Here is a 115,010-nt window from a genome sequence, read left to right on the forward strand (position 1 = left end):
TGCGGTGATCAAAACCTAATAAATTTGTCTGAAATAATAGTATGTCCACATGGAAACGTGATCAATGTGCATCTCTTACTACACAAACTTCGAGATTCGAAGATGGTCTGTGCGGATTACACAAAACACTAAAATCCACCAAATTACACCCCAAAATATGCACAAATATATCTTTGATATTCGTGAAACACAAATCATATGTTCTTTATTTATGATGCTACACAAGGAAAAGAAGATAAATTGAAGTAGCTGGTTAAATAAATTTTCTTTTCATAGCATAACATATAGTTCAGTGTGCGATTTTTACACGCTCATCTCACTGATACATATCAAATCTTGCTAAAGTTCTTTATTTTTGGATATCTTTTATAATGGCATAAAAATATGTACTTCTGAATACTTATTTGATGTTTTCTTCTCCATTGTTTTATTGACGGCTTCTTAAGAAAAACGGAAGCTCGTCTCGAACTAATATTGAATGAACAAATGCGACAGATTAATTCATAAAAAGTTGCATATATTCGGTTCGCAAACACACAATAGAATATGAGTTGAACTTTATTTCTTCTTTACAAAACCAGAATATTGTGCATAAGGGTTCCAGGTAACACGATCACCATGTTGTATATGATAATAAGAGTCGTATAGATTCCAGGCAAATAAAATAAATCCAGCGCACTGACACTTTAACCGTTTTATATGAATGATCGCGACAAACTTAAATACGGAGGTTCAGATCACGGAAAATTTAGTATTTTCACATATTCTTTTGTTTACCTGCGTGACAGCACAAAAAAATTACAGTTTAAAAAAAAAAAAGAGTGAAAAATGTCATTGGTTATCAATACTCTTAACAAAGGAGAGTATAAACCTGTACATTATGTATACTGTGTTTGGCTGAATGTGTTTTATTGTAAGACAAAGACAATTCGAGATACTCTTTCCAGAAAAAAATAATTATCCACTAATAACAATTATTTAAAAACTTATTGGAAAAGATGTTTGTCGGAAAATTAAAAATAAAAATTAAGTTGATGTTCAATAAAGGGATTTTACAGAAAATAACTTTGTACAAACATCAATAATGAATCAAAAGAACCACGAACTCAAATCAGTAGTCGACTGAACAGATTCTAAATTTCCAGAACTGTTCGAAAATATATGGAACATTACGAGGAAAGAAAATCTCGTACCGGTTTTGAAAGCATCGGAATTTGTGAAGTTTGTATCTAGCGCTACCATTCGGACTACTTCGGGTAATTCCTGAATAATAATCAACTGAGAAGTTACGAATGATTAAAACCATTTAAATGTTGTTGTTTTTTTCTTTCTCTTTTTAAATTTGTATTTCTCTTTGAAACATACTGTTAGTCCAGTTCTAGAGATATCCAAAGTAGTCCACAAAGTTTGTGTTTCTTTGGCGAAGAAATTTCTCGCGAACAAAGTGTATGATCTTTTCCCCCCGTATATTACTGCGCTGATTTTTGGTCTCACAAAAATAGCCGATATGGTTCCGAATGAACAGAACTCGTGAAATTTGGGAAGGAATCCAAATCATTCCGATTAATTCAAACACCAATCAGCTCTGCGCTCGAAGTTCGAACCGTATATTTTACAGATTAGTTTTAGGTTGCTGTAATATTTAGTGGCTTTACGCATGGTGTGTTTGAGTAAGTAGATAAATTCTATGTGAATCTGTGATGCATGCAACCCTCTCCATAAAAGCTTTAATTAGTTTCATATAGACCATCTTTTGCACCGTTTTGTTCATATGGCAGTGTTGTGGGTGGGTGGGTAGTAACTTAAAAAATAAAAAGCACTGTACAGATGAAAGAAATACGCCAAAGATAAGTCACCTAACAATAAATGTAGTTTTCACTATCTGTATCTACTGTAAAACCCTAGACAGTTACCTTATTAGTAAATAGCAGAAGTGTAAGACAATATAACGGTCTTGCTTTCAATAAGAAGTAAAAATTGACGAATAGAAATAGGCAATATAATCTTTGTATTGCATTCAAAATGTTATTCAAAAGGTGGAAGAAATACCGAATATACCGAAGACAGTGTGGCTGACAATATCAGAACAATCGAGCAGAGGCTTGAAAAGTCCATTCGTCCGCTTGTGTTTATGGTACAAGTCACACAGGTTTTGTTGGAATTAAACACCAACTATTTCAGTAATGGGTGTAATTTGTTTAGAATTAGATTCTACATACCTTTAAGTGGCAAGTATTCACTTCATTTGGATTCGATTATATACATATTCCATTAAAAGGTCGTTATTTAGATGCCCTGAGTAGTCCTACAATGTAAGACATAGCACATGTTTTTGTTTTAATGCTGTGTCTTACTATCCAAATGACGGCCTTGTATAACATGTTCTGATGTTGGTTGACATTGGAATGAGTAGTCAAAGTTTCAGGAATATCTCACACACTTGGCAGCCTATATCGACACTCTTCCACTAATTTATGTGTAATTAATATACTTACTGTTCTGTCTTTATCCTGGCAGAATGAAAATATGATGCATTTTCATGTTCCGTTGACATACATTTGAATTTGTTGCAATGTGATGGTAGTCGAGATTTGCAGAAATATGTTTAAGTTGGTTCATGAGGGGTATGTGTTTCTTGAATGAAACGAAACATTGCTTACAGTTTCAATAGGCATAATATATTTTTATTTCTTTCATTAAAGAATAATATTTCAACTTAACCCAATTTCGGCATTCCTGGATTTCATTGCTGTCCAGCTAAATGAAATGTAGGCCAACAAAACTTGAAAACAGGTCCATTTCTTTTGTGAAAGTTTGAATTTATTAGAGAAAAGACATGGTAAGTAAAGTCTGACCTAACATTATACCTTTACTTTGTAGAAAAGCGTCTTTATTGGTTGCCAGTTGTGTAATTTTCCTGAAAATTTGACTTTCATAACGATGTTAGATGACATCAAAACACGCTACACAGTGCCGTTACTTAGGCAGTAAGACCCATCACCCCACAGAACAAAAATATGGGTGTGTTTTATGTTGTAGGACTACCCTGAGAGGTGCATACGGCAATATCAATTTTAAAGTATGTAGACATTTTTGGACGAAATGAACCTAAAGGTGTTATCCAGTACAATCCAGATTGAATGTTGTGCGCTATGATGTCACAATGAAAGCTATGCATATTGATAAACAAATTCTTATTTTGACCGAAGTTTAGTACAGGACCACCATTGTAAAAGTCCATAGCAATAGATAATTTTTGTCTGTAAGTTTCTTGGTGACAGTTAAAATCCAGAGCATTAAATAATCAGGACTGAATAGGCTTTGGTTAAAGAAAATTAGTGTTGAATTTTAAAAGAAGAATTTAAATTTAATTTAAAATGAGTAAATGCATGCATAACCCATGTGACTTGCACTATACAGAAGTAAAAGTCATACAGGTCATGTAGGCACATTTACTCAAACTCAGTTTTAATTGTTCTGAAATCTAATACTAAAATAGTCTAACCAAAGCATATTCAATGTTGAATGCTCTGCACCATAAATATTTTTAAAAAAAACTCTTGATGAAAATTATTAATCACTATGGACTTTTACAGCGGTAGCCAGGTAAATAAATCAGAACAACAAAAGAGGACATCAGGTCTATCATAACACATATAAGTACATTTATTTTCAAGTCATGCTGCTTTCATTGGGACATTACATTGTTTGACATTCACTCTGGTTTATACTGGATCACACCTTGAGGTAGTCCTATAACGTAAGATGTATCACATGATATTTTTGTTTTTGTGCTTCGTCTTAATAACTTTATAATGGCCTTGCATACTGTGCTCCCAAGTCGACTGGCGGGAAAATGAGAGGTAACATTTTTAGGAATATTTCACATACTTTGTAGCCCATATCGACACTCTTTCGCCAATTTAAATCTAATTGATTATACTTTACTGTCTTTGTCATGATGAAATCAAAATCTGACGGTATCAAATGGGCACATTTTCATGCTCCGACAGCTGGTTGGAATGCAGTGGAAGCCAGGAATCCTGAAATCAGATTAGGTTGAAGAGGATTTCTTTAATGAAACAAATAAAATATACACGTATTAATATTGAAAAAAGTGTTTAAATAGCTTCTTTTCATTTGAGATATTTATAATCCATGTAACCAATTTTGGCATTCCCAGCTTCCATCGCATTCCAACCAGCTGAAATGTAGGTCATTGGAAATTGAAAAACATGTCCATTTGCTTGTGTGACAATTTGAATTGATTAAAAAAAGAGACATCAGGGTAAGTGAAGTCTGCCTAAATCAACATTACTTTAATTTGTGAATAAACTTTAATACTGTATGTGTGTGAGATATTCTTGAAAATTTGAACCCTTGTTCTGATGGTCAGTAATACATAGCACCAAAACATAAATAACATGATATGTCTTACATTGTAGAACTTACCTTTATGCTGACTTGTCAAAAAAATCTCTACATCATTTAGCATCGATTTGCCATAAGAATTTCTCAGGAGTGTGTAAATAATGACCTACTAAAGGAAGATGGATTTATGAGTATTAAAATAATATGAATGATTCCCATTTAAAGGTATGTGTGATCAAATATTAACAAATGTCACCCATTACTGAAATAATTTTGAACACCAACATTACATGTATGACATTTACTATAGCAGTGGTTATTAAAGGGCATGTCAGTTTTTTAGGATGAGTGAAATCGATGTAAAAGTTCAAGTCACCCATCTTGCAAGTTAAGTAGTCACCTGAAAATATTTTGATCTCTGCTATCTGTAACTACTGCAAAACCCTCTTTTGAGTGTGTGCAGTTGCTTTATTAGTTGAAACTAAGACAAAGAATGTGCGGTATTGAACAGAACAGCCTTAAAGGGAAAGCCCATGGTTTATTTATTAAAACAGTATGTAGGCAATTATGTGATCTCCATACCAGAACTAAAAATATTTTGTATTTCTGTGAAACAATTCACTTGAAAGTACCAAGTTATCACTGCCAGTAACTTTACATGGTCAGTTTATTTATATTGGATTCATGTTCATTACTACTAGTGATGTAATGATATGTTGGTATGCTGCGTTGTCACAACTCACATTCATATTCAGTAACTTTACATGGTCAGTTTATTTATATTGGGTTCATGTTTAGTACTACTAGTGATGTAATGATATATTGGTATGCTGCATTGTCACAACTCACACTCATATTCAGTAACTTTACATGGTCAGTTTGTTTATATTGGATTCATGTTTAGTACTACTAGTGATGTAATGATATATTGGTATGCTGCGTTGTCACAACTCGCATTCATATTCAGTAACTTTACATGGTCAGTTTGTTTATATTGGGTTCATGTTTAGTACTACTAGTGATGTAATGATATATTGGTATGCTGCGTTGTCACAACTCACATTCATATTCAGTTCTTTCATATCTGTACTTAAACTCTACTGGTTGTGGAAATATTTTTATTTTCTTAAAGTAATATTCGGTATTATGAAAGAACTCCTTAACCTGTTGAATGGAGGGTTTAATAATAGCAGACAGTCATATTAGTGATGAAAATAATGCTGGATTTTACTGTTAAAATAATAATAGCCTGTATTCATATCTGATTATTCATTGTTTTGTCATTATGCAATATATACTATTGTTAACACTGACTTGTGTTGATTCAGAGGCCACACGCCAGAATTTTGAACAAATTTTGTGACTGATTTGACCTGTATGTAGACTTTTCTTGTCATCTAGGTTCCTGAATTGTTAAGCTGCAATAGATACAGAACAGATGACATTTTTATTTTATTTTTGTTAAATATGGAAGTCACCACTGTTGTAGCTGCATAATTAGTGACTGCCAATCAAAACAGATTATGCATTGGAGAAGTATTTGATTGGTATTCCCAAAATTAGTTTCCTGCTTTGGTGAAAATATATATATAGCCTGTCTAAGGCTTCAATCATGGTCCCACTTTCATCAAACATCTCAATTTGAGTACATACTTGCCTACACCAATAAAATTTATATATTTTCCATACCATGTTATGACTTGCATTGGCAGTTGTTTTCAAAACTAGGTTCATCTGGTGGTGATGGGGAATTTTAAAATGAAAAAATATGAGTCAAGTATGTACTCATGGAAGAGAACTTTGTGAAAGTTGGTCCAGATTAAGTTTGAACTGTTCTTAATATTCAGGTGTGTTAACTATTTATGTCTTGATTTGTTAGAATTGGTATTAATACTGTAGTAGTTATAAACAGCTCTTAAGTCATATTTCTAAATTACAACATTCCATCTTAATGGTAAAGGGTGTCATAATTTTAGGAAACTTCTACCGGGTACCCCATCCTAATGAGTGGTTACTTGGGTATCCAGTCAAAGAGAAATACTTTTAAATATGAGCCTCAACTGCTTTGTTGTAGGTTCATATATATCCTCAAGAGAGTTATAAGCATAATTATTACTATTATAAGTGGCAAATAAAGCATAATCTGAGCATAAAAAGCGCAATCTATATATTACATGCCATAATTACAGAAAACTATGAAAAACCTACCTTTATTTTTGCTAATTACCTGGATCTGCAGTTAAAATTCTTGTCACAAATCTGTTAAATCCATGTGGATTAGTAGTTAGTGTGAGAGTATAGACAAAATAAACTGATAAATTATTTATGCATAACACTCACTTTAACTAGTCTACCTGTCTGACTTTTGCTGAATGTTTGTGAAGTCCACAAATGGTGAATGCTGTATTACATCACTGTCAATTGAAGAAAATCCCTCTCCTAACATTTTTCTGTCATATGACATTCATGAGTCACATCAATAAAACCTGTTTCTCTTAATATCTGGCACCATTTTTTGTTGTTGTTTTTTTTACAATTTAGACTGGTTCGCTACGTATGTGTGTATCAAAATGTAATGAATCTGAGACATGTGGTTTCACATTCAAGAAACCTGTTTTCTTGGAACTATTTCATGTACAGTTACTATATTTGCCAGCCTATAAGATGATACTTTTTGACCAGAAAATCTTAGCTTCGTCTTATACTCCGACACAACTTGTATATGGATTATGTCATCCAAATCACTTTATCAATTTTTTTGTATGGAAAATAATTCTTCAAGAGTACAAAAAATAATGTGTAAAAACTATTTCATTTTGGGGAAGAGATCGTGTATGAACAAATATATGATCCCACATTTAGTATTTTAAACTATTACATGATCGTCAGTATTAAGAATAAATTGATCAGATGTAATTGCGTTAAAGCAGCATGTACCAGTAATGTATGTCATTTGTAATATGTGTTAATTAAATTTAATTACGTATATGTGCATTAGAATTTACAAGTTACAAGATGAATAACCATGACAATTTACAAGTTACAAGATGAATAACCATGACAATTTACAAGTTACAAGATGAATAACCATGACAAAGACATATTCCATCACAGTTTTATTCTTCCATGTAATCATCAAATAATCCATATGCCCCATTGAGAGATAGACAGAGATGTCTTCACGATTGTAAATCTGTTGTTCACTTATCTGATGACTGATTTTACTTGTGTCCAAGTGCAGTACCATATTCCATTATCAATTAATACCACTAGTTAAGCAATTCCTTCTAATGTTTGTTTCCACTTTCATTATTAAAAGAATCACATGGCTTTGTAGTGGTAATTACATGCTAATTAAATATGCTATGGCTGTATTCAGATAACACCTGTTTGAGGTCAGGATTCTGCAGACCAGATCAGATTAGCGAGGCTACCAATAGGGAAATGAGGCTACCCATGTGTGTTATGAAAATCGTACCATATAGTTGAAGGAAATGCCAGGTGGTTACTATTGTAAATTTCTCAGCCAGTGACATTTTTGAACTTGCTGACAGAACCGACACCAATTTAAAGTACATTCAGCATGAGCAATGATCAAAAACGATTGCCGCCTAAGTACAGAAAGAGTACATGCACTTTATACAAAATCTTAATTGTTGGGAATGGAGATGTTGTTATACTTGCAAAGAAAATCAGCATGCAAAATGATCATTCTTGGGATTTAACCTAATGGAGACGATATGGATATAACTATTGTGAATATTTAGACCCTGAAGGAGTGTGGTATGTATTTTCATAGTATACATTTACTGTTTCATTTATTAATATTTTCTCTCTTTGACAAAAGCTTCAGCAACATGTGGCAGTAAGTTTAAAAAAAGAACCAAAAAACCCAGGAAGATCTGAACTCTCTCTCTCTCTCTCTCATATATTGGACCATATCTTATAGTGATCACAAGGTGAAAAAAGAAAAATGTGATGGAACACATGCATCCTTCTCTCTGTATCTCTGTTCCCCTCCATCCCCTGGAAAATGCATTTTAGTATTAATGATGCAATTTCCCTATTGCTGGTAATCTGAAATAGTATACAGTGATACTTTTAACATTTATGAAACCAGAAGTTATTATAATTTAATTCCACACAGCATCACGAGTTTTATCCTCTGTAACTCAGTTTTTGTGTCAGCGTCATTATATGTCGCTAAAAGTACATAATACATTTAAGTACTTCTTGTGAAACAAATTAGATATTATTAGTTACATTTAATGATCCTGACTGGAAAGATTACTGAGTTACAGGTAGGATAAAATTCGTGATGCTGTGTGGAACGAAGTGAAAAACAATCCGAAGTGTTGATCTGGCCTCGTCTTATACTCAGCATCGACTTACATAAGGATAAAGGATGGCAAGCTTGCCAAATTTGCTGATTCGCCTTATACTCCGCATCAACTTATAGGCCGGCAAATATGGTACTATACATAGAAAACAAGGAGGTCTAACAATGGATAAATGTGCAGCAGCCAATAGTCACACAACATGAGCATCGAACTGTAATCATTATTTTGTTTCTTGCTCACTCCTGATGCCTTTGATCTGAGCTTGGAAACAGGTTTTTTTTGTCATGGGTACCCAGTTGCCCATTTTATTACCAAGGATATTATCACTGGCTGGTACCTGAGTTCCAGGATACCTGTTCACAGCTTTACTTAATGGTAATTCTTAAAAAGTACTAACTCAAACAAGGTGAAAGCTAATTTATTTATCAAATCCAAGTAATAAATGTAGATGTTCCATTGACGCAAGATTAATGTTGGAAATATCAGTAGCCAGCAGGTTTTTCCATAGGATATTGAAAGTTGCAGTCCATGACTCCTTTGGAAAAGTTGCAGGTACAGCCCCTCCAAACAGACATCCGAATAAAAATACGTTTTTGCTCCATTGAGTACTTCAGGACATTGTGTATATTGTGGTGTCACCAATATATGTAATTTGATTGCTAATGCTCATTCATTATGAAATATCGTATTATACAGTACAATGTCATTTTTGTTAATTTTGTGAGCAGCTTACAAGTAATCAAGGAATAGAATAATTAGCTTTTTTCCATTTTACATGAATACATTTTCCAAGACACTAGAAGAAACATATGACCATATTCCATTCACTTTTTTCATTATAGCTCTAAGCAAGACAACATACTATATTCACCATTTTGATAATAAACAGACATAAATTTCTCCACAGCAGGTTTAGGATACAAATCTAAACTTGTTGTATGTTGGGATGCCATTGTCTTTTTCCATCCACAATCACAACACTGTGGGAATGCTAATATTGCTCAGTTCATTTTTTGTTGTTTTTTTGTCCATGGAAATATCTCTTTATTCTGTTTTATTTATCAAACAAGTTGCATCTACTAATTTCTGTCAGCCAATCTCACTAGAATCATGGTGATCAGTAGCCTTGCGTTTGGCACCAAAGAAATTACAAAGTTGCCATTGATAAAGTACATATATGATAAAGTATTACATGATGTCAGGTCATAACCAAAGAAATTACAAAGTTGCCATTGATAAAGTACATATATGATAAAGTATTACATGATGTCAGGTCATAACCAAAGAAATTATAAAGTTGCCATTGATAAAGTACATATATGATAAAGTATTACATGATGTCAGGTCATAACCAAAGAAATTACAAAGTTGCCATTGATAAAGTATAAATACGAAGCTGAAAATCAGGCAATTTTTGACATTAATATTCCTATGACAATCAAATGAAGTCCCAGAATCTTGGCAAAATCTTTTTAAAAATGATAAAATGCATGTGTTCCAGAGAAGTATCAAATCACATATGTATGTAACTATTATGATGATCAAACTGATCAACAATCAATTAGCATGCATCTTAATGTTCTAAATCTGCTAAAGTCTAGTCTATGCTGCAGCTATACATAATTCCATCACAGTTGCTTGAAGTTCTAAATCTGCTAAAGTCTAGTCTATGCTGCAGCTATACCTAATTCCATCACAGTTGCTTGAAGTTTGATAGGTTGCACACTACATGATTGATACATGCTTTATAGAAATGGACCAAATAAGCAAGAATTTTGCTGAGCAAAAAGCTTAATTACCAATAGACTTTATGTAAGAAGGAAACAGATTCAGTAATAATGTGTGATTTGGATTTTTAATGCAACTTTTAAAAAAATTCAGTCATATCGCTACAATGTCTGGCAGTTTATAGTGATGTCTAGGATTGGGGCATCATGCAACAGACATGTAACATGATGTTACACACATTCACATCCTGACACCAGGCCAACCAATATTGTGCGCATGCTGATTTATACAATATTTGAAATCATTGTTATAATCATTTATCCAGATATGGGTGACTGCAGGTTATCTTTGACTCATTTACCTTCCCTATATATTAAGGGGGCCGAGTGGTCTAAAGCGCTCTCCATTATGGATCACTGCCATCTCACCTCAGTCTGCGTGGGTTCGAGTCTTTTATTTGGCCAGTTGGGTATGTGCAAAAGTTTGCCAGTAGCTTCTCGAGTGTCGGTGGTTCTTCCCGGGGATTTCCAGGGTTCTTCCTCCACCATTAATACTGGCCGCCATGTACTGTATAGCCTATTGTGTGCTGAAAAATGGCATTAAACCCTACAACAACAACAACCTTCCCTATTATGCCTCTTTATATTATTATGCCCATGTAGCCAACAGTACATACTACCTTTCCCAGAGTGTATGAGCACACCATGTTTCAACACTGTTGGTAGCAATATGCATTGATCAGTTCAGAAATCATTAGAAAATTAAATCATGTGGAAAAGAAAAGGCACTGTTGAATTATAAACATTATGCTTCTAGTTTACATTTTTTATCTTACGAACATTCTTATCTGTAGTGTACATAATGTTTTCTCCTGTACCATGTCATGAACATGGATATCATTAGATTCAAGGAGTCTTCCAGTAGGTCAAAGAAAATCCCTGTAGCTCTTGTTGATTTTGTATTTATTTATTTGTTTGTATTTCAGATGAAAACCATGGACATAGAACTGCTGCTTCAGGACAAAGAAAATGTTGCAACACCAAGCCTGGAACTGGAGATGGTTCATGTTTATTTCATAAGTTTTATTAGATAATTCTTGAGACATAGCAATGACTTTTCCAAAACCATCAGTAGTTAGTTAAGGTTTTAGTTCGTGTTTTTCACTGAGATGTATTTACTTCCTTGATTCATTTTTGATCAGAAGTAAGGGTCAGTATTATAGAAAATTTGCAATACATTTTGCCTGGGGCTACAACACTGTAACGATTCAGCTTACTTGAAACAGCATCTGAAAAGCTGTAATCTACTGACACTTAGGAAATATTTAAAAATTCAAAGGGCAAAGTAATTACCTTTTCTTATAGAGATTAAAAGTTAAAATTATTTTCGAAGACTTTTTCGCACACTTTGCCTGGCAGCATAACCCCTGCTAATAAGTGGGATGAGTGGCTTATACATGCCAAGATCTCCAGTTGTACACCAGATCAGTTAATTTTTGTCCAAGAAGAATATATTGCAATATTTTAATAAAAATTTATATTATTTCTGTGGATTATTTCAAGTCATTTTAACCATTTTGCAACAGTTACATTAATTCAGGTTGAGACAACACAATACTGTGCTTCCTAATCTACACGGGAAAATAGGCAGCTTTGCCAATACATTTTTTCAGTAGCCATCAAGCACAGTAATGAATAGTGGTTGCTCTTTGCATAATTGTATTTAAAATGCACACAGTACCAATACATTTTGCTGTTGTTGTTAATGTTCTAAAATTTTAAATAATTCTACAACTTCTGGTTGGTAGCCATATAGTTTTTATCAGTGGAAGTGACACCATATTTAGAAAAAGGTTTCAGAAACAAATGTAGGTGGGCATGGCTGGAAGAAAAAAGGGTGTGGTACATTGTGGGCTTTATGGAGACAATGACCTGATCTAAAGACACAATTTTTAAGCTATAATATTATGAATGCAGATTTGAACAGTTGTCAATAGGAAATCAAACAGACTTTATGTATTTACACATAAAAATCACCACACATCACCAGTTTTTTAAAGTCTTGTTTAGTCTTGATTGTTTCACATGCAATAGGCTTTGAAATCTAAAACACAAAGTTCATCTGTACAGATTCCTCACATCATTGTGAAAAGGACATGTCTGGCTTAAAATACTGGGGAAAGACTATATCATTATGATGTAAGTTTTGCAAACCTGACAATATGTGCTGTAAATATTTCTTAAAAACTTCTTCTAAAAGGACAAAGTTGCTGCAGTACTTTCACCTTATTGTACATTCTTTTGGAAATAGCTGCTGCCTTTACACACTAGTATTGGAGAGAAAATCTTAAACTTACTTTATTTAAAAATGTCAGTCAATAAACAAACTGAAATTTTGGGAAATAAATCAATTTCCATAAAACAAGATACCTTTTGAAAGTTGTAGAAATCTTTAAAATATCCTGAATATTATGTTTAACTTTTCAAAGATTGTGTACCTGCTATTAATGTGTGCTTATGTTCATTTCATGGAGGAAAATTTTGTGATTAGTGTAGATGTGTATTTATGTTCTTTCAGAGGCTGCTGGCAGAAGACAGCCCCATTTGTTTCACCCCCCACAGAGTTCCACTGCAGGACGTCAAGCAGCTCTCTCTTAATAGACAGATTAAAAAAGCTTGTTACAGTAATCTTCACACTCCAGCTGCATGGAAGACACCTAGGAGAAAATCTATTAAGTAAGAAGCACTAAAGAGATTAACAGCAGTGTCAGGGACGCACGCTGAAGAAAATTGCTGCACACATTTTGTTGCCATGCTTTTTTTTGATGCAAGAATTTGCATAATCTAATCAGGATTTATTTAATATCCATCGTGTATACTTCAAGCATAGGTATTGACTTGTTCCCTGCTTTGTTTGCACCCTGTTTTGCGCTCCTCTATTCACATAGCAGAGTGCGACGCTGGGAACATACAAAATAAGGAACCAGACTAGCATAGGAAATGTTATGACGTAGTAGCTTTCCCTAATCTCGTGAGCTCTTGCGCGATTTCCATTGAGCTCAGCAAGATGTCATCGAGATGTTTAACCTCAGTGCTTGTTGCACTAGAAAGTGATCTCCAGATTAAAACGTGCACTAAGAATTATTAGCAAAGAAAGTGAAAGAAGCAGAACACAAAAGGTTAACTGTGGATCTAACTTAAATGAAAAATGGAGAAAATAATTCCCTTGACTGGAATACAGCACATTCATTAGGATTTCTGGTGTGAATTCTGGTCGCGTGATTGTGAAGACTGCAAAAGTGAATAATCCTTTCGTGGCAGGGTTTAAGAATTTTTAAAAATCTGCCCTTGTTAGCCACAAGATATCTGGAGAACACATTATAACCCAAGACATACTTTTACAACAAAGAAATCAGTAAACTTGCCAAGACAAATGCGTTATTTGGATTACAAAGTCGAGGGGTCATTGCAGATTTTGTTGGTTTTTAACTTTGCTGCAGGGGCCCCAAGTGGCCGAGTGGTCTAAAGCGCTCTCCGTTACGGATCACTGTCATCTCACCTCTGTCTGCATGGGTTCGAGTCTCGGATTCGGCCAATGTGGATATGTGAGAAAGCTTGCCAGTAGCTTCTCGAGGGTTGGTGGTTCTTTCTGGGGATTTTCCGGTTTCTTCCTCCACCATTAATACTGGCCGCCATGTATGGCCTATCGCGTGCTGAGAAATGGCGTTAAACCCTACAACAACAACAACAACAACAACTTTGCTGCAATGTAAGAAAAATCGTAAAGTTCAAGTATAACTTATTAGAAAGAAGATGAATCATTAACCTCCTTGATTTTTGGATAAATGTTCTAGGGCGAATTAAATGAAACTGATGATGGTACATATTTTTGACAGGCAGTAAATTAACTGCCATTTGGTTAAAAGATTTATTAGGCTTTTTGTATTGGCTTGTATGTAATGTGTTGGTCTATAATATTGGTTCAAAAAGAATATAAGGAGACGGTTAAAAGTATGACTTTAAAAGAACAATGAACTAATAAAATTATTCTTTGAATGGACAATGCATTTGTTTGTTAATTGTGCATGTTGGTTTATTTGTATGTTGAGATAGAGTATGTTGTGCAAGTTGCAATATCCTATTTCAAGCTGAAAAAGTGTGCCAGATGAAAATTTGTCAGTACATTTTTGCCCCCACATTTTTTATTTGACCCCCATTTCTGACACCAATGTATTTTTTTTTACCCTCAATTTTACACCCCTGTGGGGATAGATACACTGTAAATAACCTATAGAAGGTTTCTGTTGTTTACAAAAAAAATAATAGTTATAATTAGAATATAAATTATGGTAAATAATAATAATAATGAGGACATTGTATAGCGCCTAATCTTTAGAAGCTCTAAGCGCTTTACAACATTAGACAACACCTTAAAAAACATATAATGATATGATTACAAAAATGAACATGAAATTAGAAAACATACAACAAAAAAACCACAAAAAATGCTGAGAATATTTAAGGTAGGAAACATTATTAGGTCTTTAAGTTTGTTCTTGCAGTCGAAATAAGTGAGTTTTGAGAGCCCTCTTGAATGTGGTCATTGTGTCTAAGTTCAGTGGGCAATTCATTCCACGTTGCTGGGCCCTGGTATGCAAAAGAACACTGTCCATATGACTTTGTTTTCATAGTGGGAATAATGAGTATACGATTGTCAGAAGAGGAGCGTAAGTATCTTGCTGGTGTGTACACATGGGTGAGGTTGGATAGGTATGTTGGACTAGAGTCCGACAGTGAAACGTAGCACAGAGAACAAATTTTGTTTGATTCTGGATAGCCAGTGTAGGATACAGAGCAGCGGGGAGGTGTGCTCTGATCGTGGTACTCTAAATATGATCTGAGCAGCTGTGTTTTTAACTTTTTGAAGTTTCTGGAGTAGATATTGAGATGAACCAGACAGAATTGAGTTACAATAGTCCAGTCTTGAAAGTACTAATGGACACACAAGTGTTTTAGTGGCATCAACTGAAAGATATTTGCGAATTGAGCTCAAGATATGCATCCTTGCATATGTTCATGACATGTTGGTGCAGTGTGAGAGTACTGTCCAGAGTAACACCTAGGTTTTGTACTGATTATGTGAATTTAATGTTGGTGTTGCTGATATTTATTGTTTGAGGTAAAGGATGAGAATGAGAAAGTGTTTGTGTTGTGATCAGAATGGCCTCAGTTTTATCATCATTCCTCTGCAGCTTGTTACATGTCATCCATGATTCCACATCAGAAATGCACCTCTCTACACCTTGGATGTTTGCATCAACTTCGGTTGGGTGGCTAGATTTGTATATTTGGGTGTCATCAGTGTACAATCGGTGAGACACTGGATGATGATCTATGACACTTGAGAGCGGCTGAGTGTATAGAATGAAGAGAATAGGTAAGGGGACAGACCCCTGTGGAACACCACAACATAGATCAACTGGGCTGGAGTGTATTCCATTTGCAGACACAATTTGTGTCCTGTTGACCAAGTAGGAGTTGAACCACTGTAAGGCTGTATCATGAATGCCAAATGCATGCTGTAGACGGTGAAGTAATATATCATGGTCTGTTGTGTCAAATGCTGCAGACAAATCAAGTAGGGTGAGGACTGTAATCTTTCCACTATCCAAAGCAGAGAGTATGTTATTAACTACTTTTAGAAGAGTAGTTTCAGTACTGTGGCAAGGGCGATATGCAGATTGTACATTGCTAAAAAGACTGTTTGAATTCAGATGAGATACAAGCTGGGATAGAACAACCTTTTCTAAGATTTTTTGTATGAATGGGAGATTAGAAACTGGGCGGTAGTTCTTTAAATCATTATGGTCTAGTGTTGGTTTCTTCAGCAGAGGCTTTACAATGGCAGTTTTGAAAAATGATGGGAATTCCCCAGATGAGAGAGAGAGGTATTGTTAACATCAGTTGGTGAAGGCAATACTGGATCTAAGCACTGGTAGCTGTAATTTGCACTCACTTTTTTTGTGACATAAAAAATGATAGAAACGCGAAAAAGCAAAAATAAAATTAAGACACTATTATTGCTGAAAGTGAAATAAAAAATAAATGATAATGGTATGTGGAAAAAAAGTTTATTCTTATTTAAATTGGTTCCTCATTTAGTGTTGTCAAACATTTTAAAGCCTTGTGAAAATATGTCTCTTTTTATCCATGCATGTTTAATCCCAATGAACAAAACTGTAAAATGCCAAAACTATTTCTTGAAGCACAATTACTTATGAAAAACTAGGTATATAATCTAACAGCAGATTATTGAAACTCACACTTCACTGATTTTCAGATAAAACCACTGGATCAACATCATGTCAATCAAGTTGGCTGATGTACTCAAATGTTACGGTCAATTCGCAAAGTCCGGGATAATTAGGTCTGATCTTTCACACATTTTCGTGTGAGCTGCAATTATCCATTCAGCATGAATTGGTTTGACCGTTTAAATTGAGTAAAGTCTGGTGGTTGAAACAGGCTGAAACAAAGAAATGATTAAATTGTTTTTCAATTTTTTTTGCTGATTACACTTTTTCAATTTCAGTTCTTTTACTGTTTGGTCACCATGTTCATCCATTCATTCATTATTCACATTTATTCCCAATATAAAAGTCCAAGTCAGTTTAAAATATATTTAATAAATTTTGTACACATTTTAGACTAGTTACATTTGCTTCTTGCTATTGACATTTCTTCAGTTTTAATATTTTTTTCCCAATTTTCAGTTGATCATTCTCCAACCATTCACACGTTTCTCTTTCAGGAGCAAAACTTTCTCTTCCCAATCTACTTTGTTGATCTTTACATATAAAAACTTATCAAATGTTTGACAAATCATTGTCTCTAAGCAGACATTTTAATGGGGTTGCCGATGTTGGTTACTCGGTTTCATGTTTATTTTATCCCTCGGTATGTAGTATTGTTATGGGGTCGCGTTGGCGGTTAAACTTCCAGTGACCATTCAGTGACTCACTATGTTCTCTGTGGCTGATAAACTCTCATTAGAGTACAGGCCCAATTAAACTTAGGCCTTAACTCCAAGAGGTCACTGTGATTCTCTGACGAAGTGGGAAATCCATACACTAAGAATGGGACTAGTGATGAAATGCTGACTCAGATTTAAGTTTCGTCTGGTTTATTAAGTCACAAACTTGTATAGCATTACAATTTCAAGACTCAAATATCTGGTGCATCACTTCAAATAATAACTCATTGCTTTTATATCACAGTGATAGTGTGCAATTGGACAAACATAAGTAATGTAAGTAACAGTTTTTATGATAAAAGTTGATATTAACGTTTATCAATGTCAATGTTTAATGTTTAGATGTTATTTTAAAATTATTGTTCAGTGATAGACTTTGAAACATTGGCTAACTTTTCATTAAATTCATATAGGTTAAAATGTCAAGCAGAGCCTTGAGAAACACTCAGTGGCTGAAAAAACAATAACTACCTTGAGAAACACTCAGTGGTTGAAACAGCAATAACTAACAGCATATGTATTAAGCCTTGAGAAACACTCAGTGGCTGAAAAAACAATAACTAACAGCATATGTACAAAGCCTTGAGAAACACTCAGTGGCTGAAAAAACAATAACTACCTTGAGAAACACTCAGTGGCTGAAAAAACAATAACAGCATATGTACAAAGCCTTGAGAAACACTCCACAGCTTTACAATATAACAAATAACTATTGGAAAGAACCTTGAAACACTTGACTTGACCTCACAGGATCATGAAAATACTGTCTGAATACTATTTAACTGATAAGCAGATATGTAAGCTGAAGTTGCTGATTTAAAACAATGAATGAATAGATATCCATTCAGGTTTGAGTACACAGATGTAGATTTCAAGACTTAGTTTTAGAACTATCCAAAATTTACTATAAAAGAAACATTATTTTCTTGCATTTACTTACATAGATATCGTAAAATAACTATGAATTCTGATTTGCAGAAAATAATAAACAAAAGAGTTACCTTTTCTTTGCACACTTCCTTATATGATATTTGTAGAAAAAAAAGTAGTAAATTGATTTGTCCATGCTCAGTCTAAACGTAAGGAACTCTTAACGTGACCCTCGGAAACCCAAACAGGTCCCAGTAGAGACGCTTACAAGCCTTTTATACCTTCCATGGTATTCTGCAGAATGAATGATGTTGTAAGCAACCCTTAACTATTATGCAAGATAACAATGGGAATATTCTAAAGGTGCTAAAGTTGGAAATGAGGCTAATACCTAAGAAAGTTACACATGCATTACCAGCATGATAACATCGTGAAATTAAAGAGTTAAATGGATGATTTATGATCAGTTTATATGGGAATATTAAATATATACCAATCATCATTTGGTATTGAATAACAGCATGTATTAATGAATAAATTAATATTGTCCATCAATGTTGACAACACCCATCCACCTAGATATGATGTCGTAACCCCATCTACGAAGTAGAGGCACTAATATTAGTGGATAGATTTGCTGCCCGTTACAGGATGGAGGAATACAGATTTCACTCTGTCCATAAACATTTAATTTTTGGAGCACAACTCAAACCATTAAAGATATTAGATCCTTGTAATTTTCTGCATTCAGTATTTGTATGCTGCCATGGAAACAAAGTTTAGCATATGTAGTATAAAAATTGGTCTATGTCAGTGTTTCCCCCAAAATGTCCCAGACCCACCAAATGCTAATAGTTGTACTTTTAGGCATCCTTGGAATAACCCCACTGCCCACAGGTTGGGAACCATTAGTCTGTATTGCTTGTTTTTCTGATTACTTTTAACAAACTGAATAGACCCAGATCTGCTGGTGCATTATGTGATAGATGATATGGGCCTGTGCAGTTGGTCTTGACTTCTAGGTGAATATATATACGGTATTTAAAATTGGTCAGTTTTAAAAAAGTCATCTCAGTTTCATTTACTTTTACAAAAGTAATTAAGATGGATACATGAACTCTAATTGTCTATAGATTAAGCAAATTGCCTTATTGTTTTACAGATTGAATCCATTCTCACTGGTAAACAAGGGGACTCCTAAGTACATCCCAGGTTCTGGATTCTCATCAGCAAAGGAAAAGAGGACATCAGGACTGTTTTGTAACAAACAGGAGGTATGTCTATGTCTGCTGCTACAAGAAAGTGAAGAAGCTTACATTAAGTTTTTATCTTGATTGCAAGGCATAGGCAAGATTAATAGAATCCATGCATTGTTGTGGGAACCAGAAATCTCATATATGAATCAGAATTTTTGGGCAGGAATGAGACTTTGCCAAGTTTCTTTTCACAGTTCTGATCTCAAGGATGGGATTTCCTGGTCTCACATCAATGTAAATGATGGATTGGGTTTTTTGGTGTGTTTTTTTCTCATTACTTGGAAAAGTGTTGAATAAGTAAATGGCTTGTCATCAGTATGGATATAGCTTTCCGTGGTGTTGCTATTGTTATTGATGAAGATGTAAATAATGAGATTTTATTAGCCAGTTTTAAGAGAGTGTTTTATGTTAATGGCATTTTATGATGATCTGTTAACATTTGCTTGAATGGTTTATGGTATTTTCATGAAGCTTATCCCAAATATATGTCATAACCTGATGGTGTATCATTTGACATAGTCATGCCTCCAGGTCTGGGTAATGTCAGTGGACATTATAATTCCATGTTCAGATTATAATAAATATAAATGAATAAAGTTATTTTATGTCAGTAATACATTACCTATTGCATATATTCCTTTTCTGGGACTTTAGTCTCCAGTCCAATCTAATTACTCCCTCCAATTAGTATTGGAAGGACAGTTTTGAAAGATGATCCCAGTCCGACTAATTAGTTACAGTGAAGGTAGGGGAAAACATTGTTTTCCTTAGGTATACTCTTTACATGTGTGCTTTATCATGCATTACAATTTGATAAAGAGACTATTTCTATAAAGTTTAAAGTATTTTCTTTGACAATTACAGTACCTTAGGAATTCATTTAGTTCAAACAGATTTATTTGGAATATTACTCTTCTTTATTTTAGGATCTAGCAAGACAGTTAGCAGCTACAGACAGAATGGTTTTTGATTTAGAAAACAAGTTATTCCAACAGAAAACATCAAGCCCTATAGAAGAATGTCCTATTAAGGGACAATGTGATTTGCCTTCTCAGGAATTATCAGGGGCCCAAGTACCTACCTCAAACCTAAGCCCTAGGGAACTTGAGTCAAAGGAGACAGATGTGTCCCCATCCACAGATAAAGGGGAGGACCCAGATATTGATAAAGATAACGCCCTGAAGTATCAGGAAAACATTATTCCTAAATGTGTTGAGAACTTGTGTACTACAGCAGAAACCAAGGACTTGTCTGTGTGCAAGGTATGCAAAGAGTACAAAGTGTTGTTTCAAATCATATTTATTGTCTCATCTGCATTAGCATGGTGGGACATAGGTGTCACTTTTACAGCAACAATGGTAGTTGCTATGCAACCAGTGTTCAAGTTTTTATAAGTTGGGTGCTTGAATACACAGATGCTTGTTTGACACCAGGTTGTGTGAAACACTTGATTTGTACAATTAATATTGATGGAAAACTAAGTTTGTTTCTTAAAATGTCTGATAAGGGAGCTTGTGTGACAGAAATGTAGCTGATTTGCTAACCTAACTTTTCTTATCTCTGTCCATTTGCCTCAGCCCCGTTGTTTCAGTCATGCTGTCTACACACTAATTACAGCACTTGTAGGAACTGTGTTCAGAAGTTAAAGAGTGTTTATAAACTAGTTTTTCAAAAGTTAAAAGAGTTCCTTATATAAACAAATAATTATTGTTATTTTCATAAAACATTGATTAAGTGTGATAATAACAGAACACTTTTAGAATGTCCTAACTTTGCATGAACCAGTCACACTGCTTCCTTCGTTAAGGTATTCATACTAATGCACTGTGTTGACAAAACAATAGTATGTGCCTCATGGTGCTTTTGGTGCAGTGTTGACCACACATACAAATTATGAATGCTAAATTACTTTTGTTCAGTAGATATAGTAAAATTGTTCATAACGAACTATGCAAAAGAAAGTCGGGCATTAATAGTATCTGAGTATTGAATGTGCTAAACTATGTTGCAAAAAATGAAGGACTGTTTTGAAAGGAGCAGTAATTGGTGTTTGGTTTTGCATCAAGACAAGGAAATCTCAGCAGAGGGGTTACATTATTTATCTCCCTGCTAAGTACAGCCTCTTCAGAGATTTATTTTATCATGCCTGCTTAGCATAGTTGAGACATGGGTATCACTCATTACACTTAGAAAGCATCTTGAAAATAGTTACTGGTCATTCTTCTTCAGCCAACACATTAATTCATGGTGGTCATTATAATTGGTTATTAATCCCAAACCCTGGGAGTACCTGTCATATTTGGACTGTTGAATCAGGAAGATCGGCCATGTCATATCCATGCATCCCTACCCTCCCCCTAACCCTTGGTCAAGGTCATTTAAAAACATTGGTTGAGTTTTCGCTTAAAAATTATTCTGTGTAGACATAAGTTCCAAACCCAGATAGGATTAGCCATGATACATCAGCTCACGAATCATGACGCTTCATCTGTATACATCCATGCACACATCTGCATTCTCTACCTCAGGTAAGGCCAAGGTCTCTTGAAACCCTTGGTTAATTAAGTTGGCAGTTCAAGTTTTTCTATAAAGTCATAATTTCTTAAACCCATGATATTTGGACTATTGGATCAATAAGCACTGCTTTTCAAGATTCATACATACCTTCTGACCCATAGGCAAGACCAGGGTCATTTGAAAATTTTCAGTTAATTGTTTTCTGATTAAACTCGTGCACCCTTCCTCAAATCTTCAGGCATGACCAGGGTCATTATAGAATCTTAAAGTGTTTAGTCTACCTGGCTGTAAGACCTACTTAGTTATGGCATGGACATGTGTCCACTATCAGTTTGTGAACAAGATCTACCATGTAAATAACCTTATCTGTTCATTGAGTGTTCTGCTCCCCAATCCTCACCTTCTGTGAATGTTTTTTGTGTGTTCTTGTTGCTAAATTTGATTAATTTTTTAACCTTGCTCAGCATAAAGTGATTCTGTTCATTATTCCCTTTCTTAGTAACTGGTGTTTGCTAGCATTCTTTGAGGACATGGATCAGGTTTACAACCTCCCTTTCTCAGTGTTACGTCCAATCCCTTTGGGGGTGGGAAGTTTAGGATGCTGATGCCTTTCCATTCTGGTAAACTTAAATGCATTCCCAAAAGAGCAGGATGCTGCAGATCCTTCCCTCCCATTCAGGTTGCCTGCTTCTTCCCACCTGTCAGGCTATATGTTGAAGGATGATAAAGTCTGCACTTTTCATTTAATGCCTCCTTCCCCAAAACGTGTGCCCATAGCCTTCAGACAGTAGGAGTGGTCTCCATCCCCCCTCCTCAGGTGGTGCTAGTTTCTGCCTCTAGCTTGGAGTGAAGATCTGACAGTAACAGCTTACACTTCTTGTTCTTGTTATTACTATAATTGCTATAAAAAAATTGTTTCAGCCAACCATATGAAGCCTTATATCTTCATGTTTGGTAGACTGAGCAGAATGCCTGAATAGCATCAATGTGGGTCAAATGATTTTATTCACTTTAAGATTTTTGAAAGCTGGATTTCCATCGGCTAATTCAAGGGTCACCAGAACATGACTCCTAAGCAATTACTGTCAGATTTTACGTAGGACAGTGGTGATCTGATTTTAATCAGATTGGGAAACAGCCAAACTTTGGGTTTCTATTCCTGGATCTTTTTGGTGTTGAAGAAATGCAAAAATTTCAACTTAACAGCCATCTCGAATTCTGCATACAAGTGAAGCTTATAAGAGGTAACCTGTGGTCACTGAGTAGGATTTACACTGTGAGAAAATAAAGTTGAAATTTTGATTAATCGAAATACTCAGGCCAGGTGTCTTCAAAAGCGGATTATGATGTAAAAATGAAGTGTTGAGCTGCATTTGTCAATATGGTTAAAGGATTTTGTTTTTGTAACAAAAGATAGATTCCAGTGCAATCTATATCCAAGTTTTGGCTTCCTTTAAAGGTACCTTTGAATTTCTCCACACCAAACCCAAGATTCTATATATAGGTTTAAAGAGCCCAACAAATGTCACCAGAAAACTTGCCAGATGGTATATTTTGTTACCAATAAGTTTAAAATGAAAATGTAATTTGTGACATTGGCAAAGCCCAGCAAAATTCCTGTTAAGGGAGAGTTCATACCTTATAGTGAGTAGTATGGCCATGGCTTCAGTGTCTTCTTGCATCTACCTCTTCATCCTTGGAACTCTGAATGCTGATTTGAATTTAACTCCCTTAGAGAAACTTCGCTTGTGCCCTAACCAGTTCCAATTTCAAGTAAACTGAAAATCTCACAAGGAACTTCTATTTCTCCTGGATCTGATTTTAATCACCACCTGAATTGTTGGCTAGATTGACATCAGTTCCTGACCAGAATCTTGATTTACAGCCTTGAACTCCATACCTTTTTGCGTAAAGATGCATCAGATTCAAGATGGGATATCAGATGGAGGTGGTTCTTCAGGGACTTGGGTTTCCAGAAGAAGCTGGAGATGGTCATGATTGGCTCCTTTGCCCATTTAGGGCATTAAGGCTTTAGTTGTCTTGCTGTTAAAGAAGGAAAGGTTGGTATTGTTTCTTGCTCTCAATGGTTCGTTCGATATTTTTGCAGCCACCTTTCCAGGTGGATTGTCCACACAATCAAGAACTTGTCACTACTTCACTTTCTTTTTTTCATAAGTGTTATAACCCTGTGGTCAGGGCTATTGATGCATCTTGGACCTACTTGGATCACTCCTTTTTGGATGATGTCAAGTGAGCTGCTTTCTGGCAGTGGGACACTACCTTTTCATCCATTTACCTATGCTCTTTGGTGCATCGGAGCAAAGGCAGTGTTTTATTGGGTCCAGTTGGGACAACACAACTTGTAACAAGGCCATCTACCAGCTTACAGAAGGAAACACTTCTCCAGTTAGGTTAAGTACCAGTATTTTTCAATCCATCAGCCTCCCTTCTATCTGGTTAATTCAACAATGCTCTGTTGGCAGGTAATGTCTTACTGCCTTTAAAATATATTTTGAGGTGTGTGTGTTTATGGGGGCAGTAAAACAAATTTTAATTATTTAATATTTAACTATTGTTTCATTGATTCCCTTTTCCCAACCTGCTCAGATAGTCTGTAGTAAAAGCGTCAAAAGAGGAAGATATTCCTTATGTTGGCTATGACTAAGGCATCAGACTGGAATCATGTTCTCATACTAATTGGAGGAGGAAATATTTAGATTTGAGTAGGGACATGGTGTCTGAGAAACGGGAAGCATTATAATAGTAGCATGTAAGCATTACATCATTAAAATCAGTTACCTTCCAACCAGACAGAATAACCTACATTACAGTACTCTTAACAATCAAATCAAGGTAATATTTTGGCAACATTTATCTTGGCTTATTCTGTCAAAGTAAAGTTTGGAATTAATTAGTGTTGCTGTTAGTCATCTATGTAATGGTCTTAAACTGTAATTGTATTATTCCAAATAAAATTTATTTCTTACAGGCAACAGAAGGTGGTAGCTCATTCAAGCAGCCCAGATTTACAAGCAAGGATGTCAAAAATACTTATTTGAATAAAGACTGGAAACCAAAGGCCTGCACAGAGACTGATATTCGGTTTACAGGGTCTATACCCCATAGAATAAGTCCCATTTGTGACACACCCAGAACTTCACGTTTTAAATATGCTACAAAGGCTCTAGAAAATCTGATTCTTCCTTATGCTGAGATGACAGGAATGGATCAAGATCACAGGCTAATTTATGTTGATAGAGCTTGCTCCCCTGTTTTTCCATTAGAAGAAGGCTGTACCTGCACAGTATGTGGAAAGGGAAGTTGTCCTGGTCATAGTATCAAATTGAATAGTGACAATTCTGATATCAATGATGAAGTAGTAAAAATTTCTCCAAGAGGCAAATTTATTAGGAGTAATGAAATTACAAAATGGAGTGTTTTTGTTGATGGACAAGAGCATGGGAAAGAGATGGTTAAATATGAATCTACTTCAGAGTCACACAGCTGTAAAAAGTGTGAAGAAAAGGCTAATATTGAATGTTGTCATCAGTCAATACATAATAGACCAACAGTATGCTCGGCACAGTGTTCACCCATGGCAGCCTTTTCACCTTTCTCAAAAATGACTGCTGATACCTCAGTCCAAAACGTTGCTGACATGCAGTCCATTTCTGTACAGTGTTCTCCTAATGCATTTACTGTAGACTTTTCCCATGTGTTCACAATGACAGATATTCCTGTGAAATGTAAGACACGTGACCAAGAGGTACAAAGCTACCCTGAATGTACAAGTGTAATGTGTTCACCTATGCCAAGATTGACCGTAGATACATCTACTCAGAATGTTGCCATAATGGAGTCTGTATCTGTCTCACCAATGCCAGTTGCAGCAAGGAATATTGGCATGATGACAGATGAGCCCAAGGCTGTGGAAGTTGGGGTGGGAAGTGATATAGAAATGGTCGATAAGGAAGTATCAGCTGTGCCAGTGTATTCAACAGCTTCCACATTGACAGAGGCAGCACATGTGGAGACTAGTGAGACTTCCATGACACCTGTCAAGATTTTGAACAAACAAGGACGCAGGTATACTACATATTGCTAGGCATTTGAAGTAGAAACCGTAAGAAATCGACTTCTGTCTGCATAGTGGTTTACTGGACTTGGTATTGTTATCTAGATAATTAACATGCATCCAGGCTTGTAAGTTGTGAATATTGACATCATTCCGAAAAGAATTTTGTATTGAGATTGGATCTAGATAATGAGTGTTTATGGGTGAATGGTTCATAAGTGACCAGATCCTAAACTGTAGGGGCAGACACTAGAAAATGAATTCCTTTTAGTGCTCTTGAGATACACAAAACTACTTACAAGTTTTGTTTTGAGTCTGGGGGAAAACAGGCTTGATATGGTGTGGAATACTACCAGGTCATGAGTTTATGATGTATTTATGTACCATATAAAATGAATTCCCTGTGACTTCAACAAAACATGACAGCAGTTTTGTATTTGTTAACATACTCCCTCTTTTCTGGTTTCAACATATTATTTAGTTTTTTGCTTTATAAATGGAATTTCACAATAAACTTCGTACCCGTCGAATGGATGTAAAAAAGTTATCAAAATATACATGATAAAATTTTCCTCTCAAAGACATAGTAAGCTTTTGCACAACTTGATAGCCAAGACCCTTCATGCTCTCATTCACTTCATCTGTATCTTCCTTCCCCAGGTAAAACTCAAACTGGTGAAAAAACCCAGAAAAACTGTCAGTGCATCCATACTTTCAGGTCCCACTTGATAGGCTTTGAAGGAAGATACTGCTTGGCCTTGTGTCGTCCCTTGAATGCAGTCTTACCTGTAAAGTGCATTATCTTCTTGATAAATCATTTAATGAAGTATTGTATGAAATTTTGATCTAAATTTAAAATTGGATCAGTGAATGAAAAGTTAGTTTATTTTTATTTTTAATTTATTTGTATTATTATGAAAAGGTATGGAATAAAATGTCAGATATTCGAGTCTAATGTTTAGATTTATGTATGGAGATGTGATAGATTGGAGTTGTGTGGTTATGGATATCTAATGTATGTTTTTGTGTGTATATGATATGCACACATGAGTGGTTCATATTGGACATGCAAAATAACATGAATATATTATGGGCTATTTGTTTTAATTTTAATTTTTATCATTATCACATTAATGTAAAGATGAAAGACAATACAATATGTATGCATGCATGTATGTATGTGTATTTCTTTTATGATCTCTATATGTGAGTGTGTCTGCTGTGCAGCTTACTGTTGGAAAGAAATACATTATTTGTAATGAATGTACATATGTTTAAAAACCTTCATCAATGGTTTGATGTTGGCGAGGCATGTAAATATTCTCAATGTTTGTCAGAACTTCGTCCAGTATTGGATGTATTTTGTGAAGTTTATCATGGTTAGGGTGATCGGCAGGAAAATCGGTGTTGTCATCATTTAGGCGAAGATACTGGAATAGTTTTTCAAACCTTTTGCGTGGCTTTACAGTTTTGATTCCTTCATTGGATAGAAAATTGTAATTTGACCAATAAAACTATAGTCAGGAGCTTTGATTATCCCCATGAAGATCAACATGCCAATAAAGGCAGACATCTCAGGCACACTGGTCTCTGTCCAGTTTGATTCACTGATTTCATGATCCACATGTTGTTCAGCTGCAAATTTATTTGTTTCACTTACAATCAAAAAGTCAAACTGGAAAATATAATTGGAAATAGTCTAGTTCTGGTGCCATTTCCTGCAAATTATGTGATGGTCCTGACTGCTGAGTAAATGGACTTCTGTCAATATCTTGCACTTCTGGAACTTTGCATATTGAAATGAATGGAAAAAATGACTAACACAGACATTCTTAATTTTGTTATTTTATTTTATATGCCATACAGTTATGGCAGATTTTGTGTTTTAAACACGTTAAAGCAACATTATACATTACAATGTATGGAAGAAGACTTGCCGTATTTGCCGTGCATTCTACAAATGTGATTTTCCACATAAAGAACATGATGACATTATGAATTTATACTAGTAATGTAAACTTAAGCATTATAATTGGAAAAATTACAATTATGAGTAACTTACATATCTTGAAAAGGCCATAATATTTACATCTAATTGAGGTAATACAAATGGCCCATGATGCCATTTTTAATGTGGTCATGGACCCCCCCCCCACATATAATTGGTCAGTTAAGTTTAGATTTATAGGTTCTAATGTTAAGTAATATATCATTAAAATCGAATGTTAGTAAAGATGATTTATTTTTGACCAGCATTTGGTTACCTCGTGGCAAATCAACATTTAGATGGAAGATGTAACATATACATAGTAGATACTGTGTAATGCTTAGAAATGCAAAGATGTGGGGCAAAGGTAAAAGCGTAGTTATGAGTAGATGGGGGGGGGGCGTGTAAAGGTGTAGAAAAGCGTACGTAGGGAGTAAAGGGTTAACTTAAAATTTCATACTTAACTTTTGCCATGGGGGTCCTTACATTGTCATCGTCACATTGCAAACCAGATTGGGTTTCTATGCTAACACTGTGTCTGTATTATATGGGTGAGTGAGTCTGTTTTAAAGAATTTTTACAATAAATTGGCACTTTGCAATATAAATCTGACTGTAGGTTTTCAAATTTTGGGGCATAGTTTTTCCATTCATATTTTTTCAATTCTTTTGGGAAATATTATAAACTTGAAAATATTGGATGCAGATGACGCAGCACTTATTTTCTGTGTATCTATAGTCCAAAGACACCTCCCCTTTACTGAAAATGGAATTTTCCATGAATTGGAAAATTCCCATGAGCATGCTTGTTGTTTCAATTGGATAATTATATTGGGTCTAAATGCAAAGGATTTGACATTGTTTAGGAGTCCTCTGTTGGTGCTCATGTTAGAAACATTATTAGATGAAATGAGTAAGTGTTCTGCATTTTCTTTTATTCTTCAAGCATTTTTGTTCTTAAAATAAATAGGTGGGTACAAACTGCCTATGGGTTGTGGGGACTGCTTAAAATAAATAATACCCCCCCACCCCAATCAAATGTGTCCAGTAGTCCTGCTGACTTCAGAATCTTACAGTTAAGTAGTCTGAAAAGAAAATATGGTAGTCATAGATGTGAACTACCGCTTTCGTCATCTCTGACCAATTTTGGCCAAATAAAGCACAGAGCTTCCAGGCATGATGAACTTTCATTTTTTTATTTACAAATGTTGTCAATCTGTCATTAAGTATGGCTGCCATTATTTCACCCTGGCAGGAAGACTTTTCAAGTGTATAAATATTATGCCAGTCTGCCTGCATATAAGGCAACCATTATTAAAAACAGAAAAACTGCTCTGACTAAATATGATCTTTTAAACAACTTCAAGACCACTGAATATAATTTGACCAAAAGTTCACAATGCACCCTGGCATAAGAAATTTTTTTATTTGCTTGAATGTTGATGATTAGCCATCTAATAAAGCTGCCGTTACTTAAGATAGAAAAACCTTTACATGACTTCTCCAAAACTTCTGAATAGAATTTGACAAAACTGTCAGAAATCATGGAAGTGTTTTTTTTTAAAGTTGATACAAGTTATGGTGATAATCATCAAATATGTCCACTGCTACTATAAATAGAAAAAAACAATTAAAATTCAACTACAAAAATGCTGAACAGAATTTGCTTTTATTTGACAGAAAGCATCTGGGCATGAAGACCTTTTAAATTTATATCAATTTTGCCAGTATGCCCTCAAAGTGGCTACCAGCACTAAAATTAGAAAAATATTTAAAAGACTTATCCAAAACTGTTCAATAATTATTGACCAAACTATATGGGAAGCATGCTATGCTGCTAGTTTGTCTTCCAGAACAGAACAGAAAGTTTATTCAGTTCTTTAAGCCTCAGGTCCATATGCATAACATAATGAACAGAGTATAATCCACATTGGGCCATAAACAGCATAGTAAAATACACTTGTTTGGGTGTTGATATTGATACTTTTTAATAGCTCATCTCTTAGTTTGAAAGCAAAATACAAAAAATGTTTGAAAGATCTGTAATAAGGGTTCTATATTTATGAATGAAAACTGACTTTGCCTGTCTTAATTCATCAATTATATATCGTTCCACAAGAAAATCAAAGCATATTAAGAAATACTTCAATCGTGAAGCAATTGAAACTGAAATATTTTGATCTTCTGTGGACTAAAAAGGGATATCAACTCTTGTGTTTTAATTACTTTTACTCTGCATAGTTGAAACTATTTGAAAACATGAAAAAAGAGGTATGTGATAATTACAAAACTGAATCTGTGTTTTTTTTTGTTTCAAGTCAGTTCACACACAGGCCAAAGGCAATTCACTGTAAATATTCACTTGCTGCAACAGCAACAACAAAAAATCACATTGCCTCGGAATGTTTGCAAGTGTTGCCTCCCAGAAATCAAAGAGTCATTTTTACAAAGATGCTCCCAGGGCATGCAATCGCATGATTCATGCAAATATTTTACGAAATTATGCACATGGAAAGCAGTGATGTGTGAGACCTCCTGCAAATTAATTTCAAGTTGCGCATATGAAAATGTACCTGCACAGCATAGAACTTTATTCAGCTGTTCACCCTTAAAGTATTTGATTATAAATGTTAAAAATATTGAAGCGTTTGTCACGATGTGTATTTTGTTGCAAGTGTTGACATATCAGGTTTCTTTGGCTTAACATGAATGGTTGATAATCTAAATTTGATTGGCACATTGGGCCCCATGACAAGCATTGTGTCGAAGTTTGAACATTGCATAAAGGAAGTTTTACAAATGTGTGTTTATAATACAGGCAATCGATAAAACTCAAAATGGCCAATTCCCAGCATTGTTCATCTTTAGATGATGATTTAATTCAGCTATTCTGGTTGATCATATGATCATAGTAATTAAGGTAATTTATTTTTAAAGTCAGGAAGTATATCAGATTATAGGAGCTGGTAAAAGTTAAAAGGATTGATTTTGAACAAAAAATGGTGTTAAATTCAAATCCGATGTACTTGCTGGATGGACCAAAACAGATGGCATGATGGTCAACCCCTCATTTCAGCGGTATTTTGAGATTAAATGGTGAAAAGGCAGACAAACAAGCCAAATTAAAATACAAACAATTTAAAAGTAGAGTGCACTTCTCACTTCTTTTCTAGTCAACAATTTAGCCCAGCCGGATCATGTGCTACAAAACTATATAGCCCTAATATAAAGGTTACGATAAATCTAATAAATAAGAATCTAAAAATGAAATTAAAAAATAAAGATATTTATTTCATTAAAATACATCTGCTTGAATAAGTAGACTATGGGTTTAATGAACTTAAAATCCTAATACAACATTACGGAATAGTAAATCTAGCATAGTAGTCAGCTGAGTGCTAATTCAAGGAAGTTAAACATTGGCAGAGCTTAAGTTAGTGAAAAATCCCTGTGAGCTGTGAAAGGGTGTTCTCAGTACAGAACAGTATTCATACACAGATATGAAACTGATTAGGCTGAGAAAGAATGAACAGATTAATGTATATACAACCAGAGGCTACATCTTTTAAAGATTTTGATTTTAATAGGAGTCTTACAGAGTGGATAAGGAACAAAGAGATGGATATTGAAGTGTTATATAAATAATGAAATATGTCCGTTTCCTCCTCCCTCACAATTTTGTTCTACTCTCCCCTTATGATAAAATCCTGAGAGCATCTCTGTTTTTTGCAAGTAGATCCTAGAGAAATATGTGCTCATATAAAAATTTGACTGAGTGGCTATCCTGGTTTTACAGCATTATGTATATCCTGCAACGTGACCCAAGTTTAAAAAGAAATTGAATGATTACGGTCAATTTTGTTGCTTGCCTAGAATTTAGTATAGAATATTCTACAAGAAAGATTTTTATTTTTGCAATTTATAAAATCTTAATTCCAGAAAGTATGAAAGTGTTTTAAATATAAAATTGTTTTAAATTCTTCCAGCCTCTAGAGACTCAAAAATAATTTTGTCATTGAATTGCAATATAGTAGCCCCACTCTTGAACGGCCCCCCTGACCAGCGGCCACCTCCTTTTTCTGGCCAGAATCTCTTGACACCGACAAGTTTGTATTCAAAAGTACCCCTCAAGAATGGCCACCCCTCTAATGCGACAAGCAGCCACTTTTTTTTTCAAATGTATCCAGAACCAATAATTAGTTCATGTCGTGATGTCAGGTCAGATTATCTCTATCGTTGATACATGTCTCCCAATGTCAAGTTTATGTTACTGAAGAAGTGTTGACTAAAGTATATGTAAAATTAATGCTATATCATTGTTTATAAAAGTCGACATTTACAGGAAATGGGCTTAACAATGTTATGATAGAGTTTTGGGCTTCACACATCTGTTGAGTTCTTCTCTGATGATTACAACCAGACGTAATTGTCAAGATCATAGCAGGGTCAGCAAAGCTAAAAATAGATTTTGTGCATTAACACACACAGAGAAATTAACCTTGAACAAAACAAAGTACCAGAAAAAGACCGAAAAATCACGTGACAACACATTGCTTCCTTTATGAAGAAGGCATTTCATCCACTCAACAGAAGTTTCGCCTGCATAATTAAATCGCATACAGTTAGCAGCATCCAAATAAATCATTACCAAACATTAACATTTCATCACGTAAATGGAGATGTATTATTTTAGAAGAAAGTCGGTTATTCTACTCGATGACATGGGGGGGCGACTTGCCAAACAATTTTATGTAGAAATGACTTGAATAAAACAATTTTATGTTGAAAAGACTAGAATAAACAACATCGTAACCAATAAGGAGGTTATTCAGCAGCAGTGGGAAAATGGAACAAAGATTTAAATGACGTTTTTGAATTGTTTTGGTGCATGACAACAATGCCCACTCGCACATCACACTTATGCCAAGAAAACGAACTATTAATGTATATTCAGTTGAAATAAGCCTATTATTATAACAAGAACCTTTTAGTAATTAATGTTACTTTTAAATGAAGATATTAAATGCTTTGAGGTATGCTGCTTTCTCACTAAGTACATTACATATACTACTTCCCAAAAATTTAGTCCCCTTTGGAAAGACCACCCATCTTATAAGGCCACTTTCCCAGTGCAGAAGGGTGGCCATAGAAGAGGGGGACCACTGTACCAATTCGATATTTATTGATAGCAAAGCCACTAGCATCAGATTCAGTGACTTAGTACGTGGAATATAGTTTTAATGAACGTCTTCACTCCAAACAAAATGTATGCATTTTGTTTTAGGGAGGTATAGAATTGATAATATCTTGTGCCAGTAACATGTAGGAAAATGTGTCATTTCAAGTGAATCAGAATTTTTTAAAATTTATAATTACTCTTACAGGGTTAATTTTTTCTGCACCTAGCAACAGTGACCCTTAGTTTTCATCTTTGGCACAAGAAAATATATTCCACAGCAGTCACAGAGTGCATAGAAAAAACCCTAAGAAAATAAAGATTATTAGGATAGACTGTATACTGAATCTAGTACATATCGAGCTTATTGCCAAAAAATATCAGATGATCCATTTCACTGGATAGATAGCCTGCTGATTTCTGTTAGTGTGAGCATCAGTACATGGGTTGATCATTGATAGAAAATGTAGAGAAGAGCTTCAGTAAAAACATGGCTGCATTTTCTTAGTAGCATATAGGAAAGAAGAAAAAATGGTGACTCAAATGTCCAGAATAAATTCTAGACTGGAATGGTTACTTGATCACGATGAGTTCACATCCCAGTATGGAAAGTTTATGACGGGGATGGTTGATGATGATCAATGTCACTGAGGTTGTGGATTATTCATTTTTGTGCAATATTCACTTTTTCAGCATTTTATACTTTGAATCAGTTAATGTTGAGTCAGACAGGCATAGTTTGCTAGTTTCCTTGTTAATTTTTAAAATTTAAATAACTGTTCTAGTTGACAAGGTAATTTTATAAAACAGGACTGGGGTCCAACACTGTAAAAACTGATCCAATGCTGGAAAATTTAATATTTATTTCAGAAATATATGAATCCATAACACAAGTGCCTTTGATGATTACATACAAGATATTTAAAAACAATATTTTGTATAATTGTAGACTTACGGCAGATGAGGTGAGGAAACAACACCCTCGAGCTTTAGCCAACCAGCTGGACACCATGAATGTGTGCAATGAGAGACTTAAGGCTGAGGTGCTCAGCCTGGAACGTGAACAAACTTCTCTTAAGAAATCCATTAAAGAGCTACGTGCAGAGAATTCCAAGCTTGAAAAGCAGCTTCTTGGTGCGGACCAAAAAATGCAGGAGGAAATAAATCGGTTAATGGTAATGTATTTTTTTTTGCTAGGTGAGAAAGAATATTGAAATGAAGTTTTCTTGTGGTGTAGACAATGACCAGACTACATCACTTGGAAATTGCATTATTTAAATGTTCTATGTTTTTAATTTATTAATATATATCACATAATTTTACCTCTTTGCTTACGTCTCCCTTACTCTCTGTCTCTTTCTCTCTCTCTGTTGGCCTTGACAGTGATCAAGTGGTCAGAATATGAAAGTCGTTAAAATTTTGCATGTCTTGTTACTATGTAAAATTTGGCGGAGAAAAAAAATCTTAGAAAATGTTTATGTTATTGAAAATTTGTACCTTTGACCCCATGGTTTCCCAGGTGAAGGAACCAAAACTTCAACTCGTGTTCATCATTGTCATATGGATTATGAACAACTAATAGTATAGGTATAGTTACATTACTGTATGGAAAAACAGATGCAGGGATCAGTGAATAGATGGTGTCATTGCTATATCCCTGGTGCTAAATCAGGGGGACAATAATTCACACTTTAAGGATTAGAAATTTGCCTCAAAAAAATATTTTAATGTCAGCGATATATTAAATGCTATTATTGAATTGTTGTTTTCCTTAAGTATTAAATGTTATTATTGCATTGCTGTTTTCCTGGTGCTAGTCCCCAGTCCAGTGTGTATTCTGTCCCTTGATAAGCAATATGTTACAAGCTATTATTACATTGCTGTTTTCAAGCTACTAATCCCACCCCAATGTGCATTCCCTTCTCCAAAAAAGTAATTGTAGTCCTTAGAACAATGACGTGATTTCTGTGGGTTACTTCTGTTATTTGGAATATGTTTCTTATTATCCTTGGTCATCAAATGGTTATCATGTGACTCTGGACATTCATTGGTTTTTACCATTTAATTTGTCTTTTTGTATAAATTCTTTCATTTGTGTACATTTTTATGTGGGGCCTCAGATGGCCAAATGTCTAAAGCACTCACAGTTACCAATCACTGCCATCACCTCTATGGGTGTGGGTTTGAGTCTCGGGCTCAGCCAATGTGGTTATTTTAGAAAGTTTGCCATTTGTTTCCTGTGGGTCTTTGTTTCTTATGGATGTTTTCCCTGGTTCTTCCTCCACCAGTTAAACCAGCTGCCATGCATAGCCTATCCTGTGCTGAGAATGGTTGTTGTTGTTGTGGGGTTTAACGCCATTTTTCAGCATACGATAGGCTATACATGGCGGCCAGTATCAATGGTGGAGGAAGAACCCGGGAAAACCCCGGAAAGAACCACCGACCCACGAGAAGCTACTGGCAAGCTTTCTCACATACCCACATTGGCTGAATCCGAGACTCAAACCGGCGAAGATAGAGGTGAGATGGCAGTGATCCGTAACGGAGAGCGCTTTAGACCACTCGGCCACTCGGGGCCCCGCTGAGAATGGTGTTAAATGCACAATAACAACAACATTATTGTTTGACATATTCTCCCCAGCCCTTGCATATTGCACTCTTATCTATGTCCCTGTTGTAAATCTGGAGTCATTTGCGCACTTGCTAGAGAAGCAGTGCTTCTTTATATTGTATCCCTTATCAGTAATCAGTCTTAGGGTAAGTATTAACCACTACATTTTTGTTCCGGTTGTTTATTTGTTTTTAGCTTACCTCTGCGAAGCTGAGGTTATCTGTTGTTCAACTCTTGGTGTTGGCACTGGTGTCTGCTCAGATAAACTATATACATATGTATACCTTCACTGAATGTCAGCCAATGTTCGTGGACATATCCTACTAATGGACTTGTGACTCTGTTGGATGAAGTTACTTGTATCAGTCTAATCCCCAACCATGAAAAGAAGATCTGAACCCTTTTCAGAATTTGTTTTTATTGTGGGGAATAATTTTCTTTCAAATCAAGTATTTGCTTATGTTCCACTGAACAAGATGTCACATATACTCTCCCTCAAAATAGGAGTGTTCAAAAAGACTTTATTGTCTTGTATCTCCCTCACTGTCTAGGGAACTGAATGTGGAAGTAAATTTAATTAACTGGTGGAAGACCCTCCCTCCATGTCAGCTTGGATTCCCTTGTCACCAGCTGAGTTGGTGGCTTGGGAAGAATCTTCCCTTCATATCAACAATCTAGAGATTTAGCTTTTTTTCAAGCACTACATCTGTACATGAACTGAATATGACATCAGTGTATCTTGATTGCCACTGACAACACTTTCGGGGAACCCCTGGTGGCCAAGTGGTTTAAAGCACTTGCCTTTACTGAGAACTAGCGTCTAACATGTCTGCATGATTTTGAGTTTTGAGCTTGGCCAAAGTGGGTATGTGAGAAAGCTTACAAGTAGGTTCCTGTTTGTTAGTGGTTTTTGCCAGGGTTTTGCCCAGGTTCATCCTCCACCAGTTATACTGGCCACCATGTATAGTCTATCATGTACTTAAAAATGACATTAGGCCCAAAACAACAACAACAACACTATGGTTATGGCCTTATTCAGACATCAAAGGGGCAACTGTTACTATTTTTGTGAAAATTTAGAACCTCCTCAGATGGACAGTCTCAGAGAATAATCTGAGTCTGTTACGTTCCAGGCAAGAGAAACATCCCGATGGACAGCCTGTTTTGACAGATGGGTCATCCCCATAGAGTGGTCTCTATACCAGTAGGTAGCAGAGACATGTTTTCAGCTGTAGGAGAAGCCATAAATAGGCTTGTTTACAGTGAGACTGAACAAACAACAAGCTACCAGATCCCAGAACATATGCATATGTCATTAGGGTGAATTGGGATCAGCTGTACACAGGGTCCGTAGAGGACCTTGAAAACCTTGAAAAGCCTTGAAAAATAAATTTGTCCACCAAGGCATTGAAAACACCTTGAAAAGTTAAAATATTGTCTGGGTATCTTGAAAAGCTATTTTGCAGATTTAAATAAAAAAAAGAAAAGGAAAAATAACACCCCCAAAACCAAATCTCTCGCCAAGTTTGTGCCAGAATGGAAATTTTTCCACAACTGGCCACTGCGCAGTCGTCTGTTTTGAGCTTCCGATTGTACAAAACCTAGATGTAGCTGTGGTTTAAATTTCAATCATTTGAATCTTCTAAATGGCTGGGTGCCAATTCCAACTTCATTGGCTAGATGAAGAAAAATATATTGGATTATGAGATCTTTCTCAGAGAGTTTTGCAAAATTCAAATTATGCCAGAAGGATATTGATTTGCATGCAATGAGAGAGAGAGTGCTCAATGGTCACATGCAGCTGGAAAAAACCCACCAGGCTCTCATAATGGTGGTAAATAGTTTTAAAATAGAAACTGTATATAGTGTTAGTTATGAAATGAGTTCGATCCAGTTCTAGTTTGGGATTGATTGGAAATAGGACAGACAATAATTGCAATGAACATGATAAATCAAAAAATATCAAAAATTAGAATACAGCTAAGCTGAGAAAAATAATAATATATCTAATATAAAATAGTTTAAACTATCCATACACTATTTTTTAAACAAGTGATAATGAAAAAAGTATTTGTTACTTTTTTTGTTTCATGAGAGTAAGTGAAGAAAGGCAGGTACTGAAAAAGACATTGAGACAATGACAGCTGCTGTTGATGACTATGCATTGAAAGTATAGACCAAAAAGAAAATTTTCTTTAGCAGAACATCAGATAGTTTGAGGAAAAGTGTTAAGGACAGAATCATTGAGCTTGGAGCTGATGAAAAACAGCTTGATGACAAGGACATGAAAAATTCACTTAAAAATAGTTTGGACTTGTAGATAGTGTAGTGTAGACAGCATAAAATGAACATTGTTCAGTGACTACATTATTCTAATGCCCAGATGCTGGATGTTTTGTATTAATGGGAATGATATCAAAGATCATACTCTTGACTTCTCGTTTTTTGTTTTTTTTAAAAAAATTTGCAAGAAATGTTCCTCATGTGATGTAATAGTAAGTATTAACTTTTTTGCGTACGGTTTCATTTATGTGTCCTTTAAAATTAATGTAATAATGCGCATTGAAAAACAAGATTTTGAACCTTGAATAACCTTGAATAAACCTTGAAAAATTTGAAAGAAATATGCTACTAACCCTGTGGACACCTACATCTTCCTCCTTTCCAAATACGTTTTTCACTGAGTTGAGACCTCATTTCAGCTCATTCTCATAGCCTCTCCCAATCAGTCCAATGTTCAAGCTTCATTGATCTGTTATCTGATGGTAGATGCATCCAGGTAGTTATCACTGAGGAGGGATCTAATGTTACATCACAGAGTGGTTTTCCTGCACAATAATCCACACATTTTTATTGTATCGTGTCAGGGGTCAAGGCCAAATAAAATGGAAAAGGTGGACAGCTGAAACCTAATTCATTTACTAGATCTCTCCAGTGCCAACAAACAATGCTTTCACCACAGAAATTATTTATATTATACTAGCACAAAATAAAACTAATGAATAGTCAACAGTTAACTTTATTGCTTCCAGGCTTGTATGTTTTCTCAAAATATTAGTGTTTAAAATGGCAAACTGAAATTTGCAAATTTTGTAGAATGATGTATATATAACAGTTGTGAGGAAAGCACGTTAAAATGACAAAATGGTAGCAGGTGAAAATCAGCCCAAATGTTCACTGAAGCACGATTCATATAATCTGTAGCTCAGATAATCCTAATTCCAAAACCAATCTTGCAAACAATTTGATTTTAATGGTTACCAAAAATTCTTAACTTTAACATACCAAAATGGTAGCGATTTAGTTCGAACCCAGACATGGGCATGTGTTGTAGAGTCAAACAGCAATTACGTTAGAGGCACAGCCAAGAATTGGATGTCACTAATGTGTAATGTGGGTTGGATATGTCATGTAGATTATTTCAGCATGCAAATGATACAAACTTCAAAATGAATAGAAATTTGTGATTTCAAAGTGGTACAAGGAATTGAGAAGGAAATTTGATAAATAACAGATAACAACACAGCATCTTCGGTCAATTCACTATATGGAAACTTTTTATCCAATATGAAGAGGGATATAAATGTTGAAGGAACTTAAGAGAAGTATTACAGTCTGTATTAGTAGCATGTATCAATGCAGTTGATAAGAAAATAATTTGACAGGTTGTCAGGTTTGTTTTTTAAATACTAAATTTTCAAGCAAGATTGCCAACTGCATCACCCAGGATAGGAACCAGTCAGATTCTTCGGCTGGCTTACAATGCCAAGTGGAGAATATTTTGTAATTGTTGTAGTAAGAAATATATTAATTCTAACTGCAGTTGTGGACTTTCTTTTCTCCAAAAAATAATGCTCAGTTGTGACTGTTATGAAATATAGGAATGTCCTCCAATGTTCTTAATTTTTCTGTGGGCCCCATCATAGCATTGAACTTTATCTTTCAGAGCTAATAAAAGTGATTTGAGCTTCAGAGGCCAGTCTTTCATTAATGCATAGACAGAACTTTCAATATGTTTTTGGATCCTTATCAAAACCACCTTATGAAGTTGTGAGTGAGACTTGCCTTACCATTAAGACAGTCTTCCTGCTCCCTAGCATCGATGAGAAGTGAAATTATGACTTATGAGTCGAAAAGGGTTGTTCATAATTCAATGGCAACATGGTTTTAGTTTCTCTAAATTGCTAAATGAGGAAGTCAAAAATCAATTACCTTCGGTAGCCCCTGATCTGGTTGAAATATCCAGACTCAGTCACATCTGTGCTGGGGATGATCAAGATAGACTCCTTTACCCACGTACGGTCTGACATTTCAATTTGGATAAATAAAATTGGAAAAGAAATGATCAGAACTATCTTTTTGTTCTTCTCCAAGATACCCAATATATTTTATCTGCCACCATCTCTAGTTGGATTATTCAGCTGCTACATCTGGGACCTTTCTTCATTATTCTTGTCTGGATGATGGCATGAAAGCCACTTTTGAGTGGTCTCACTCACCATCTCTTTACTGTTCATTTTTACGGTGTCACACCAGAATGAAGGTATTAACCTGTGAGGCCTGATAGTGTCAGACCTGCAAGTTGTCAAACCATGCCTCAGTCGGCAGTATATCACACAGTTGACAGCAAATGGTAACAGGCATTTACATATTAGAACCAGTTGTATTGGACCTGCAAGTTGTCAAACCATGCCTCAGTCGGCAGTATATCACACAGTTGACAGCAAATGGTAACAGGCATTTACATATTAGAACCAGTTGTATTGGACCTGCAAGTTGTCAAACCATGCCTCAGTCGGCAGTATATCACACAGTTGACAGCAAATGGTAACAGGCATTTACATATTAGAACCAGTTGTATTGGACCTGCAAGTTGTCAAACCATGCCTCAGTCGGCAGTATATCACACAGTTGACAGCAAATGGTAACAGGCATTTACATATTAGAACCAGTTGTATTGGACCTGCAAGTTGTCAAGCCATGCTGCAGTCTGCAATTACCCAGCTGACAGCAAACGTTAAGTTCACTTGAACAGCTTGTCTTGGGGCCACCAGCCTCCCAGCAAGCTTGTGAAATCAGCAATGGAATAATAGCAGATAATGTATTACTGGTTTTGGAATGTAGATTTTGTGGGGTAAAACTAGATTTATTGCCATCTCACCTCTGTCTGCGTCGGTTCGAGTCTCGGATTCGGCTAATGTGGTTATGTGAGAAAGCTTGCCAGTAGCTTCTCGTGGGTCGGTGGTTCTTTCTGGGGTTTTTCCGGGTTCTTCCTCCACCATTAATACTGGCCGCCATGTATAGCCTATCTTGTGCTGAAAAATGGCGTTAAACCCTACAACAACAACAACAACAACAACTAGATTTATTATGTAAACTTTCCTGCAGTTTTTGCCTAATTCATATACTCCTCCCTGCTGTGATGTCCTTTCAATCTTGGTCCAAGCTAGAGAAGGATAGTATTCTGGTTAATGGAAGTAACTAAGATGGAATCATGCTTTGATTTTTTTGTTAAGATCCCCAGTTATTTCTAATGGGGTAGGGAATTCACCATGGACATGGGGCTTGAATAGATACTGTATAATTAAAATTAGTTTTACCCCCAAAATATATATTCCCCAAAGATATAATACATTTATCTGATGAAAAATCTTTTTCCAGCAACAGAACGTTTAATTGCATTTAATAGCATATTGACCAAGAGAAGTAACTTGACAAAAATTTTAAAATGGTACAGTGCTGCTGATCAGCTGTCTGTCCTACAAATTCACCCAGCAAGATAGAAATAATCCCTCAAGATAAAATACTTACATAATATGTTTTATTATTCCACTTTCTTTTATAGGCTGATCATAAACGTGAGATTAATGAGTTGGAACAGCGATTGCAAAGTGTTCAGATGGAACTGGAGAGTGCCCAGGGTCAGGTGGAAGAGCTGATTCAGAGCCTGGGACAACAAGAAGACAAGTACACAGAAGATACCCATGCTTTAGAGACATGCTGTAAGACCCTGGAAGATGTTCAAATGACAATGTCTAAACAGCACAAAGGACAGGTAAGCATTCTTATGGCTGTACTTCATGCTCATTTTGTAAAGAATTTAAACTTCTAAAATCATGTACAGTTATAATTTCAGATTCCTTGGAAATTTAATGGATATCATACAAGTTAATTTCCATTATATTTGGATGATTTGAATTTTAAAAATATCAAGATAACCTGTTTGTAGTGTTTTTGCAAAATATTTGTTTTTGAATCATCAGATACAGTTTATTTACAATTTAAAGATGGCTGTTTGATTGGCATTACAATATCCTAAGTGGTTCCCAAACTTAACCAGTTATTAATATCAATATTTACCATTTTGGTTTATCAGAAAGGACTGCATGATGGAACTTTATATTCCTGATCTTTTTTTTTTATTTTGTTGAAATTTGGCAGAGTATTTTACAAATTCCTTTAACACCATCTGACAGTGTTAAGGGACTTAAGAATAATTATTGAGTGGTCCTGACTCTTTATTTGCACAGTCTATATAATAAATATAAATATATATTTGCACATTCTGTATAATAATTATAAATATATAATTGCATGGATAACAACTTGCCAAAATGTATTACTAATAAACTTGCTATTATCTTTTTTAAGTTTGTTGGCACTAATTTTAATATCTGAATGCCTGCAAAGGTTCCTAAAACTAGTTTTTTGACCATATTCTGTCATAATCCTTCTTCATTTGCAATAAGATGTTTAATGTAAGTGAAGTTCATATATTGAATAAACGAAATGAACATGAACCATGTCTATGCTGCCATCCATAGATGGGGCTGTAAATGACCATTTTTGTTTTATAACTCCAAACAGATTATAAAAATAATTTATTCAATTCATTTTCTGTATATAATGGTTGAGTAGACAATGCTAGGATTAAATGAATAAACTTTATCAAAGTCAGTAACTTAATCAAAGTGACTTTTACAATAAATGACATATTCCTCCTCACCCAGCAACCCAAAAGTTTTTGGCTTCTTTTGGGTTTATTCTTGAATAATTTAAATCTCACATGTCTAAGTTCAAAGAAAAATCTATTCCTAACAGTTGAAAGGAAGAAGTACACTAACTTATTTAAGTGTCTGTGTATATTTTTCTTTGTTCCTCCCTACCCAGATAGTTTGGGGCCCCGAGTGGCCGAGTGGTCTAAACCGCTCACCGTTCCGGATCACTGCCATCTCACCTCTGTCTGCGTGGGTACATGGGAAAGCCTACCAGTAGCTTCTCGTGGGTCTGTGGTTCTTTCCTGGGTTTTCCAGGGTTCTTCCTGCACCAGTTATACTGGCCGCCATGTATAGCCTATCCTGTGCTGAAAAATGGTGTTAAACCCTAGAACAACAACAACAACCCAGATAGTTTTAGTTTTTGATACGTTACAATGTAACACAGAGACTGTTGCAAAATCCTTTAGAGTTCCAATGGTTGATCTAAAAGATAGTTGAGAGCCATCATATAGTAAAAAGGCATCATCAGCATACTAACCTACTGGTAGTTTAAAATCTGTCATGATAGAAAATACCTGTTCTTCTTGAGATCAGCAGAGAGCATTCTATTCCTATGATAAATATGCTTGGAGCTAATGGGTCTCTTTGATGACACCTCCTGATTTTGTACTTTTTGCAGAATACTCTGAACCACTGGGAAATAGATTCACCAAAATGAAAAGATTTTAGAGCTTTTTCTAAAATGCCCTATTTGACACAGTTAAATTTTTTTTTTTTGTTTAATCAGTTAATAAGAGGAAGGCAGACTGATTTATTTCATCGAGGTAGTTCATAAAAAATAAAATTCTAATGTTTTCACCAATAAACCATTGATAAGACCTCTCCGAGTTTTCTCTTATAATAGAGGGAGGTACCTTCTTAAGTATAAACTATTGAGATTGATGCTATTTTATAGTTATCATTTAGTAATGACATTGTCTCCACTTTTTTAAATAAATTTTCAGCCTTTATCTTTTGGAATACGTTTGATTATTTTCTGAGACTGAATGTCAGACAAGCTTTTGATTTCATATCCAAAATGTAGAATCTATAAAAGAACTTGTAAAATTTAAGAGTAAAGCTGTCAGAATCTGGTCTGGTTTCATATTTCATGTTGTTTTTCTTACACAAAACCACTTTCAGGAAAGGTCATGTTACCCTTTTAGAAGCTTTTCTCAGCATTTTTATTTTTATCATACATGAAAAATTGCTTGGTCTGTTGATCACTATTGGTTCTGCTTCAAAATTTTCTTAAATCTTTTTGTTGATTCAGTATTTCATTTTGATCTGTTAACCATTTCCCATCATCCAAAATTAATTTCTTCAATAGTTTCTTTTGTAACTCCTCTTTTCCAGGTTAAGAAAGCATTTTGAATTCTTTTCACTAAATTTTTACCATCTTTGCTTTGATCTTTACCAGTTTCATGTTTTTTTCTTGTTTGTTTACTATTGTTTTTTTTTTCTTCTGTTGTAATCTGTTTCTTTTAACATGTGTTTTTTTTTGTTTTGTCTATGTCATGGAATATCCATTGTTTCAGTTTTAATTTTCATTTTAAGAATTTCAAAAAGAGTTGATCACTACATGTTGGCTTTACATGTAGTGAATCATTTTTATCACCTTAAAAGATAGTACTCTTCAGCTGTATTTAAAATACATTCATTAATCTCTGGGCCCCGAGTGGTCTTAAGCACTCGCCATTATGTATCAATGCCATCTCACCTCTGTCTGTGTGGATTCGAGTCTCTGGTTCGGCCAATGCGGATATGAGAAAGCTTGCATGTAGCTTCTTGTGGGTTGGTGGTTCTTTATGGGGTTTTCCTGTTTTCTTCCTCTACCATTTATATTGGCTGCTGTGTATAGCCTATCTTGTGCAGAAAAATGTCATTAAATCCCACAACAATAACAACAACAACATTCATTTATTGAGTTAGTGCTGGCTTGTGCAACCTACACCCAGTGACTTGGGTTTTATCCACATATCTACATCTCAAGATGTGATATTACAAGTCACTGATCCAGCCTGCACCTGGGAGGAATTTGCATAAGTCTGAGTAAATATATTCCTTTTGCCTTAATGGTTTTGCCTTGAATTTCAAATAACTATGATTTCTAGGTAGAGTAGATAATGATAAAATTAAGGTTAAGGCAGAGTAGTCTGTTTTATATCCTGGAACAATAGTTGAATTTAAAATATATGAAAACATGTCTTAGAGATCAAGAAATAGTCAAATCTACTTTGTTTTATGGGACTGGACTGTCTCCAGATATATAATCTAGCATCTGGATTTACTGTCTCCATGGGTCTAGTTTAACAAGTTCTTTCTTGATATCATGGACTGCTGTTGGGGCCATGGGATTTCTGTCATGTATAATAATATATGTATAATTTCACCTCAGTTAGTTGCACACAACAGCTTACACACAACAGCTTACACACAACAGCACCAGAAGGAGGGAGAGTTGATTTATCTCTTTGATGGCTTCAGGCATTGTTTTGACAGCAACTACACACTTTAGCTTCTAGGCTCCCTTACTAAGATGCAGCACCAATCCAATACTGTTTCAGTAATTTGATAACTGGGGAACTACAGCCCTAACTGTATATTGTCTAATTTAGTTCAGAGTTCTGTAATGTTGTATTATCGCAGTACTTATGTTTAGTCAGCAGAAGATAACTCTGGTATTATTAGTGTCCATCAGATTTCCATATAGGACTGTGGAGAGAAACAATATTAGTCTGTTTTTTTATCAACCTGTACCTCTAGTTTTAAAAGAACATTCTTGTTTTGCACTATTTATGCAATCTTTTAGAGATTGTCAAGATTACTTATGTCTGAAATTATTTTGTGCATGGTAATTGATGTTTACAAAAGCCACTGGAGACTTCTACAAGCATGGTAGAGGTGACCTCTGAAATCATTAATTACTCTGGGTAAGTTTAGTGTTCACCCACCAGTTATTTACTTGATGAGCATATCTTACTTTGAAATATTTTCCCTTTCATGTTATTGAATCATTGATTTATTGCAAAATTATGTATTTAAGCAAGTGTATTCATTGAAAAATTTAGTTTCTGTTGTCAGTACTTCAATTCAACCTCACACACGTCATTCTGGCAACCAGTGACTCAGTGGACAACAGGACAAAAATTAAAATTTTCTATCACAGATTGTTTTTTTTAAAATTATTAAACTGAATTGCCCAATATTCTTTTGCCAATTTTGACAGTCACTGAGACCAACATAACTATAGGAATGAATGCACAAAGCTTAAATCTTTACTTACCTTGATCTGGAAATTCACTGAGGTGATTATTAATGGCTTCATGAATATATTGTTTGTTATAATGTGCTTTTATAAGTTACATAACTTTTACTATCTCTGACCAAAAAGTTCTAATAAGTTAGAGGTTTTAGTGAAAGGAGGACTCTTGTTATGCTCTAAGCAGGTTTCTGTAATTTGCATTTCACACTTCTGTGACTGAAGACTCGGGTAAAATGTTTGCATTTTAATCTCGTCAGCTGCATCTTCTTGTGTACATGAAATTGTCGATATACATTTTGTACATCTGTTGATAACAGTTCAATTATTATAGTAAATGTAGTTTCTGACTGTATGTGTGTGTGAGAGAATATGCAACATTTACAAAATTCCTTGCAATTAAAGCTAAATAGATATTTACGGTACAAGTGTGAAACAAGGTGCACACATCACAAGATACAACTATTGTCTCGCAGATGGATCATATTCACTGATGAATCCATTGTAAATGGAAGAAAATCAAGGAAGAATTTGTGAATCATGTTTCAAATTGCTGTTAGATTCATTTTCATCATAACAAGTTTCTTACAATTGATAGGTTCTCTACTTCCTCCTAGTCCTACCTGTATACCCTTGTATGCACAAAAAAAACACAAAAAAATTCCTGATGGAAAACAAATTGTTTTATTTTAAAGACTTATTGCATTGAATATTCCTGGAGTTTTATATTCCATATTTGGTTGTTTACATATTCAGGAAGACTTCTGATTGGGTCACTTTCATATTCAGTAAAACTTCTGATGGGTCACTTTCATATTCAGTAAGACTTCTGATTGGGTCACTTTCATATTCAATAAGACCTCATATTGGGTTACTTTCATTTTCAGTAAGACTTATGATTGGGTCACTTACATATTCAGTAAGACTTCTGATTGGATCACTTTCATATTCAGTAAGACTTCTGATTGGGTCACCTTCATATTCAGTAAGACTTCTGATTGGATCACTTACATATTCAGTAAGACTTCTGATTGGGTCACTTTCATATTCAGTAAGACTTCTTATTGGGTTACTTTCATATTCAGTAAGACTTCTTATTGGGTCACTTTCATATTTAGTAAAACTTCTGATTGGGTCACTTTCATATTCAATAAGACCTCATATTGGGTTACTTTCATATTCAGTAAGACTTCTGATTGGATCACTTACATATTCAGTAAGACTTCTAATTGGGTCACTTTCATATTCAGTAAGATTTCTGATTGGATCACTTTCATATTCAGTAAGACTTATGATTGGGTCACTTTCATATTCAGTAAAACTTCTGATTGGGTCACTTTCATGCTTATTGGTATTTTGCTTTGGAATTGTAGCCATCTCATAATGTACAGGAATGGATGTTACAGAAAGTTGGTCCCATGTTCTATGATGGGAAATGTATATTTAAACAGGATTGCCATAAATGCTATACAGGTGGTATATTTGGATAAAGCCAAGCATTGAATATTGTGTTTGTCAAAAGACATTTGATCAACATAGCAGAGATCACCTTAGGATGTATTGGTGGTGGGAACATTAGCATGAACTTATGTACTGATCACAGTAATTGAAAATAAAAGTCTCAAAATGGTTCAAGGCCACCTTGACATATTTTAACAAAACTTATTTCAGATAACTTTTTTAAGAATGAATACTAAATTCTGAATTTTTTTGGATACTACACACCATAATCAAAACTCTGCCTATGTTTGTATGCAATTAATTGCATGCATATTGCCTGAAGATGAATTTTTGTCCTTGAAAAGGATTGAATTTATGGTCATAAATCTGCATAAACCATCTATTTTATATTTCCTCTTTGTCATTTTTATGGTACCTTGTCTGTTTATGGTTGCACAAGCTAACACTCTGCAGTCACTGTTGCCAGGCAACAACTATTGCCCCAGCTATTGGACACAAGTAATGTGGTAAGTAGTTTGATATAGCTAGTGATATACATTTGGCTTCTGATATGTTCTTATTTTAGTATTTTTTAGAAAAGGCATATAAGGGATTTGCAGGTGGTGATTTTTAGAGTTTTGCCTAATTGTTTTTTTTTTAAATTGACCAGCAATTTTATTTTTGTAGAAAAACTAGATCTTTATGTCCTGTTTTTAAATTTATAAATTAGACAATATTCAAGTCCCTAATATTCATTTTTTATGATGTTTTTGCAGCTGGAACAGTTGAAAGAGGACTTTGATCAGGCAGACTATAAAGGCCATTTCCTAAAGTCCCAGCAACTTGTATGTGAACTGGAAGCACAGTTGTCCTACTTCACTAAACTTGCTGACAAGATTCACTATACCAGAAATTTACAGGTAACTGCAAACACAATTAATAGAAAATAATTTTTTTTCCATTTGTAATATTTTTAATTTTGTGTATGCATAACCACATTAATATACACTAGTAAATAAGTAAAAAAATGATATCTTTTTCTTTTTGTTTTTTTAACTGAAAGGTTCCACAAGTTGGATTTGGCTAAAATATCCTTCACAACAACTCATTTGGCCAGTTTGATACATGTCAGACACGGGATCAAAGGTTCATAAATAATTTTTTATTAGTCAAATTCATTTGTGACAGATAACAATTGTTTTGTAAAAACAATGGTTTGGAATTATTGTGTTGTGAAAAATGAAAACCTGCTTTTAATATCATTCAATTCACATTAAAATTACTCAGGAAGTTTCATACATTCCTTACTGATGGAAATTACCAACGTACTGGCACAGTGAAAATGTACCATGGTATGTACCACTGGAAGCAATGAACTAGTGTATCAGCAATACTGTGCATCTGCACTAACAACTGTGTTGCTTCTTTGGCAACCACTTGGAAAGCCTAGTTTAAACTTATTCAGAAAAGCTGCACCTATTCTGATCAAAGTTCATCGTAATGTTTGTTAGGACATGCTTTGTAAAAAAAAAATTCCATCCATAGCAACCACGAAGAAACTTATTTTCAGCTTTTTTAGAATGGCTGGGTGAACTTTGCTTGGTATTAATGCTTGTTAAGACATGCTTTATCAAAATTGTGTTTGGGGTGGTTCCCCTATCAACAGTGTTTCTTCCTTTGCAATCATGTGGAAAACCTATTTTTGACTTCTGTATACATTCAGTACAAATGGTGCTATTGCATGTTCTAATCCAATTGAAGTTACTCAAAATAACACACATGTCTGACTAAAACATTTTATTGAGCTTTTTCTCATAAAATTATATTTTCTATTTTTATTTCACTGCCATTATAAAAAAAATTTAGAGTTACAAAAGGCTTATTTGTTGAATTGCTTTGGTACAAAGTAAACAGATCTTATTCACAGAAATTTATGCAACTTCATAGCCCAAAGCATTGAAAGAACTATACAGTAAAACCTGTTTTGAGTGACCTCTGCTACACCTCCTGTCATTTCCGACCACAATCGTAATGCATGGATTGATTTTATTATATAAATGCTCTGTAATGAACAGACACCTGCTGAACATGACCAGCAATCATGATGTATTGGCAAAATATGCATTTGGACACTGCTATAAACGACTGCATCGCAAAAACGGGGTTAAACTCCACCGACCTTTATTTAATCCCACTAACAATGACTGCTCATACCGTTCTAAAAAAATAAAAATAGGCTGGCTACCAATATCTGAAATTCTTTAGGTGTGCTTAATGTTTTATAGCTTCTGTTGTAAACCAGACTAAAGTACATGTAGATTATTCCATAGTCTGGCTCCCTGCTTCGTATGCTTCCTTCATTGTTCTCCACTATTCGTATAGGGTAGAGCTAAATTTGTCATATTGTCCCAAAGCACAGTCAAAACCGTCTTTACATTCGATATTACAACTAAGCACTAATAATGTTAACACATAGAAACTTAATACCAATGGATGAACCTCCAGCTATAAAGAGACAAATTTTAAGGCTGGAGAAAATAGTTATTGTAACTGAAAGAAGTGAAAAAGAGCAGACCACTTGCTGAAAAGCAGTTTAAATGTCAGTAAAACAATTTTAGGTTGTTATAGAGGAAAAGGACTAAATCAAGTTATTTCATATGCTGATCTATGTGATCTTCATATGTAAATGTAATTTCATGTTTAATAATAGAAGTATATCTTTATTGCTATATATTTTGTTTTTAGATGAATGCATACAATATTTTAGCAAGAACTATTAATAAAGAATAGAATATATGTACAGTGATTGTGGTTATTTTTTTAAAAAATATTCTGAAACAGGACCTTGAAAACTATGAGTGACCACCTGTCTTGAGAGACCGTTTTTTGTTGGCAGAAGAGGCAGTCTCTCATAACAGGTTTTACTGTATTGAGTATGAAATTTTATTTAAAATGCAAAATAAAAAAATCTTTTCTATTGAATGGGACTTATTTGAACCTCAAGATGTTCAGCAATTAATGTTTGTTACTTTTAATTCTTTTTCTGTTGATCTGTACAGGCTGAATTTCAACAGATTTTGAAGGAAAATTTTGACAAAGTTACATCACTTGGAAATCGCATGATCAGTATGAAGGAAGACTTTAACACAAAGGTCTGTAAAAATCTTTTAACTTTTCAAAGTTTCAGAAGGAAGTGGGGAAAGGAAGATATGGTACAGAATTTAATGTTATAACATTCTTGATTTTCAAAAATTCCATAGTTATCATAAGTTGCCTATGTTAATTTTGAACCATCAAATAAGGTGCAACTTTTTTCCATGTAAATGGAGATAGTTCTCATAGGTACTGGATAAAAAATTAAATTCTTTTGTTTCAGATAAAGATGTAACAATATAAGACAGTTAATATTGTTGTTCACCAGTTTTCACAATGTCATTGAAAATATCTGACTGATGTTATGGTTGTGTGATAATAGAGACTCCAGAGAGCCAATTTAACTTGCTATATTTAACATAACACTCAGTATATGAAAACTATCATTAATTGGAAATTTAGCAGGATGCTGTTTTTGAATTGTGCATTAAAGACTATGAAACACATTATTGGATTCTCCATATGAAATATCATCTTGAAAGATTTAAGTTGGAAAGATGTTGTTATATTATTGTTTTGCAATTTTTGTTGATTAATATTTGCAATGTGGATAATTTAAATTTGTGTTATCTGTTATATCCAGTTAAAGGATTTATTTTTCCCATTTGATAGCTGAAAGTACCTACTTCTTACATTATCCAGTACAATTAATGTGAGCTGAATAATTTTTGTCCATTTTTGGATTATTTAAACAGATAATCCACTCATGTTTTCATTAAAATGAAATGTTATGTCAAACTCATTTACATTGTATCATTCCAATGACATGTTTCATCTCAGCTATCTAATATGCCCATGCACATGACAGAATTACTTATATAAAATCATCCTAAATCCAGTACCAAGAAAGTGTTTTTAAACTTGAAAACTACTAAGTCTATAAAAATGGACATGAACTGAAACTGTTTATCCAACATGAATGAAGGCTGAAAATTCATAGGCTCTTGAAAATCAGTAGCAACACATGAAATGTTTTTGTATAAATATAAAGCAAAATACCATCTGAATTGAAGTCATTTATTAACTCATAATTATGTTATTTTCCATCTTTACTCAGCTAAAATTCCATACACAAACTGTTTTTTACACACAGTTGTGAGAAAATAGGCATACATCATTTTCAGCTGTAGTCAACCAAAAACATGCTTTTTTGAATATGCTGTCATAGATAAGTCATGTGTAGGTATTGTAAATTAACACTGCTTGATTTAAACAGTGACAGCAATTTTCCAGTTGCTGCCAATATTTCACAGTAATACAAGACATAATGTTCTGAAAGCAAACTGATTTACAAAGTTTGGATTACTTTAGGAAAATCGGTTGGTGCCATCTTTTCAAAATTTGTTTTGTGAATTAGATTAAGAAATCAACTTTTAGTGCAAGATCAAAAATCGTTGGGAACTTGGGAGATAGCACAAAAGGTATCTGAAATTCGGACAACACTTCTGACCTAAATGGTTATGTCAAGACATTTTAAAAATAATTTCATAATATATTTTTTATTTCCTTCTGAGGATCTTTGCATGATGTGAATATGTAGAGTTATGCTTTTGCACTAAATTGACAACCAGCACCCACTATCTTAATGAACAATTTGCACATTATAGTGGCATTTAACCATGATAATCATTATTGCAGACACAATAAACTTGTAAATGTCCTTAACATTTTGCTTGAAAAATTTTTAAATTTATTTTAATTATGATCAGTTAAATAGGTATCACTGTAATCTCTACTGATTACATATATCTTATTAAGAGTGTGGACCTCAAACAATTTACATTTTAAGATCAATCCCAGCTGACTTGTTAAGTAATTACTGATTACATATATCTTATTAAGAGTGGACCTCAAACAATTTACATTTTGAGATCAATCCCAGCTGACTTGTTAAGTAATTAGTGATTACATCGATCTTATTAAGAGTGGACCTCAAACAATTTATATTTTGAGATCAGTCCCAGCTGACTTGTTAAGTAATTAGTGATTAAATAGCTCTCATTATGAGTGGACCTCAAACAATTTACATTTTGAGATCAATCCCAGCTGACTTGTTAAGTAATTAGTGATTACATAGCTCTCATTATGAGTGGACCTCAAACAATTTACATTTTGAGATCAATCCCAGCTGACTTGTTAAGTAATTAGTGATTACATCGATCTTATTAAGAGTGGACCTCAAACAATTTATATTTTGAGATCAATCCCAGCTGACTTGTTAAGTAATTAGTGATTAAATAGCTCTCATTATGAGTGGACCTCAAACAATTTACATTTTGAGATCAATCCCAGCTGACTTGTTAAGTAATTAGTGATTACATAGCTCTCATTATGAGTGGACCTCAAACAATTTACATTTTGAGATCAATCCCAGCTGACTTGTTAAGTGTTACATGCCTTGCTGAATCGTTAGATATTTGTGATTAATATGTCTAGGAGTGGTTGCATATGTGAGTTTTCATATTTTAATTATACTTAAACTAATTCTGTATCAGTCAAAGTAAGAGGTGAAAATGTTGTCCTTGTTGTTGTTGTTGTTGTTATAGGGTTTAACGCCATTTTTCAGCACAAGATAGGCTATACATGGCGGCCAGTATTAATGGTGGAGGAAGAACCTGGGAAAACCCCGGAAAGAACCACCGACCCACGAGAAGCTACCGGCAAGCTTTCTCACATATCCACATTGGCCGAACCCGAGACTCGAACCCACGCAGACAGAGGTGAGATGGCAGTGATCCGTGACGGAGAGCGCTTTAGACCACTCAGCCACTCGGGGCCCCAAAATGTTGTCCTGATAACCTGCAAAACAAAGTATTTTGTATATGGAGCAAAAGATGTTAGTTCCAGTATCTGCAAGGAAATGCATGCAGTATGCATGTTACATGTATTGCACATTTAATTAAAGATTGTCAGTTATGAGAATACTTGAGTATACATTTATTATTAATGCAATGTCTTCTGTATTTAAAGAAGTCAATTTCCTTCATGAGTTGTCATATCTGTGCGAGTTTAGTTTACTTCAGTAGTGAAACTCAACTATTGGTATGATATTGATTGCATTTTGTTGGTTTACTTTAAAGAAAAGCTTCTGCTGTAGTGAGAAATATTTCTGGAGCATTTTGAATTTCACGGTAGTATTAGCACAATTGTGATGTTTGTGCATATGTATATGGGGATGGGGCTAGCAGTAATACTGATGGACTAGCAAGTTGTACATTCTGTTCTCTCAAACTCCTATGACCATTATGTTAAGCTTAAGCCCTGACTTGATCCTAAATACAAAATATTCTTACAAGATATGAATAAGAATTAATCAAAATGCATACAGGAGATGTGTGCGGACAATTGAAAAAAATGTTAAATAAAATGGAGACATTAAAAATCAAACTACTGTACTTCCTAATTGATACATGTGAAGTTATATCATTATTGAATCTTACATGTTTTGATGTCAGATTAACATAGCTCTTTTAGGTTACTGTGTAATTGCACTGTCATAGCTTGCAGTGCCTCAGAAATATTCATGCTACCCATTTAACAAATCATATCTGATGTGACCTTGACCCTGGTTTTTGTGATGTATTGAGTGTTTTGTACTTGTAGATGGCAGCACTAAGGAAGGACAAGGAGGTTTTTGAGGCAGAAGTTTCACGATTTGAAGAAGAGAAACGAGCTATTAAAGAAAACGAACATGAAATGGCCACAACTCTAGAGATTAACAAACATAATTTGATGCAGGTGAGAGACATATGATAAGAAGAAAAAATCTCAGATTCTTTTGTCTTGTTTGAACACTTCATGGTTGCAGTATATCCGTAATGTTAGCTGCCCAATCACAAAAATTGCCATTTTTAAGCTACATTCACTTCAGAAGAAAACCGATTCTGAAAAAAAATGTTTCCAATTTGCATTTTCCAAAGTTTTTTATCAGCATGTACGATGCCTGAAACAGTCATAATCACTAGGTGCAGACTCAGGTTAATTTTTTACCAGATACTTTCACATTTTGATTCAGCAGTGAAACAGTATGAACTCCGCAATATGTCTCTAGTGTAGTATCTTGATTACCCATACAGTTGTAAATATCCGAAAAGTACATGACCAATCGAAAACTTTTCAAGCTTAGTTTAGTTGAGCTATGAGTACATACAGTGCAACCCTGCTATAACGCGGCTGTGGCATGGCTCCTGAAATTTCATATATTCATTTGCACATTAAAAACATACATGAAGTAGTTTATAAAAAAGTTATTATCATTTTCGGGAAGAGATCACATAAATTCAAATAAAATATGATTGTGGCGTGGTTCCTGAAATTTTAAATATATGTAAGTGTATTTTTTCTTATACCCAGGAAAATATTTTTTAAAATTAAAGTACGAGAAATAGTGTGTAAAACGTTTATTATCATTTTGGGGAAGAGTTCGTATATGAATCTGGATATAATACGATCATGGCATGGCTTCTGAAATTTAAGAATTTCACCAGGTTCTTGAAGTGTTATGCCAAAATAAACACATTCCACTAGACAGATTTTTTTAAAGAAATGATGAAATCTAAAATTATGGAGTCATGCAATCAGATTGACTTTGCACTTTGCGCAATGATTAGTATAGAAGTTTCCACATGTTTCTTTCGATATTCACAAAATCTGAAATAAAAGTTATATTCATGCTGGAAGCATGTGTTGATTATTAATTATTCTTGCTGTAGTCATTCAAATGAATAGGCTGTTACATATATCTGATTTAATACATACATAGCAGCAGAGGGGGCGAATCCGACATTTTGTCCAATCGTCATTTGGCTTAATTAATACTTTCTGCAACTCAACGATCTAGTGTCGTCAGCGCCTGGTAAAAAAAAAACGACGTCGTCGTCGGGGGATCGTCCAATCGTCATTTGGTTTAATTAACACCTTCTGCGCGTCGATCCCCAGCGTCGTCAGCGTCCGGTAAACACATCGACGACCGCGTCGATGTCATCGCCCCCTCTGCTGCTATGATCTTACAAACAGAGTGATCACTAACTCCTCCTCCTGTAGATCAATTAGGTTATTTGACTGATCGGTAAGTCTAAAATTAATTCTCGTTAAAAACCGATTATGGCATCGCATATAGACCGGATTAATCGGACTCTCAACGATTAAAAATCCCGGAGGGGCTGTTGGTGAAAATGAATAAAGGATATACCCCTGTTGAGCCTGATTTGATTGCTTGGTATTCACCTGGTAACTCCCTTCGATAGCATCGCACACTAGATTGATTGCTATCACCGATGCGATATTTACGTTGTATGGAGCAATATGCCTACCATCATCTCCGTTATCGTGTCTGAGGATATAAGTTGATGGACTAAGAAAGTCTCTTAATGATTTTCTTAGTTCTGGCGCGTTGTATCCTGGAAGCCTGAAATCGGGTAAATTGGCTTCTGCGATATTATACTCGGTTAGGAATTTTTGTTTATTATCAGTTCCGCTAACGGATATTATCTCGACGATTCGTTTGTTGATATATTCCATGTCTGATATAAGTTGATTTAACACCTCAACGTGTTTTTGTGCTTTTGTTTTCTGTAGTTGTTCTAGTTGCAATCGGTAATTACGATTAATCTCGGCAAACGCATCAGTGATATCATTTAAATTAAATATGGACTCGATGAGCGATTCAGGAATTTCCCTATGCGTAAAATACCATTCAATGGTATTTCTGTCTTGAAATAAAAACCTGCCGTATGGGAACGCTTTTTTCATAATAGACAAACTATCTCGATAACTGGGATTAATCTCATGATACGATTGTGCATTCGTGTGCAAGTCTGCGGCAATTCCATGAGGTGGATTCTCAGGCCATCCTAGTATGGTTCTTATTGAACTGTTATAGATATCAACCATACACCCCAGTGTGCTTATTTCAATTGTCGACGATAACGTCGGTTCATGAACCGTAATAGCGATTTTTGATTCCTTTCCTGTGATCGATTTTATCCTGCGTTGAAATTCTTTATTGATTTGTTCTTTTTGGTATGACCCAGTTGGTATTGTAACCTCCTCCCAGTCTGGGGTCCCATTGGGTTTATTTGTCCGTGCAAAAACCAGCGAGTTATTAGGTTGTTGTCCGTTAAATGCGTCCGCTCGGATATTAGGCCAACTGTGATATATTTGCAATTTTGCCAGCGCTATTTCCTTCACTGGAACCGGTGATGGAAAGTTCACACTGAATTCGGGTTTTGTTGACGTTATCGATATCATACTTGTTTGTACCGGAGTGGTGTTCTCCGCGATCCGCTGAAGTAATTGAAACCCTTCGGGGTTTAGCGACATTATTATTATTCGTTGTCTTTAGTGTGTAATTTCAACAACCAGAGCCCATTGAAGTGGTTCCGGCTTCCAGTTGAAAATCCTCGATTTTTGACATCGCGGAGCTATACAACTGGACCATCGTGGAGAATTCAACATCGGATATGAACAAATTATCAATCGACAACGAGATCAACCCGGATAATTTCGAGTACGCGTTGGATACTATTTGATGTTTTACTGTATACTCATTGAGTTTTTTCTGAAAACACGATGATATCTTCCTAGTGATTGCGTTGGCGACTCCAGCAACTGTTGTCATTGCGGAGATAGCGATTGGAACAGCGATCGGGGCTATCGTGGTCACCGTGGATAAAATAACACCGGTACCGGCTACTATACCTGACACCGAGTACACGACCGCGTCGATGGCGGTTATTTTTCGGCGGTATTTTTTTATTTTTGCACGGTATTGTTCGGAAAGTGTTTTCAAATTCGCGGAGAACTCTTTTGCGGTATCGAATCAATATTGATGTGACGTTGGTGATACCTCTGATTCAATTACCTTGGTGGTCATTTTTATTTTAAAAGAGCTAGTGTTTTTAATTACTTAGATCCGCTACAAATTCCACATACCATGTAATGTTTGCCCCGGCTAGATTTCTATCAACGGCATAAATTGTAAACTGTTCAGTTGCATCCTTGTCAATGATTGTTGATATTGTATTGTTAAACCCGGATGAACTCGACGATAATATATTAAACTGCATCATTGAAACCAGTGTCAATCGATAAATACCCTTAACAGTTGCGGTGATATTTACTGTATTCTGTGTAGGAGTCCAATCGAATGATCCATGCCGAATCGTGTATACTGTGTTGATGGTGTTCTCATGAGGGGTTTTATTTTTTCGAGTTGCTCTGTTATTCGCGGTAGTTTTTCTTTAATCGCTTCAACATCAGTTATAACTATTCCTACTCCCCGCCAACTCGCGTCTATATTATTCTTGTTCGCTGCAACATTAGTTTTGATTGTTTCTATTTCCCGTGTATTCTCGGTTATACTTTTTTTGTTCGCTGCAACATCAAGTTTGATTGTTCCTAGTTCATATGTATGCACGTCTATACCTTTTTTGTTCGCTGCAACATCAGTTTTGATTATTCCTATTCCCCGCCAATACGCGTCTACATTTTTTTTGTTCGCTTCAATATCAGTTTTGATTGTTCCTATTTCCTGTGTATGCGCGTCTACACCCTTTTTGTTTGCTTCAATATCAGTTTTGATTGTTCCTATTTCCTGTGTATGCGCGTCCATATTATTTATGATCGTTGTAACATCAGTTTTAATTGTTTCTATTTTCCGTCCATGCGAGTCTACATTATTTATGATCGTTGCAACATTAGCGCCGATTATTTCTATTTCCCGTTCATGCACGTCTACACTCCTTTTGTTCGTTGCAACATTAGTTTTGATTGTTTCTATTTCCTGTCCATACGCAGTGATATCATTTATAGTTATTGTGATTTCATCCGGTTTGGCATTTTTTTTAACCAAGGAATTTATCAAAGTTGTCATCGATCCTGTTAATATTTTTTCGTAACGAGGTAAATTGGCCCGACAACGTCGTAAACTCCAAAATAGTATTTTTTATTGTTGCAAGATTTGGTTCGGTTACCGTCGGGGTCCCAAAAAAACTAGCGGTAGTGAGTTGTATATCGGTGACAGATTTTTTCACCTCGGTGGCAGATTTTTTCACCCGCGCGTCAAGTTCGGTCACTGATTCATCTAACCTTATAAAACCGTTCTGGGCTAATCTTACCGCCGATATATGTTCACCTGGTTTGAGTCGTCCGTCTCTGGTATACAGCGCGATAGCGTCCTCGGCGGCATCACGCTGTCGTATTAAAACGTCATCCAGCGACACATTACTGGATTTCAATTTACCCTGGCGGTCTTGAAATACAACTATTTCACCTGGGTCAACACTGGTTAAGTTCAACGTATCGGCGATTTCATCCTCGATTAGTTTTTTTATGTCGGCGGCGGCCGTTTCCGTGGATTCTTTCAGCGCCGAAATGGGTCGTCCCCAGATATCAATCATTATTATTGTAAAAAAAAACAGCGTTTCTGATTAACCCGCCGGGCCTCTACGACCCCACTAGTGTATTCGTTTACAACCACATGAGGTGGTTTCCGCGATGATGAAATCGCCGCGAGTACGTTCAATACCTCACGGCCGCATATCGGCGGGTCACTTAACTGCTGTGTTGGCAGCGTGGAATAAAAAACCCGGGCTGAACACGCCCGGATATACCGCATGAACTCGTTTGGTGGGGCTAACCCGTATGAATCAAAATAGACGATCGCACGCGGATCAATCGCGTACGCAACCCAATGAGTTCCCGCTCCGGAGGACCCATCGAGGTTAATTATGCCGGTTTCAATATTTCTTGGCGCCGCCGGTAATTGATCCCTCATAAAAACACCTCTGAAGTTTTTTATCGCTAGCGCGTTTGCGGCGTCTATTAAATTAAAATTAGACATGGGAGTCATAGACTCTTGAGTTAATAAACGGTTCCCGGTAGTCTTAGACCCTTTCCCGAGTACCATGAATACGGGGTTCCCGGTAGTCTTAGACCCTTTCCGGCCACGGGTCGTTTTTTTTTGTAGCCTTTCCCGGTTGCCTTCTTCAATGCCATCCCCGCCGCGGTACCAACGGCCCCCAACGCCGCCGCCTTAGCCACTGCTGGGGCCGCCGCGGCAATCAACGCTGGAATCGCAGCTAACATCGGAAATATCCCACCGGTCTTTTCCATGTTTTTAATTGCTGCAGCTGAAAAATCTATTTGAACACCCTTTTTATTCTTCATCGCATCATTGAAATGTTTTATTTGACGCGCCGTCAACGATATCTTATGATTAGCACCCGCCATCTGTGACGGCTTCAGCGTTATTGTGGTTCCACATTGTTTAGCCGACTTTGATCGTAATTTCTTGACTTGACCATCAGTCAACTCTACACTGACAACACTATACGACATTTTATTGTAAACGCGTTTGTGTTTTCAATTACATGTTTTCCACTGGCGCATCAACGATTCTCATTCGTCCACCAACACCTTCTAGCAGCATTGATTTATCGCTGAGAATGACAGCAACCGCTCTATAATTAACACCACCCGGGGCTATACGAGCTCGGAAGTGTATATCAACGACGGATTGTCTCGTTAAATCAAGATGTTCCAGCGAAAAATAATAAATCGGATACAGGTTTTTAAAATCAAGTTGCGATATTTGCAAACCAGTGTCGACGTTTTGATCACGACCCATATATGACAGCAATCGATGATACACACGTGCGATATGGTTGTCGCCGTAATTAAGCTGTATATCCTCGGATGGTTCCTGTTGTCCGTTTATTCTCAGCGAAACATCCCTGACCCCTAATTGATCAAATATCATATGTCTGCGTTCTTGATTACCCAATCGTTACCTATTCTGTAGCGCTATGAATATATGACGCGGGGCTGAAACACCCTGTTTTGATGCCAGGTGCCATGTAAACGTATCGGCGACGTTATCCTCTTTAGCATCAGTTGTTACCGCTAGCCAACTCAACAACGATTTTCCTCCCTGTTCCATAAATGCTAACAATCGTGCTTCCGTGGTAACTGATGGAGTCAGCACCGGCATCCACAATGCCATTTTAGTTAAAATGACTTTACCGGCAGCGACGCCAGCAGCATGCCATATTGCATTGTTATCATCGCCCCTTCGCGTCAGCGCGATTGTATGCTTAGCCCCATAGATAACCTTCCTGACATTTCTGCAGAATCCAAATATGTGATGGAGTGGAATCGCGCATGAAAACTGTCGGTGTGGTCTTTTTAGCATCAATATTCGTGCTGCGAATCCCATATTGTAATCATTGTTGATACTCTTTATAATATTGAAATTAGCGCCTGGTTTTGCTCTGCGGTCTGGGTTATTTGCTTCAGCCTGGTCAATTGCGGTATCTTTTTCCACCAGCACGTTGACGTACTGAAGATGATCAGCGTTATTAGTGGTATCCTTTGCAAACATCATAGATGGGCCCGCCGATCTTGTATAATCATCTGAATACCTCGCTAACCCAATTATCGTCCTTGCAACATCAACCTCGCGTTCTATTGATTCAATTTCTCGCCCGTCAATTAGATATCTGGCGCTCTCAAATAACGCCACGATACCGTTGTTAACGAAGCCAACTCGAACACGATCGTCATCTGCGTATGGTGCATTATCGGCAGCATTTGTCACGAGTTCTCCCTCAATTTCGTTAAACGCTTCACACGGCAAAAAATATTTACTGGTATCTTGGACTTGAAGTTCAATTCGCGATCGTAGGTCAGGTTGCGCTGCATAATAAGAATAATATTGATAATCACGGACAGAATCATCCCTGCGCACTGGGGCATCCATATCAAACGCGGGATCAGCGGTTCGCGCAAAGATTTTATTATTTATCATGTTGATGTTTTCAATTGCGATTTTTTCGTCGTAGACCACTTCCCGCTATCGCGTTAATGATCGCGTTGGTTGACGCATCGGCGGATGACTGAGCCGCCAACGACTCTAATTTTTCTTCCACGGCGTTATTTATTACTTTACTGACATTTGCAGGCATCACTGTCGTTGATGGCATCACCGGTGGTTTTTGTTTTTTTCTCCTCACCAACGACATTAGTTTGTCCCGCGCGGCTGAAAGCGCCTTTCCGGCAACATCTCCAGTAGCGCTGATTCCCTTATCACAAATAACATCAATAGCCTTCATTCCTAATTGTTTGGCTAACGGCGCTACTTTTGGAGCCATTCTTGTAAATAACCCCGCAATGGTGCTACCGAGACCATCTCCATAGTACGCGCGGTAAACAGGCAATCGCGAGTTTACCACGTAGACGAGTACTGGTTTATCATGGTTGTAGTGTATGATCATCCTTATTAAAAACACCAGTTTTCCAATTAATCATCCACGAGTTCGTCTATGAGCGTTCGATATGCATTAATGTCCATGATACCGCCTGCAAATAACCGCTTGCAAATATCAGCGGCCTCATTGATTATTTCCGGAGAGTTATTTCCGGCTCGTTTTCCTCCGATTAGTACTTCCAGCCATGATATATCACTGAGAACACTATTAGGGCAGGTAACGCCGTAGGATTCTTTACCAACAGAGTATCCTTTTCCTTTTTTTGGTGTTCTAATCTTAACTTCCTCGTGGAATGTGTCGTAATCGGAATCACCACGATGTGGTAATGCATCTCTGTGTTTACTTGCTAAATACACTATTCTTGCCCAATCCTTTAACGTCTTTATATTTTTCTCGTAACCGCTATTGATATGCTCCTTATCTCGTGTGCTCTTAGCAAAATTGTTGGCAGCAAAATTAATTAATTCTTCCCTGCTGCTGAAGCCTCTAATTTGATCTATTGTGCTCTTCTTGAGTACATTACGGGGTATATTCCCCTCTTTCTGTATTTCTTCCGGTATTTCTTCCGGTATTTCTTCTTCTGGTTCTCTTGCGGTGGCGCCTAGTTCTTCTTCGTCGGCCATTGTAACATAAGGTTCTTGTGGTTCGGTTATAGCGAGTGGTGGTGACCTCCGTGTTGTAGCAGCCGCTATTTTCGCAGGAAGTGTTTCTAAAGACCTTTTTGTTTCTTTTGTCTCTGCCGCTATCTTTTCAAGCGCATCGAGGACGGGCACAGTTGCCGCCGTAACATCTTTGGTCGCTTTAGTTACCGGGGCAAAGAGTTGTTCGCTTCCAACAGCAAAATCAGTTTGCATTTGTTGCCGCGTTTGAAGTTGTTCTCGGACCCTGTCTCGTAACGGTATGAACTTTTTAAGCGCCGCTAGCCGCTCTCTGGCTAGCCGAGTAGTGAGTGATTCGCCTACCATTATTGCAATTGCTCCGCAATTTCTAATTTCTCGCCGAGTGTGCCATCGGAGGCTCCGTCTATAATCCTTCTAATGTTTTTGATCTTACTAGAAATCTCCCGGCGTTGTTCATAAACACGTCCAAGTTTTTTTCGTATTATTTCAACGGCAGTAAATAGTCCAATGAATGCATTTGCGTCATTGTGGTACAAGTTTTCATTAATCGTATGTTGTAATCGTTTTATAAAAAAGTACTCGCGGGCCAGGGTAAAACGCCCCTGTTTCGATTGTTCGTTAATAATCTCATAATCGGATAATATTTTTTCACTGTCGAGACCATCAGATAATTCAATTCCTTGATTTTTTAATTTTGAAATCTCGGCTAATATATTATTGATGTCTTCGATATTCATTATTCTTACAGAACATCTTGTTTTTAAATTAAAAAAAAATTATTTTACAAAATGAACCCCCGTGTATCAACCCCGAGGTGTTTAACAACACTGAATACTTCGTTTTCTTCCGGAACAGACGTGACCTTGTCACGGTGACTTCGTATCTATATACGAAAATCGAATTCTATATCCGGTCCTTTTTGAGATCGCTGTTTGATATACTCGTTCTGCAACAAATCGTACTGAGGCCCTACAAATGTCGAAATATTTTCCTGCCGCATTCATGGAGTGAAATGTTTTTTCTTCGTGCGTTGATGTATCAAACGATTTGACACCCCTTGCTTGCTTTGAGCACTTACCAGTTTGGCCTTTTTTACTGTTTTCACTCTGAGAGATGGCTTGCAGATTACACAGTCTGTTATTTTGAGGGCATCCATCAATATGATCAATAACGAAACCGTCGTTGATCAGTCCGTTAAACGCTTCATATACCACCCTGTGAACAAGATAAATTTTCCCCCCGGCACCAAACACCAAATACCCGTGATTATTTACGGTACCAACCGGCTTCTTCAGTCTGCGGTTTCTAACAATGCCGTCGCGGGATGCCTCGTAATTGACGAGCAGGGGATGCGGCTGAAATTCTTGGTCCATTTATATAATAATACTACTTGTCTAATTTATTATTTGGTTTAATTATAAATCTTTCAACGTAGTCTTGAGGAGTTTTGATGACGAAGTCGGCGGTGGGGTCAATGACGGCGTTTTTAATTCGTTTGTCATAATAACGCTTTAACTCTCTGTATCGCTTTCCGCCACAATTGATACACAACTGCGATTTTCCTCTTACACCAGTGTTGCAAACCAAGCACGGGAGGGGGCCAAGAGAACCATTACGAACGCTTTGTAAATGATACCCGCAGAATTCACCTCTACATGATTTATTGCACGGGGTTGTCGACCCAATCATCAACCATTTGCATTTATTCATTATACTATATTCTTTTATTTAAATACTTGTTTTAATTATATGGATGAGTTCGAGAGATTAGCAGCAATTAAGCCCTGGAAAAATATTAGGTTTAATCTCGATAGAGTCCTCAAGGACGTACCAAAAGCGTTAATAAACGATAAAACCCTGTTAAATAAAATACGCGATTGTATCAATGAATTCAAGCGTGATGGTGCATCTCATAGTTGGTCAACATTTTGAATTGATGGTGTTGTTGATGCTACCATGAACGACAACCGCGCAGCAACGATAATATCACAACTTGACGGTAAAAAGTATTTCTTCAGAGTAAAATTCATTGTCCGGGTGGAATCAGGTGATTGGATCATACGTGATAAATTTGAACCAGTTCTCAGCGACAAGAAAACAGTCATTGTCAGCCGCGACTCCAAGCCGGGGTTGTTAACCGGAATTGACAGACCATACTATGAACGAGCGTATCCTGAAACAGCAGTTGTTTATGGAATATACCCGTTAAATAAGAAACCTGATATCGGAAAACTGAAACCAATGAAACAGTCAACGGGGATAAATTGTGTAGCAGAACGAATAATAGAGCATTTTACAAATGCATGTCGAGGAAACAAATTGACTGATTTACGACGTAGCAAAATCAACCAGTGGGAACTAACCGTAGTAGAGCGTGGAGCAACCATCAGCGACATAGCGAGATTAGAAACGTCGTTGAGATTTCCGATAACCGTTACAACGATAACCAGTGAAGTATTATACAAATCAAAGTACAAATCAAATGGAGCCCCAATCAAAATTATTGATCATAACGAACACGCATGGACGCCCGCGATCACAATATTTCCACGGGATAGAACAGTAAAGTATATACCCGAAGAATTCTCCAAGGATGGTTTTCTCGCGGAGAGGAAACTATTTGATGCTATTGCTTGTTTGTGTAAAAACGACCCTGTATCAGTGTGGTTACTTCGCAGCGCTGAAAACGATGCGGATACCTTTGATCAGTTTGTAAGACCAAACGGTGAATTATATCGCACTGAAGCATTTCACAACAGGATGAAAAAAACCGCCATAGAATTTGAGGAGCATGATGAACAACTGCTAACAAATTGTTTTACGATTCCATCGGTTGCGGCTCATGTTGCAGCAAGGAAAAATGCGTGGAGACCAACGCGCAGGGAATTTCTACCGGATGTACAATCCAGTTGTTTGGAATACTATCACGGTGGATTATGGAACACTGAATACAACCGCGACGCTATGATCTCGGTTGATATGGTTGCCTGTTATCCAGCGAGTTTTCTCGGGTATGGATCCGCCGCTGAGTATTTCAAACGATTTGGACACCCCAGACATGAAATGACTCGTGTTGCTATTAATGGACCACTGCCTGATTTTGATTTAACCGGATTCGCTCGCATAGTATCATTTGAATTCGCGGCAAGACTCCATCGCTGTTGCTATATTTGGATCGGTAGACACATGGCTGAAAAGAAGTGGCTGCCAATAGCGCTGCTACGGTATATGATTGATTGTGGCATGCTAGTTTCGTTGATTGTCAGTGACGCGATTATATCATACCGGGCACAGACTGAAGTCTGGTTACCAGAACCGGAGCGTCTAGATAGCATAATTGACGAGTCCAAAAAACACATTGATGCCGACGAGGAATATATCGTCGAATGGTCCAGGAGGATATTCAACCAACGAAACTGCGAGGCAAAAGATCTCGGTAGAAGAATAATCGGCAAGTTCACACAAGGTGGAAAAAACTGCGATTACAAACGATATTGCTCACGGCTGATTATAGATGACGTTGAATATGATTTCGTAATCAAGGACGCAGTGGCGAAAAATAGATACGTGAACTGCAAAACAGCTTTCTTGTCCAATGGAACAAGGTTGGGTACAGTTGTTACCTACAGCGATGGAGACAGCCCGGCATACCCGCATTTGAGGGCGTCTATGCTGGGTTACGCCGCTATCAATTTATTCTCGATGATAAATAGATTTCCCGACACCGCGGTTAGAGTAGCCGTTGATTCATTTTATATTAACGTAAAGTACAAGGAAAACGTAGCCGAGTTTACTAGTCCGGACGAGAGTTGGGGTACATGGAGAATTAAAAATGAAATACGACGCGATTATTCCCCGTCAGCAAATGTCACCGTTGAGAACGACTACTTACGTGGTGATAAATTGTCAGAATGGTCTGATGCACCACCGTGTTCTGATCCAATTTGTAGGCACAAGACGGTTTATTTAAGCGGCTGTGGCGGGTCAGGAAAGACGACTCGGGCAATTGAATTATTTCGAACGCGGGCAAGTATAATCGTGCTTACACCGACCCATAGACTAGCGCGAGAGATAAAACAACGAAATGTTGACGCCGTTACTTATCACAGCTTTTTTCGATACAGCGGCGGTGAGTGGACTCCTGATCGAATGGGTGAAAAATTTATTCCTGAGGTTATCATCTGGGATGAGATATGTACTGTTTCGTTAGATACTTTACAAATGTTTCTTGATTGGTTGCTGCTCGCGAATACAGCGGTGATCATGTGTGGCGACCATGGCCAACCACCACCATTTGTCGGCGAGGGTCCACATGATTGGTTGAGCGGGTTCGTGGACTATTATGAAGAAACCGATACTGATTACCGAGCACTTGATGAACAACTGCGCGAGGTTAAAAAATTAATCAGATTACAGCCGGATAGAATTCAGTGTGAAATAATCCGCAAGGTGATTCCGGAAACGCCGTTAAATGAATTCTGGGAAACATGGAAACCAAACGATTTAATTGTAGCGAGCAGAAAGATAGTCAGAGACACACTTCAGTGGAAGTTGTTTGCGTTGCATAAGGAAAAGTTTCCAACGCGTCCAGTGCCGTTGTGTTATAGACCCGCTGACACACGGCGGCAAAACATTGAAGTTGAAATCCCGGGCGCGACAGCGTCAGGGACAAAAAAACAAATTCTTGTGCTGAATGATATTGTGCTCGTTGATATCAGCGTCGTCGAGGACGCGCTACGTGCTGATAAATCCCCGTGGACGCTAGGATACGCAACGACAATACATTCCTCGCAAGGATTGACTATCACGGACACAATTGTTTGGATAGTTGATAATCGCATCGAATGGTCAAATCTAGTCTATCTTGCAGTGTCCAGAGTACGGAGAATGAATCAGCTTCGAAGAATTGTTATTGACGAAGCCAGTGACAACGATGACATTATTGATGCTAGCGTCATTGATAGAAAACTCTTGGGTTACCGCCAACAGGATAAAAAAAAACAGCGGCGTTTTGATATTGATGCCGAATTAATAATTGCGTTACGACAACAACAGAATAATCACTGCGCGAGTTGCAATTTGTAATGCGCTGGCGTTATTCGGATAAAGACGCTCGCCAATTTACCGTGGACAGGATCAATAACAGTCTCGGTCATGTCAAAAACAATGTGAGGTTAACTTGTCTTGAGTGCAATAGACGCAACGGCGCTAGTTAAGGCCACGTGGGGGTAATTGAGTATCATCAGGTATCACTTGTAGTTGCTCGCGAGTAAATCCGCGCTGAGGAGCAGTTGAATCCAGTCTATAGATCGGTGGTCTACCAGTTGATCGTGTTATCGTTGATATGTTATGTGTGGTAACACTCCAAATAGGATCAGTAGCTCTTTTTTTACCGCCTTCAAGCTCTCCTGGTTCATACAGATATCTAACAGTGACATCGCCGAGAATCGGCTTGGAAACGCTATCTATTTTTGATCTTCCGGGTATATACTTTTTTTTAATCGCATCGCTGGGCTTCATGTTGATTGCTCGGGTAATCTCGTTATTTAACGCGGCAATTACGCCTGGCAACCTTTTGACCCATTCACGAGATCGTTTTTCTTGGATGAATTCCTTCGCGTATTGATATCCAAATAACCGTTCAGCAAGAGTCCGATTGAATCGTTCAACAATTGCCTGATCACGATGTAGCGCAGTATGACCTCGTCGTACCGCGACACTATGGTATTTCAGCGTTGATAAAACAGCGCCGCGAAATTCACTACCGGGATCAACTTGTAATAGATTTGGCCAGCGCAGAGGACCTCTTCGATAAATTCTTTCAAACGCAGCGGCTACTTCAGTTGCTGACTTTGTTTTTAACGGCTCCGCTTGTTTGTATCGACTCGCAACATCAACTACGGTTAGCGCGTATTTGTAACCGTTGTCATGCGGCAAAAATAGTATATCAGCCTGATGAACTTCATTAGGTACGCTGACATCAAAGCGCGAGAAGTTGATTTGTTTAGGCGGTGGTAGATAAATTTGCCATATAGCCTGTTTGGATAACCAATTAGCCGCAGTGGCCTTTGTTACCTTTGCAGCGCTTGCAAGCTTACCAATTGCGGCCTTCCCCTTCCAGTATCCTCTCGGAGAATAATAGATGGATTCCATGTTGTTATTAATTACCAGCGCCCATCATTAATTTACCTTTCATAGCCGATTTTACCAACCATGAAGCCAATTTTTCTTTGACGGATTTATCAGGAATAGCATTTAACGCGTGAATTAATTTTACGTCCGCGATATGACGCTGTTGCAGATCGCTACTTTTGTAAGCAACATCATGAGCATGACACGCCTTATCGATAGCGTTTATTGGATACTCACCGGGTTTGGGCTGATTTTGATCATCGAGTCTGATATCTAATCGTGTTCCGGGGCCACAGTAGCTATATCCTGGGAGGTGCTTTTCTCCTGGATACTTTGCCCACGGGGTTCCGGGGAGTTTTGATAACCTGGCTGCGATGTCACCTCCTCGCTTTTTTTTAAAACATCCCCGGGTCTAATAGAAATAAATCTAAATTTTTTTGTACCGCATTGTACACACTTGCCAGTAAGCGCCGATCTGTTATTTCTTGTTGTGGCGGTTGTCATATCATATGTGCCAGTACGCACTCTACACTTTACACAATATAGATCCATAATTTATGTATAGAGATATGAATATAATTGATTTTTCGGCGACTAAAACAAGAGAACCAGTTAAGCATGTTGCAGCGTTACCAAACTCGATCCGGATGATTATCATCGGACCATCTGGATCCGGCAAGACGCAATTGTTACTCAATTTAATAATGAGATGGATGAAGTGGGATAAGTTGTATTTGGTTGCTCCTAGCGTAGATGATCAACGATGCTACGAGGTGTTGAAAGATTTCAATGAGAATGCATCAGCGATCGCTAAAAAAAATGTTATTGAGTTTATTACAGATATCAATGATGCACCAGGTATCGATGATATTGATGGCGACGTTAACAATTTAGTCGTGTACGATGATGTTATGTTAGACAATCAAAAAAACCCAGCTAGGATATTTTCCAGAGGCAGGCATAAAAACACTGACGTGATATATGTCACTCAACGATACACTCAGATTCCAAAAGTAATCAGAGACAACTGTAATATTCTTGCTGTATTCAACGGCGTTGATACACACACGCTACGAAATATTTGGCAGACATGGTGCAGCGGTGACATGGACTTTAATGTTTTTCGAAACTTTTTTAGTCATGCTCAGTCGACCCCACATGGATTTGTAACGATAAATTTACATGACCCTCGGACACGATATCGTATCGGACTTGACCAAATATTCGGTTAAATTGTAAATAGCCACTTAGCAGCAGAGGGGGCGATGACATCGACGCGGTCATCGATGTGTTTACCGGACGCTGACGACGCTGGGGATCGACGCGCAGAAGGTGTTAATTAAACCAAATGACGATTGGACGATCCCCCGACGACGACGTCGTTTTTTTTTTACCAGGCGCTGACGACACTAGATCGTTGAGTTGCAGAAAGTATTAATTAAGCCAAATGACGATTGGACAAAATGTCGGATTCGCCCCCTCTGCTGCTTACATACATATATATATATATATATATATATAATTTAATTTGTCAGTTTTACAATTTTTATTCTATTATATGCTATTATAATGTAAATTTATTCACTATAGATGATACTTTCTCAGAAAATGGTATGACCTTGACTGTTAGTTTATAAACAACATGTGTTGGTCTAAATTCTGACCTGGGTTCAGAATCAGTAAACAAAGTTCTATTTTATTTTCAAATGATTGGTTGTTATCAATGTCAGGATGAAACTACTTGGGTTAAGAAGTAAACACTTTTTTTATTTTTTATTCTGGGGATAAAATCATTGGTCTAATCAAGGCCATATTCTGTGTATGTGATATAAACATGATCACATGACCCTTTTAGAAAGCCCATATAACTCATTGTTTTAAAGAAATAATTTTTAGTAGAAGTTGGGCAGTTAAAGTGTTATGTTGTGCTGTTTAGAGTTATTTCAAATTACTTGTTTGGAGTTATTTCAAATCACTTTGATTCAAAAAGGATTAATTCTTTTATTTGTCTGGAAATATTGTGAAGAGTGCTCACACAGGGAAAGACATTGCTTACAAATTTAATTTGGATTTCCAACACCGGAGTGCCATTATTTGTATTTCTACAAGGAACTGTAGATAAGCACAGTACTGACTACAGCATACGTCATCGTCATACATCTTGGATTTTACATCAGGATTCGAATTTGAAATTATTAGAACAGTTATTACTAGGACTTTTGCAATTTAATTCATGGATTATTCCTAGATTAATTTTGGATTTGATTCTTGAAACTATAAGTTCTTTTATTTTTATTTTTACAGAATTTTCCAGGAAAATAAAATATTTGTTTTGAAAAGCTTGTTTGTTTTCACTGTTTTTGTGTTACTGTTTATTCGAGCCTAAACATGTAACAAGGCGTACAAGTGTTACTTATTGGAAATTTAAAAAGGATAAAGGTACATGGAAACGCATTTGAGAAAATTTTAGCCGTATGAAATTTGTACAGATAACGTTCATAGACCCTGGAATGTAATGAAACGTACATGTGCTTCGTCTTTCTTAACCTAATTTTGCTGTCAATTTTTCCCATTTAATTCAGACACATAGCGATCTGTGATAAAATTATTGAATAGTATAAATATGTATGCAGTTTTTGCAATGGAATTCCATGTCTTATGGATTAAGTGCATGCCACGCCAGTATGATATCAGACAGTAAGTAAATGGTATTAATACTCTGTTCATGCTTTATATTAAACGTTGAATTCAAACTCAATGATCTGTAACAAAATTATTGAATATTTTAAATCTGTGTGCAATTTTTCAATGGAATTACATGCATTATGGATGAACTGCATGCCACAACGGCATGATAGTAAACGGTGTTGAGACCCTATTCATGATATACATTAGACATGAATACACATATATGTACCAATGAGTTGTTCTCTGAAAAAGTAATATACTGTAAAACCAAGCATTAGCGCGACCCTGCTATTAATGTAAGCCAATTTTTTGGACCCTAATTATCTCGTTATAGCAGGGTTGCACTGTACTTAGGCATGTACTTTTAACCATTTGTACATTTAAGTTCTAAAACTGTTCTTTCTTATGATCCTTTTATATGCATTTTAGTAAAACTGAAAAGGAACAACCAATAACAGGGTTTCCCCAGTCTAACAATAGTAATCATTATATTTAGTGACTGAAAACAAACCAATGACAGTTGAATGTACAATTTAAATTGTCAAAAATGAGAAGAACTCCATTCAGTTATTCATTTGCTTGCTGATACTGATATAACACTTGTTTAAAATAAAACTATATTTCTCACCAGTAGATGCAAAATCTCGGGCCACTTCCATGTTTATTCTGTTTCCCCATGCAAGTAGGTTTTGCTGTGATATACCACAAAACACATAGGTAATTTTGTGATTTTCCAGAATTGTTATGTTTGTTTTGATTTTATACTTTATATTATGGGATTGGGGGCCCTGAGTGGTGAAATGATCTAAAGCGCTCACCGTTACAGATCACTAACATCTCACTCTGTCTGCATGGCTTCGATTCTTGGATTCAGCTAATGTGGTTATGGGAGAAAGCTTGCCAGTAGCTTCTTGTGGGTCGGTGGTTCTTTCTGGACTTTTCCCAGGTTCTTCCTCCACTATTTATATTGGCCACCATGTATAGCTTATCTTGTGCTGAAAAGTGGCATTAACCCTATAACAACATCAACAACAACAACAACAACAACAACAACATGGAATTAGTGTTGCAGCTATCATTGCAGCACTCCAGTAGATCATCTCATGCTGTTTACTCGATAAAGCCTCTCTTTGACCTGTTGGAACCTATATCAACAGTGCAACAGGTTACCTTCCCAGGTTAATCAGCAACTTTGTAAAACATGGTTTATGTAACTTCGCTAGATTTGTTGTTGTTGTTGTAGGGTTTAATACCATTTTTTAGCACATGATAGGCTATACATGGCAGCCAGTATTAATGGTGGAGGAAGAACCTGGAAAGAACCACCTACCCACGAGAAGCTTCTGGCAAGCTTTCTCACATACCCACATTAGCCGAATCCGAGACTCGAACCCACGCAGACAAAGGTGAGGTGGCAGTGATCCATAACGGACAGCGCTTTAGACCAGTCGGCCACTCGGGGGCCCCTTTGCTAGATTTGCAAGAGCAAAAACGTTTTTCAAGATGTCCACTCACTAAGCTGTGCTAACCCAAATCCATATTTCACATCATACTTTAAGGTGCTTTACATTCAGAAAGAGACTAATGTCTGGCTCAACTCCAGGGCAAGGTGATATTGCTTCATTCTCTTCATACCTGTTCTCTGAACATATGATAAGGTAATGTATTTGAAGAGGTAGTATTTTGCTCAGAAACATATTTTCTCCAGAAATTGGTTTCAACGCAGAGTCTATTCACAATGTCATTATTACATAATACAATAATTGTTATTTACAAGACTATATTGGTTCCTTTTCTAATTGACTTTCCAGATGGAAACGATGTATGAAAGTATGTCTACTGATTTAATAGTGGCCACAGCTGAGGTGTGTTCATTGAGGAAAGAGCTTCTATTGGTGCAAGAAGGTGATAAATTTATTATCTCCATATAATCAAAACAATTTAAATTGTGGCAGTTTGCCGGCCAGGTTTTTAGTTTTATATTCTTTTTGCTTAAAAAAATAAATAATTAATGTATTTTTCATGTTTGGTACCGATGCTAAATGGGTTGATTATTGTCATGTAGATATCTTAATGAAATTTTAATCTGTAAGATTTCTTGACTTGACATTGTTATGGATACCTACTCTCAAGGTGAAAGCAAGGGATAATGTAAGTTTGTAGCCAGTTTCCCTTTTCTAACCCTTACAGATATTTTGATGAAATTTTAATCAGGTCCACACCTTACCATGCATTGGACAAGTCTCTGGCTTAAAGGTTCAGGTCCCAATTTCACTAAACTACTCACAGTTTCTCATCCGAGATTTTACATTGTCTTGTGATACCTGAGTCAATATCAGCATTTTTGTCAGAAGCGAAAGAGAATGTGGAAAGGATGCCAGATCACTTTATTTATTGAATACTTGGAAACCTGTTTATTCTTAACAAGTTGAGGAATTGCTCAGATTTGTGCAATCCACTATATTTCCTTGGGGATAAAGCAAGATTGTTATCAGGAAAAGTTTTGACATTATTATAGTTTAATCCATGATGTCTGCTGATATTCCATCTTTTAACCTGGATGCTGTAGGTATCCGGTTTGAACCCTGGCTGAGACATACCAAAGACTTATAAGAATGGCACTAACAGCTGCCTTGCTAGGTGCTCAGCTTTAAGAGGCTAGTGTTAGGACTGGTCAAGCTAGTGTCAGGATAATGTGACTGGGTGGGACATCATGCTACATATCTGCAGCATGATGCCCCTTGCTTGACATTACTATAAACTGCCACACTGCAGACATTGTAGTGATATGACTGAAAAATTGTTAAAGCTATGTTTAAAAAAAGACCAAAACCAAACCATCTTTTAAATTTAAAGAAGAAATTTTTAGGTGTTTAGTTTAACTGGGTTTAGTAGGGAAAATTTCACAAGATGGATGTATTGTATGCTGTTTGTGGTACTCTTTATTGTTGCAGTGAACATAATGATCTTTGTACACTAATAGCTTAATTTTGAATTACTTGTGACCAGTGTTCATAAAGTACAAATAATATGCTAGGAAAACATTTCTCATATTTACCTTTTTCCACAGGAAATGATGCTTGTTCTGTACATTTTCTCTTGATACGTGCTGACACATTGTTGTTCAGATCTGCCTATAGACTTTTGTAATACAAGTGTGAAAGTTTAAATCATTTGAAGTTACATTAAAATAAAATATAATCAATTTTTACCTTTTGATTAAGGTACAAAGCACTTAATGAAATTTTTTTGGGCTATAAGTTTGTGTAATGTTTTGTAGAATATAATGATTAACTTCAAACTTTATGTTGATATGCCTTTCACGGACAAGATGGCCTGGTTTATTTTCATATATGGTTAAATATTTCTTGGTTTTGTAAGTAGCCTGCTAACATTTGACAAGTAGATGCCGATATCACTTTTCTAATGGCGTTGTTGCTTGCATCGTTGTGTATTTAGCTCAGTTTCTCTAATACTATGTCAGGTAGTTCAGTTCTGAAAACATGGAGGATAATGCTTGTCCCAGTGTAAAGGAGGTCATAGTGACTTACTTATTATGCTTCAGTGACTGTCTGTTTTTTTGGAATATTATTCGTAGACAGAATAGTTCAGGCATAGAATCTGATTGGAATTCTTTAAATTCATGGTTTGCAGTATGAGGAAACACAATTAATTGGTAGTGTTAATAGAATTCCGACTGAGATGCTCTAAAATTGGTACAGCAGGGATTGACCAATAGTGATAAGTGCTAAAAATAGCACTCCTGTTTATAACTCACAGACATGGCTGCATGATGTTGGAAAAACAAATTCATTTTTGTACTACATTACATATGGTCTGATTTGCTGGGGAAATTGCATCAGCACCTGAGAAACTAAAAATTTTTGTGTTACAAAACATTGTTGATATGATCTTTTCAACATCAATATTCAGATCGTGAATATATAACTGGTGTATTTTTGTATTCCATTTTAAAACCACTCCAGAAAAATCCCAAGAAGTGCCAATATTGGGTACTTGCCTGTGGAGGGAAAAATTTTACTGTTGAAAAAATGACTAGATGGACATTTATTTACAGTAAACATTTGTAGCTGGAAATGGACAGGTCATCCTGACCCTATCCGAACATCACATCACATACAAATCGGGCTTGATATTTACATATATTGATAGGTAAAGTTCCTTGACATGATGGTAAATCCACAGGGGCTTATATGATTGCTTACAATTTACCTACAAATCATATATGTATTATAGAATCCTAGGATTATATAGTACATGTATGATTTGTAGGTAAAGGCCCCGCACCAAAAAATGTTTCCTATTGCATTTGTTTTAAAATTTGGGTAAGTAGGTAGGTATTTTTTAAATATAAATTAATATATATTATAATGATTAGTACATGTAATATATAACCGCTAATGGGCATAATTTGCTTTAAGTAATTATTATTATTTTGAACAAAAATATTTAAAATACCTTTCATCATAATATATAAAGATTTTGAAGACCTTTTGTGCGGAATGGAAATTACTCGTATGTGAATTGTTATCATAATTCCTCTCCATTAAATTCCAGAACAGAAAATAATTTGAAAGAAAAAAATGTATTTTCATGAGTTGCATTAAATTATACATTTTTATTTAAAATTTTCCTACTTGTTAAACATGTCAATTTTAATAGAATTCACAATGATACTAAAATTGGTATTTTATGAATAGAATTAACATTGAGATGTACTAAAATTGGTATAGCATAAATAGAATTCACAATGATACACCATAAAATTGGTATAGTATGAATAGAATTCACAATGAGACGCACTAAAATTGGTATAGTATGAATAGAATTCACAATGAGACGCACTAAAATTGGTATAGTATAAATAGAATTCACAATGATACACAATAAAATTGGTATAGTATGAATAGAATTCACAATGAGATGCACTAAAATTGGTATAGTATGAATAGAATTCACATTGATACACACTAAAATTGGTATAGTATGAATAGAATTCACAATGATACACAATAAAATTGGTATAGTATGAATAGAATTCACAATGAGATGCACTTAAATTGGTATAGTATGAATAGAATTCACAATGATACACAATAAAATTGGCATAGTATGAATAGAATTCACAATGATACACACTAAAATTGGTATAGTATGAATAGAATTCACAATGAGGCACACTAAAATTGGTATAGTATGAATAGAATTCACAATGAGATGCACTAAAATTGGTATAGTATGAATAGAATTCACAATGATACACACTAAAATTGGTATAGTATGAATAGAATTCACAATGATACACCATAAAATTGGTATAGTATAAATAGAATTCACAATAATACACAATAAAATTGGTATAGTATGAATAGAATTCACAATGAGACACTAAAATTGGTATAGTATGAATAGAATTCACAATAAGACACTAAAATTGGTATAGTATGAATAGAATTCACAATAATACACAATAAAATTGGTATAGTATGAATAGAATTCACAGTGAGATGCACTAAAATTGGTATAGTATGAATAGAATTCACAATGATACACACTAAAATTGGTATAGTATGAATAGAATTCACAATGATACACACTAAAATTGGTATAGTATGAATAGAATTCACAATGATACACAATAAAATTGGTATAGTATGAATAGAATTCACAATGAGACACTAAAATTGTATAGTATGAATAGAATTCACAATGATACACCATAAAATTGGTATAGTATGAATAGAATTCACAATGATACACACTAAAATTGGTATAGTATGAATAGAATTCACAATGATACACAATAAAATTGGTATAGTATGAATAGAATTAACATCGAGATGCACTTAAATTTGTATAGCATTAATTGAATTCACAATGATACACAATAAAATTGGTATAGTATGAATAGAATTCACAATGATACACACTAAAATTGGTATAGTATGAATAGAATTCACAATGATACACAATAAAATTGGTATAGCATTAATTGAATTCACAATGATACACCATAAAATTGGTATAGTATGAATAGAATTCACAATGATACACAAAAAATTGGTATAGTATGAATAGAATTCACAATGATACAGACTAAAATTGGTATAGTATGAATAGAATTCACAATGATACACAATAAAATTGGTATAGCATTAATTGAATTCACAATGGTACACCATAAAATTGGTATAGTATGAATATAATTCACAATGATACACACTAAAATTGGTATAGTATGAATAGAATTCACAATGATACACAATAAAATTGGTATAGCATTAATTGAATTCACAATGATACACCATAAAATTGGTATAGTATGAATAGAATTCACAATGATACACACTAAAATTGGTATAGAATTCACATTGAGACACACTAAAACTGGAATACCATGAATATAATTCACACTGAGACACAAAAGTTGGTTTAGCAAAAATAGAATTAACACCAAGATGCACTAAAATAGATATAACTTGAATAGAATTCACACATACATACCCAAATTGGTGTAGCATGAATATAATTCACACTGAGACCCAATAAAATTGATATACTATGAACAGAATTCACAGAGACACACTAAAATGGGTACAGCATCAATAGAATTCACAACGTGACAATGAAATTCACATAGCATAAATAGAATTCATACTATGTCATTATCAGCAACCAGAAAGTTGTGAAGAAGCAGACACTTTTTCCTGGAGTAAAGGGCACCATGCTGCAGTAGATAGCATCCAGTCCATGGAGATGAGATTGAACAGTAGAAAAATAGCTGCATTAGTTATGACACTTGACAGCAAAATGTGCCAATGTCCACTTATTTTGATGACTCTGATGAATATGAATAATAAATCAAATTGAATTGGTAAAAAGCTGGATTTATGCGTGTATGTTTTGGCTTTAGCTCTTCGGGAGGCTCAACGCTCCAAAGCAGAGATTGCAAAACAAATGGAAGATCTACAGGAAAATGAACAAATCTCCTACCTTGAAATACAAACTTTGCAAGCCTCACTCCAAATCCAAGATAAAGAGCTAGAGAAGGTCAGAAAAAGGTAAGTCCATATACGTTTCCTTATGGATTCTTCTGGAAAATGTATGTATGTGTCTTTGTGTGTGTGTGAGAGAGAGGGAGAACATTCATGCTGCATGTGTGTATGTGTGTACCACCATTGATTATGTATTGTTAGTAATGAATCTGTATTAAATCTAGTCACTTGAAATATTGGTATGTGATTGTGACATGTATTCAAGGAGTATAGCCTTTCCTTGTTATAATGCCCTAATTGGGGTTCATAACTGCTAACTGTATTATGTACTTAGCTGCAGTATAAGAAGAATGGAAAATGTTCTAAGTAGGGGGAGATAAACTGAAAATGCCAGTCAAACCTATAGTAATAAGACAGTAGTCTTACAGTTATCATTTTGTTTATATAAATTATATTTTTTCACTTTGTAATAGTTTTGCATTTAAATTTTATCAAGTAATATAGTTTTTTAAAAGGAATTAAAAAAATACCAACTTCTTATTTTCTTTTGACCTTCATTACCATTTATTTTTGGTCATGGTGTCCATAGCAATACCTTGTTATAATGGAATTTTGTTATAACTAGGGAGATATGTACTGTTTATTGTTTAGTACAGATGACCTTTATTCAGTTTTTTAAATGTGTTTTTGTGTGTCTTTCTTGTATTTTAGCTAATGGTTCAACATAGTTAAAGTAGCTTTTTCCAATGTCGGTGTTTGCAACATCAAAGGCAGAGACATTTTCAGTTGTAAGATCCGTACTAGGCTGTGTTGTCAATGTATGGTGTGGTTAGATTGTAGAACTAATAATGAAATTGTGCAATTGTTAAAAACATTTAATAGTCTGCAAAATCTCCAATATCAAAGACTTATACAAAATGGTACTAGCAGTTGTCTTGTTAGGCACTCAGCATTAAGAGGTTAGTGTTAGGACTGGTCGGCCTGGTGTCAGGATAATGTGACTAGGTGGGACATGATACTACATGTCTGTGGCATGATGCCTCAGTGCTAGACATGACTATAAACTGCCATAATGCAGACATCATAGTTATACAACTAAAAGTATTAAAGCACGTTAAAAATCCAAATCACACACACACACACTGCAATTTGCAATATGTGAGCAGAATGGGAAATGAGCTCTACCAATGCCTTTGTTTCTACACATCTGACAGGGAAAAATACAATGGGAAATTCATTAGATTGCCTAAAACACTTTTCATCTCACAAACATTCATTTCATGATTTAATTCTCCATGGTAATTGACAATGAAGGAGTAAAACTCATAAAGGTTCACTTAGTAGACTGAACAATCTTAAGCCATTTTACACCATATTCTACATAAATCTTGTTTGCTTTCACTAGAAATGTTAAGATGAAAACCATCTCTGACAAAATTCTAGTTTAAATTTGTTATTGTTGAGTTAATTTGATTTACATACAGAAACCACCAATTAATGAATAACTGATTAATGAAAAACTGAGTTGTTCCCTACCAGCTGGAAACTTTCCCACAAGTAGTTAATTGGCAGTTATTTAGTTCTGCTTTCTTTAACCAGTCTAGCATCTTAGAATTATAAAATATAGTTTACTGGATTATATTTATCAAACACCAGCCCACAAGTCATATATAAGAATGGAACATTCAATAATTTATGAGCTAAAACATTATAAATCATGTCTGAATGTTTTTGTTTGAAATGTTAAATGAAGTGACAGTGATCTAACACCTTTAGTATTCAGCCTGTTCTGGCTGGATATGAAGTTTATTTCAAATCAATCATTGTAATAAACCAATTAAAAACAAGTTTAATTTGGGCAAAATCTCAATTAGGAATAACACTTATCTTTTATATATTGAAATATTGTTATACAAGAAAAGGTTTTAATTTTTGTGCACTAAATAGTTTTCTTTTCCTTTTGATATTTTGTTCAGAATGCAAGAAATGGAAAATGAATTCAAAGAGAGAACTGCTGATTTACAGGATACTGTTGGAAAGTAAGTACAAGTTAGGTATGCAACAATCAAAACTGCAATTATTATTATGTAAAATTTTGATTCACTTAGTGAATTCATTGCTTAAAACATTAATGAAATGTTCATATAAATATTTTCAGGACTGTTTTATTATTTATTTTTTTAATCATTCATTCAGTTTCAGCTGTAGGACATATGTTAATGTCTAGCCCTGTTTCTTTCATTGGTCAAATTTCTACAGCTGACAAATTTGCATGTCATATGACTGCACACGTTTTTATGCAGTAATCCATTTTTCCATTACCCAATACGTTAATGCTACCCAATCACATTAATGTTAGGAATTACTCTCTGTATCCTCTAAAATCCAGCCCTCAAAAAATGATGAAAAAAGCCTTCTTACAGTAGTGGTAACTCAATATCTGTCAAAACAGTAATGCTGACTCTTCTGGACACAAGTCCAAACTCATAATTCCTGACTCCCATTAGTATGGAAAGTTCTAGGACATATGGAAAGTTCTAGGACATTTAGAACAGAAAGACCATTCTGACTCCCACTTCATAGGCCCTTATGGGATATATCTCTTTTCCTTGGATGGCTGTGCCCAATAGCATTGTGCAGTTTCACTCATGGAAAACTGCTTCAGTTTTCTGTTTAAGACATATTTTGGCATGTTAATCTTATATTCCATATTGATGTAGTGATAATCCCCATAGTCCTGGCAAATTTTGAGTTATTTTAGCACAAAAGGGCCCAGTGGGACACTCTGTGCACCTACTTAGCCTGTACAGGATGTATATGCATTGACTGATGTCCATTTTGCTGTTAAGGGTTTCCGTGCTACTGGGTATTTGGGAAAAATTAGGGAGAAACGATGATTTTTTCCCAACCGTAAAATGTCCATGAATTTTGCAACTATTTATAAAAGTCAGGAAAAACCGGGAAATGTTCTGCCACTACTTTACATCAGAAACAATTACATAACTGAACTGATTGTGAGTTAACTTTATCAAGTTCTGACCAGAATATTCGGATGTTGTAGTAGGGATCATTTGGATGCTTACATAAACATATTTTATATGGTCAATCCAAATACTCAGTGGATCAGATTTGTCTAGTAGATTGGTTATTTCACAGACTGTTTGATATCTGTATCTTTTCTTACATGGAAGGTATCAAAACCAGTTTAGGATCACAATAAGCTAACATAGTGGATGGAAAGCACAGCCGCTTACCAGATGGCCTAGCAAACTTTTATGCTGTCATATTGAGTTATACCTGCATAAAATCAATAGGAAAATTATTTATTTCTTCAGAAATTGCAAGGATGTTGTGTCTTTAATATGCCATCAGATGTGATGAAACTAAAGCATTGATGAAATGTGATCTGGTACTTGCCATTTGTATTGGTACTGGCATGAGTACACAAATCTCACAGCCCACATATTCATCACATTAAAAGTCCAGTAGTCATGTGATATCAATAATAACCTGTTTAATATGTTTTAGAAAATATAAAGAAATATTTCGTTAAAATCATATACTGTTTGTAATTAATAAAAAACAAAAAAAACAAATGAACATAAAATTCTCTATATATTTATTCCAATAACAATTACCTAGTTTTAGTTGTGTCACATGCCTTACATGTTGATGTGTGTTCTCAGCTTGATGAATCAGGCTCTGTCCAGATTGCTGCAATGGTGACAGGTTTCTGGTCATTGTTCTCAAAATAAATATGTTCAGAATTACAATCCCTTTCTTATTTTTACAAAAGGTGTGTGACTTTCATTTAATACATTTGAATTTTGTACAACAACATTACAAAGAAGTTTGTTGTTGATATAACGTGAATTGGACTTATGATGTTGTAGGCTGAAATTTGTGTAGTCATGTGACTAGCAATGAAGATGGTGATTACCAGATCAGGTTTTATCTATGCTGTAGTTTCATCTAGTCTGTTAGCAGATTAAAGACATAATGATTATAATACTTGCAATTTCTGAGAAAATAATCATTTTCCTATTGAATTGCTGCAGGTATGACTTAATGCAACATCATTTACGTTTGCTAGGCCTGCTGTAAGTGACTACCATATGCCACTTACTGTGTGGTTGCAGAAAATTCCAATTGCTCAGTAGGCATATGGCTCTGACCCTACACCGCAACAAAAATGTCCAAATATGAATAATTGGGTGGGAATATTCGGAGGAAACCCAGATTAATGAATGGACTGCCATTCATTAAAATCAAATTTGTTGTATAAAATGTTGAATCTTGGAGCATGATATTGGTCCTAAACTAATACAGTGTGTCATGTAGCTTGAAATATTGGTTTCAGATGTTCCATAGGTTGCAGGAGAAATGGGAGATAGTCGTCTCTAGCATTATATGTTAAGAAATGATATGAACCCCTATTTGTATCAGTACAGGTTTGGGTACTGGTTTATCACATTACAAGCAGACATATTGATGTTACACAAAATTCAGTCCTTCTTTGTGCACTTTTATATAATTTTAAAGGTCTTTTGTCAAAATTTAAATCAATTCTTTTGTAAATAAGCCTTTTTAAATGATGGATTTTTAACCAGATCATGTTGAGGAGGTTAGGTTGTTTGAAAAATCATGTTTGTTTTGGTCTTATTGGCACAGTTTAATTTAGGGTTTAAACTTTTTTCTTTACAAGATAAGATACTAATACTTTGCATTTATTGTTTTTTATACTTTGATAGGAAACATTTATTTTGTATAACATGTATACAATTTTTTTCTTGATTTACAACTGATTATTCTGATTTCTTTAGAATTGACACTTTGAAAGGAAACAAAACTAATTTATGTTCATTATGTTATTGTTTACTCATACCAACATATAAATGCAGTTCAGCAAAGTACATTTAGAAATTTTGTTCTATAAACTGAAATGACATTACATGTCGATTTGTATCAATATACAGTAGTCAAACTTGTTTCTTGTGATACAGTTTGGTTTAGTGTGTGATCATCTTTCTGACTGTTTTGGGATATTTCTTGATATAAATATTTTTTCATTTAAAACAGATGCAAGTTTGATAAGCTAATATGTGATTTTTTCATTCAGTAATGGTCCAGGAGGGGCCTCGAGTGGCCGAGTGGTCTAAAGCGCTCTCCGTTACAGATCACTGCCATCTCACCTCTGTCTGCGTAGGTTCGAGTCTCGGATTCAGCCAATGTGGGTATGTGAGAAAGCTTGCCAGTAGCTTCTCGAGGGTTGGTGGTTCTTTCCGTGGTTTTCCCGGGTTCTTCCTCCACCATTAATACTGGCCACCATATATAGCCTATCGTGTGCTGAAAAATGGCGTTAAACCCTACAACAACAACAACAATGGTCCAGGAAATGACCTTGAAATTTATTTGTTTGTTAAAAAAGCATGGGAACCATGTGCAGTCTGTGGTCAGGTCTTGACAAGTGTAGGGATAAGGGGTTGAAGAAAGTCTGTTTTCCCCATCTTCCATTGACAACCCCATTCCCTTTCAAGAGGGGTTGGGATATTTTCTCTTTATAGGAGAAAAATTATGCTCCAGTGGGGCAAGAATGTTATGAGTCCTGTTGTTGGTGTAGTAGGAAACATGGTGATTCTTGCTTTCCCCTTCAAGTGTACTGACTGGCATACTTCGAGTGAACACTTTAGTTAAGAAATTTAGAGAATATTGGACCTTGCCCTTTAATTAAATTTTGTACTGTCTTTTCACAGATATGATTTACTTGTGACCAACCTTCAGAGGACACTTGAGATGCGAGAGCAGGACATTGAGACACTGGAAAGTGACACATTTGAACTACGTGAAGTCATTTTGATCCAGATGGAGAAAATCAAAGATCTTGAGACATCCTTAAAATCTGCAACAGATGATCTGGAGTATTTACGCAAAGAAAATTTAGAATTGAGGGTGATTTTCATTTATGTTTTGACAATAGAATGCCCATGTAAGCAATGCTATTAAATGGAACAAAATTTTGATTTAATTGCATTATCATTCAAAACAAAAAAAGTGCATTGTATTACATATACAGTACTTCCATATAATAATGAACCTGCTTGTTGTGAAGACCTTGCTAAAACAAGCAAGAGAATACATAAAGACAATACTTTGTCATTATGAATGCCTTATTTTTTATAGTGAGGAAAACTGTATGTCCTTTAGTTGTTTTTATGCATACTTTGGTGCCATATCTCGTGTATTATTTGAGAGAAGGAAAACTTGAAACAATAGGTAGTTTAGAATTCAATCTTTAAATAGTTTTGGATTCGGAGTGCTTAGATAACATGGCCTCCAATTGAAATAAAATGCATATCCTGGAATAAAGTCTTCTCTTGACATGCTCCAAAAAGGAAAAATAACCAAAGATTGTAAATATAGGCCTGCAGTAATTCTTTTCTTTTTGTAATTTTGCATTGTTTCCTTGAAAGTATAACTGGACTTGTATTAGTCTGATAAAGTAGTTCCAGAACCTGTAATGGTATGTTGGTTGTTCGTGGTCTCATCTTACATTTTCATAAAGCATTTCGGTTATTGCGGACAGATCTGTCAGCAGTATGGTAGTGCAGATATCAACTGTTTTTAGACATACACCATTATATCTTATGACTCCTTAAGTTATGGATAGTTATAGGGTCCTTGAGATTTGTGCAGCATTTTTCCGTATGAAATGCAAATTTTTGATATGTTGAAAATCCACCTGAATCACATAGCCCCTACCAACCATTGCCTATGTTTGCGTATAATCAGCTGTTCCATCAGTATCAAGTGACCAATCAGATACGGGGGCCCCAAGTGGCCGAGTGGTCTAAAGCGCTTTCCGTTACGGATCACTGCCATCTCACCTCTGTCTGTGTGGGTTCGAGTCTCTGATTCGGCTAATGTGGGTATGTGAGAAAGCTTTCCAGTAGCTCTTCGTGGGTCGGTGGTTCTTTCCGTGGTTTTCCCGGGTTCTTCTTCCACCATTAATACTGGCCGCCATGTATAGCCTATCGTGTGCTGAAAAATGGCGTTAAACCCTACAACAACAACAACAACAACCAATCAGATACAAATTTCACCCATTCAAAAGCATTTTGGTTGTATTGGTAATGTAACTCTAGCATGTAGATTTGTCTTGTGACAGTTATCTTGTCATGAGTCTTAAAATGGTCCATATATGCACTGATGTTTTGACAAGTCCTCTGCAGTAATTGTGATGTTTCATGAATAAGTGAGATAAGGCCTCAAGCCACCAACACGCCAATATAGGTTTGGGGGCTGATTTATTGGTCTATAATTATAGATGTGGACAATGGTCCTAGAATTTTAATTCTTTACCTGGGACTGGTTTGAGATTTTTTGTATTTGTATATGCGTGATTTGTTTGAATGTGCATGATGTACATTTATGGATAGAAGTTTAAAGCAAACTAAAGTTGGAATCATGCATTTATCTTTACGTAATGAACAAAATTGTATGACTTCTGTATTCATTTGTCTGTTATAGGAACTCTGTGCTGTCAAAGAGGCTAAAATTCAGCGACTAAGGTATGGCTATACAAAATATAATTTTTTTTATGTAAATACTTTTGCAATCCTGACATAAGACAAAAACTTAAAGTCTAGGTTTTTGATTTGAGATGCTTCGTGCCAAGCTCAGCTGTGATGGATGAAAAAACATTCTTTCAGTAGAGTGAGGCAAGAAATGGATTGCAGTGCTTGATTGGAGTGAGACAAGAAATGGATTGCAGTGGTGGAATGAAGTGGAATGAGGCAGGAAAGGGATCGCATTGGTGGAATTAAGTGGAGTGAGGCAAGAAATTGATTGCAGTGGTGAAATTCAGAGAAGCATAGCACATGTTTTAGATTTCTTTAGGACCCTTAGAGATTTGTACCCCTGTCTAGGTTTAATAGAAGCACCACATTGCTAAAATTGGATGAAAATGAATAATTTCTTTAGAATATTGCATATTTTAAGACCTGTAATATTTCATTGCAACACTTGTATCTGTTTCCATTTTTGTGATAGGATTTCCTGATGTTAATTCTGTGCGATTAGATTGGAACTTTTTTGACCTCTTGGTGGTCCTGACTAGCTTATCTGAATACATGAATGGTTGCTGGATACAATTTTGAAAGCCTATCACTTAGAATAAACATGGATACAACAGGATTTGCATTGATATAAAAGGCTGGTTTGAAAGTCTAAATATTTTTTTTAAAAGTCAAAAATTTTCGTCCAGTTTTTGTTGAGCTCAAATTGGTAAAAGCTTGACATAGCAGTCAGTTTGGTATCTGTTGATCTGTATGCCCATCTATGCACATGTACACAGTGTGTGAAATATCCAACAGCCCACTGGTCTGAAGCTAGCTGATTTAATTGAGCCAGTTCATCTGACCAGTTGGATATATATATATATATATATATATATATATATATATATATATATATATATATATATATATATATATATACACATATGCTCAGGTTCTATATATTATGATATAAAAAGAACTGATAAAACAAATAACAGGAATTCTTTCTGATGACCAATGACAAATCTAGTTCTTATGAGAAGATAAATAACTCCAGTGTAGTTCTTGCATTCAATAGATGCTTGCAACTTCAATTAGAAGTATTTGGATGCCTCAAAAACCTCAGAAGCCAAAAACCAGACACACTGAACTAGTCAATGGCAATATGACACTGTCAAATAAATGCAACATTTTAAATAGTTGGGTTACATGATTCACTTGGAATATAAAAACAGGATGCATGTTAAGGCCATAACAAAGCTGGTAACTGTTCAGCAGCAGTTAGCTGATGTGAATATAGTGTTTTCCAGTTAATGCAATTCACTGCTGAAACTTGCCTTTCCACTGACCTCATCTTTGGAGGCTGGGTCTAGTTCTGATGCTGTCATTGATGATGAGTCAGTGGATGAGGATTCTGGTTTTTTTCCAATTGATTCAGACTGGTCGTCAATGGCAACAACAGATTCCAATGCACAGCCTCTAGATGAGTTCTGTTTGGATCTGGATCAGCTTGACAGTAAGCATCATTATCCTGTCATTAGCCAATGGGAATGTTAAGCCGAACTTAATAAATTTAATCAATTTCACTATATGATATAAATATCTTATTTTGTATTTTTCTTTATTTTTCTATGTTTGATTATATAAATGATCATGCTGCAGGCTGATAATTATGTGTAGTTGCATTTACCATTGAGTCATTGACTTCATTTCATCTTGTTTTATGAAATGTAGCACCATTTATTTGATGAAATGTAGGACTATTTGGTTATGGACAGGACCAGTAGCATATTATCCAGATTACTTGTCCTGTCGGCTTGCAAGATATTTTGGTAAGTTTCACACGCTGTGTATCCATCCACACCCTACATTAAGTTCAATGATAATTTTTTTTAAAGATTACTGTATATAATTTCCTTAGGCATACAATATAAGACATATCACATATTTATGCTTTAGTGCTTCGTCTTACTGCCTAAATAATGAAGTTGTATAGCATGTTCCAATGTTGACTTACATTGGAACTAATGACCAAATTTTCAAGTTTATCTCACAAACTTGGCAGCACATATTGAAGCCTTTCCACAAATTAAAGTCATGTTGATTTAGGTGGACTTAACTTCCTTTGATATATTTTTTTCAATAAATTCAGATTCTCACAAAAGCAAATGGACCTGTTTTCAAGTTTCACTGACCTACATTTCAGTTGTTTGGAATGTGATGGAAGCTGGGAATGCAAAAATTGGCTGAAAGGATGATATCTTGAACGACATGAAGATATCTTGACACTTCAGTGTTTGTATATTTTTATTTGTTTCATAAAAAAAACATTCTTCCACCTAATCTGATTCTGCAGTTTTGGCTTCCATTGCATTCCAACCAGCTGAATGGATCATAAAAATGTGTCCATTTGCTACTGTCAGAGTTTTGATTCCATCAAGATAAACACAAAAAAGTAAGTATAATCAATTAGATTTAAATTTGTAGAAGAGTGTCAATATGCGCTGCCAAGTGTGTGAGATGTTCCTGAAAATTTTACCTCTTGTTCCTTTTCAGTCAAGGCCATTATTTAGGCAGTAAGACATAGCACAAAAACAAAAATATCATGTGATACGTCTTACATTGTAGGACTAATACTTGCCTATATGTCGGCTTCAACTGCAGATGGGGCCCTGGGTGCCGGCGTGGTCTAAGACACTCTCCTTTACAGATCACTGACATCTGTCTGCATGGGTTTAAGACTTTGGCTCAGCCATCATGGATATGAAAGAAAGCTTATCAGTGCCTTCCTATGGGTTGGTGCTTCTTCAGGGGTTTTCCTGGGTTCTTCCTCAACCAAATTTACTATCTGCCATGTATAGTCTATCATGTGCTGAAAAATGCTGCTTAACCCATAACAACAACAACAACTGAAAACAGCATAGACTTGGATCTGATCAACCATTGCATAATGTGCCTGCAGATCACAGTCTATGTTGCTTGTTCTTTTTCTTATTTTAGATGAACTGCGTAGGCCCAGATCTGCTGGTACGTTTTGCAACAGGAGATAAGGACCTATGCAGTTTGCAGTTTGACTGATGCCAGTGTTAAATGTTTTTTTCTTTCTTTTATGTATGTCTTTTCTAGATAAATAAATGGTAGGTTTGACAAAAATGGGTACTCTTGATATCATTTTTGTGCATTTATTACTCAGATCTAGATAGGGGTACAGGTCTTAGAGGGTCCGGAAGAAATTTTTTCGTGGATGCAGAACATAATGTGTTTGAGGCTAAAAAGGCTTTCTTCCAATAACATTATCATTTATTACACTTAAATATCACCGAAAACAGGTGAAAGAGGTTAGTAGTATTCCTGGGAAAACCAAATTTCATACACAATCCTCCTGCTTCAGATTCTGTACCATTCCAAATGTCTTTGTAATTTTCAGTGAAGCACTGGAAAGCACACAAGAAGAATTGTCAAGCACACAGGAAGAATTATCAAGTACGCAATCCCATGCCACACAGATGTTAACAAAACAACAAGCAGAGATCACATGCTCGACAGGCACTGTAGCAGAACTATTGGAGAAAATGAACATGCTGCTCTCCAACCTCCAGAGGAAATCGGGACTCAAGGTAAATTCTTGATGCATATATTGTAGCGGAGAAGATTCTGACAAATTTCAATGTGCTTCGACATTTGTTTGCCAGAATGTGAAGAAATAGTTTGATTTAAAGTCTTACCTGTGTTTTGGAAAATGTTTGCATGTAGCAAGTGGTTGATGATTATTGCTGTATTTAAAAAAATCATAATTATAGTGGCAGTAATACAGCATCTGCTGCTATTGCATTGCTTTCCTATTCTAAGACTTTTAGTCCCAAATCCACACTAATTAGTCACTTTTGGCCCTTTTAGTATTGGCCAGAATTGTAAAGAACATGATCCCAGTCTGATTCCTTAGTAACAGGCATTATATAGAATAACATCCTTTCTCTTTGTTTACCTTCTCCAGTCACCTTAATATCAGAGATAAAACTTACCACCTCCCGAATCCAACCCTCCAAAATCAAAATGACCACCGTTTCTGTCTCCATCCTATAGACAAAGGGCAATAACCCATGTCCATTTCCCTCCCCTTGCATCCGCCAGGTGTTGCTGTATTTAAGCTTTCGCTGTTGATCACTAAATATAGTGCAGACATTATTTTTTCGTTTTTGCCAATATTTATGTGATTTTGTTGCATTTGCAAACTTTGCATTTCAGACCATATGCTTCAACTTAATATTGTTGTTGCATATTGTGCTTTATGTTAGTTGTGTTTTCTATGTCTTCTCACTCACACTGTTAGTAACAGGTGTTGTTTTTGAGACATTAACATGTTTTTGTGATTAGTTTATTAACTTAAGATGCTTTTGTCATTTCAGAATCTAACAGAATTATGACTACATGTTCCAGGGCCCTGAGTGGCCAGGTGGTCTAAGTACTCACTGTTACAGATCACTGCCATCTCATCTTTGTCTGCGTGGGTTTGAATCTCGGATTTGGCTAATGTGGTTATGTGAGAAAGCTTGCTAGTAGCTTCTCATAAGTCTGTGGTTCTTTCTGGGGTTTTCCTGGGTTCTTCCTCCACAATTTATGCTGTTTGCCATGTATAGACTATCTTTTGCTGAAAAATGGCATTGAACCCTACAACAACAACAACTGAATGTTCCAAATGCAAATATGTGGAAGCTAATAACATGGACAACATTGACTTGTACCACACTTGCACTTAGTGCACCTCTTCAGTCTTTGAATATCCAAGAACTGAATCACTGGTGATTTTAGTTGGGTGTGTTGTTGTGTCCCCCTTCCTCACCACCACCACCACCACTGAAATTGAGATAGAAAAATGCCACCAGTTATGATAACCTCAGTGGAACTCGATTAGCTAGGTGCTGATGTTTCGCCATCAATACCAATGCCTAGATCATTGCTGGAGTTGCAGGTGTTGCCTGGTGCAGGAGGCAACAACACAGTTTCTCAATTCAGGGCAAAGGTTGCCCCAAGGCCCATCACTCTATCATAAATAATAACAGTATTGGGGAGTATGCCCCATTTTTCTTGGCAGCCCTTTTGGAGTAAGCCCCTCCCCCCTCCCGGGCTACCCAAACATGGGGTTCATTATGGATCTTTTTGATCCATTAATTAAGGAAATGATACTGTACAATACCATCCTATCTGCTAACAAAGCTGTCCAGCTCTAGTCACATATTCTGCCATCCAAACATAGATCATTCCAGTCCATGGAGTTGTAGTTATTGAACCGTGTTGAGATCTTAGTGACAGATCCTTCTGTTTTTCCACTCACATGCCACAGTTGGTGCCAGAACACCACAGGGCCTTTATTGATTGGTCTTTCTACTTTACCACTAATATATCTATGCTGGTAATTGAACCAAATGGGGATCTCAGTGAGTGATCCATCCATTTCTCCACTCTTGTGATGTAGCTAGTAAGAGGATCTTAATGAAAAATCATTACTTCAGTGGTAAAACTGTTTAAAAAAACTGAACTGTCTGTACAGTCATTTACACAGTCCACACCAGTACCTTCAACAACAAGTCTGTCCCATGTATACACCTTCTTCTTTGTTTACGAGCTACCCAATGGGTTGGTACTGGGACTTATATAATGAAGACAATGCTGCCTTTAAAATACCAATAGGAATGTTCTATACAGAGTTAGATCAGGATATCCCGTGCTATGAGCATGCAGATCCTCCTGATCTATCCTACTCTGACCCAATGGTGGAGAGGGCAGGGTTTTGTTTGAAGGCTGCAGTGGAGATTTATTTAGTGTTGCCGGCCATTGAATGCCATCCAGCCACTATGACCATGCAGGTCAATAATGTCCTTTTTGTCCTGTTGCTGGGCTTCAAGATTGCCAGCGGCATGTGGGGGTCAGAGGATATGTCTTGCCACATCAACTTTATCAAAATGAAGGCGATAATCAATGCCTTTCATTTCTGGAAAGATCAGCAGTTTTTTAGATGTATTTTTCTGTTTTTTCCCCACTGGTGGCAGTGATCTCAGCATTGAGATTTTTTGTTGAATTCTGAAAACTGTATTGAGTTAATAATAGGTTCTGTTTTCAGCTTGTTGTTGTTGTGAGGTTTAACGCCATTTTTCAGCACACGATGGGCTATACATGGCAGCCAGTATTAATGGTGGAGGAAGAACCCAGGAAAACCCAGGAAAGAACCACCAACCCACAAGAAGCTACAGGCAAGCTTTCTCACATACCCACATTGGCTGAATGCAAGACTCAAACCAGCGCAGACAGAGGTGAGATGGCAGTGATCCGCAATGGATAGCGCTTTAGACCACTCAGCCACTCGGGGCCCCTGTTTTCAGCTTGCGTTATGGCACAGTGTTAATGTATAACTGAAATATGTGCCATAAAGTGTTCAGTTTCCTGTCTTGCCTGTTGCATACATTTAGACAGTATGTTACTGATATGACTCAATGTAACAGAAAGAAAGTAAAACCAACAATTTAAGTAATATCAATAAGTAATTTATTTCTCTAATAAAGTAAAAATTAAAGTCATACAATATTGTAAATTAAATTCCAAAAGAATCCTAAATGCCCTTTCACAAGTCCAGAAATATAGAATGTTCTGAATGATTTCCAGCCGACTTGAATGTCCTGATAATAAAACAATGATGCAACTCCAGATGTCTTTGAATGAATTCACAAAAAATCAGAAGTAATATGCAAGTCCAAAAGTCAATGAACACTTTAGTAATTTCTATGAATATTGTAAGTCAGTAATTCCTCTCAAATTATATCTGATGTCAGCATCTCAACTGCCAACTCAATTCATGGATTTCCACAGTCTAATATAGAACAAGAAGGAATTTTTTTTATCAAATCCATATTTATGCACATTTTTACTTTACCTGCATCATAAAATAATATGAAGCACTCCAGTCTAATTATAATTATGACTGGTCTTTAAGTCAAATAATATGTAAATATTCTGTTTACAACTTTCAATCATGGAAAAACATTAGCTATGTAAACATTATGTTTTCAGCTTACAGTCATGGACAAAACTTAAAACATACAGTATAAATTAAATATAGATAACTGTTAAATTAATATGATTTTAATATTTTGTGATTATAATCATTTTTCATGCCTTGTATCAGATTTGGTGTAAAGACTTTGAGACATCTGATGACACAATGCTAAATCAGTTGTATTTCCAATGTTCTTGTGAAGTTTTTGCATTATATCTTGATTGTGAATACTGTATTTTCAGGTCAATAAGTTGATGAGGTGTAAAAGTCAAATCTAGTAATTTTGTGAACATCCACTCCTTCATCACTGCTTCGATTATTCTAGTAGTTAGAGCATCTGCCTTGGATGCGTGAGGTCACTTGTTCTAATCCTGACCAAATCATAACCTTGCTAGGCACTCAGCATTAAGAGGCTAGTGTTAGAACTGGTTGGTCTGGTTTCAGGATAATGTCACTGGGTGGAACATGATGCTACATATCAGTGACATGATGCCTCAGTGCTAGATATCACTATAAACTGTGACACTGCAGATATCTTAGCAATATCACTGAAAATTCTTTAAAGCTACATTAAAAATCCAAATCTCTCACACACACACACACCTCCCTTCATATACAAGTCGATATGGAGTATAATACAAAACTAGATCAACACCATTTGTCTTATTTTTTGCTAGTAACTTTTGGTTTTATGAATATTAATGGTACTACTATGCTATTCCAGATTAATTGGGAAACTGCAGTCACTGATGCTAACATGCTTCCCCCCCCCATTTTTCTTCAGAGAGATGGGGGGAGGTTTCAGGGCAATTGTTATCTGTATTGTTCAATTACCTTATGATTGTGATCTTTCTCATGTACTAAGGCAATGCTATATTCCATTATTAATTGACACTTGGAATAAGCAGTTCATTCAAGTTTTAAGCATGATATCCATTGTCACATGAATCACATTATTATGCAGTGTAATTTACATGCTAATTAAATATGCATAGAACTTTGGCTAGGTCATTCTAGCTCACACCTGTCTGAGGGCAAGATCTGACAGACAAGATCAAATTAATTAGCTTACCAATAGGGAAATGGTGCTACCAATAGGGAATGAGAAATAGAAAGAAAAATAATGATATTGACAACAAAACGTTGAAAAGTCACACACGAAGGGAAAATTAAAATACTTGTTTAATCTTTTTTAAATATATCATTGAAATACTATAGCAAATTTACACAAAGAAGAAGAGAGATGGCTTCATTTCTTGTTGTTCATGATCCACTTGAGATTAAAAAACTGGTAAATGATTAGTGATTGAGATCTAAGGGGTTACTGGCATTGCAAATCCACTATCGGGGTTTAAACAGTTAACTGGTTTGGATTGTTGTCAGAAAGGGATTACTGGTATTGCAAAGCCATTATCAGGGTTTAAATAGTTAACTGGCTTGGATTGTTGTCAGAAACCAAAGACCAGTCCATCATTTATAATCAAAGAGAGATGCCAGAAGAGCAGCTTTTTTGAGAATGAATACAGGTAATGTGTTGACATTACATTTTGCTTTAAGCTGCAATGAAAAACTAAAACCAGATCATTGATGATCCATAAGTAGTCTATCTCTGTTCGGAATTTGAATGGGTATTCTTTAGTGAATACGTGGCAGTATTATGAATATATGATAATTACGTGCTTAATCAATGGTATTTTATAAACATTTATCGAGCATTTGAGTTGTTAATATTGATTACATCCCTTTTTAGGATCATTTATATTAATGCAAAAGATGTACCAGTAGTGGCTTGAACACATCAGATAAAATACTGGTAAATCAAACATTCATGGACCTGTGGCTAAAATGTGATCTGGAAGAATGAGGTATGTTATTAAAAGGTGGATGAATAAACAAAAATCTTATAATGTTTTTGCTTTTGTTTAGGAACAAATGTTATGCTTGCATAAGTACAGTACACTTAATAGTACAGATTTTAAGTGTGCTACACAGCCTGTGAATTGTTTTCTTTTATTTAATGTTGGAAAAATCTGAGAATACAAGCACATACAAATGCATACAAAATAATGAAAAAATTATATGAAAGAACTGCATTAGTTATAACAATTTGTTGATGTATTAATTGAAAAAAAATTTGTACAGTTACGTGACCTATATTTTTATTTTGTACGTTTGTGTGACCTATATTTTTATTTTGCTGATTATGTCTCATAATCATTGTGTTACTGGCACTTGAAGCAACTTCAATGACATAATCAATATTTAAGTTGATTCCAAGTATAAATAAGGCCCAGACTTCCAGATCAAAAAGCATCGACGGTGCTGTATATACTTGCATATAAGTAAGGTGCAACTGCAGACAATATAGACCCTGTTCTACCACTGCATAATGCCAGCAGATCAGGGTTTGATGTTCTACTGATTAGTTCTAACAGTGTGCACATACCCAGGTTTACTGGTGCATTATGTACGGTAAATCTGGGTCTATGCAGTTTGCAGTTGGATATGACTTTACACTAGGGTATTTTGTATATGAATAAATGATGCTTTTTTTTCCACATAAGTTATAGCTTAGGGATCTCAGTGTCATGCTAATTTATTTTCTTCAGTACTTGTATTTGCAAATAATATTGCAGATATTTCATTTAACATGTTACAGTCCTTTTTTTAAAGAAGTTTCCTTTAAAGGCTGAAGAAATGGAAGAGGCATGATGTAATTCCATGTCTGTCTGTCATATTGAGTAATCTGTAATTACTATGCCTGTCTGTTGACATGCCCATGAATGCCCATCTGTGTCATCCTGAGACATGTCTAGTTAGTTGCTATGCATGTCTCTGTTTATGCCCTTGAATGTCAATATATGCCATCTTGACACATATTTAGTTACTATGTCTGTCTGTATGCATGCCCATGAATGCCCATCTATGTCATATTGAGACATGTGTAGTTGCTATGCCTGTTTATGTTCATGCCCTTGAATGTCCATATATGCCATCTTGACACATATTTAGTTACTATGTCTGTTTGTATACATGCCCATGAGTGCTCATCTGTTATATTGACAGTTTGAGTTACTATGCCGATCTGTCTACATGCCCATGAATGCTCTTCTGTCTTAATGGTTTAGATATTTCATATGTATGAATAAAAATTATTCAATTACTTTGAATTTCCAAATTGTAGAACGAAACATTTTTTTCAGTTATATTCAGCTATATACAGTATCACATATATATGCCCCCACTATGAATGTGGTAGTGGAATATAACATTAGGCATGTTCAGTCTGAAATAAATGGTTTCTACCTAGATGATAATAATATACATTATGTGTTAAATATTTCTGACATATTTTCAGAATGAGAGTTTTGAGTCCAGAGAATTGGAGACTAGTACAGACAAAAGAACAGCCAATTCTCTAGTGTGCCAAGTACTGATGGCTGCTAAAAATGACACCTCTGCAACTGCTGACTCTAATAGCAACTCTCCAGATGCTGACCAGTCACTATCCACAGATTCTGCAACTTGTGAGCCAGGCTCAAACTCTGTCGTTAGAAGTGCACTTTCTGCCAGTGACTATGAATTTGAAATAAACATGTCATCAAATAAATCCTCTGTACTCAGTCCAGGTGCATTTAGCAGAGACAGATTAGGTTTTTCACAAAATAGTGCCTTTACACCAATTAAATCAGGAGGAAGAACTCGTACAGAAAGTTATCCAGCAGTGGAGGTAAATCAGAATCAGGCAAGGGAGGTAACTCCATCCAAAGCAGAAGACGATTCGAATGAGATTTCTCATGAAACTGAAGGCTTGAAGCAAGATGAAGATTTGGAGGAGCCTGCAGGCCAGGATGTGGAAAATACACCTCTGATGTTACAACTCCGGCAGATGACAGATGCCTTGGAGCAGATCATTCACCTAGCAAATCTGATCGACAAGGCTTCCAGGATGACTTTGAGAGAAATGAAGATGGAGAAGTAAGTGACAGACAGTGTTGTGTGTCCTTTTGTTTATCATTTATGATTTATGCATCAGTTGGTTGCAGCATATGGTTACCATGTTTTCAATTCAATAGTCAGACAGTCAGTCGCTTTCTCTACCTCCCCGCCCATGTGGACTAGGGGGTGGGGCATGTAGAAGAGGCCCATATCACCCTCCTGTATCTCATAAGAGGTGACTAAGAGAGGCAACCTTTTTGCTTTGCTATGTGTCGCATGATGATATTCCAGCAGAGGAGGTGTTCAACTTTTTAAAAGAGTTTGGTTTATATTTTAAAAAATTGGCTTGGTATTTTATGGATTGTACATGTTTTAGCTTTTTTCTTGGTTATGTGCCTTTTGGAATAGCTGAACTTATTCTCTCTCATGCTCTCTCTCTCTCTCTCTCTCTCTCTCTCTCTCTCTGTCTTGTTTACTGTATTGACTCAACAGAATGAGAAGACATAACAAATTCAAATGTTTTCAACAGAAAAGATGGGGAAGTGATACTATTGTTGGATTTTGTTTTTGTTTAGGAAGCACAAAGCTATGTTGCATCTTGAAAGTGCAGTTTTTTTTTGCTAGATTTGTTGTTTTGTGTTTCACCAGATTTTTTTATTTGATCTAAAATCATAAATCTTGCCGGCTTAGATAGTAGAACTGATAACCCCAAAGAGTCTGTGGCTAAATTTTGTCGGTGATAATTGAATTTTAAACTAAAACTTCCTTATATTTGTGATTATCCTAGAAGTTCAGTGTAATGAAGAGTTGACTTCAAGTTTAAATGCAGAGAAAATTACAAAGAGTTGTCTTCCATATTGTAGTTATTGTCATAACTTGATAGTTGATGATTTAATTAAGAGATTATAATGCTGGTGAGATTATAATAACTCTAATGATAATGATCATAATGATGAGGCTGTGAATCTTGAGATTTGTTTGTAGAATACATTACTCAATATGTTTTTCTCGTGGGTCGGTGGTTCTTCCCTGGGTTTTTCAGGGTTCTTCCTCCACCATTAATACTGGCCGCCATGTATAGCCTATCGTGTGCTGAAAAATGGCGTTAAACACTAAAACAACAACAACAACTACTCAATATGTTTTGATTTAACTACTTTCCGAATCTAGCCCTCCTGCAAAGATGAAAAACATTAATCTTTTCTGTCTGTCGACAGTAAATAAGTATCAGGGAATTAACTCTTCCAAAAATAAAATATTTACCTCCCATTTTTACTGCTGGTTTCCTATCCGTAAACTGGATGTTCTTAAATTTAAGATTTTGCTTCATACAGTTAACGGGGCCCCGAGTGGCCGAGTGGTCTAAAGCGTTCTTCGTTACGGATCACTGCCATCTCACCGCTGTCTGCGTGGGTTCGAGTCTTGGATTCGGCTAATGTGGGTATGTGGAAAAGCTTGCCAGTAGCTTCTCGCGGGTCGGTGGTTCTTTCCCGGGTTTTCCCGGGTTCTTCCTCCACCATTAATACTGGCCGCCATGTATAGCCAATCGCGTGCTGAAAAATGGCGTTAAACCCAACAACAACAACAACAATCATACAGTTAACATCATAATATTTAAATATGTCAAGATGATGTGCTTCCTGATTCCAAGGAAATCCCATATGTTTGTTCTTAGTATTTATGTGTGTGTGTGTGTGTGTGTGTGAGATTTGGATTTTTAACATAGCTTTATCGATTTTTTCGTCATATTGTTACAATGTCTGCATTGTGGCAGTTTATAGTGATGTCTAGCACTGGGGCATCATGGCACAGTCATATAGGCGGATGTCCCACCCAGTCATATTATCCTGACACCAGGCTGACCAGTCCTAACACTAACTTCTTACTGTTGAGCGCCAAGTGAGGCATCTGTTAGTACCATTTTTATAGGTCTTTGGTATGACTCGGCTGGGGTTGAACCCATGACCTCCTGCATCCTAAGTGGATGTTCTAACCACTTAGGCATCTAGAGTGGTCTCTTTAGTCTTTAGGCTTAATAATAATCATATGTCACTAGCATTTATTCCTTGCTGGTGTTGTCATTAGAAGTTTCGTTTTATCCTTCACATCTGGACCCATATCATAATATCCTCCAAAGGGTAAAAAAGACAGAGGGTAGATACTCATTACTTTCTTATTTCTCTTAACAATTCACCCAATGGTAATGTAATGGATAATTTGTTTGTTGTTGAAATTTAAAAAAAAATGTTTCCCTGAGAATACTTGTGTGATCTCACAAACTTAATCTGATAAACATCTGATATATGGGAATCCACTTTGTGGTGACAAGAGGAATTAAATTTAATAGTATCTTGAAAAGGTTATTTCCCATAAGTACATTTTTGGGCTGGATCCTGGAGGTAGCAAAAATTTCTGAGAGGAAAAAATTATGATAAAAATGTTACTGTAGGCCAGTTTCAGATTTTTAAAAATAGTTGTTCAGAATATTAAAACTTGGATGATATTATCTGATCTGTTCACAAATGAAGTTTTTGCTTTGGGATTGGTATTCACAAATTTTGTTATTATTGTCAAATTCATTCTCATCCCAGAATTATATCACAATGATGGTAATATTTTCATCAGTATTATCATAATAATTATCATCAAACTGCAATCTTTGAGACTTTGTGCAATGATTTTGTTTTATCATCATAGTGAGCACAAAGTGTCTCATTGCTTGTGGTGTTGTTGACATTGGTGATTGCATTATAATTAAAGTAACATTTAGTTTTGACTGCTCCATTGGTCTAAGTTTTCAGAGCGTCTGCCTTTGGATGTGGGAGGTTCAAACCCCAGCTGAGTCTTACCAGAGACTTATAAAAATGGTACTAGCAGCTGCTTCACATGGCGTTCAGCATAAAGAGGTTAGTGTTAGGACTGGTTGGCCTGGAGTCAGGATAATGTGACTGTGGGCCATGACACTATATGTCTGCGGCATGATGCCCCAGTGCTAGACATCACTATAAACTGACACACTGCAGAAATACTAGCAATATGACTCAAACTATTGAAGCTATGTAAAAAAAATCCAAAAATACACACATTTATTTGTTTGCATTCTTAACAGTGAAGACTTAAACTGCCAGCTTGTTCACAAAGAATATGCAGAGATGAGACTAAAGGCTGAGCTGGAGTTGAAAGAAAATGATTTGAAAACTGCACAAGTTAGAATAGATGAACTTTTCAAGACGATGAGTGATATGGGAGACAAATTTGGACACGTATCCAACCAAGAGTCAGAGGTCAAGGTAAGACAAGGAGAAACTCTTAATGTTGAAAAGGATTTATCTAAAAACGTTTTGTTGGCAAAAGTATAAAGATCTTGGGTCAGTAGTTGTTAGACACAAGAGAGATATTTCAGAAAATGAAATTTTGGAGTAAATGCCACATTTAGGTGATCCAAAGGGTTGTGTTTTATCAAATCATTGAAAAGCTATTACCTATTTTGTTGTAAATAAATTATATGTATTTTAAATTGCTATTTTTTTTAATGGATTGACAATTAAATAATTAATGTTCTTTTAGGTGTTAAATTTGATGTCCCTGCATCTTTAGTGGAGCACAAATTTTCTCTCACATTCTTTCTTAAAGCTGTTGCCCTTTTTTGTCTTGCAGCTGAATGCCATATCAGACAGACCATTTTGAATGCACTTTTTATGGATGGTCATTTCAACATGGGATTTTTATTAAAGAACTTTTTATAGTTTGTCCTGAATGAAATTGGCACTGCGCAGACATCCTTTATGAGTGCCACAGTGACTGTCTTGAAAATCTTGTCACTCCTTCTCCAGAATGAATGGTTATATCAATAAGGAGTTTTCAATGAAAGTTGTCTTATGTCTAGTTGGACTGAAATGAAAATGGTGTCAATCTAACCTCCAATATGGCCTCTACAATGGTATTATTCCTGCTTCTCCTAGATGATTGCTCATGTTAACATTGTGCTTTTACCAAGAAAATTCTTGTAATATATTGTTGGTCCTAATGAAAATGATGCTAATTGAATATCCAGTATGGCTGCCATGGCAGCTGTCTTGAAAATCTTGTTAACATTACTTCTTCAAAGCAGAAAGTCATATGAACATTAGGTTTTTACTTGAAGACTTTATGATGGCATGCTGGTCCTGAGGTAAAATGGTGCTGACCTGACATTAAATATAGCTGTCATGGTTGCCGTCTTGAAAATAATTTTTATTGGTGCTCCTCTTAAAAGGAATTCATTTTGATATTGGGTTTTTGTCAGAGATCTTATCATGTCTAGTAGGTCCTAAATGAAAATGATACAGACTGACACATAGTACAGTCATCATGGTGGTCATTTTGAAAATATAGTTATCCATAACAACAGGGTGTTTTTATCAAAAGACTTATGATACCAAGTTAGTCCTAAATGAAAATGGTGCCAGTAATGTATCCAACATGACATTCATCATAGAAATCTTGTTGCCACTACCCCCCACCTCCATCCCCCTATAAATGGTTATGTTTCCATCAGGTTTCACTAAAAGACTGCTAATGATGTCTTTTGGTCCTAAATGAAAATGGTGCTAATCTGATATTCAATATTTCCACCACAGCAGCTAATTTAAAAATCTTGTTCTCACTGAGGAATATCAGAGATGGTTTTGGCACTCAAGAGTTAAAAGGAAGATATTGTCTTAACTTGAATTCCTGGAATTCTTTTTGACCCCAAAGTGTCAGTTCCTTTTGATTGACATTTGTTATGGATTACTATGAAACTTTGTACATATTATGATCATTATGTAAAGATGTACCTGTGAGCCAATTGCTCGTGATTCATCTAGCTTCATTACTGGAGGTAAATATTACAAGGATGAAATCCCAATCCTTCTGTTTTAACCGTTTTATTCTCCCACGATAAGGCAGTGTGTATTATGATGTGATGATATCTGTCTTCCATCCATCCCTTATTTTGTTCCTGCAGAATATCTTAAGTTCTTCATTGAGTAAAACACAGATTCGCACATTGGAAATAAATCGGAGTGCATATTCTATCCGTAACAAGTGCCCAAGTTCAACATCACGTAATATTTGGGATGCGTCAGTTTTCAACAAATTTGTTGTCAGTCTAGAACAACTTTTAATGGTAACAACTATGTTTCCTACACTGGTACATCATGTAAACTTAAATGATTAAGTATTATCAAAATATTGTGTTACCATTTTGCACTTGGTTTCCTAATGGTGTTTACATTTACAGTGAAAATTTCATTAATTTTTATGTGCAGACATTTTCTTTTTCGGTGAACAGCGATACATCATTATGATTCAGATGAGACATTAATAGACAGAAAATGAAAAATGTTTTAATCTGGTTAGGAATTGTTACAGTTGTCCCATGTCACCAGTATTTTCAAGACTGAAGATTGATTGATGCATTGTCATGTCAAAGGGAAGATGCTAGTGGATATTTTATGTAATTACTTTTCACAAGAAAAATGTCAGCTTACATTCAGAATGAGTATTTTAAGTGTCTGTCTGATTCCCACCAACTTTCATAACAATCCATGCTGTTCTAATCTATTTATAAAGCAGATGGTGTTGAGGCAACAGCTGATTGGTCAAAATCTAGTTTGGGTAATGACCTAGATTTGTCCCAGTTCTTTTGGCCAATGAGCAGTCTTTTTTATGGTACCTGCGTAGCTCTTTTAAATGGAGGCTTGACCAAAATGATTATTTAGTAAAATCATTGGTGGAAATTGAAATTGTTGGAATTCTTTTTTCAGGTGCAAGTTACTGACATATTTCTTGCGAAAAGTAATTACATAAGACTGTGCAATAATGAAAAATAATGATCTGCGCCACGCGTCACAATGTCTGATTAAATAGAGATGATACAATATTAATACTCTCCATCTCTTAACTTTTCCCATATCCAACCATATGTGAAAGCTCATAAGAGGGAAAATAGTGACCCCTAGGTTACTGAAACCTTGGACCGCTCTGGTGGCCTAGTGGTTAGAGCATCCACCTCAAAAGTGGGAGGTCGTGGGTTCGAACCCTGGCCGAGTCATACCAAAGACTTACAAAAATGGTACTAACAGATGCCTCACTAGGTGCTCAGCATTAAGAGGTTAGTGTTAGGACTGATTGGCCTGGTGTTGGGATAATGTGGCTGGGTGGGACATCATGCTACATGTCTGCAGCATGATGTCCCAGTGCAAGACATCACTATAAACTGTAACACTGCAGACATCGTAGCGATATGACTAAAACATTGTTAAAGCTACGTTAAAAATCCTAATCACAGACAGACAGACTGAAACGTTGCACTTTAAACACAAATGCCACTCAGAAATCAAGGGTTTTGTGTGCAGCTGCAATTTCTCAAGTCACAAACCTTGTCTTTTATAATATGCTTATCCAAGAAAGCATGGTTTTGACACATTTTAGCATCAAGCTTGCATCAGGCACTGGTGTTTTTTTGTGAAAAAGCATGAGCAGCATAGAGGAGAAATGTGTTAAATATAATGAGGACAGGGATGAGTAACTCTTTCGACTTGGGGATGATTACCTAGGAACTTTTTGCCTTGACCCTGATGGGAGCTAAGTTCATTTCCCAAGGTCACACTGAGGCAGCTGGCCTGAGCTAATTTTGGACAGGTATTGAACCCCTGATCCTTGGATCATGAACCCAACACTCTACCAACCGAGCTCTCTACTATTTCTACTGAACCCAACACTACCAACCGAGCTCTCTACTATTTCTATTGAACCCAACACTCTACCAAACAAGCTCTCTATTTCTACTGAACCCAACACTACCAACCGAGCTCTCTACTATGTCTACTGAACCCAACACTACCAATCAAGCTCTCTACAATTTCCACTGAACCCAACACTCTACCAACCAAGCTCTCTACTATTTCTACTGAACCGAACACTCTACCAACCGAGCTCACTACTATTTCTACTGAACCCAACACTCTACCAACCGAGCTCTCTACTATTTCTACTGAACCCAACACTCTACCAACTGAGCTCTCTACTATTTCTATTGAACCCAACACTCTACCAACCGAGCTCACTACTATTTCTACAGAACCCAACACTCTACCAACCGAGCTCTCTACTATTTCTACAGAACCCAACACTCTACCAACCAAGCTCTCTACTATTTCTACAGAACCTAACACTCTACCAACCGAGCTCTCTACTATTTCTACTGAACCCAACACTACCAACCGAGCTCTCTACTATTTCTACTGAACCCAACACTCTACCAACCAAGCTCTCTACTATTTCTACTGAACCCAACACTCTACCAACCGAGCTCTCTACTATTTCTACTGAACCCAACACTCTACCGAGCTCTCTACTATTTCTATTGAACCCAACACTCTACCAACTGAGCTCTCTACTATTTCTACTGAACCCAACACTACCAACTGAGCTCTCTACTATTTCTACTGAACCCAACACTCTACTGAGCTCTGTACTATTTCTATTGAACCCAACACTCTACCAACTGAGTTCTCTACTATTTCTACTGAACCCAACACTACCAACCGAGCTCTCTACTATTTCTACTGAACCCAACACTACCAACCGAGTTCTCTACTATTTCTACTGAACCCAACACTCTACCAACCGAGCTCTCTACTATTTCTACTGAACCCAACACTCTACCAACCAAGCTCTCTACTATTTCTATTGAACCCAACACTACCAACCGAGCTCTCTACTATTTCTACTGAACCCAACACTCTACCAACCAAGCTCTCTACTATTTCTACTGAACCCAACACTCTACCAATCAAGCTCTCTACTATTTCTACTGAACCCAACACTTTACCAACCGAACTCTCTACTATTTCTACTGAACCCAACACTCTACCAACTGAGCTCTCTACTATTTCTATTGAACCCAACACCCTACCAACCAAGCTCTCTACTATTTCTACTGAAGCCAGCACTCTACCTACCGAGCTCTCTACAATTTCCATAAAACTACTTAAGTTCATTACCACATGCCTTCGACTAAACTTTATAGAAACCTTGGACAATTGACTATTCGATGTAGGTCAAAAGTCAGAATCAGAGAAATCCAGGAAGGACAACAGTTTTCACAAACCAACTAGAGGCCTATGCCACAAACCATGACCAAACTTTGTGGATGGATTGCATTTAAGACAGAAAAGGCATATATAAATTCGAGAACAATATATATAACTTAAAGGTCACCAAGGCTGAAATAAGGAAAAATGGTTTCCACAAAATAACTGTAGTTGTATGTCTGATAATCTAATACCATGACCAAATTTTTTGTGGATGACTTGCATGTAAGGCTGGGAGAAACCTATTGATTTTGAATTGAAAAGGTCATTTATCTGTCTGATCTTGTTTTTAACCTGGGGTTTTCATTGTTCCTTTGTATTGTTTACAAAAAGCTGCAACACCCTATCTTCTAATCTACTTCATTACTGTCTGGAACCCATCATCATGCATTTAGTTTTACATTCATTAATTATCATTTTTTAAATTTGATTTAATAAAGAATTTTATCAGAAGTATGTTGGGTGAAATCATTTACAAAAAGATTTGATTGATCTGCACTTGAAAAAACAAAGAAGGCTATTGAGTTTGGGGGACAAAAGGTCAGAGATCAAGGTTACTCACTGAAAGAAGAATTATGGTTTCCACACAAAACAATCAGTTTTTTACACAGATCTATTAGATATGGGGCAGGCATATAATTTACCATTCGCAGTATTTAATTTGGCAAATGTTAATTTGTGTTTATTTTTTGGTGATCTGATCAGCTCCTGCATGAAGAAGTAATACGGCTGAAAAGCAAGCTGCATGGTGTGGAGGGAGAAAAAGAGATGTTGGATGATCAACTGAAAGAACTGTTGGACAAAATAGAAAGCCAGCAGACAGCATCATCATCTTGTATTCTTGACCCACGCAGTGAAAAGGAAGTGATTGCCTTGAAGAAGAAGGTAAAAAGAATTTTGATGCAATAAAATTTCTTTAAACAAGAAACTGACTGGACCAAAACTTTTAGAAGTTTTATTTCAATCAATTCAATGCACATAGAGAATGAACACAAGTGTTCTTATAAGGAATGTTTTGCTTTACCCATTTATCTACTGTTATTCCATCTTTGTCATATAACCATTGCATCTTTTTACTGTTATTCCATCTTTGTCATATAACCATTGCATCTTTTTACTAACAAATTCAACCCCATATGCACATGAAAAAGGCTCTTTAAAGTGGATGGTTTTGCAGTATCAGTTGATGGAAAGACTGGTTCGACATCTGATTGATGCTTCACATGTATTACACATTGTTCAATGAATTTGATAAATTTTGAACTTAATAAAAATATGTTTGAGATAAAATTGATCAGGTATCAATGCAGACTTTGCATTTCTCAATGTTTTGTTGGGTAGTATTCTTATGATTTTATGCCATAGTGTTATCTCATTTGATCAAAAAATATTTGTTAATGCAAAGGTAATGTCATATTTGTTTTGTTGTTTATACTGGACTTTATTAAGATTATTGTGGATTTAATTTGTAATCTTGATTGTGTGGTTATTTTTCCCCCAGTTTTTCAGGATATAATCCAATTTACTACTTTGTTAATGTGTAAGTCCTAATAAACTTTGTATATTCTGTATAGGAAACTGATATGGCTGCCCAGTTCCATCAATTTCAGTAGATCACAAATTTTGTTTCCATTTGTTAACTTTGAAAGGAGTTTTATGGATTGAAAATGTATATGGTACGAGACTTGCTATCTGAAAATCGCACTGTACATACTCGTGTACAAGTTGTCCAGCTGCAGACAACATAGACCCTGATTTGTCATCATGTAGTGCACCAGCAGTTCAGTGTATATGTTGTTTGTTCTATAATTACTCATTACAAGCTGCATAGACCAGATTTGCAAGTACTCTCTGCATAGGTAGATCTGGGTTGGTGTAGTTTGCATCTGAACTTCTCTTGTGAGTATATATGGTAGGCTGTGTTGAATTTTTCACCTTTTTTTCTGTGGAAGTGTCATCAATTTAATTGACAGAAATAAAGGGAAAATCAAAACTGACCACTGACCAAAGTTTTTTTGTAGTAAGCTATATGCAACATTTGTAACCATCTATTAAATTCTTCAAAAATTTTTCATTAGAAACAAACTTCATGTGTGAATAAATTGTACATGTTTTCTAAAGGAGACTTGTTTGTAGATTTAAGCATCTGTATTTACAAAATTTAGTTTTAGGTTTATGTTCATTGATTTTTTTTTACAGAAAGAACCCACTAAAATTTCCTTATTTTGCAATAGCCTGGGTAAACAAAAAAACCCTATTATTGCCATTTGAAGCAGAAATAAGCATAATTTAGGTGCACTTGTTTGCACTAAAGAAGAAAATGGATTCTGGCAAACTTGAGCACCTAGTCGTACTCAAGAACAGAAGACCAAGTTATGTGCATATATTTATTTGGAATTATAACATTACATAATGTATGGTGACAGTAAGTTTTACACATTGTTATTAAAGTGCCTAATTTACAGAATCAGCGCCTTAGAGAGCAGTTGACTGAGAAACAAGAATACATAGAAGAAATTGGCAAGAAAGCCTCCCGAAGGGTGAGAGAATCCAGCTTCCAAAGCCATGTGCTTGTTACTTGCTCTTGTTAACCTTGATTTTACTAGAGCTCCAGACACAACAAAAATAGATTTTGAACTGCCAACATCTCGTGCATAATGATCAGCCATTTTATATATGATCACTGTATTATGAAGATATCATGTAACTCCATAAATCCATATTTATTTGATGTAGGAAAGGACACTGGTGTATCATCTCAAAGGAAAAATAAGCAACTTCCTATACTGACCACCGCACCTAAGCATCTGCCCCTTGTAGCAAGAATGTTTCTATATTTCCCATCAGTCCAGTTTATCCCATTTCATTTGGTATCATCTTAGTTAAACAACCTTCCTTAGTTTCTTAGTTTATCAACTGAAGAGTTATTGCACTGTAATTAGATGAAAAAACACATCCCTTGCATTTTCAAATTCATGATGTGGAAAAAGGATTAATTTAAGTACAGTAAAATATTAAAAATGGCTGGTTGAAACACATAGATTGTGCAAACATGATTTTAAGTATGTGCAACATGTATATATCATGCCTTGTTGATTCAGACGGCTGATTTTTAAAAAAAGGTCTTTTGAAGGTTCAGGTTGTCAAGATTCTTTTAAACCTTGATGGCCGTATTATACAGATAAAGACACACCATATGACAGTAATGAAAATATTTCATCCTTATTTCGAGTGACAGCTGAATTGAATTTTTAGTGACTTGTGAATGAGTCAGTAGCAGAGGACATTAGTCACTACACCAGTGGTTCCCAACCTTTTTTGGCCTTGACTTTAAAAATAGTTTTTCTGAGCCTCATGACCCTGTTTTCACATTTTGATAAGTTTTGCCACAGTCTAACAATTCTGGCTACCCTCTAGTACGTCCTTATGACCCTAATTTGGGTAACGATCTGGAGGTTGGGAACCACTGCACTAGCCCCTGTTTTAGATATACATTCAGCAGCCCAAAAATATTGCTGTCAGCAAAAACGATATAAGTGCTGTATGCTTCTTAAGGATACCAAATTTAGACTGATTATTAAAGTGATGACAGTTATTCCTTGAAAATAATGTTGCCTTACCACAGTAAAGTCAACTGACATAATGTCGCACTTGTTTAACTTAATGGGCCTTTTGATGTGAAGTCATTACTACATTGTGCTTGTTATTTGCTTGGATTTCAGATGAATACATTCATTCTAAGAAAATTCAGGAGCATAGAACCATTTGTTGAAAAAGTTTTAATGATGATTCCTAATTTCAAGAGCATGAATTTGATCTCTTCAGATAAAGATACACATAAAAGAATCAATTTTTTGATAATTTCAGATGAAAGTGTTGGAAGAAAATTGGAAGCAAGCAGAGAAAGAAGTCTTCAGATTTGATGAATTGGTGGAAAATATTAGACAGGTATGGATAAATCCACATCTTGCAGTGTTTTTAACCCCTCTGCAAATAATGCTAGTATTATGATCATGTCTGATTTTTAAAAAAAACTGGAACCCTACGCACACTCATACATGCACAAAATTCCACATTGCTGACAGTGTCAGCACCACCATTTCCAGTTGAAACTAATACTTTGGGCTGGCAGCCAGTTGGTGCAGAAAAGACAAAAGTTGTTTCAGGAAGAGAGCATATAAACAAAGCTCATTAGAACTGTTATAAATTGGACAGATATAAATCATATACAAATATTTTAGCCATTTTTTTCAAATTAACTCATTATAATTTTGATCAGACATGAGAAGCACAAAAATATTTGATGTGGTGGATTTTCACATTAAATTTTGGTTCATCCTATTTTGCAGACACTTGTAAAGAACTTGGATGTGATTGATAAATGTGAACCATTGAGGAGACTTATAAACATGATTGACGGAGAAGTAGCCATATCTTCTTAAAAGCAGAATAAGCAGAGCCCCTGATGCCAGTGAAGTTGGCAAAGTGATGCAAGTGCAGTTGACATACTGATGAAAAACAGAAATCTAAAGACGACAGAATATATCTGATCTAGAAGAAAAAAATACATGTATATACTTCATCAGCAGTGCCAAGACCAGATCAGTTTGCTATGTGGAGATGAAATCCAATAGAATAGTGACATGGAATTTGGGGCACAAAAATTTAGTGAAACATATGTAGTAGCTGCATGTAATTTAATTGGTTCTTTAATTCTTATTAAATGTAATATCTGCAATTTATTTGTGGTTTTATTAGCTTTACTGTTTACTGGTCATAGATCAGAAGAGCTTATGGGATGGTCTTTCATCTATTGTCCGTCCGATTGTTAGCACAAGTTTGTTATTGCTACTTCTCTGAAAGTACTTGGAGCATTGCCATAAAACTTTTGCACACGTGTTCATCCTATGGTCTAGTTGGTCCTAATTAAAAACGGTGCTGAATGGATGGTCATATCAACATGGGGTTTCTCTAGAAGATTATTTATGATGTCCTGGTTGGTCCTGAATGAAAATGGTGTGGATCTGATGTACAGTATGTATCTGTCCATCCATTAGCAGTTTTTTTTATTGCTACTCCTAAACTTCTTGGAGGATTACCATAAAACTTTGCACACAATTCATCCCATGGTCTGGTTGGTTCTAAATAAAAATGATGCTGCGTGGACATCCATTATGTCTACCACAGTGTCCATCATGAAAATCCTGTTTTTGCTACTCCTCCTAAATGGATGGTCATATCAACATGGGCTTTTAACTAAAAGACTTCTTATGATGTCATGTTGATATTGAAAGAAAATATTGCTGATCTGATGTCCAGAATGGCCACCACATATCATAGGATACTCCTTCTACATGGAAGGCTATATCAACCTTAGAGTTTTCATTAAAAGACTTCTTGAGATGTCTTGTTGGTGCTAAATAAAAATGGTTTAGATCTGAAGTCCAAAATAGCCACCATGGCATCCATCTTGAAAATCTTATTATTGTAACTTTTCCTGAACAGAAAATCATACTGATGTAGAGTTTTGACCAAAAGACTTTATGATGTTCACTTTGTCTTAGATGAAAAAGGTGCCATCTGACATCCAATATGGCTGCCACACAGCCACCATCATGAAAAACTACTCCTGAGTAGATTGTTTTATCAACACGAGGTTTTTATTCAAAGACTTCTTATGATGTCTAGTTGGTCTTAATGGAAAATGTCTAGAATCCTCAGTGTGGCTAGTTGGTCCTAAACGAAAATAGTGCCAGTCGTATGTCAAATTTGGCTGCCATCATGACAATCTTGAAACTCTTTTTTTCACTTCTCTTCAGTGAATGATCATCATGACATGGGTTTTTTACCAAAAGACTTCAAATGATGTCTATTTTGTCCTAAACGAAAATGGTGCCAATCTGACATCGAGTATGTCCAGCACTGCATCTGATTTGAAAATTGCTGAAGAGTATCAGAGTTGGTTTCAACATCTGGGTGTGAATAGGACCAAATTGTTTCATCTTGAATTCCTGAAAATTATTTTTGCCCAGTGAAGTATCCAGTCTCTTCGAGAGAATCTTGTTATTTGTGTGTACTGCATGGACAAATCTAAGCATTGACCTGCAGATTCATTGTATGACTGTCAGTCTGGGTCAGTCTAGTTTCTAGTTTCATGTACAGTATATCTAAATAAATCGGGTATGGTGAAGATAAGGACTTCTCATTCGTTATCTATCCAGAGCATGTATTCTGATTTTCAGATGAGATTGGTTTCACTGTATATATAAAGAGAACATCACTATACACATGAAGTCAATGAAATTTATTGATACTGCTTATTTCAAACGTGACCAATGTCCAGTATTGGAGCACTTTATTCAAAATGGACAATATTTTTATGTAATAAAGGCTATTTTAGAAGTCTGGTTTATACTATATGATAATAAATTTCATGTTATGGCATCTTTTAAATGTGTATGTAATTTCTCACAGAAGAAATTTTTATTGTTTTTAACATCAGAATGATAATATATTTTCTTGGGAAAACATGCATGCTTCCTGATAGAGTTGATATGGTAAAATATTTCTCTGTTTAGGATCTTTGACATGTAATTGTCCTTGTAGGTCAGGTATATAGGCATTAATTTTAGCCAATTCTGACCCATTCTTGCATATATGTATATATTGCTGTAACCCTCCAGGCCACAGTGGGTACCATATTTGGGATTAAAGTGCTTGAGACATCACAAGTGTGCTAATGATCTATATATACTGATATTCAAATTGCAGATTGCCTATGGAACATTTTATCTGACTGGAAATTCAGAATCTGAGGGAAGTTATTGTAATGACATACATGGGGGAAAAAAATTATGATTATGCCAAAATTTGAGTGATTGATGTCTCAACACCTTCTAATTACCACCTTTTCCTTCTTGGGTCAGTAGTCGTACTTGGGATATTTTCCTCTCTTATCCTGAGTAAAGCCATAACTCAAGATATACATTTTTTTTTAAAGCCTGAGTTCACATTTCATGCTCAGTTATTTCCTATAACTACCTACAGGTTGGTTTTCAAATAGCATTTAAATGTTATTTATTACAGTTTCAAAAGAACTTCTGACTTGACAATATTTAAGGGTAGGAAAAGTATTTTTTTAAAGAAAGTTTTTCACCAGACCTGCTAACTAATGATTTAACTATAAGGCTTGATGTAACATCCTTTAAATTACAGACTCACAGGACAATATAAAAAAAACAACATGAAAATAAGATTGTTATGGTTACATCTGGATATTGGGTTTCCTGAGTTTGGTCAGGATCCAGGTTTTCATATTAGACTCACCGGACTTGATCAGGAAACCAGACTCTCTGTGTGTGTGTGTGTGTGTGTGTCCGTGTCCATGCTCAAGTCTATTGATGTTGTTCATACAGAACACCTGTATGATCAGGGTTTTGCTTTGAAATAGCATTGTTTGGAAATGTTCATCAAATGAAAATGAACTGAAGTCAAAGGGAACAATCAATCTCTTACAAAGTATGATCTGTTAGCACCAAATATAAAAAAAAGAATATTTGGATATTTGGTCAAGCTTAGCCGAAAAAGCTGAAATGTGACAATTACAATAATTTTTCATCATAATATATCATTTTTAGTACTGCCACAACAGAAAAGATGATTGCCACTACCATATGGATTAAAACAAAAATTACATGGAATTGAGATCTGGAATTGATGTCACTGCCTTCATGAGGTTTGCAGCTGCAGTTTTTGAAACAAAACTAGTGGTCATTAAGGCTGAAGTGTGCTCTAAACATTTCATAGTTTAACATAACACTGCACCAGACCATACTTCCAAACTGAACAAATCCATATTTTAAAAGTCTACAATAGCAGGATATAAATCATTACACTTTGGGAAAAGTATTGACTCATCCTGTGGTCATTTTAAAGCTGGGAAGTGGCTTTTACTGATCACTTGATGCATTAATAGCACATGGTAGAGTTCTTCTGTACAGTTATAGGTAAAAGTGAAATACATAAAGGATTCTGATAAATATGAAGATCCCCTTCAGACATCCTATATAAAAGAGAGAAATAATGTAAACAACCATTGATACTCCCATATGAATGAATTGTACTTGTGCAAGTGTTTGTTCCATGTAATTAGTCTTCAGTCAACAAGGGATGACATTTTTGTTGTCATGAATATTGGGAAGGGGGACATTTAAGCAAGGGGGAAACAATTTTGTTATAGAATGAATACATGAAATGTATTTTCTTTCAACTTTTTTGTAGCCATTTGATTGCATCAATAACTGCTGACAAATTTAAGGATATAATGTATATATACTGAAAACTACATGTATTTAAGGATATAATGTATATATACTGAAAACTACATGTATTTAAGGATATAATGTATATATACTGAAAACTACATATATGTTTAATATGTTTCTCATTATATCTAGTGTTTTCAGGTCATGGTTCTTCTATAATCATACGATTACCTCATACAATAAACAAAATGTCTGGAGTCTCTTATCAACCATGGCTAATAAAGTCTTGAAGCCATTGCATCATTGCCAGTCCTGCTGTCTATTCATCCACTAATATTATTTTGTTTGGAAAGGGACCCATTTATTTTAACTTTAAAAGCAGGGTTTAAGCTGGGTAATTGAAACTGATCAGTATGAAGCCTGACATCCCCAAAATATTATCAGGCACAAAATTGACCAATCTATTCTGATGCACGTTCACTGCTTCAGCCAAAGAGAAATGACACAGCTGAATTAATCCGTCTCTTAACCCCAGTCTTCTAAAATTCTGGCAATTTTCAAGACAAACATTTTTTCTTTCTCACTAACTCAAGCATATCTTCCATAATTTTTAATTAATTTAATTTCTAAACACATGTACGTACTTGCCTAGTCCCAGTTATGTTTCAGTCATGGATTGTTATACATTTTCTTTAAAGACCAGTTGAAACTGTATTTATTACTGGTATTTGAATATTATAGAGGGTTTCAGGAAGAAATAAAAAATAGTTCCTTGATGCAGATGCAGTATTAATGTGACACGCAACTCTGTGTGTATGGAGGGGTATGTGATTATTATTTCCTTTGAGTCAGTGTTCCATTTTTTGTGTGGAATACATCAATGCCATATATGGTGCATAGTATATAAGTTATTATTATTCAAAAAAAGGATTATATTTCTTAATGCTTACAACAGCCCTTTGCAGCTCGTCTTGTTTCACCTGATTTAATGTGTTTCTAAATTAATTAAATTTGAAAAGGTAATTAAATTAAATTGTCAGTAGTACCTCAAGTTAATAAGATACATCTTGTATTTTGACTCCTGACTCATGGTTCATGTTTTCTTTCAGGTATATAGGTTTGAATTGTCTATTCTGACAGAAATAAATGTTTTGTTATTAATGTCATCTTATTTCCTTTTTATTTAGGCAGCAATGTACATTGTAAACTATTTTTCGTAATAAATAAATGAAACAATATTGAAGTTGTATTTACTAACGTAAACACGTTTTCTCTTCAACTCAGATACACAAAAATGTTCACAAAATAACAGATTTGCACAGTAGAATTTAATAAATGTTTGCTATTTGTTAGTGCCATCAATTTTGCCAAACAATTAATACCTTTTCCTCAAGGCAATGAATTCTTATTCTTTTTGTTGCAAAAGTGTCAACATATAGTCAGACCTATATTACTGGTCACCTGTTCATAAGGGTAAGATTTACTTTGTCCCCTCAAGTTTTGCAA

At 35.7% G+C, this 115,010-nt stretch overlaps 1 protein-coding gene across 2 annotated transcripts; it reads left to right on the forward strand.

Annotated features, from left to right (window-relative positions):
- The first annotated feature begins 1,569 nt into the window (after positions 1-1,569).
- On the forward strand, positions 1,570-114,742 carry LOC149776992 (uncharacterized). Of its 2 annotated transcripts, XM_089941745.1 has the most exons (24): positions 1,570-1,670; positions 7,751-8,154; positions 11,425-11,499; positions 13,017-13,174; positions 19,504-19,615; positions 20,524-20,859; positions 25,104-26,200; positions 34,301-34,526; positions 41,808-42,017; positions 48,478-48,621; positions 50,761-50,853; positions 54,458-54,592; positions 73,373-73,466; positions 78,496-78,643; positions 80,554-80,616; positions 84,331-84,526; positions 86,105-86,145; positions 89,561-89,750; positions 96,540-97,159; positions 100,230-100,410; positions 105,946-106,125; positions 107,706-107,780; positions 109,108-109,188; positions 109,590-114,742. In XM_089941745.1, exons 3-24 carry the CDS (start codon positions 11,425-11,427, stop codon positions 109,680-109,682), a joined length of 4,548 nt encoding a protein of 1,515 aa, XP_089797871.1. In that variant the 5' UTR covers positions 1,570-1,670; positions 7,751-8,154; the 3' UTR covers positions 109,683-114,742. The 2 variants fall into 2 exon arrangements, with proteins under 2 accessions (XP_089797871.1, XP_089797870.1); XM_089941744.1 differs by lacking the exon at positions 7,751-8,154 and having other exon boundaries at positions 1,574-1,670.
- Positions 114,743-115,010: the final 268 nt, after the last annotated feature.

The sequence above is a fragment of the Sinohyriopsis cumingii genome, chromosome 18 (genome assembly GCF_028554795.1).
Source record: "Sinohyriopsis cumingii isolate HCF-2022 chromosome 18, ASM2855479v2, whole genome shotgun sequence".
NCBI classification, from domain to species: domain Eukaryota; kingdom Metazoa; phylum Mollusca; class Bivalvia; order Unionida; family Unionidae; genus Sinohyriopsis; species Sinohyriopsis cumingii.

Coding starts and splice junctions, on each gene's coding strand:
- LOC149776992 (XM_089941745.1), top strand. CDS start 11,425: ATGAAAACCATGGACATAGAACTGCTGCTTCAGGACAAAGAAAATGTT. Junction 34,527..41,807: donor AGGAAATAAATCGGTTAATG/GTAATGTATTTT, acceptor TTTCTTTTATAG/GCTGATCATAAACGTGAGAT. Junction 100,411..105,945: donor ACCAAGAGTCAGAGGTCAAG/GTAAGACAAGGA, acceptor TGATCTGATCAG/CTCCTGCATGAAGAAGTAAT.